This window comes from Clupea harengus, chromosome 5, assembly GCF_900700415.2.
Source record: "Clupea harengus chromosome 5, Ch_v2.0.2, whole genome shotgun sequence".
Taxonomy (NCBI): Eukaryota; Metazoa; Chordata; class Actinopteri; order Clupeiformes; family Clupeidae; genus Clupea; species Clupea harengus.
In genome coordinates, this window is record NC_045156.1 from 7363777 (window position 1) to 7507955 (window position 144179).

Sequence of the window (144179 nt, forward strand, 5' to 3'; positions counted from 1 at the left end):
GTTGCTGTCTCTCTCTCTCTCCCCTCTCACTATAGACTCTCCACTGCCTCTCTCTATAGACTCTCCACTGTGAGGTGTTGCTGTCTCTCTCTCTCCCCTCTCTCTATAGACTCCCCACTGTGAGGTGTTGCTGTCTCTCTCTCTCCCCTCTCTCTATAGACCCTCCACTGTGAGGTGTTGCTGTCTCTCTCTCTCCCCTCTCTCTATAGACTCTCCACTGTGAGGTGTTGCTGTCTCTCTCTCTCTCCCCTCTCACTATATACTCTCCACTGCCTCTCTCTATAGACTCTCCACTGTGAGGTGTTGCTGTCTCTCTCTCTCCCCTCTCTCTATAGACTCTCCACTGTGAGGTGTTGCTGTCTCTCTCTCTCTCCCCTCTCTCTATAGACCCTCCACTGTGAGGTGTTGCTGTCTCTCTCTCTCTCCCCTCTCACTATAGACTATCCACTGCCTCTCACTATAGACTCTCCACTGTGAGGTGTTGCTGCAGCCTGTGCACTGATACCCTACAAAAGTCTCCTGCTTCCTGCTGCCCATTCCCATATAACAAGTGTGTCCAAAGTACTACACATCACACACACATTTTGATTGCCAGCCTAACTACCCATTTATCTGCTAATATGATCACAATCATCCTCTTAATCTAATAATAGGAACTCTATGAGTACATTAAGATCCTCAATATGTTGCGTGACCATTCTATTCGCGTTTTGTCATTGCTCTCTTACCTTACTATCTCCCTTTCTACACCCTGCAACCTATATATATGCCTGATGTATATCTGATGTACATCATGTATGCCAATATGATGTATGCTTGAAGTTATTTGCTTGATTTTGAGTATGAATGAACTGCCTACCACTTCTTTTCTCTCCCCCCGCTCTGTAAAACGCTTTGAGACAATATCTATGGTTAATGGTGCATTATAAATTAATACAAATTAATTTAATTGAAGTGGTAGGGCAGAGCAATTATTTCAGTCCCTTCACTTTGGTCCCTTTGAGGAGTATTTGTTTTTATGTGATTTAGCCTCGTCCTGCAGTGTGACATCAAACTGAACTCATGGATGTACAAAAAAGCAGGTTCTTGTTGTAATGCAGGACCGAATCATGGCAGATTACAGAACCACCTTAGTCACCGAAGCCTCTCTGTATAATTGCATGTAGAAAATGCAGTATCCCTCTAAAGTATTGTTCAGAATCAGAATCAGAATCAGAATCAGAATAAATACTATTCTGATTCTGATTCTGATTCTGAACAATACTGAATGTTTGTGTAAGACATGTCAATGAAGATATTCATCTCAAAAGAATGCTGATCCTCAACAACTTCTGCAAAGTTTCAAGTCCTCAAAGATATGGTTCTATATCTTTTTTATCTCTGCATATGCATACACAAGATCACAAACTCTCATGCCTTGTCAATGAGAATCTCATTGATGTTGAAATTTCTTGTAGAATTGTTAGATATATTTTTATATCATCAGTGGTTACACGCACCTTCATAGGCCTGACACAACTCAGACACAGCAGCTGGGAACAGTGCATTTCAGTAAGCAAAACTGCCCTAGTGAAGGACATTAAGAGCTCTAAGTACGTTTAAAGGCCTAATTCATTTGTCTATTCCAAGCTATCAGGTCTGGTCTGGTCTGGTCTGTGTGTGTGCATTTCTGAGTTTAGAATTGTTTGTGTTTATGTGCATCCAGACATGAAAACACAGAACTGACCTTGACGGCTGGTGTGTGTATGTGTGTGTGTGTGTGTGTGTGTGTGTGTGTGTGTGTGTGTGTGTGTGTGTGTGTGTGTGTGTGTCTGTGTGTGTGTGTTCAAGCAATAAACTGACTCTATCAAATGAGACAAACCGAAGCAGCCCTCTGCCTCCCTGAATAAGCCATCACTGTGCTATCAGCGAACGCAAGCAGCTAGTGAGGCTTAGGTACAGAGCTGATGGATGACAAGCTTCTCACTGAAAATAGAAAATAGACAATATTCCACAGACGTGACCTAAGGCATGACTGTAAATTCCAATCTCACTTAATTTTGCCAGTGCTCTGGCACATGTTTAGGGACACATAAACATTGTAGTCTATTCAGAGCAATTCAGTAGCTTGCTGTTTTAGCATTTCACTGAGGCTTGGTAGTGCCTTCTCAAAGCTCCACTACAAATTTATATTTCCTCCACTTTCGTTTTCCAGAAATTGTTACAGTGATTGAAATAGTGTATTCAATCAGCCATGCAGTGATTGCGCTTCTATGATGTGTCTGGGGAACTGGTCCCTGAATGTAAAGTCCTTGCTGTTTTTCACCTTAAGTCTACTGGAGAATGAATAGTTGGTGTGAAGATCTTTTTTAGCAGGTGTCACAGCATCCCGCTATAAGGACACAATGTTGTGTGGATGGGAGCCCTATGTATTGTTCTTTGTGGGTCCCACTCCCACACACACACACACACAATCACACACAAACATTCCGGAATGAGTCTGTGCTGACATAACCGTATCCAAACACTTATAGTGGCCATGCCCTGGAGAGTGGTGGGGGCGATAGGAAAAGTCAATAACACTCAGCCACAACCTCACTTTTTCCTCTGCTTTTCTTTCTCTTTTTTTTTGCTCTCCATCCACCTAAGAATGTTGTGCCGTTATGTCATTTAAATTCCCTCTGCAACATTTCCATTGGATTCTGCAGAAAAAGGTCAGAGCTGAAAGCGCCTTTTCTATTTTTACGCCTGATAGAAACCAAATAGGGGAGAAGCCCTAATAAATCAGCTTATATAGTAAACACATGGGCATTTGTTGACCTTTTCAAACTCAGCTTCTATCATATGAAGCATACAGTTTTCTCACAGCTATCTAAATATGAATCCCATCACAATGTGCATTTTAATAAAATTGCCAGCTGATTTTGGCATGTTGTGCTACGAGCACTTTTACATAACCCTGGCAGAAATGGGGCAAAGACGCTAAGGAGAGTGAGCACGTCCCAAACTAGCCACTAGGTAGGGCTCTTAATCAGCAAATTAAGCCTTGTGCTACGCTGTCACTGACATCTGCTCAGTGAGGGCACTCGAGTTCAGGCCACGACCTTTTCAAGCCAGGCCTCCATATCCACATCCTCAGAGCGTTTCATTTAAGTGAACTGCATATTGCACAATGCAATTACACTTTAAAGACCACTTTATTTCTGTCATTGCTCCGTGAGATGGCTGGAAATGCTGACGTGCTGCTGTAGCGGTCTGTGTGGTCTCGCTGGCAGTGAGGTGTCTCAGCCTAAAATGAGAAGACAGCTGCGTTAGGTAAAGTGCTTCACCTCTGCATAACCTTGGCCAAATAGTACACTCTGGTAAAACACATGCCCCAAAAAGAAACCACAATATTGTTCTCTGAGGCAAACATTGGCGTCCTCTCTCTCTCTCTCTCTCTCTCTCTCTCTCTCTCTCTCGGCACCATAGTAATTTGTGCACAAAAAAAGCTTTCCTCTTTCCATTTTAGCTAAATGTCTGCGCGTCAAAGTCCCTGTGCCTCCTCCAGCACCATGTTTGTACGACAGCAACCCGATTCAGTTGTTATCAGGGATTCTGCAGCACAATGACTCCTGTGGGGCCGGACACAGAGCACAGAGGGGGGATGTGAATGGAGATGATGCCGGGGATGCTGTAATGGACTTTGGCAGCACCGCTGGAGTTCATTGTGTCAGAAGCGAAGTGGCTCTCGGCTCTCAAAGCCTCTCTGGGTGTCATCGGGATGTGTTTGATGGCTCGAGTTATGGGCCTGCCAGCCCACGCGCCTGCTCCAGAGTATTTAAACACCTCTGCCTGTCACCCCAACTAATTTATCCGGGCACAAGTTCATGTTTCTAAGTACATAACCGCTAAGTGTGTGCGAATGTGTGAGTGAATGGCTGCTGTATTTGCCGACACTTTCAACTAATGACTGATTAACGTAATAAATACCTTATAATTCCTTGACAGCCATGCAGAAGCCCAAACCATTTTGTTCCCACTGCACTATTGCAATGTGTTACTGTAATAGCCTCTGGACAGTTTAATATTGGAAAAATTATATTGTTTGACTATGATGGAGACTGTGCCCACAAAAGCAACATTAATTTTAACACTTTCTCAAGCAACCTGTCAAAAGTTTTCAGCGATGCTTGCTTGAAGTGGGACATCAGCAATATGTAAATGCTTAAGCTCTCTAAGACACAAGTGATTTGTGCCTGGCGTGGGCAAAGCTCCTCTCTATAGCGCTGATGCTTGGCAACAGTCTTGCTGTGGATACTGACAGCACATTCTGATAAATCTCTGGAACAGATTTCCAAGGGCCTTTCTGTGCATGCCAACATACGCTTAGCTCCCACATGCTCCCACAGTCAAAAGTTCTGCGCCGGCTAGGGAATCTGACAAGGGGAAGAGAGAGAGCAAAAGTAAATCGATCTTGTTAGCTGACATCCAAAACATCAAACACACTTACTTCAGACAAGCTGACCTTGGCTCTCACTCACTGGTGTTTTTCGCCCCCCCTCTCTTGGGCTTGTGCGTGTCCGGCTTGAACATGGCCGCCTGCAGCCGCACAAGGCCGGGTCCTGAGAGAATCATGTCTGGTAGGTCAAGGCACTGACGACTCAAACGGCCATGGGGGGTGAAAACTGCTGTGTCATGGTCTGTGATTGTATTCTGTGGCATTTTTATAACTGTCAGCCTGTCAAGTCTGTGTCAGTGCCGTACGTGTGCACTGCACTGTCCTCTCCGCTGCCAAATATGGAAAGGCAAACAAGAGTGAGGGCAGGGGCACGGGGGAGAGAGAAGGGAGGGCTCTCTGCCAAAAGCCTTCATCCACTCGCTCTCGCTTGCTTCCTACTAGTTCAGGCTTATCTCTAAATGCTGCATATGCAGCTATGACACTACTGGTTCGGTCGTTGGAGTCTAAATAGAGTCATGTTTTATTCATGGGTCTTTGAGGCAAAAGGTTTGATGTGGATATGTCCTCTAACTTGTCAAACTTGAGCGTGTGTGTGTGTTTGGAAACACCACACATACATAATGACAGGACGATGACAATGACACATTCACTCACACACACACACACACACACCCTTGCTTACACCAAGATAGTGGTGTAGAAAAATGACTGAATGTGGACCATGCTTTATAGTCAATAATATAAAGCTTAAAATGCTCAGAGTAAGTCAGAATGAACGATTGAATGCATCATAAAGCAAGTAGATGCTGCTATGTTGGGCAAAGACACTAAGAATCCACCCATGCTGTGTCTGAGAACGGTACTGCCTGGTGCCCTGAAGCATACAATGACAACAGTGAGAGCACCTGTCCCAGACTATTTGTGGTCTGTTTGGTTTCTATCTCCTATTCCACCATTTGTTACCCATCTTAACATAGACTGCGGAGTTGGTGTGTGCACACACATGCAGGCGTTCTCATATACATCATGTCAGTATCTCATCATTAATGTCACGTTTGTACCTTTTGATGGGCTGTGTGTTGACTGGTTAGCAATAGATGCTACTCCCTCAAGTGAATGATTTGGTTGAAACTATGTGTTTATCAGTTGCACTTGAAGACCTCTCCTGACCTACCCATCCTGATGGTGTGCTGCACAACAGAGCCCAGCCCAATTAGAGAGGAAGGAAAAAAATCAGGGAAGATAAGAACTCTTTGATGACGGGAAATCTGTGAGATGTCCTTGTGGAATGCAGCAAATAACGAGAATTCCATGGAAAGCTTTGGAAAATGTTTAAAATGTAGGATATCACAATAGTTCTGACTTAATCATGCGTGTCCTCAAATACTTTGTAAATACTGGGGCGTACAAACGCAACACAACTACTTTCAGATGCAAACTTGAAATCAATAGCAGTCACATCTAGGTCTAATTGATTGTCTCCGGAATCCTGAAGAAGGGTGAATGAAGATATTTCCCTCTGCAGCTGACATGCCTGTGTTTCAGTGGGAGAGATCTGATAGAGTGGAGCCCTGGCAACCCGCCTGGAATTGATCCCGTTCGTACCCCGTTGTGGCAAAGAATCAATACTCTCCAATGTAACTCTGCATGCTTGGTCTGGTAAGGATGACTGGTGCTGTGGTGGGCCGTGGAGAACAACAGAAGACACGTTGTTATGGTAGCATGCAGGGATGCATGCTCCTTTGTTTGTGTTCCGGGTATAGTTCACCCATAATTCCGTGTGTGTCATAGCTGTAGGGTGTAATGTGTTATTGTATGGTAATGTTCGAATTAAGAGTGTATTTGCGTTCCCCTCTTCTGTTAAGGTCAGCGTGTAGCTTCTGTTAGCGATTAGGAGTCTGTGTGTTATGTGTGATGAGTAGTTCCCTTATGTGTTACCATCTGTGTGTCCACCCTCATCCTGTAAACTGTACCTGTGTATAAGACCCTCAATCGTTCCCTCTTTCTGTATCAATTGTCCTCCGTTTCAATAAGCAACATTAATGCCAAAGAGAAGCCTTGACTTCGCTCTGTCATACATTGGGAGCAGAAATGGGATAGACACCTCCTGGAGGAATGCAGGGAGAGATCTTAAACCTTCGCCGAGCCGGTGAGCACATCTGCTGTTGGACCAGGCCTGGTGGGAAGATGGCACCCGCTACTGATGAACATCTCCTGGCCGGCCCTGTTGGCTCCACCGCACAGTGTCCTCGTCACACACCAGGGACCAGAGGGGCCTACGACGGACTTCTACAGCACTGCCCCACTGCTACTGCCAGATAGAGAGGCCATTGACTGCTGAGACCGGGAACGCTACCGCGAGGAAGCGCCTGCTGTCTGCCGCCGGTGGCGTCCAAAGCCATGATCATGTCTGGGTGCTAAAGCTATGGCTCCCACGCACCGACAGAGAAAGCCAGCGATGGACCACCACATAATTCCAGCCGACCAGAAGGGTCTCTGCTCCATCTGTGCTGGCCAGAGAGGGCTACTGACAGCCTGGGGGTCTCCTGTGTCGTTGCCGTTGACCAGAGGGGCCACGGCCTTGCTATGACAGCCTGGGGGTCTCCTGTGTCGTTGCCGTTGACCAGAGGGGCCACGGCCTTGCTATGACAGCCTGGGGGTCTTCTGCTTCATTGCTGACAGTGGGGGCTCTCTCTGCCGCTGCGGTCATCAGGAGGGCCACAATCCTACCACCGTCTCCTCATGTTTTTCTGCCTTCCGTCGGTTCCACTGCAGGGTGCTGGGGGCAACTGTGTCCAATTGTTGCTACATCGCTCTGGGGCTTCTGGGTTCTGGTTGCTGGGGACAGCTAATAACTAGCTAGCTATGTAGCGTGCAGGGGCACTGCAGTTCCCCTGTGTGCTGATGTGAACTAAGCTTTAAAAAACGAGAAAAAAAAACGAATTAAATGGGAGATATATTACTTAAAAAAAGCAAAATGATCTGCCAACAAAACAGGAAAATTAGACTTACCAAGATTACCAAGAAGAAATTACCCAAATATATATTAAAACTAGAGTGGCCAGACTAAAAACAAGTACATTTGTCTTGATTCTGGCAGGTTTGTACTTGTCAGTGGTGATAAAACTAGTTTCAAGCATTAACTTGCTCAAAACCAGTGATAAAATCTCAGTAACAAGTCATAATACCTTATTAAGATAATTAAGGACTGAAACGCTTGAATCAAGTGAATCAATTCTCTAACATAAAAAATGCCTGGTAAGAAGAAATATCTTGTCAGACAAAACACAACTTGTTGCCTTGATTTAAGATATTTCATATTACTAAGATATCAATTTTTGCAGTGAATGACCAGGCTGTAAATAGTTCGCCCCCCATAATGCTTTGGGCGTGGGCCGTGGGATTTTGTGGTGGTATCGTTCTGGATTAATATGATTATGCTTGCCCTTTTGTGTCCTGTATTAGCGTGAGAACCTGTTATTATTTCATCTGTATGTATGCTTTCCTTAGCCTCACTCATGTTAGTGTATCTGTCTATCATCATGGAGTGAACTATCTCTGTATGAGATTTCCCTTGTGTGTAAATGCATTCTGTGTCTGTTCAGTGGCCAATAAATGGCATTCCTGGGATCGTGCGGTGTATGAGATACAGGACCCTGCCATTTAAGCAGAGATCTTTGTGGCCGCCGCCCTTCTTCTGGGCCAGCTCCCTACATTATTAATTATTTATCGTGGCTTCATAGTGCACTGAGAGGCACTTTTTAATGCATTCAATTAAGCACTTGGAGTCCTTCAAAATTGACATGTCAGAATATTTATTGGGATCTAGACAGGCTTTCCATCATGGGCATCAAAATTAGCTTAGTGCGGCTAAACCAATCAAATAGAGTTAGGAAACAAAAGTATGTACAAATTACAATCGCCTCAATAAATATCCTGTTTTGCAATAATACAATGATAATGAGAGGGAAATAGTAAAGCCCTCATACAGAAGTAAACATATCTGAGGCAGGAGGGAAGGCTGGGTTGGTGTGTATTCGACAGAGAGAAGCTCCACTTTTCCACAGTCTCTTCCCTGCCGGGCTGGCCTTAATAATGTCACACACAACTGCAAACAGACAGTCTGTTCCCTCCATGCTGGTACTGAGAGGCATAAAGCATGAGACAGAGAGAAACAGAAAGATAGAGAGAGGGAGAAAGAGAGAGAGAGAGAGAGAGAGAGAGAGAGAGAGAGAGAGAGAGAGTGGAGCGGGGATGATGCACATGAAATATGCACAGCCACCCAGGCAGGCACCATACCCCCGTTCCACAACTGCCTGGGGAACTAGAGGAATGTGGAGGGAGGTAGAGAGGGTAGAAGTAGGCACATGTACCCTTGCTCTGTGGAGCCATTCCACTGACCTAGATTTGTTGAGGGGATATAACATGATATCAAATGCAAGAATTCTTACTCTTAATTTGTTCTCCTTTCCAGTGGTCTTTTAAATAGAGCAAATACCATTAATGAGTCATGGGGGCTTGTTTTCCATCTTTTTTTTTATGCTTAACGTTTTAAGGGTTCAGGGCAGATGGCAGAACTGCCAAAAGGGTGATGTCATAGTCTGCCGAAAATGGCTTATTCTTCACTTTGTACTTCACTAATGTCAAGGACTAATGGAACACAGGCAACCTCCGCAAAATAAATTAAACATTCAGCTGGTATGAAGTCTGCTAAAATATACACTCTCTGGGCACTGTTTTTATCTGTGTCAGAGCATGATGCTTTGATGTCTTCCTCTACCTGTGTGAACAGTTGTTGCCTGGACAACGTCATGGCTGAGATAATCTGGTTTGGGTCTAGGGAGCCCCCAAAACATTTCTGACATTCCAGAATTCTTAATGAGGTCCATGGTTGTGAAATGAATTTCATTATGTTGCACTAGTCCTTAGGCCTTTAGAGGCTGCCTGTTTTCTGTCGTTATGAATGGACATTCCCTTCCCTTTCATTTTCATTTGATTGTCACAATGCACCGAGATTGTCCACCTTATTGTGTAAAATGTCGAACTAATGTGTGCAGCAGACGATTATTACTGTATAATTGTCAATTTAACTGATTGAGAATTAATTTATGATCATTATGAAATGCTGACATGACCGCCCATTCTGAGGTTCCCTTGAAGTCCCGTAAACTACCGGAGGTAACAGTCCAAAATACTACAAAGTACCAAGAACGTACCAAGTACATACCCAGTAGCCTACAGGAAAGTTTCCGAAAGTCCCTCGGAATCTCCACTGCCCCTAAACAGAGACATAACATGTTAGATGTTAGGGACTGTTTAGAAAAGATTTCGCAACAAGACTTAAATGCCTACATTTTTCAAACGAATTCACGTTAAAATTACTCTCTTGTCTGCATTTTCCCCTCCAGTCTCCTCCCACGGGTTCCTCAGCAGCCCCGCCCGGGAGGAGTGACTTTTCTGAGGGGGGGCGTTCTGCAGCCAACAACCGCTAATGCTTCTTCTCTTCAAACCACTCCGGGGAACTGAAAGACAAGTCTACAAACCGCTACTGTATGTTTGTATGGAAACATGCCACACATTTTTAAGCGTTTTTGGGACTGAGTGTGGAACAAGAGGGTAAACGAAACACGGTGAGTATTTTAGATACAACCTTCGTTTTTTCGAGCAAAATTTCAGTTGAAACTCGGAAGAGAGGTAGGCTTAACGCAGTGTCCTCAGTCGCTGCAATGGTGAACCGTTAACGGGAGTGTGGAGTGAATAGGTAGCCTTCCACAACCCGTTATACATCCTTGTTCTTGAGTACCTTTGAAACTGCCATGCATTTCCACCTGGTCCATCAACAGTCAGTGACAGAGAACGCTGTTTTTAATTAAACGTGCTTAGAGTTACCATTTGAGAGTTGTTACTGATATATAGCAACAATGTGTCCGTCTGCGCTACAACAGTTTCAGATCGGTTGAAGTTGAGATGTGGCGACAGAGTGCACATTGGTCATGCAGTAGACCTAAACCACACCGGTATATAACGGAGTTGCTTAAAGTCTGAGATGCTTGTAAGACGCATTTCCTTGTTCTTCATCCATAATCGATATTGTTTTGTGACAGTTGTCAGGTTGTGCAGAATGCCCACACGTGTGGTTAAAGGATAACACCAAAAGTGTCTTACCAAGATTGTCCTGTAGACGGGTCTTTGACCTCACGTTTCTGAAGTGTCAGGGCTTTTGTTGATTCGCTGATCCATTTTTGTATGTAATGGATTTAACAAACCATGAACTATCATCTTTGCTGTGATATTATTTATCTTGATGGGACAATTCTTAGTAGCTGACGTTTTAACGTTTGGGGGGTTTCATAGTACATGTTTACACATAGAGGCAGCATTGTTCTGTCGTCCAAGGGTTTGGGCGACCTGATGAACTTCGCCATTGTAACTGAGAAACATGGAAGCTGAGAGAAACAAGCGCTTTTTATGCACTTCCTTACACTTCTTCGGGCTCCCTGAAAATGTCTCATTATGAAATAATGTCACGTCTCAGAGCTATAATGATAATGTTGTTCCACTTTCATCGGGTAGGCCTATTACCAAGAGAGTAGTAAAATGTAATGTTCATTATATCTCATCTACTACTGAGCTTTTCAATGTAAAAGCCTGATTTTTATTCTCGCATAAATTGTGAAGTCTGTGAAGTTCCATCATACAACATGTGAATTGTGTGGATTTCAGGAACGCAATGGACAGCATTATATTCTTGTGACTGTAATCACTTTCAGAGGAGATTAATTAGCCCACAAGTCTGATCTTAAGCTTTACCTAAATTATTTCTACCAGTTCAGATGTATCAGTTGGCAGCTATATTATAAGAAGCGATCACCCTATATAAGTAACACCTCGATCAGAAATGGCAACCTCCCCATCCCCTCATGAATTCAAATATTTGTTTTTTTCAACAATTATTGAATTATTAAGTGCATGATGGTTGATTATCTGTCATTGCCTAGCATCAGTTCAAATATGTTAATGCCATTAAAGATGCAACCATTAGAGTAATTCCCTACAGGGAGCCTTCCCTAGGCTGTCAAGGGATAGATTACTTGGGATAGATTACTTATCATCCCATGGTTAGATTGCAGCCTTGATCTATCCAGTTCATATGGTCCTGAATGCAGGTTTGTGTGGAGTAAGAGATTGTTGCTGAATTGATGCATTCTGGGTTACCGTGTTTCGCTGCACAGAAGGGTAAAGGGAAGCAAGGGAGGTAAGGGGAGGAAGAGTGTGCTGGGTCTGTGATTTGGGATGCATCCCCACCCAGTGGGGCATGTTGCCCTTTAAGTGTTTATCGTGTGCTGGGGTCTTGAGTGGCTTTCTCACTGCGCCTCACAGCATCTGCACTGGCTGTCAGCTCAGGTTAGACACAAACCATCAGACACACACACACACACACACACACACACACACATATGCGTTGCATACACTTAGACACAGATCAGTTAAGGCTACTAGCTGGCCTTGTTACACTAAAACTGTTGCTCCACTTACACACACACACACACACACACACACACACACACACACAGATGATCTATTTTGCGCTCTTTTTCACGTCACAGAGATGCTCTGCTTCCACCTACAGCCATGCACAGGCTCCTTTGAGCCTCTGCTCTTGCTACATTTTATTCAAAACATTTTCATGTTCTGGAAGAGCCTGCACTCTCCGATGGCGCCGCTGCCTCAGTAATGATGTCTTTTGTAGTTTACTTTGTACTCTAACTGCTCTTAAATAATTCCATTAGTAAAATTTCTGTTGTTGCTCATGAAAAATGTAGGCGGCTGGTGGGACAGGCAGCCAAGGTGACGTTTGTGATACATTTTTTTAATGCAAGTACTGCAAGGATGATACTACATGACTGTTCCCAATGAGGTGTCTGGAACAGTTTTCCCTGACAGTTTGAGGTCTGTTCCCTTCCAGTAACATCTGCCAGTGTCGCGCTTTATTCAACAGCTCTCACTTAGACCAAGAGCAGTGCCTCCTTTGTGGAACCCTGGTGCGTGTTGTGAATGGGGACATTTAGCATCTTCTTGACCTCCCTCTCTCCTGCTGTGGAAGGGCCTTCTTTAAGACTATGTCCAGACCTGTTTACCTCTTGCCCCTAAGTGCGGAGTAGACTTAATCAGAGTGATCTGATTAGCTTCAGCGTGCTGTGCTAGCGGCCGGTAAGGGGGTTCATCTGGAGGCTCAGAGAGGCAGGCCCAGACTCTTGGAGTAGCTGCTTCAGGCTGCAGTGGTTGGGGCGCTGGTGTCGGTGTGTGGGGTGGCTGCATTAACACGGAGCTCTAACCCCCGCCCCACTGCTGGGACCCAGCAGGAAGCCGCAGAGCTCAGCCTCCTGTTTACCCATGCGGAGAGAGTGGTGGAAGTCTATCTATCGCTGACTGCAGGAGGCGCACAGCAAGAGTTTGTGTGTGTGTGTGTTTGTGCGTGTGTGTGAGTGTGTGCGTGCGCGTGCGTGTGCCCATGCCTGTGGACTTGCTGCTGTCACCATCACATTTGCATGGGTTCCTGTCACTGTTTCAATTACCCTTTGTATGCCTGTGCATGTGTTGATATTTGTTTGTGTGCATATGCATGTCCGGTATGCATTTGACATGCATGCATGATGGTGTGTGCTTGGTCATTTGCTACGTCATCTATTTTTGTCGTCTCTCCTGCTATGTGTGTGTGTGTGTGTGTGTGTGTGTGTGCGCATATTTGTATGAGGGTGTTCGTGCATGCCTGTCATCTACATTTATGCCTTCAGATTGCAGAAACTGACATGGCAGCACTCTGGTATGAAGGTGTAGTAGGGGAGCGCAATCCCCTCGACCCTCCCAGAAACGTTCCTCTGGCACGCCTGCATCCAATCAGTGAGTGTGAAGGGCCTGGGCACAGGAAGTGAGATCATAAGAGTTGGCCTGCCTGCTCGCGAATGCCAGGAAGGGAGCAACGAGCAGGAGGCCATTGTGAAGGATTTGTTCCTTGCATTGTTGTTGCATGCAAAGACCACGGCCTGAAACTTCCAGTTCCAGAGCAAGCCTGACAGTCATGCACACGCCTGATACAGTAGAAGCCTTTTATATTCTCTAATGTTTGTGAGGTTTCTCAGTTCCTCTCTAGAAGATGTAAGCGGAACACATGTTGCTTTTATAGCACGTCTTGGTCCAAGCCCGAGCCCAACTAATTGGCACGTGTGATTGCGAAAGCATTGAATTTCATGGAAGGCTTTTGAGTGATTTACGTGACAAAGGGTGGTTGCTTGTCTAAAGACAGCCATTGCGTGTTCGGATGGTTCGGATCATTGTGTGCATCCTCATTAGCGCTTTAATTGATGTTTACATGTTTTCACGGCATGAAGACTTTGAGAGTCGGAAACCTTCAAAGCTGGCACACTTCAAAGCCATAGAGTTCTTGGTAACCTCAGAGTATTTCTGTTTGTTGGTGTGTGTGTGTGTGTGTGTGTGTGTGTGTGTCGGTGTCCTTTTTGTTAAAAGGAGCATGTTAATTTCCCCACCTGCCTTAAAAAATGTGGGCCCCTCTAATATTTTGAGCACGCTGTGCATCTGACCCTGTCTCTTTAAACGGAATGTGTTTTGCTGTGCCTGCTTGTACCAAGACTACTGCAGAGCCTGAGGTGTTTGTGTTTGTGTGTGTGTGTGTGTGTTTGTGTGCATGCTCACAGCCTGCTGTCTGTGTACCTCTCAGTGCTACACTGTCCTCATTACGCTGGGCTAATATGCACAGACTCAGCAGGCCGCCAGCATCGCTGGGGTGGATAGCGCTGCAGACTGGACAGCATCGCTGGGGTGGATGGGACTGGAGCTGCAGACTGGACTTCATTTCCCACCCCACTATGTGTGGGTCTCATGCCTTTAAAATACCCATGCCTGTCAAGATTAATTTGCAATTAGTTGTAATTGCATGTGGAAGCAGTGTTTCCCCTAGGTTTACAGCTTTGGGGGGGGGGGGGGGCTGCGGCACGGTGCACGGTGCGCGGCGCGGCGTGGCATGGCCACCGACACAAACGCTCAAAGGAATCATGGTGTTCATGTGTTTCTTTTAATGACAGCAGTCAATATAACAACTAAACATCGGAACATGTCTTTTTATGACAATTATCCACAAAGTGTGCAGCTTTTGTCGCTGCAGTGGTGTATCTTTCTGGGATTCTGGAAGAAAATTTTTTGAGATATTTGTGGCCTAAAATTCCTGATTTCGCAGGAGCTTTTCCAAAAAGTTGCGATGAAAGTTTTTATTTTTAGGTTTTTGTTGCAATGAAATTGGCAAAACAAGTTAAAGTTGCGATAAAAAGTTGTGAATTGTCCTCTTTGTAATTATAATTGAGTTATTTGTTGAAAAATAATTGATTAATAAACAAACATTAATTCATCAAGAACAAAACGATTGAGAAATGGTCCTCTTAATAACCTCACCAATATGCCAAACAAAAGATTACCAGGACTACAAAAATGTAGCAAAATAGGCTTTACTTATCCACAACGAAGTGCACATGTTGGCATTACAAAAGGACCAGTACGACTGAATAAAATGTTATGAATGTCTCAGCCTTCATATGACGGGGAAAAAAAACACAGCCTGTGTCACTATGATCTGTCTCGTCATCTGACGTCCTGCCTGTGTTTCTGCCGTTCTCATTGCTTATCAATCTGTTTTGCTATCCTTGTTGTCGTCCAATTTCAATTTTCAACACTAGCTGCTACCTTGTCTTCAAACAGAAAGTAACGTTAAATCTCCATGGCAACAGCTCTTGAGGGTTTGGCAAATAATCGGATTTATTGCTTCCTTCATTATTCACAGCAAAATAAATAATTTTCGTTACATTTCATAGATTTATTACCATACTCTATGTAAAAAGGGCCACGCACAACTCGCGGAAAATGATAAAAAATGGAAGCCACATCTATTTCTGAATTTTCGGTGCGGACATTCTGTACGTTCTGTTTCCACGTCTGTTGTAGCCATTCTCATTGGGCCTCATTGTCGACCCTACCTAGAAAAAGATCTCTGCCGGATTCATGAACGCCTGGTTATTAGTTTTTTTAAAGCTTAAAAGTGTCCGTAGCTGTGCACTGATTCTTAAGCCCAATTCTGTCCGCTGGTGGGAGCGTGCTCACTTGTGTGTGCGCGCACGTGTGTGTGTGTGTGTGTGTGTGTGTGTTTGTGTTTGTTTGTGCGCATCGCGGCGGAACTCTGCCATGCGCGATACAGAGAGCAGAGAATTGTAAACGCGCGACCATGTAGAGACAGAAATTACATGCCGTCGTGTAAATAAGATAAATAACATAAGGCTATTTATTTTGTTTAATAAAAGAACAAGCTATAGACCTGTTCTATAGGAAAGGTAACCTTAAATTACTTCCGTTGTGATCTGGCGCTTTATAGAAAATAAAATGTAACAAAATTAACTTGACCTTCCAGGGGGGGCGGGGGGTGCCGTTGGGGGGGCGGGGCGCCCCCCTAATATAACGGTAGGGGAAACACTGGGAAGTGTGTGTGTATGTGTGCATGCAAATGCGTGCATGTACATCTGCGTGGGTACATCTGTGTGTTTATGTGTGCTTCTGTGTGCGTGTGTGTGTGTGTGTGTATGTGTGTGTGTTTGTGTGCATGCATGTCTCTTTGAGTATATATTTCTCTGTTTCTGTTCTCGTTCTCTCTCTCTCTCTCTCTATCTCTCTATATCTCTCTCTAGATCTGGATGAGTGTGTGTGTGTGTGTGTGTGTGTGTGTGTGTGTGTCTGTCTGTCTGTGTTTCTCAGTGCCTCGTGGATGTATGCTGTCATCTCTACTGAGTGAGACAGTTTTTGTAGGACAGGAGGAGCAGGTAGTAACCAGTCCACTAGCTTTGGGATTTTCATTCTTTTTTTAATCATTAGAAGTGAACAATTATTAGCAACCCAGCTGCACCAGACGAGGCTCAAATGCAGCCTTTACTGCTGTTAACTGTGCTCCCACTCACATTTTAATGGGGTTAGAAACATGTTGAATTTTTCTACCACCAAATTATTCACTTGGAATGTGGAAAGTGAATCCACAAGTTGTTGAGGGACGAGTCATTTTCAGCATAGCAAAGAGATGGATGGGAGTTATCTGTGTGGGGGTGAGATTAACTTTCATAGCGTCTAAGGCAGTGTATTGGCAATAATCTAGCAATACAATACGTATCATGATACAGGGGTAACGATTCCATATATTGAGATACTGTAAGCAAGATGATTTTTTTTAATTTGATTTAGTTATTCTAATTTTAGGAAAACTGTCTGTACTGTATATGGAACACACCACCATATGCATACAATCTGAGTCCAAAACGTGGTAGAGTCAAATGGATTACAACACTGCTATCAAGCGTTTGGGGGTTTAAGCACAACACAAAATGAACCACTGTCTGACACAAATCTTTTGCAGGGAAGCTATTAATAAAAAAATCGATACAGTGTTTTTGAGAATCAGTGCAGTATCACAAACCATAATTACGATACTGAAGTGTATTGATATTTTCTTACACCCCTAATGGCGTTGAGGGACACATCACCGTTTATAGTTTGAGACCATTAGAGTAATTCCCTACAGGGAGTCTTCCCTAGGCTGTCCAGGGATAGATTACTTGGCTAAACACTGTTATGCCACACATCATTGCAGGTAAGATATTAATTAAAAATCAATACAATGTTTTTTTGAGAATCAGTGCAGTATCACAAAACTTAATACAACGATACTCAAGTGTATTGATATTTTCGTACACCCCTAATGGCGTTGAGAGACCCCTCATCACCATTTATAGTTTGAGCTCAGTGGGGAACGTGAACACACAGCAGCCAGTGTTTTCAAGGGAAATGACACATCTTTCCGGTGTACCCCTTGCCCACATGTGTGAGAAAAAAGACCTGGGGGCGAAATGAGGTCTATTGAACGTTCCCTGCTAAGCTGGCAGCAGCAGCAGTGGCAGAAGCAGCAGCAGCAGCAGCAGCAGCAGCAGTGGCAGCAGTTGGAACAATGGTCTGCAAAATTGCACAATTGCAGTGGTGTTTTAAAAATACATCTGGTGCATGGTGTTCCAAAACAAACAGAACTGCTGATGTCACAGCCTATAGCGTGCCTCAGACAAACCCCACCCTACCGTGTGTGTGTGGGTGTGTGTGTGTGTGTGTGTGTGTGTGTGTGTGTTCATGTCGGTCAGCTGGATGAAGAAACTGAGCAGATGCGCTCCAGATGACCCAAGGGGACAGGACACCTTCACCCCTGGGATGGAGACAGTGTGGGCGGGGGCTGGGAGGAGGCCAGCCAGCTGCATCTGGATGGTGGGCGTTGTCTGCTATTAGCAGAGGGTGGATTGGAGTTGTTGATGATGACCAGTACTACTATCACCCATTGCCCCAGACATGAACCTTGTCTGCTCTGACAGTCTGCTGCAGTGCACAGCGTCACTGGAAGCTGTTCTGTGTTTGGCACCGGGTGGCTACAATAGTCAACTGTGAGGGAAGATTTTAAAATGTTGTGTGTCATTGAGCATTGTTGTATAACCTTTATACCATAGATAATTATGGTATGGCTTATATAGACAGTACTAACAAACCTCTAAACTCGAAATGTATCAAACATCGTATAATCCAAGTCTTAGTTTCGTCGGGAGGGAACCACAATGTTAGGTTTTACACCGTAGCATGTACGAGCTGCATTTCTTGGTAGCCTTCTTGTAGTGGACCTCTTGGCACAGCTGTGTTGTAGTTCACAGCTACGCTCTGATGGTCCTCCAGTCTCCCCTCATTTCCCCCTTCTCGGCCCTTTGGGGCCTGCCCCCCTTGTCCACTGACCCGCTGTGGAAGGCTGGCGTGGCTGACTGAGCCTTGTCACGCGCCGTGGTATCGCTAGCTAGTCCAGGCTTTGTATAGCTGCCCCGGTTTGTTCTGACGACTGGGGACACAATGACCCAGAATCCAGTTTGGCCCTAGTGTTTTAAAAAAAGAAGAGAGAGAAAAGAGAGAGAGCAAGCGAGGGAGAGTGAGAGAAAAAAGACGGTACAAGCATTAGAGAAATAAACTCTATGCCACCCTAGCACCAAGTAGGGCAAGTAATCCTGACAGAATAAAACGTCCTCTTAAAAGGACGCATGAGGGAGAGAGAGAGAGCGAGAGAGTGGCAGAGAGGATAAAAAGAACGAGAGAGTGAGTGTGTGAGAGACAGGAAACCGAGAGAGAAAATGGAGGTCAGAAGAAAAGATAAGGGCATGAGTGAGATGAAGACCCATTCATTGGACAGGCTTGGTGCAGTCAGGAGTCAAGACCACTCTCTTTTATTCGGAGGGGAGTGGATGAGTGAGGTGGAGAGGAGCATTGAGAGCAGCATTGGCATTAGACAAAAGAACTCCTCTCCTCTCCTCTTCTTTTTCCTGTCTTCTCTACTCTTTCCAGCAATGTGAGGTGGAGAGGAGCACTGAGAGCGAGTCAAAACAAGCAAAGTACCAGGCGAGAGATACTCATAACAGAGAAAGGGAGGGTCGCTTTTATGAGCTTACAGAAGTGACCGGCAAACGTCAATAAAATGAAGCGTCATGTGTCTGATAAAGCCTGTATCGATGCTGTGCTCTCTCTCTCTCTCTCTCTTTGTATTTAACCTCTGTTCTCCCCTTTACATGAATGAGCCTCACATGCTGCATCACAGAGGCAGATCATCCAGTGCCCCTCTGGAGTCACATTTCCATCCCAAAGGCTTTTATAGCACTCCTCCCGGCCCCCTGCAGGAGCTACAGCAGCTCGCCTCCTTTCAGACGGGTGCTAAAGGAGCTGTGTTGGAGCTACTGCACGTCTCCTTTCAGACGGGTGCTAAAAGAGCTGTGTTGGAGCTACTGCACGTCTCCTTTCAGACGGGTGCTAAAAGAGCTGTGTTGGGGCTACGGGCTACAGCAGCTCGCCTCCTTTCAGACGGGTGCTAAAAGAGCTGTGTTGGAGCTACAGCAGCACCACCACGGTCAGACATGAAACCCACAAAACCAGCGGCACAAACTGTCGGTCTGAATATGCCGATAGGGAATGGGAGGAAGCTGGTACATCTCTCTTTTTCTCTCTCTCTCTCTCTCTCTCAGCACTATGCACTGTGATAAATGTGCAAATCCATTCCCTATTCTCTTTTATCTCTCTCCTCATCAAAGAATGTGCTTTTGTCTCTCTCTCTCTCTCTCTCTTTTTTTATTTTTTGGCAAAGCCAGTTTGATAGTAGGATTTTTTTTTTTTACCTTCCTGTTGCAAAAGGCCCGGCCAAAATTATGCCATGAAGATATGTGAGGAGTTCAGCAGGAGGCCACACACACACACACACACACACACACACACACACACACAAACTCACACAGACACACACACAAACTCTCTCCCAATCCAGGACAACTGCTCCTCCCTTTGAGGAGATGTCTCTGGGGTGCCACGGCAACCGATCGCTATGCAAGCTGTGATGAGTGGATGTGCAAAGGGGTCATGGGCGTGTCGGTCGGGGGGGTGGGGGGGGGGGCGTTAGTAAACCCAGTAGGGTCAAAGGTCAACCGTCTGCTTAACTCCCACACGGGCCCTCAGCTCCTCCCGCTAGCCCATGAGCGTCTTGTTTAGCTTGAGTGCAGCTCATAAATAAATGTTAAGTGCCCCCAGTAAAACAGAGCGCCAGTGTGGATGGAGAACAGCTCCACTAATATTTTTGGCTGTGGACAATGGGGGCTGTGTGTTCACATGTGGCTGGTTCTCCTGGTATGTATTGCCGGGGCTACCCTCGCACTGGACTTCAGTCTGAGCAGTGCATGCCTCTCATAGTAGGGATGCTTGTGGCGTTGGCGACGCTGTTTTATTTTGTAATTGCTGTGTCATTGTGAAACTATGCTAATATTTTGATAAACGATGTGACTGTGGCTAGACTTGCAGCCGGTATTTATTTATCGTTTCTCTCTCTCTCTCTCTCTCTCTCTCTCTCTCTCTCTCTTCTTCTCTTTCTCTCTCTGTCTGTCTGTTTATCTCTCTCTATCTATCTCTCTCTCTCTCTCACTCACACACACACACACACACACATAACACACACACACACACACACACACACATAACACACACTCTCACACACACACACACACACACGCTGACTCGGTCTATCAGTGGGTGTGTTGGCAGTGTCTGCTGCAGTATGTGTTGGGCAAACACAGCGCTGACTGGGGAGAAACATGGAGCAGTGTCTTCTCAGTTGACACCATCAGAGCCCATCCTCATGAAACACAAAGGTGAATATGACCTTGAAAAAAAAAAACAGCTGTCCAGTCCTCTCCTCCTTCACTCTGTTGAGCTTTCTATCCCTCACTCTCTCTCTATTCCCTTCACTTCCTCTCAGCAGCTTGTCTCTCCTCCTCTTCTGTCTGTCCTTCTCCCTGCTATAACCCTTTGAAGCTCTCTGTATCTGTCTCTCTGTCTCTCTGTCTCTGTCTCTCTCTCTCACCTCCTCTTCACAGTTATGCCCCTCTCTCTGTTCTTTTCCACTCATCTCTGCCTGTCTCTTCTGTTCCCTGTCTTTCTCTCCACTGTCCCACTCTCTAATCCCTTGTCTCTCTCTTCCTCGTACCTCGCGCACGCACACGCGCACACGCACACATACTCTCTCTCTCTGCCTAACAATACAATATAACATAATGAATCCCTAAGGGGCTGATTTGATTTGACGTAGACATGAAAGTGTACAGAAATAGCCGACATGGGGTGAACAAACATACAGACTCTCCAGTCACGTGATGAGACCGTCTGAAGCGGAGCTGAAGCTAAGATAACAGATGAGAAATATTCCAATTGAAATTGCAGTTGAATAATTGATGTCCGTGGGCAGGCAGGCAGGTGGTCTGCTGTCTATTAGTCTGTGTGCCAGATCTGCATTCCTCTTCCTCTGTGTCTCTACCCTGTTTCTGTCTCTTCTCATCCCCATTCCTCACTTTTGTTATTCTCTCCATCCCTCTCTCTGCATTTCTCCTATCCACTCTCTGTTTCTTTCTCTCCACCTCTCTGACCCTCATCTCTTTCTCTCTCCCCTCTGTGTGTCTCTCTCTTTCTGCCCTGTCCTGCTTACTTTTCCTTTTTTTCTCTCTCCCCCTCTCTCTCTCCCTGACCTGTCCTGCTCTCTGTCTCCTTTTCCCTGCCCCGCTCCTCCCTCCCTCTCTCTCTCTCTCTCTCTCTGTCTCTGTCTCTGTCTCTCTGTGCTCCTGTCCATGCTGTGTGGTAGGGGTGCAAGGGGGAGCAGCAGCTTGAAGCGGCTCTGCTGATGGGTGATTACATGAATTAGCAACGACCTGGAGACGCAGTCAGTGGGCCGGAACACGGGCACTGAAGCCAGGCCAGCCTGGGCCCCAACAACACACACAGTCAACACACACACACACACACACACACACACACACACACACACAGTCAACTCAGACACACTCAGACACACTCATGCGGACACACACTCATTCAGACTCATGTGGACACACACACACACACACACACACACACACACACACTCATTCAGAGTTGTGCTGGTGGTAATGCTGTTAGTAGTTTACACACACACACACACACTGGGTCCTACACCTCATAATTCATTTAATCTCCTGAGCTGTACTGCTCTCCTCTCTTGTGTGCAGACACACACACACACTCATTCATTCAGGCTCATTCAGACAGACATATAAACTGGCTACGTTCCAGTTCCATTAAGCAACATGTTATTACTTCTTCATTAACAAAACACAGAAGACCTGAAAATGGCAGGATTTTCGCAGAATTCAGTAAGGAAATCTGCGGAAGTTGACACTTCACATAAAATGATGGGAATGAAATGCCTTCGATAGCGTTATCTGCAACATTTTGAGTGACACAGTGACAGTTACCTCAAAGATGAACAGGAAACAAGAAAAGCCTTCACAGCCAAAACTCAAAAACTCAGTCAACATCAATCTCGCAACTGTGTCAGATAAGGTGATATCTGGGTGTAGTGTTTAGCATCAGGAGTTGGGGGCTCAGTAGAATGCAGGATGTTCATCTCTATGCCATGTCTGTTCAGACAAAAGCTTCACTTTGTTGCTAAAATAATGTGATTCCTCCTCTCTTTTGGCCAGTGATTACACAATGTCCCTTGATAACAAATACGTGCTTTATCTCATTGTCATGATCATCTGGAGAGAAGAGAACTCAAGGCAGGAAGAGCAGCTTTGGCAGCCCTGCTCAGTCCCTTAGCCTCCGGTCTAGTCTTCTCCAGTTGGACTTCTGTCTCTGCCTCTGTCCTCTGTCCTCTGTCTCTGTCTCTGCCTCTGCCTCTGCCTCTGCCTCTGCCTCTGCCTCTGCCTCTGCCTCTGCCTCTGCCTCTGCCTCTGTCTGTCCTCTCCCAGATGACCCTTTTCTGATTGACTGGAACTGTGTTAGTGACACTGGCTGCAAAAGGATCATTACACATCAGCAGCCAGTCCCTTCGCTTTCTGCCGATATGGCAGTGCATCGATCCCTGAGTGGATGCACAGAGGTTGGGGGGTGGGGGGGGAGCTGTGAGTTGGCCCCCCATCTGAGCTGTCTGTGCAGAAGACTGGCAGAGCCAATGTCCACTACCTGCCTGGCCCTTCTATCCCTAGAGAATTGCCTTAATCAGTCTTATTGGTTGCCCAGAGGTTGCGAAGGCGAGGGGGGCTTGGAGTACGTGATGGTAGAGGGATGAGGTGGTGTTGGTGGTGGTGGTGGTGTTAGAGGTGTGGTGGTGTGTAGGCTGCTGAGTGGGGTGTGCTGTTCCATTTCATGTATCATCTTGCTGGTCAACAGAAGTTGTCAGGTGGAGAGCACCCCCTTTTTGTTGTTGTTGTTGTTGTTGTTGACACACACACATGCATGCACGCACACACACCAACCCATGTAACTGTCCACTCACAGGGCTGACTAAACAGTGCAACAACAAAAGCGTCACCAACGCACTAGCTTGCTTGCATAACGGTTTTGTTGAGTATTTAGCATGCCAAGACTTAGCGTGATCCATGGAATTATTGATTCTGCGTAATCTTTTGATGGCGTGTGATTGTGTTTGGGCATGAGCATTACCAGGACTGGGTAATTTGTAATCTCTATTTTTGATTTTGAGTTTTTAAGACCCATGCTCAAATTTATATATATTTTTTCATCTCTTGTTTTTTTCCTGGCCCCTCTCTTTGATGTACACTGATGTAACACACACGCATACACAGACTTCTTATTGTTTTATTTTGTGCAAAATGAAAATATGGAGACTTCCTGGATGGTGATATGTATAACTGATGCACTCTGGCTATAGGTTGACAGAGGTGGAGAGACAGAGACTGGCGTATGGGTGTACGGCCGGAAGCAGCACTGACACGTTGCATGGACATGTGTGTTTCATTTTCTCCTTGGCCTAGTTAGCTAGATGTCAAATGTGTCGTGTGAGTGTGTGGGTGCGTCTGTACGTATGTGTGTGTTTGTCTCTGTGTTTGCAGTAGGTAATGTAATTTCGCTCTCTGATTTGATCAACAGGCCTCATCTGGCTGGTGGTAATGCTGTTAGTAGTTTACACACACACACACACACACAGGGTCCTACACCTCATAATTCATTTCATCTCCTGAGCTGTACTGCTCTCCTCTCTTGTGCAGAGAGGGGAAAACACAACCAGGACATCATCCTAGTCAGCTGTGCCATGTTTTAAAAGGCCCCTGCAGAATCTGATGACTAACACTCTCCACCACAACCCCCCCCCCCAACACACACACACACACACACACACACTCACACACTTACGTCCTGATGTTATAGGCCCCCGAAGGGTAACTCAATAGCATTAGCACGCATTTACACGCCTTTTCCCCCCACGGCACAGAGCGCGAGGCTGAGCGTTAGCCACTCGAGCATTAAGCCGTCCGACAACATATTTTTTCGTGGGTTTTAAATGGCCCACTGAGCCGTGTCCTCTGGGACGGCAGCTGGCCTGTCCGCGTTTGGGGGATTCAGTGCTGATTAACAGTCCATCTGAGCGCAGCCAAAGCCGCAGCAGCAGCAGCTTTGTCGTTTTTGCACTGTGGTGTCTCTTCATCCCCACAAATCACGTTGTGGTATGTCCTGAGGATGAGACTGGACAAAAGTCTGAAAGAGAAATGCAAGTTTCTTCATCTTTTTGGCCCAGAGGACTGCTCTGTCTCCAGTAAAACGAATGCCATATGCTCTATTTGTGTGGGAAGCTGGTGATTATTTTACATATGCCTGGTTCTTGTAGTTCTAGACAGTTTATCAGCGTAGCTGAATCTCTAAGGCCAAATGGAAGTAGCTCTTTCACTGTGATAAAAGCTTTTTGCGCTCTCTCTTTCTTTCTCTCTCTCTCTCTCTCTCTCTTTCTTTCTTTCTCTCTCTCTCTCTGCCATCATCCTTCTCTTAGTCCCCTGTCCCCGTCCGTCTCACACTCTCTCATCCATTTCTCCTGTCTGGCTGATTAGATTAGGCTGTTCATGACTAACCTCATGCAGCCAGTGTTACAGGAAGTTCTCTTGCCTGTGACTTCCTCTCCGCGGTCCGAGTCTCGGCCTGGCGTTTAACTCTGCCTAAAGCGCTGGTGCCCCAGAGGCTCAGGATGTGACATGACTAGTCAAAATTACATGTTTGTTTTCTTCGTGTGTTTTTTTCCAGGATGTAATTCATTTTGACTGGTTCTCCTTAGAAAACAGCACCACCCCTCTCCCCCTCCCCAGTAGTCTGTGGTAAGACGGCACAGTTCCCCCGGTAAACAAAGCAAATGTCTAATAACAGCTGCTCTTATCACTATTGACCACACATCAAACTAACTGCTGTGCAAACAGACGTTTCATGGAAATTCACAAGTGATCGATACAGCAATTGTTCACTAATTAGGTGCTAATGAAGCAGCCATGCCTAACATAGCTTCATCAAAATTGTGGTTATATTCTCTTTGTTGGTGAATATTTCATATAACCAGCTGCCTGGAAGGATTGAATTCAGTTCTTAAGAAGGGGAATGTAGGACGAAAGCTTATCAGTGGACCTGTTATGTTAGTAGCCCCTGAAACAGACTGTGAAACATCTTTCCCCCCCCCACGCATTTTCCTCTCACCTCAATTCACACGATTTCTGCATCGGCCCTGCTCTGGGTAGGCAGAGATGTGATCTATGCTGTTGATGCTCTGTTGAGTCCAGGAAGTGGTGAATCTAGTTTACGTGTGTGTGTGTTTGTGGTGGTGGTGATGGTGGGGTCTGGTCTGAACAGGATATAAGAGAGACGAATAACGGCTCTGCTGAGCAAATGGAAAATTCACACTACGCCGAGGCAGCCGAGAAGAAAGTAGTACCAAGTAGTACAAAGTCTCCCCCATCGTCGCTCGGGGCTTATGTGCAAAACCCCTCATCTTCTTCGGATCCCAGCGCCTGTCAGGCCTCCTTGCTCATCCTCTATGAAATTTAGAAAGCCCAATAGTAATCCCCAAAACCGCCTGACAGCCAGCAGCCAATGTTATTGAGTTTCTGCTAGTTCTGTTGTGTGTGCTCTACATGAGGACACATTGTGCAAATACCATGGGGGACTGCTGAAAATCCTGCCACCTTCGTGAGTAGGCCTACATACTTGGGGAAAGATTTCTGTATGTGTACATATGCCAAAGTTCTTTTTTTTTTTTCTCCAAAGATCTCCAGTTCAAAACATGTTTCCATCAAGAGAGAGCCAACAGCAGAGGTTAAGTTCTATAAGAGCTAGAGCTGCAAATATTTTATCTTTTATTTTTAATTTTTTTTGCTTCATTGAATCCTAGCCGGAGAAGTCTCCCCTAGCTACACACATCTTTCATCTGTCAGTCAGACTCATATCATAGCTGTCCAGCTGACCGCCCTCTCCATCTCTCAACAGATGGTGCGCTGCTGAGCTGGGTTAAAAGATGGGAGGAGATCTGGCCCTAAGGAACGGCCCCTGCTAGGAATCCTTCCTTCCTCCCTCCTCCATCTCTTCCTCTTCCTCCTCCTCCTCCTCTGCTGCCCGGCATCTGCCTGCTGGACCCAGCCATGGCCAACCACATGGAGCTGCTGAATGAGCTGCAGCAGCTGGACAAGGTGCCCAGCCTAGAGCGCCTGCGGGCGGCCCAGAAGCGCCGGGCGCAGCAACTCAAGCGCTGGGCCTCCTACGAGAAGGAGATGCAGAGCAAGAAGCGCAAGGCCGACAAGCAGCGCCGCGGGGGCGGCCTCAGTGCCCTGCACGCCGAAAACCGCAAGCGTGTGTCCTTCTCCGCCAGCGTGGCCCTGCTGGAGGCTTCTGCCAGGAATGACCCAGACGAAGGTAAGATCTCGACTCGGACGGGTCCAGACTCCACGTGCTTACAGTGGTGCTGATGATGCAGAATCACCATGGTTATAGTGGTGCTGATGATGCTGACTTAGCATGTGTATAGCTGTCCTTATGATACCAACTCCCTTTGTTTATAACTGTTCAGATGATGCCGATCACAATGGTTATAGCTATGTAAGGTATAGCCATCCTATTAGCCTTAAAGGCACCAGAACCAGACAGCTCAACTAATAGCTGCACATTTGTTGAGGCTAATGGAGGTGTGAGAAACGATGTGTGTCCTCTAAGATTTGCCTTTGTGTTGCTTTGAAAAGGGCAATCGGCCTCATTATCTGTAAATGTAAATGTGTCTAATAACCACCTCTATAGTGTCCCAGGGTGCTGTATGTATTTGGTCCAAATGCTGTAACAAATAGCTTTTTTATTAGTTTATGTGTTGTTCTCCATTCAATTGGTTTCATTTCAAATTCATGGTAGTGGAAGAAAATGGTGTGGCCTGTATAGTTGTTGATTTTTTGCCCACACCGACCTCTTTAAATCTGTGTTTATTGGTTGTGTCTGTTTAAGCTGTTGCACTGGGCTCTCTGTGGCACACTTGAAAGAAGCCGGAAATTTAATGAGGCACTAAAGCGCTGCATTTGCACCATTTATTTCCTCTTTTTTTTTCTGTGCCACACAAATTGAGCTCTGGCTCTGACACTTGTGACTGCAGAGATGCTTAAATTAACTCACTCAGCCGCACCCCACCACCACCCCATCCCACCCTCCTACAAAAACAAACCCTCAAATCCACAAGTGGCCGACAGACAGTGCTTAATGGCTTGAGAGCGGTGGAGAATGCCAGAATGCCCACTGGAAGCTCCACCCAGTGGGCTGGAGGCTGCCATTAAAACCACTGGATGTGCGATCACTGGCTGCGAAAACAGCAGCTGACGTGGTTTTCAGTGCCCCCCCCCCCCATCCCCCATGCCTGCTGTGCATGTTGCTCTGTATGAATGGAAAATGATAGTTTGGCCAGGCGTGTGTTCGAAGCATATGGTAATTTCATCCATTTATTCACACAGGCGTGTTTTCCCTTGAAGCCAAGCTGAGCATTGGTAGTAGAGAACAGAACTTTTGACACGTGGGGATTTGAATGTCTGAATGCACATTGTGTGCACTTTGCATGTGTGAGTCTTAACTTCTTTGTCTGTTTTCTCACTTGACAGAACGTGGGAAGTGTTGAGAACTAAGATGGCCATAAAAATAGCATGACATAGCATGAAATAGCTGCATTTGAGCAGCCATATTGTGAAAAGGGGAGAGGAGCGTCCAGTCATATTATTTTAAAGCAACATTGTGTAACAATTTGACCCGAAAACAGCTTCAAAATAATTTTGGTGCTACACTGATTTGTTATACGGAGAATGGCGTCTGTGTCACTGCCACAGCATGCCTGGTACGCCTGGTATTGCACTGTAACTGTAAATGTTACTTAGGTACACAGGGAGGGCATGACACCTCTCGCGAGAACGATGCTTTATGGCACCACCTCACACAACAACAACTAGGCTCTTCTGCTAGCTATAAGAAGAAGCTAGCACAGTATTCTTTGTATTGACATCATATGGACAAAGAAACCAAGGAAGATGTTGTCAGAGGAAGCGAGCAAGACAAAAACAGAATGCAACCAGAGACACCAAGAGTCAGTCTCGGACTAGCTTTTACTCGTAGGCAAGAGCTAAAAGAGATGCCCAGCTGGCATTCTTTCTGTCGTACTAGTCAGTAATAACTTATTAGACTTGCTATGTCTTCTGTTGCGCTTGTTTGATGTTTGGCTGTGTTATGAAAGTTGTTGACCCGCTAGTTTATCATCATAAACATCCCTGCCAGCCAACAACATTTTATTAGATTACACATAATCTGCATTCAAATGCTTAGAAAACAATATATATAGGCTGAAAATACAAGCAGTATTTCAGCAAAACTGAAGATTTGTCATTCCTTTTTTGTTATTCTTTTGGTTATGTTTAGCGTTCATCTCCAATGTGACAATAAATAAAACTATGCAGAGTCATATTTGTGTAAAATCTTGTAATGCTACTCCACCTTGTCAGTCAACAGCTTCTTTGGCTTCTGGTGTTGTCTTTGCTGGTTCCATATCCTTCAGCTTGTCAACAAACACACCTGTACCACTGTCCATTAGGGGGTCTCAAAGTGCAATTGGTATTGACGATAGTGGTGTAAAATAAACTACACTCCGCAACTTTAGGAGGAGCTGAGTAGCAAAAAATGGAGGCATAATGGGGTTTTAAAATAAATATCAAGCAAGTCATACATTTCTACTGCATTCCTGTAAATGTGTATGTCTTGCCTCAGTGCATTACTGAGTTTGCATTTATGTGCTGCTACTGGAGACTCCCAGAGCAGACGGGAACATTGTTGTTTTTTCTTTGTTGTTTTCTGCCTGCCCTTAGCCTTCATGAACCTCACAGAAAGCCTTGTATTGTGCTTCTTGGTAACTCCCCTCCCTCCCCCATCTCCATTGCATTCACCATTCCTTTTTATGAAGTAGTCCTACATAATGTCTCTGAGCTAAAGCTAGAGAAGTGTGTGTGTGTGTGTGTGTTTGTGTGTTTCTCATTGACCCGGAGGAGCCTCCCTCACCCTTTGTTGCGGGCTGGTACTCTCGCTGATGACTGCCACGCGTCTGACGGGACAGATCGATATATCAGCTCGGGTTTTCCCTCTGGTGCCATCCTCCTGCTTGTCGTCAGCCCCTCTGGCCCAGCTTAGCATACAGTGCTGCATAAGCACCGTTATTTATGACTGTGAGGAACCTCGAGTCATCGTTGTAACACACATCAAAAATCAAGTTTGCGCGAGGCCCTGATTAAATTGTTTTAAGATTGATGACAATGCCACTTTCACAAAATGGTTTTACATCCTCTTTGGTCGCCTACAATGGACATGATGCCATTAATCCCTGGCACTGAAGATGGTCTCGCGGCAAATTTACAAACAACGTGCTCGTTAAAATATTACATTTCAGATGGATCCCTGATGACCCTGATTTAGTGTCATTTGAGGCTGTATTCTTGGCTGTACTGGACAGTGTTTTTGAACCGTGGCGCCACAGGGTCATGCGTGTGGGCTAGCAGACAATGTCAGTTAGCCTGTCGCACACAGGCAGCCAATAGTGGCGTGATGGTCCATTTTGGTCGCCATGGCAGCTGACATGCCCGGGATTCCAGTAATCTCCCCTCAGCCCTTTTGTTCTTGATGGCCACTCAAGGGAGTCCTAGTGCTGGAGAGAAGCCTCGCTGATGGAAGATTTTTTTTTTTCTAGTAAAAAAAAAGAAGAAAGAATGTGTAATGTGTAATCAGCAATCAGTTTCTTGTGAAGAATATTCTAAGGAGTGTGGCATACAGTTGCCCTTGTTCTCTGAGACCAGAAAATAAATTATGGCATCTGAAACTATTTGCATAGTGCCTGATTTGCTCAGCAAGGATTTGCCTTTAGATCCAGCAATTTTGCCTTGATGTAAAGACACACACACACACGAGTTACGTTTGTAGATATGCAGTTTGAGAATATGAATGCATAAGTCAGCAGCATTTCCAGGTTTGCTGCTGTAGAGAAATATGTTTGCAAGTTTCCTCTGAATGGGGAATTTGATTTGTTTCGTTGAAGGAAGTTATTTCCGTGATTATTTGGCATAGTGAAGCATGAGGTTTTGCTCCAGTGCCAAGAGGTAAAAAGCATCCAGGGTTCCACTCCTGCATGAACAGAAAAGCCCATATGAACCTTTGCCTTTAATTCACTGCTTCTCTGAAATACCTGAAATGCTATTCAGTGTATTGTCATGTTTCTGAATCCTCACCCTGAATCTCCGTGATGTTTAGTGAAGTCCTCGTCATCACAAGCTTTTCGCATTCAGGAAGATGCTGGATTATTGAGTCGCTTCCATTGCAGCCATAGGAATAGTCTCGAAACCTCACCATCCGTGGTGTCATTGTAGGTAATGACTCTGAAATTGCCTCTCTCTCGGGGCCCCCACAACCCCATTGTGCCCCCGATAATAGAGGCCGATTGATTTGCTGGGTTCTTCAGCCTCTCCCTGTTCAATGCAGCGGAGATGGACTTAAAAAGAAGCTCAAGGTGAGGTTGAATGTGAATATTGTCGAAGGCGGAACGCCATGCTGCTAGGTTGACTTGCAGTCCTTTGCATTTTAGAACTGGAACTAATAATTTTTTTAAATCACTTAATCAAGGCAGTTGAGGAACACGGTTGGGTGATGCATTGATGGAAGTCTTCTATCTTGCCAAATATTCATGTTGTTCTAGGCAAATCTGAAAATGAAACTGACAGAAGGTGCTTGGCTGTTGTTATTCAGTCTTTCAGTGCTTTCAGCGTTTGAGGCTACATTCACATCTTGACTCGTACGTATGGGACCCTCGGACACACACACATACACATACACACACACACACACACACACACACACACACACACACACACACACACACACACACACACACACACACACACACACACACACACACACATACACACACACTGTTAGCTACCGTTTCACACAACAGGAAGTGACCGTGTTCTGCATCCTGTCATTTCCATTGCAGACGCAGCTGTTCACTGTTGAGAAACGGTGTCTCAGGAGAGACGGCCTAACGGTAATCGTCCCATGACACCTTGGCTGCCAGCCCCACAGTCAGCATCTCAACACCACCAAAGAGGGTTAGAAGGGAAGGGAATCCGGTCTGTTTAAATCCCCCTCTGAACTGCTGACATTTCATGGTTCACCATTGACACTTACTGCCTGAAGAGCACTTGCGTTCACACGACAACTCCACCATAGCTGTAATTGTTGTTCTGTGTCCCCTTACTGGAAACTATTTTCTGCCTGCGGTGGCATTTTGAAGAAGTGGGCTGGTGGCTTCAAATCAGCGGCTTTGTGTCCGACCCACCTCATTGGAGGAGGAGAGGGTGGAGGAGGAGAGGGTGGAGGAGGAGATGATGGAGGAGGAGAGGGTGGAGGAGGAGAGGATGGAGGAGGAGAGGGTGGAGGAGGAGAGGGTGGAGGAGGAGAGGATAGAGGAGGAGGGTGGAGGAGGAGAGGGTGCAGGAGGAGGAGAGGGTGGAGGAGGAGAGGGTGGAGGAGGAGAGGATGGAGGAGGAGAGGGTGGAGGAGGAGAGGATACAGGAGGAGAGGACAGAGGAGGAGGGTGGAGGAGGAGAGGGTGCAGGAGGAGGAGAGGGTGGAGGAGGAGAGGATGGAGGGGGAGATGGTGGAGGAGGAGAGGATGGAGACGCAGAGGATGGAGACGCAAGCGAGAGAAGTGGGAGCTCTTGTCTAATGGAATATTCATATCTAGTAATTGGGTCCATTTGTTAGGCAGTGGGAGCGGACTTGACTGTGTCTGCTTTTGTGGTCGGTGCACGGTGAATGGGCTCATCTAAAAACCCTCTCCTCGGGGATCCTGTCATCTCCCCCTGGCGCGGCAGGGCCGGGCCCGTTTTCTTTGCAGAGGCTTTAGCGCGCTTATCTATTCTCAGGCGCACGTCTGTAATGGAGTGGCACTAAAAAGAGAGCAATGGCCTTGGGAGGAAACGCTGTCGGAACTTCTCCAAACGGAAAAGAGAATTATTTTGAGCGGTTGAAGCCAGACATCAGACATGGGCTGGGTTTTATGCGAAAAACAAAACAAATATATGAAAACATCTAAAAGACATTTTGTGCTCGGTATGGACCGATTTCAGATTTCTGATTTACTGCAGCTGTGCAGTACTCAATATTCTCTTTTAAGCATTGAAGTCAGGTAGCACTGAAAATATTCAACCACAAGTATTATCACAAAAACACACAGCAACACCAGTGATTCTTTTTAATGATATGGGTTTTTGCAAATAGACATATATTCAGTCTTCTCTTAAACATGAAGACACTGAAGGAATTCAATCCAACACTTTAGCATCCTTTTTTTTTCCAGTTGTGGGGTGATTGATTGTATGAGATCTTTGTGAAGGAATCCTGTCACTGCGACTGTCAGCTGGCCATCAAGCTAAGCGCAGCTCTGTTGCTCATCCACAAGCCTGTCCAGTTCATTGAGTTTCACCCCTCAAGACGTCTTTAGCTTTGGACCCGGACAAATCCCCACTGTGAGCTGCCTCATCCTACCAAGCCGTCATAGACTGGCTTTTCTTACGCCAGAGACAGTTCTTTCAATTCAAAGAGATTTTCATGCTAATGTTACTCAATTCATTCTCATTCATCAGAATCAGAAAAATCAGAATCAGAATTGTTTTTATTGCCAAGTAAGTTTACGCCTACCAGAAATTTGTTTTGGCATATTGGTGCGGACAATAAACATAAAAAACATAATAAGTACTACAGAACATAAGAAAAACAATATATAAAATAAAATATATAAAAATATGTAAAAAAAATGTCCTCCCGTCCTCCCATTCTTTCTCGTTTGTTACTCCTCCTCTCGTTTGTTCCCCTGGCTTCACACTCCCTCTCCCATTCTCGCTCACTTTTTACATTTTTTTTTTCTCCCTTTCGTTCTTTCCCCCGTTTCCACCCTTGTCATCTCTCTAATTTTACGGCCGTGTGGCTCCTTACGAGTTTTCTAAGAGCCTTAGAACTTTAATTACCACGTCAGGACCTGTTCCCCTCGTTCTCTCTTCCCTTTTCCCTTCCGTGTCGGCCTTCTGACGAACGGCTTCTTTCCACCCCATTGAGATCAGAGAGGGGAGTCATCTCTGGTAAATTAACTAATTGGAAAAAAGGGGGTGTAGAAGGGGGCCCCGGCGCTGACAAATGGTCCCTTTTCGAAAATGGCAGATGCCTATTAACCCTTCAGTTTGTCATCCTTTCTTCTCCTGCATCTGTTACCGTACTAGGAACTAATTTGAGTGTTGGGCACGTTGTTGTAGTGCTCATAATATTATGCTTCCTTGAGGACTTTCTTTTGGACTTGGGTTAGTAGGTTGAAGGATAGGATCACATGACCATATTTTCAGGGCGACAAATAGGACCAGTTTTCCAGACCAAAACCAAATGAATATTCCTGAAAGCAAGGCCTGGCTTGTGAATTACCAGAAACACTACACAAACACACAAACACACAAACACACAAACACAAACACACACACTCTCATAGACTGGCACCCAGAACACCACCACAGCTCCCACCAGTTGAGTCACCACCAACATACGGCAATTAACGGAGTAGAATAACAGAGGGGCCAAACAAACAAACAAACAAACAAACAAACTGGATGAAAGAGACAAATCAGAGACAGTGAGCCGCTCAGAGAGGGGGAGAGGGAGAGACAAAGAGAGAGATGGACAGAGCAAGGGAAAGATGGAGAGATCAAGGGAGAGACAAAGAGAGAGATGTAGAGATTTAGGAGAATCGCATCTACTGGCTCTGGCGTATTCATTCCAAAGCCTTAGCCATTCTTCGTGCCATCCATCTTGCTGAACTGAACATTTTGGCATCTGAGCCCCAGGGGATCATTTCTGATAGACAACGCCGTAAATCCCCCCTTTAAGCTTTCCATCTCTTATTTCCTGTGACCCTTTTATCTTTATCTTTCACTTTGACAACCTTTGCTCTGTCTTGAATATGATTGTAGTGGTGTTAATTTCCCCCCGTTGAGTGGCAGCAGCGTTTAAAATCCACCTTACCTGGGGATTGGGGAAGGGGTTGGCAGAGACGAATGATTTGGAAAATGGGTTCATAAGGAGCTGTCAGCCCCCCTCAGCCAAACTCTCCTGATGAGATTTACGGCCACTGCGTAGCCTCTCCCCTACAGGTAGGGTCTGTGTGCTCTCCGAATACCTGATGAATTGATCAGCAGTAGTATGCTGGCGTTTTAGCATAATCACGGGCGTTTACTCCCCGAAAAGCCTGCCCGGGAGGTGTGTGGAAAATTGTACGGCGAGATGAGCTTTTTCAGTTCCATTTGATTCACCACAAAGGCCAAATCTAAATGCCTTCTTCACCCATCTCCCACAGTGGCTGAGGAAAAGTGATGGCTGTCCAAAGGCTGATGTTCTCAAGGAATGAGTCATTGTCTGGACTAGATTGTTTATGTATGTGTCTCTCTGTGTGTGTGTGTGTGTGTGCGTGCGTGCGTGCGTGCGTGCGTGCGTGCGTGCGTGCGTGCGTGCGTGCGTGTGCACTGCCTAGATATATCAGTGCATGTTTGCAAAAGCACAATGTAACGCAGTGTGTGTCTGTGTCCACCTTCTGTATGCATATGTGGCATTTCTGGAGTGGGGTATAGTTTGCTGTGGGGGGAAGGCATGAGTAATCTCCAGGGACTAAATTGGATGATGTGGGAATTACAATCCCTTCCTCCCTATTCAGCATATCTGCGACCCCATCCCCCCACCACCATCCCTCCTCCCCCTCCCCCCCTGCCCTCAGTTGATGCCCAGTGGGGGATTGGGTGGACGGTAAATGGCATTGGGATTACCAAACAGCCATGGATTAAGTTAACCTGGGAGAGTCATCGGTCTCATTAGCTGCGTTTCCACTATCGGGCCAAACACAGGTGAGCCAGTGCATGCCAAGGCCAGCTGCGTTTCCATTGTCACTTTCGGGGCTTGATCATCCCTCCTCTGGGCCAACGGCCAGGGTTTTCTGGGCCAAACAGGGCTAGCTGCTGCTTGAAGCTGTGTTAGTAAAAAGGTTTAAGGTAGGAGTCAGGCAAGAGAGGTTCAACAGCAAAACAAGACAACTAGTCACTATCAAATAACTTGCATACTACCAAATAACCGATAACAGATAATAAAAAATGGAGAATCGTTGGAGCTGGTCAGCATGCGAAATCAGGGCTCTGCATAATACATTATTTCAGCTAATAAGAATGTGCAATGGTAGCTTGATCAAGTAGGGGCGAACAACCAACACGACTGTAATACCCGACTTGTTGATGTGCATAAACGATAAGAAATGTTGAGTTGTACAACCACCAGGGTGTGCATCAATTACAAACAAAGTCTGTTACAGGCGCATGGAGATCAAAGCTCAACTTATTTCAGTACAAAACTCAAATGAACACAATATGTATGGATGTTTAATTGCCATCAAATTCAGATTGGATGATCATTTAAAACGAATTTATTGCGAGGAACGATTAGCATGTTATGCTAGCCCATGGTGTGCTTTAGAGATACTAAAGGCTACTTATTTAAATAGCAAACTAGGCCTATACTGTTAGCCGTCTTATGTTAAAGCTGCGTCTTCAGGCTATTGTGATTTGCTAAATTAGCCTCTATTCCATGACCATTTTAAGCAATAAAAGTCCGATGAGTCTTTACGCCATGAAGGATGTGCTTTATATGAGGGTTTACTGTACGTCCCACCAAGCCAAGATCATCAACAGCAAACAAACAGCCACTTTCGGTTTCCATGGTATTCCTTTCCTGAACTGTAGGTCGCATCCAGACATCGCATGATGCCTAAATCTGAACTTCCCACTCGCTTGTGAAATGGGTAGGATGGATGCCGTTTACACTGAGGCAGCATGTTATGGGCGGGTTTTAGGGCAATACTGCGGGGCTATCTCCTGCCTTGAGGCCACATAGTGGAAACGTGGCTATTAAGGCCTTATTGACTGTCAGATGTTGATGATGATGATGATTGAAGTGGTGATGGTGAGAAGGCCAGAGGGTCAATTGTCCTGCAATCAGCTCTGCTGCAGTGTGTTCCAATCACCATTTCAAGATTGATTTGAAAATCCCGTTTGTCCTTTTCAATGTATTATAGATGTACTTTGTCATGGATTTGTGTTGGTTCGTGTGGTCTGTTTGCGCATGTAAATTATCCATTGTTTGAGGAATATTTATCTTTATTTCAGACTTGCACAGTGACAGCTACACACACAGGGAGATTTTTAGCTGCCTCTGGTATTGTTGTTCTTTAGACTTCGCTCACACAAGCAGTCATGTTTAACGAGCTTTGAGCTTCCTTGCATTCCCCCATCTGTAAGCTGTAGCGCTTTAGGCGAACAGAGAATTAGCTTGTGTCTCTTTCGGTCGACTGTGACGTTTGCCTGTGAACGCATCTGTCTCCATGCACGGAAATGCCTCCATGCCTCTTTCGCTTGTAATGGGAGGGTGGTGGAGGGCTGGGGGGTGGCTGGTTGGTTGGTTATCTTAATTCCTTTGATATCTGCTTGTTACTCTGCATACCGTATCTAATTGGACAGAGTCGGAGGGCGGGAGATAGGGAAGGGAGTCTCATGTTTCCTGCAAAACTGAGAGTTCAAAAATGATTCCATTCTGCTCACAGAACCCAGAAAGTAAGGACAAATGAATGTTTCTGTGCACGAGGCAGAAGCTCACTCTCACTGCAATGTCCCTTGTGAATTAAAGATTAAAGCTGAGATTATAACTAGTGCCTTTGCTCTGTAATAGAAATATAACATTTTACCTGTTTATTCAATATGATAAAAAGAGTCCAAAACATCATTTTTTTAAGCACAGAATTGTTCCCAGTAGATAGTCACAGTGGGGAGTGGCTGTGTGAAGTGGACGCTCTTGCCTCAGCGATGTCAAAACAGATCAGCGATGGTTTCCCAGAAACAGATGTCTGTAAAGTCCCAATTTTTTCTTCCTGTATTTGCTCCCTCCCCAGTGCCCTCTTCTTCTTCTCTCCGCGCTTTTCCTTTCAGAGGAGGGCATGAAAGGAGCGAGAGTCACTGGGGAACTTGGGAAGAGGCGCGTCAGCTGAGCATCTGTGTGCTGAGGCCTCATTTGACAGCTTTCAGCTCACTCTCTTTCTTTCCTTTACTTTCTCTCTCTCTCTGACTTTTCATTAATGTCTCCCTACCTCACTCACTCATATCCAATTCAGGCATACAAACACATGAAAGAATATTCCCTCATACCGACTTCCACTCACAAACTCAATCTTATGAAGGAAAAAAAAAAAAAAAACACACACACACACCTACAAAGCACACAGACAGAGTAGAGGCAGGATGCAGGTCTGCTGACACACACACACACACACACACACAAACACACACAAACAAGCATACTCACCCACACACCTCAGAGTACCTCAACTGAACAAGCTAATCCTCCGGCCCCAGAAAGTAGGCCACCAGGCTGTGGTGCGGGAGCCGTAAATAAGCCGAACCCCAGCACCTCTCTGTCATCAGGGGAGCTGTAGGTGGAGACCACCCCCTGTGCCCACTCCCTGCTGCAGCATCCGCACAACAAAGTGCACTTAAGCTGGGGAGGGAGCAGGCGCTGCTCCTGCTCCTCTGCTCCTCTGCAGTACTTTGGGATCTGCCTGCCTGCCTGCCTGCCTGCCTGCATGCATGAGTCCACTGCTGTAGCTTTAAATGGATTTTTAATTGCCAAAGAGTTACGCTGTGATTCAGCGTCCATTAGAAATGACATCGGTGCCTGAACGCCTCATTGGCACGCTGTCGCTGCTGAGAGAATTCGCCCTGATTTCCGAGACGAAGCGTTTCTGTGCGAAGTCGAAGTAATTTCGGCTGTGGATAGCTAGTGCAGTGTTTTGTAAGTGTCTGTGATTAGGCCTGTTGTTCAGTAGCGTCTTAGCCACTAGCTGTTTCTCCATTGGTAAAGGCCCTGTCACACCATGACGTTCTGGTCAACGTTCTCTGAACTTTCTAATCGTTCAATTTCGAGCGTTCTAGGGCGATGTGGACACATCTGGCGTGTGACTTAACGAAAGAATAGCGTAGGACTGACGCATGACTACTAACGTGGGACTCACGCATGAGGAGCATGTAACCGCGACTTGTGACGTGTCACTTGTGCGCGACAAACGTGTGCTGACGTGTCTGCTACTAGCGCTGCTGCAAGTAAGAAGATGATAAATCCTGCTGAAAGTAAGAAGAATACAAAGCCTCTTTCACTAGCAATGTCTTCGGACGAAGATTTACTGTTATTATGACTGTGATTTACGAAATAACGGGCGTTATTCCTGGGGTTTTATGTTATTAAAATAAATTATTTAAATTTGACACTAAATTTGTGTTTCTCAATGTTTATTATTAGAAAACATCAACACATCCACACACATTGTCCATGTCACAAGAGTCTTCATATCATATCCATCTGCCATGGAACAGCACCAGCTATAACAGTGCTCAGCTATGTTCAAGTTCAGTACATCTACTTCATGCTGGGCTCAAGCAAGCATATATACCCTCCACTCCGCTTTTCGCTAGATTATGCAATGACCTTGCATGACATGATAGCATGGAATATGTAGATTTATAGTGCACAGAATAACGTTTGCAATGATGTAAGTTGCGTTTGTTGATCACGTATGGTTAATAACATATTAATTGTAGAAGGGACATGATAAAATCAAGATCTTCAATTGGTGAAAAAACTTTCGCCGATATCTTCCTACGAGAGATGGGTTAGGTGCTCAAATTTCCCTGGATCAAAGAGGACGTTAGTAGACATGTCCAAACTAAAAATCACGTCTCAGGATTGCTGCGCACATAAGTTATTTCGGGTGCATCAACTGTACTCAGTCTACCTTACCCAACGACTGACTATGATAGCCAAACGCGTGCAAAGTTAATAAAACTTTCCACGAAAGTTCTCCAGCGTTTAAATGAAACGTTGAAGAACGCTGATCTCCATGAGAACTTTTGTGCATGTTCAAAACTTTTTTTTTGGACCAGCGTTCTCCTCCGATCACCGACGATTACAGCGTTCACCAGCTTTCACACAAAGCTCTTCTGGCGCAATTCCAGCGACCATGGATGATTACCAACGTTTCCTCTAACATCATAGAACGTTGACCAGAACGTCATGGTGTGACGGGGCCTTAAGACAGGAGAGCCCTATTAGTGTCAGTGCCTCCACACACGGGGACGACATTAAAACAAGGTCTTTAATAGTTCTTTAATGATTCATTCATTATATCACACACATGGCTAATTATAAAAATGGATCTCCATTTTTCTTTCCCCAACGTCCTGTTAAAGCCAATGTCAAGTTCTGCAGGAGGGATTTACAGCTGCCATATCCTGCTTCTCATCCAGGAGGAGGGAAGGGTGTGCATTTATGGAATTAAGTCGATGTGATGTTAATGTGATGTCGGTGCTGCTTGAGTAGGCAGCTTATTTGAGAATTTCCCATCCCCTGACAGAATGTGTGTGTGTGAGGTGAGTGAGTGAGTGAGGTGGGTGAGTGAGTGTGTGTGTGTGTGTGTGTGTGTGTGTGTGTGTGTATGCTTCCTAAGTGCTTTTTTTGGCCTAAAGCTGGGCAATTTTGGTGGTGTCCTCTGCGATATTATGAAAGCCCAACAGATGTCGGTGGATAGGCTGCGATCAACACTATTCACCCTCCCGCTGTGAGCCACCCTCCACTCTCTCTCTCACACACTCTCTCTCTCTCTTTTTCTCTCTCTGTCTTTCTCTTTCTCTCTCTCTCTCTCTTTTTCAAATCAAATCGAATCAAATTATGCTTCATTGGCATGAATGAATGAACTCATTGTTGCACAAGTTTGAAACTATGTAGAGTGTACATAGTTATTGACTTTACATGAATATTTTGTAAGGTGTACTGTGAATGAAAAAGATAAAAAGAAAAGAAGAAAAAGAAGAAGAATTAAAGAAAAGTAATTATCATGTAACAGAGTATACCATTTACACATCCATGTACACAGTGTAGATTTACCCACCAACATATATACATAAGTCTGTTGAATTTGAATTAGTTGCAATTTATTAATCATATGATTTCATATCCGTATGAGTTATGGTAACATTCTTCCATTAAAGCAGCATAACGGAACAATTGCTAATCGCTAACGAGATGCTAGCGGCGAAAACTAGCGAAACCGCTTGAAATGTGCTTACTTTGACACTATGACAAACTAGTTAGTCAACAACTGTCCTAACACAGTCAAACATCAAGCAAGTGCAACACAAGACAAAGCAAGACGGCAAATAAGCTACTTACTAGTTCGACAGACAGTAGAAACCGGGCGGCTTCAGCCAAACCTACATAACCCAGTAATATGCCTATGGACCCTAGTATGGCAACGGCACGGAAGCGATTCTCCATATTAAAAGTCATTGTAGCGCCCCAATTTTTTTTAAGCTGTGATTTTAAGGTAAAACTGCTTATCCTAACCCTAACCCTGAAGTACAATTACTGCATTATGCCACTTTAAGAGTTAAAGAGTTGCCCTTTTGTTATGGCAGGTGATCTCATATTCTGTCGCTAAGCTTGTGCATCCAATAATATGGGTAATTCAGGAGATACATTTTCAAACTCATTGCCATGTTTTTTTTTTTTCAAAAAATGCTTCCCGTATTGAGGCAAGAATGTGAAGAAAATGTTCCTAATGTTCTATATCTTGTACACAGTACCCACATGTTTGCTTATTGCTAGGCATCCATGTTCTTTTATGCCTGCTGACCTCTGTTTGTAGGTGATGATTACTTACTCTGTATTCTGTTTGAATTATTTTGTCCCTATCTTTAATGTTAATTAGATATGGTGTTTTACAGGACTTTCTGTTTAGGGTTTTGTAGATTTCCACTTTGTTGTTTGATTTCATTTCTTCCTCCTAGAATGTTATGTAATGCATATTAGTTATGTTGTTGATGTTATTTTTGTTTGCTATTTGATATCTTGTTGGCCAGGTTTTTCAATGCTAGATTAAACCTTCCTTTTTCAAGTTGATTCTTTTTTCAGATGCTCTAGATTTTTTTTTTAAAGATAATTTTTGTCTGATGTGAAGGTGAATAGCAGCATATCATCTGCAAAGAGAAGGCATTTAATATATGTGCTGTCGAGTACAAGTCCAAGACATATTGATTGATTGATTGATTGATTGATTGATTGATTGATTGATTGATTGCTACAGCTAGCTCACTGATGAATATGTTGAAGAGCATTGGTCTTTTGACTGGCTGCAACCCTTCCTAACTCCTCTACCCTGTTTTAATTAAAACTCGGTACTGTTTTTCATTTGAGCACAGCATTCATTTTCCCAGTATATGCCTTTTAGTATAGTGTAGACCTTTGCTTCACACAAATCTGTATATTAGAGTATACTGTATGTGGTTCAGTTAAGATCGACTGAGAAAAATCTGTGGCCTATTGGTTAAACAATATGTTTGGGCAGATCACATCACTTGGCCGTGGTGAAGTTAGCATGATGGCAGACAAAAGGTCCTTTTAAAGGGCATGCGTACTGAAGGGTAATTTGTGTGCTACAAGTAGAATATCGATCCGGTATGGTCAACACATTTTTTGAATTTATATTTTGTGTTCAGTTTTCTTTAAACAGTAGTAAAGGATTACTCTTAATTGCTCTTTTGGATAATAACAATACCTTTTGGAAACACATTATGGGACCTTTCTATTCAAAGGTTCGACTTAATGTATGGTCATGAAAATGTACCTCAAACGCATGGAAACGTAATGGAAAATGATTGCCAAAAATGTGTATGAACCGTGTAGTATATTACAGAATGCATTGCTTAGGATGCTGGTCACACAGATCCCACAGTAGTTATTTGGGCTCATTGTATCAAAACATTTTATGTAATGGGGTTATCAATCCATGATTCCACACCACAGGAAAATACCCTGATCTCATAATAAGGTTGAACAGTTTGAGAATGACTTGTCTTGCTAGTGGTATACTCACTCTCTCTTTCTCTCTCTCTCTCCCTCTCTCTTTCTCTGGTGTGCACACGCGCACACACACAAGCTTCATGCACATACACACATACTTGCACACACACACTTTCTCACACACTGAGTGAATGTCCATACACACCCACCCACCCACCAGCTTGCATACACACACACACACACACACACACACACACACACACACACACACACACACACACACACACACACACACACACACACACACACACCCCACTGAGTATCCTTCAGCCTCTTCTGACCCGGCTTTTCTCCGGTGAGACTGAAGTGCCCTGATATCTTCCCGATTGTGGAAGCTCCAGCGGTCTGAGTTAGCTCGCCAGCGTCCTCCTATCTAACCATCTGTTTCGAGCCGTAATGGCCGCTGGCCGCAGTATCTTCCTCCGGCTGCTGCCGGTCCGGTTGTCCGATAAAGGCAGGCTGTGGGCGGGGTCCGGCGCCCCTCTGCTCTTGTTTATTGACGTTTCTGTTATCTTTTGGGAAGCATCTTTGACCCCCTCCCTGGCTCGGTATGTGCCACACCCGCCCAGGAAGTCGTTTGAGAGAGATTCATTCGCACTCTCGTTTATTCTCTCTTTTTTTTTTTTTGAGGACAAAATTAAACATCGGGGGGAAAAAGAGATAAGACAATAACCATGGTGACCTGGTTTTTATGAGCAGTAAGAGGAACAGCTATCTGGACTGGATCAGGAGTCAGTCTCTTGCTTGGGAGATGGTAGACACACGGAATAAATAATAAGTAGATACGAATCAACCTAACAGAATTCGTCATCGCTCAGTCCTCCTTTAATCTCTGTCTCTCTCTCTCTCTCTCTCTCTCTCTCTCTCTCTCTCTCTCTGTCTCTGTCTCTGTCTCTGTCTCTCTCTGTCTCTTCTGCCCCTCTCAGATCACTCGTCGTCTTCTGTCAAATACAGGTTTCCATTTATAGCCAGCTGTGGTCTCTTGGTAGAGGATGTTGAAACCCATCGAGAAAGAGAAACAGAGGGAGGGAGGGATGGAGACAGACAGAGAGAGGCCGAGACCGAGAGAGGGTTGTCAGAGGGTTTCTCTGAAGTGCACTCTAGTGTGTGTAAAGCCTGACTGGGGGCCTCTTGCTCTGTTGTGCCGTGCGGTGCTGTGCCGTGCGTTGCTGTGTGTCCAGGAGCCCGATGCGCAGCCCTGGGCTTAGCATATGGAACTGATGCATCTGTTTCAGGCGAGCAGGATAATCTATAATTAGCCCCAATGAAGTTGTTTGTCTCAATCAATGGGATTAGGTCCAGAGGGGGATTGGGAGGAGACTTTAAAATAGTCCTCTCCTGGGCCATCTAATGCTGGGGTCGAGTATGTGTGTATGTGTGTATGTATAGTTTGCATTTTGTGTGTGTGTGTGTGTGTGTTCGTGTGTTCAAGTAGTATTTATGAGGGTGTATGAATGTTTGTGTGTGCATACATCTATGGCTGTATTTGTGTGCGCATGTAAAGCCATTTATGTGTGTGCTTGTGTGAGTGTACATGCTCGAGGGGTGTTTGTGCACATGTGTGTGTGTGTTCGTGTGTGTGTGTGTGTGTGTGTGTGTGTGTGTGTGTGTGTGTGTGTGTGTGTGTGTGTGTGTGTGTTTTGGTGCTCCATAACTGATTAAAGGCTCGCAGTGAAGAGGCAGAATCTTCGGGTGAGGATCTGGACTGTGAAGAGCCCTCTCATTAAAAACAGCAGAGCTCTCCGTCTCTCCCTCTCCCTCTCCCTCTCCCTCTCCCTCTCTCTCTCTCTCTCTCTCTCTCTCTCTCTCTCTCTCTCTCTCTCTCTCTCTCTCTCTCTGGTCTAGTTGACACCCATGCACATCCTCACAGTACTGTTGTGTGGGCTTGCAGTTATGCTCTGGCAGATGTGTGTTTGCAAGTATCAGCCAGCCAGCATCTCATTGGTGCCAGTGCCAGAAACCCCTACTTGTTTTTTTTTCTCTTTCTCAGTTCTTTCCTTCTCCTTCTCCTTCTCCTTCTCCTTCTCGTCCTCCTTCTCCTTCTCCCTCTCTCTCTCTCTCTCTCTCTCTCTCTCTCTCTCCCTCTCCTTCTCCTCCTCTAATCCACTCCTACCCACAGCCTCCCTCAGAGCCACCTCCATCCCAGCATGCACTGGGCGGGTATGATTTGTATGCCTGACTGCTCGTATCAGCGTGCAGAGGCCCTGATGTTTCGACGGTGGCGTCGGCGGCACTGGCACTGGCACTGGCTGGTTGTCAGGGGAGGGCAGAACAGGAAGCTGTGAGGCCTGATGTTCCAGCCATGAGTTATTAGCCAGGTGTCTGTGCCTCCATGCCAAGAGCAGTCAAATAACCGAATCTGGACAATTGTACTTGTTCAGGAGAGGAACAGGCGTGCTGAATTGGAAATTAGATGAGGGGGGTGTTTGTGTGTGTGTGTGTCTGTGTGTGTGTGTAGCAGGGGAAGGAAGTGTGTGCACACCTGTGTGAATTTGTGTGTGTGTGTGTGTGTGTGTGTGTGTGCGCGGGCGCACGCATGTGTAGGGGAAAGAGAGTATACGTGCATATGTGTGTGTATGCACCTGCATGAATTTGTCAGTCTCTGCATAAACTGTGTGTGTGCGTGTGTTTGCCGTCACAGGCCATGGTGCTGACAAAGAACATCTGTGCCCACTGATCCAGCTCGGGCAGAGTGAGTGTGGCACTAATGGTGATGAATCACAGGGTGGCACAGGCAAACAGGCGACGGAAGCAGCCAGTGGCAGCAGCCTTGGCATTAGACAAAATACCCCCTCTCCTTTCTTCTCCTCTCCTCTCTTCATTTCTCCTCTTTCCTGTCTTCTCTCCTCTCCCCTCCTCTTCTCATTTCTCCTCTTTCCTGTCTTCTCTCATCTCCTCTCCTCTCCTCTCTTCATTTCTCCTCGTTCCTGTCTTCTCTCCTCTCGGACCCCAAGGAAGTGCCCATATCCCCAGCCTGTCTCTCTCCTTCCTGTCATCCTCTCTACATTGCGAGACATATTGGCCAGAGCAGCCACAGCCCCAGAGTCTCTCTGTGTGAGAAGGAGGAAGGCAGGTAGTTCCCATCCTCCACTGGAGGGAACAGGAACTATCCCTGGTGTGGGCCTGGCCAACTTCACTTTTCCCCACACACACTTGTTGTCTTTGTTTTCCATTGCACTCGCTCTGATGAGGCATTAGAGAGAGAGAGAGAGAGAGAGAGAGAGAGAGAGAGAGAGAGAGAGAGAGAGAGAGAGAGAGAGAGAGAGAGAGAGAGAGAGAGAGAGAGAGAGAAAAAAAGGGGGAGAGCTGTTACAGAGGGGCTTTTCTGGTTGCCCCTGGGCACAGCAGTGGGGATGAGCGCCGTGGTGCCCCTCAGCCGCCGTGTGGGTGTGTGGAAGAAGGTGTTGAGAAGTTTACCCGCTGGTTTTATATGCTTGCTGTGTGTGTGTGCGTGTGTGGAGAGTGGGCTCTGGTCTTAGGGGACATCTGTGTAGATGTGAAGATTACTTCCCTGCCGTTGATTGCCAGCCCAAATCTTTGGTGTCCTGTGCTGCACTGACCGAGTCACCCGAGAGATTACGGCCGTGTTAGGAGTCGGCAGCAGACCAAATCCACCCACAGACACTAATACACACACACTCACACACACACACACACACACACACACACACACACACACACAGAGACACACACAAAGACACACACACACCCAGACACACATGCCGACACACACACACAGACACCACCTCTGAAGACAAACACTGACAAACCCATGCATGCGTGATTCTCTTCTAGACACTATGCAACTGGCATCACCATGTAGTGGTTGTAGTGGTACAACCACATACAACTACGATGGAAATGCAACAATGGCAATGGGACACACACACACACACACACACACACACACACACACACACACTCTAACTAACTACTGTGGGCACTCTCCCAGTTCTCCCTGAGTCCTCACTTTTGCTAATAATTTCAGCCCAGGGGCAAGCTGCCAGACTGGGGGATAATGATGCTGGATGAAAAAAAACCACCACCACCACCACAAAGCAACCAGTGGCAGATCAGCCTGGCATCAGCCAGCATGTCTGCTCATCTCCACTCACATGTCTGCAGTGCATCACAAACACGGAGCTTAACGAACACACACACACTCACCACATGTACACACACACACACACACACACACACACACACACACACACATACACTCTCACACACAAAACCAAACACACAACGGCATGCGCACACACCACAAAATACAAGCATGAGTACATACACCCACACATACATATAAAAGCAAACACATTTGCACGCACACATTCATTACACGCACACATGCAGGCACACACTCACAGTCACACACACACAAACAAAAAAAACACACACTCACACATACAGACACAGTTCAAATTTTCTCACATCAGCCGTGCTTATTCCCCAAGGTTAGTTTGATAACATGTTGGAGGTGATTTGGGGTAAAACGCTCATATTGTGGACAGAGAAAGGGAGTTTTGGAGCAGCTTAATTAAGGTGTTATGAAACGGCCGGTCGCCCAATGTGGCGTGGGTGGGCTGAAAGAGCAGCGTATCAGCTGCGGAGTAAAGCTGCGTTCAGGACACCCTGGGGACATGTGGGCAATGCGTTGGTGTTTGGAGCCACACGTCACAATCCCAAGAATAACAACAGCCAGTTTTTTGTTGTTGTTCTTCGTTTTTTATTTTGTTTTTGTATCCCCCCCCCCCCCCCCAAACAAACCTGTGCCTCAGACCACTACAGTACCTGACCTGTATCTCACTATGCATTATTTCATTCACCATCGTGCCGGTTACATAACTGTTCCCCTACATTTGGGGCCGTGAACCTGCAGATGTGATTTGTCAGTGTGCATCAACCTCATAGGTCTGTGTGCCAAATAACATATGTTCTATTGTCTGTGGCTTAACCAAGCATCTCTGCCCCCCTCTCTTACAGTGCGATACCTACTGAAGAATAACGTCAGCCCTGACCTCTGCAACGAAGACGGCCTCACCGCTTTGCACCAGGTACAGCTCTCTCAATCACAGCGGTACCCATTGGGCTCCACTTACACGTACAGATTCACACACATTCACACCTGCCGGTTGGTATTGCATTAGTTCAGTTTCATCCACTCTGTCCATGTTGACATGTTTTAAGGATTCTGGAATGTTCCTGCTTCCCTTCTCTAAGTAGTTCCGTTAAGTTCATTACCTGAGGTGACCCACTTCCCTGAACACAATGATCCAAATCATTAGGCAAATGACCAGGGGAAGGAGAAGAGTGGCTGGACACCCTCACTAAGTGTTTAGTTACAGCTAAGGGGATTATTGCCCTCAGGGTTTGCCATGGAAATGGTAACAATAGGGCTTTAGTTGCAGTGCATTTTGGACCAAACATCCTTTTGATGCATGAAATGATCGACTGAGTACAGCATGGTAGGCCACTCTTCATGTATCGTCGCAAGTGAAGGGCATAGCGCTGCATGGCTGTGAGGTAGTGATGGGCGCCGGACCAGGCTGAAGCGCGGGTCGACCACCAGCCAGGAAAAAAAACAGATTGACCTTCAGCCCTCAGCCTCGCACCGCCAGATGGGCTAATCCACTGGCTTTCCCTTGGCAGTGAGTGGCAGGCTTATACACAGATTTAGACCTTTTGGTGGCTCAATGAACGGCAGATAACTGCTTGCTACTTCCCTGTCTGCGCAAAGCCCACATCTCAATCTACTATACTACTAATACATCCCTATATCTCGGCGTCTGCTTCTGCATAGCTGCAGTCATGGCTACATCTGCGATTGATTGTTGAGAGATGAGATGAGCTGTCGTGTGGGTAGTCATGGACAACCCTCTTTTTTGTTTTGTTTTTGTTTTGTTTTGTTTTATTGAGGAGATAGGAGGTTTTGTTATTGTGGTGTTATGTAAACTGAGATTGTCATTTGTTTGTAATCGCTGGCTGATCGAGGTCCTAAGTCCATGGATTTTGATGGCATCCGTGTTGGGAGGGCCTGAATTTATGGTGGGAGCTGGAGGATAAATGTCTCTGTCCGCTCCACTGTAGCCAGACAGATGCTAAAGCAACTAGAAAGAGAGATGACATATAAGTCACACCAGGATGTAATATTGTCATCCTCCTGGCAAAATTCTGTTTTTTTTTTCTCTCTCACACACCGTCACCTTTCTCTCTCTCTCTCTCTCTCTCTCTCTCTCTCTCTCTCTCTCTCTCTCCACCCTCATTTTGGCTCACCCCCTCCAGGCTGTGAACTGCCGGGGCTCGCCGTGAAATGAAAAAATAATATTGAATCACACCTGGAATTAAGGACGCCTTTGGGAATCGTTCACACTTAAATGCATTTCCCAATCTGTGTTATGGCTGTGAGGCGGCCCAGGGAGGTGGAGGTGGCAGGCTGGGCTCCGAGGGGAATGTGTGGCTTGGCCTGGGCTGATGCTTAAGGCCCGTTCACTGAGGCTTGGCGGAGGGGCCGTTCAGACTGCCACACTCCTTCGAGGGGGGATATTAATCATTGTCCCACCTGGCATCGATAGTCTGTGTGTTTATCGCTCTGTCTCACACAGTCTTTCTCTTTCTTTCTTTCTTTCTTTCTTTCTTTCTTTCTTTTATCTCCCTCACATTTTTTTCCTCTTCTATTCTCTCTATACTCTTTCAATTTCTTTTCTCCTTCCCTCTCCATTCATTTCGATCACTGTCTGTCTTTGTGTGGTGGAAGGTTAATGTGTCATGAAAGGGCTGGGATTGCTGGGGGACTGACATGTGACGACTGCTTAATTCTACCCCGCCATTCCATCTCTTCTACCGCTCCCTCCCTGACCCCAAGACGACTGAAGGTTGTCAGGGGCTAAATTGAGGTGGCGTCTGGTTCTCACGTGTCCATTTACTGGCTCTCACCTGTTCCAGTCAGAAAAACATGCAGGGACACCTGTCTGTCTGTCTGTCTGTCTGTCTGTCTGTCTGTCTGTCTGTCTGTCTGTGTCTGCCTGCCTGTCTGCCTGTTTGTGGGTTGGACAGTTTTCCATTGTGTCATTCTAAGCGGAGAGTATTGATAGTGGTTGTCAAAAATGAATCTATCTATTTGTCTATGGTATTTGTATACAGCAGCTGTACAAGGTAATGGATTAAGTAATGCCAGTCACTCTGATTTTAAGTATTTGTTTACATGGATGTTTCACTGCAAACTGAAGCTGAAGCTCCAAAACTAAACTGCTACGAGACAAAGCAACACTGTCAACAAAGCAACAAGTGCTTTAAGCATGTACGAATGATCGTTTGTGGAATGATGGTTTGAGTAATAACAGCATGGTTAGAATGATTTTAAATCCACCATATTGTAGCCCCCCCATTCTATGAATATATGGCCTATATGTGGTCTTTTGAGTGTCCTTAAGTACCATGTTCTTAATTAATCATAATAATCATAACACACTCCCATTAGTCTCTCATAATTATCTGTCGTACTAGTCTCACATATTTGTACGTTTGTACATACGTTGTACAAGATGTCCTTGGGGTTAAGGTTGAGGTTAAGGGTTATCATGTATATTGAGGAACAGTATGCACCTACAATGAAAGGTCCCTGGATTAGCAGAAGGATTATTCATAATTTACTTTAATCCACTGTAATAAAGACACTTAATATGAGTTAATACTTCATATGAAACTCAATAAATACTTATGCTGGATATGTACACACATTTGTGTGTGTTATTTGTGAAGGCATGTATTCTCTTTTCGTATGTGACATTAGTATGGTAGCCCATATTTCCTCTGGTCCGACACAGTAAAGTGCTCCTCAGACCTCATTACCACTTCCTGCGCTCGTTAGCATTCAGGAGGAATTCTTCCCCTTAGGCTGGAGGGACAATTAGCTTCTGACACAGCGAGTTTATCTGCAGCATTATTAATGTGTCCATGATGGATTCTCACAGCTTAGGAAGTTCGCCACTGTTACCAAGGCGTGGCTCACACACACACACACAGGCAGAACTAAAGCGACCGCGGGCAGATGTCGGCTCTGAACATTCATTTTGTGTTCCACAGTTCTTCTTATTGCAACAAAATTAGGCCATAGTCATTGTGCCGTGTGTGTGTGTGTGTGTGTGTGTGTGTGTGTGTATACACACGGGTGTTTTCTAAATATGTGCAGATGTAAACACATACACAGTTCGGTGCACTCAGTCATGTGTGAGTGCATGTCCTCCTGCAGGAGCCTCAGAGAACAGTGGGCCAACAAAAGCCCAAGCGATGTTCATTTCATAGCCACCGCCACAGTCCACTGCATGCCCCGGAGACCATAGAGCCGTGGCTCCAGAGAGCTCACACCCCCACACCCACCGCTACCAGCTCCAGCACCCCACCAACACATCACACAGAGCCACTCTGGCAGAACCAGAGGCCCCGCCTGGGATTGTTCACTCTCCACTGAATCAGAACACCCCCCCCCCCACACACACACACACACACATATGCACACACTCTAGGAAACCACACATTTCACAAGTGTCCAGACAACTTCCCTAAAGTGAAAATAAAAGCAGAAGTAATGCTTTGTAATGCTTTGTTTTCAATTGTGAAAAACAATAATTTCTCGCTTGCTTTTTTACGAGTTCTCCCATCAGCCTATTTGTCTACTCGTTCATCATCCCTCTCTCTCTCTCTTTCCATTCTTCCCTCTTCCACCTCCAGTTTTCCCCTCCCCTCCCCTCGGGCCCACTATCAGGCATCAGAAACACTGCTCATGTTGTTATCTGCCCTCCATGGGACGTGGTCGGCCTCTCTGCAAAGAGCCGTGTGTCTCAGCGGCTCAGCAGGGGGACTTATGAAAGACGAGCAGTATGTCCTCCTTTATGTCATTGTCTTTCTGTCGGGGATCGGTGGGTGGAGGAGGGAGGGAGGGAGGGAGGGAAGGAGGGATCACAGTGAAGGCATACGGAGGAACCGAGAGGATGAGGATGTTTGAGTTCTCGTGTGTGTGAGGCGGGGGGGGGGGGGTCTTGATTTAGAGCCTGTAGTGAAGGCACATGGAACCTGGGTGAGCACGTTTTAAATGTGTCATAAATCGAAGCCTGTCACGGGCCAGCCTGCCAAACAACAAAGCCTTTCCATTATGTATCACTAATTGCCTCTCAGATTAGTTTTACCAACGCTTTTTAAAAGGCACGTTTGAAACCCGGGACACGGCAATAATAGTTTGCATTCAGTGGTCGTTAACCTTCGTTGTAAAATACTCTCGGCTTTTAAAGCGTGTGTGTGCTGTTCTCCTCGAACTCTACGCAGTTGAGTTCTGACGTCCGTTGAAGCATTTACATATCCTGTTCCCCTCCGAGTGCGTCTGATCTCAAGCTGCTGTTTTCTTACACATCCTGCTTTTTCACACATATCTCTAATCCACAAGTTTCAAAAACGTCACTTCAGACTTACTCATCTACTGAATGTTCACCCCAACAAGTGTGTGTGTGTGTGTGTGTGTGTGTGTGTGTGTGTGTGTGAGTGATTGTGTTTATGTTTATCTGAGTGAATTTGTGCATGTGTGTTGGGGTGGCGTGGGGGGTTGTGTGAGTGTGAGAGTGATTGTGTGTGTGTGTGTGTGTTTGTGTGTGAGTGATTGTGTGTATACGTGTGTGTTTGTGTGTGTTCATGCTTTTTTCTATTCTAGCCCTTGCTTGACAGACAGAGAGGAAGGATGAAGTGCTGAATAGAAATAAACAGTAGTGCTGCAGAGAGGATGCTGTGCTTCGACCACTCTAGGAGGAAGTAATTAAGCCGGGCCTGTTTCACTTGTTCCCCTTACCCCATCACTCGACGACAAATAAGCTCACCACCATCACACTTATCCCCTTATCCCACACACATGCACACGTCCTGTGCAGCACGTCAGTGAGAGAAGCTGGGAGGGCAGCGGCTTTTGCTTGTTTGTTTTTTTTTTTTGACCATACCCCTTTCCTGATCTCATCCCAACTGTCATTTGCGTTCATGCCTGCCTTGACCCCATGGGTCCCACGTCATTATGTGGCTCCAAAAAGTCCCGATCAGCTCGCAGATTAGAAAGGGTGGGGGTGGGGGGATTGGCATGCTGCATGTTACATGGGAAAATGCCTCCACCCACTGTTCACGCCCTGCTGCCTGGAAAATAGATTTTGTTTTTCCATTTTTTACTGTTTGTTTGGTTTGCATGAGGGCGTGTGTGTGTGTGTGTGTGTGTGTGTGTGTGTGTGTGTGTGTGTGTGTGTGTGTGTACATGCACATGCCTGGGTGGGTGGGTTGGTCATATATGCACATGTATTGACATATATGGGTATTTTCTGTGTGTGTGTATAAGCCCACTCCCTTTCATTTCCTTGCTCTGGCTGTATAAAGCTCTGTGTCATTGGGTCTGCGTGAAAGCGGAGCAGCTCCTGCCTGCTTATACATGGCTGCTGCCTCGGAGGGAGCTGTTGGCATAGGGGTGTGAGCCGATGGGCTCTGGGGCTCTGCTACTGTCTGTGCTGCAGACCCTGCTTGCTGTGAGGTGTTTATGGCCACAGAAGTGTTTATGGCCACAGAAGTGCTCCACGGCCTGTGTCCCATCTGGGCCAATGCCAAACGCGTTTAAGCATAGGTGCTCTGGGATGAGGATATTGAAAGGTGTTTTTTTAAATGGTAGGAATCTTTATTTCTTCAATTCATGTAAATCATTGGTGTTTGCATTGTCTGTCTGTCTGTCTGTCTGTCTCAGTGCTGCATAGATAACTATGAGGAGATGGTGAAGATCTTGCTGGACCGCGGTGCTAACGTAAACGCCCAGGACAATGAGCTGTGGACACCATTACATGCCGCCGCCACCTGTGGCCATGCCGGGCTCGTCAAGGTCCTCATCCACAAGTAAGCATTCGTGTGTGTGTGTGTGTGTGTGTGTGTGTGTGCACGTGTGTGTATGTCTGTCAATGTGTGTTTGTTTGCCCATCAGTTTGTGTATTTGTGTATGTGTGTACACACATCTGTGTGCAAGCTTGCATGTGTTTATAATTAAGCTGAGTAGTCATCCTGACCGGTCTCATTAAGGCTTCGCCCCCTCCCTCTCCCTGCAGTAAAGCAGACCTGCTGGCGGTCAACTCCGACGGTAATATGCCCTATGACCTCTGCGAGGACGATCCCACCCTAGACATCATCGAGACTGCCATGGCTAACCGAGGTGAGACAACCCCCCCCCCCCCCCTGTTTCACACCTCAAGATCTCCATAGCAACAGCCTCCCCCCCACACTCCACCCCACCCCACCACAACACCTCTGCACCTTTGATTGATGCGTTGCGGAGAGCCTTTCAATAAGTCTGAGCTCTATTGCTGCTGCCGTGAGCTGGCACTTGCGGGATAATTCCACACAGGAGAGCAGAGGAGAGGAGAGAAGATCTGGGGAGACTATCTGGGCTTAACATCCACAGAAAGAAGCCAGGGATGAAGGGAGGTGGGGATGATGAGGCAGGGGGGGGGGGGGGGTGAATAAGCAGGTGTGTGGAGAGGTGAGATTAAGATGATTACCACATCTCACACATCCGGAGCTGCTTGATGCCCCTCGTCGAAATGTCTTCAGGATCTAAAATCGCTCGTGGGGGAATATGGGAGTGGATGTTCATGCTCAGGCATGCTTATCAATTAATACACCTGCATACACACACACACACACACACACACACACACACACACACACACACACACACACACACACACACACACACACACACACACACACACACACACACACACACACACACAGATCAGCAGGTGTAGATATGCACGCGCACACACACTAGCCCACATGCATAGGCACGTACACTCATATACATACCACACATCCACACACACACACACACACACACAATCATTCGGGCAGAGCGATGCGAGGGAAATGAGAGCAGGGCCCAGACACAGGCAGGACATCCAGGTCTGGGTTCCAGGAATGAGTGAGCTGGATTGGTCGACAGCCCAGCGGACTTAACTAATTGTCCCCAAATTTGGCTGCGAGGCACATGAGGATAAAGACCATAGGGGATTGCTGCGCCTAAGGCAGGAGTTGTCACTGTCTGGAATCCTGTCTGGACACAGCGTGAAAGTGATCACCCAGTCATGCTTTGAATTTCCCTGTACCTCGTGCGTCTGTTTACCGATTCATGGTCGTTCCATTTGGAATAAAACACACACCATTCTGTTCTGTCGTGGTTCTTTTTAATTTCCTTCTCTCTAATATTTTGGCACAGGGCATATACATTTAAGTTACACTGTTGATTTTTCCTATTTCTCTGTTTGTCCTTTTATTTTTCTGTCAGACTGCTTTGCTTAGTATTCATTGCCTCCGCAGACAAGTCCTCTGGCTTCATAAGCTGTACATTATTGGAAAGGAGAGCAGGTGGGCCTGTGATTTTGATTGACAGCTGTCATGTCTAATCTCTGTCTGTTTGACAGGCATCACCCAGGAGATGATCAACGGGACACGGGCGTCAGTGGAGAGGAGGATGCTGGGAGACATCCAGAGTCTTCTGCGAGACGGCGAGGATGTGAACCAGCATGACTCCCAGGGTGCAACGCTGGTAGGCAGAAAAGGCACACACAGACACACAGACACACAGACACACAGACACACAGACACACAGACACACAGACACACAGACACACAGACACACAGACACACAGACACACAGACACACAGACAGACAGACAGACACAGAGACACAGACACACACAGACACACACAGACCATCATATTTATTAATAATAAGATACATACACACAACCATATTTATTAATATCAGCTGACATGACCCAAGAACCAGTATCTGACACACCAGCTCCTCCAACTTTATTAAATACATTTTGCTGGCACAATTTCTTGCTTTATGGGATTTACGCTGTATTAAAATTCTCCTCCAGCGAGGATTTGCAGCAGTGGAAAACACAAAAATTGAATACACAATTGGATTACATGCAGGAAACACGCATTGTAATGCTCTGCACTCAAAATAACCGCGTTAAGCTTTGAACTGGAGCCTGAACAGAGAAGAAGTCATTAGAAATGTTCACTTTATGCTCCCCTCTCAGGCTGCTTGTAATGGGCAAATCTGTGCTCTACCCACAGCTTGTTGACCTTTGGTGATGACCTATATTTCATCGAAACACCTGGCCTATAGGCTTGTAGAACAGATCTTGATGCAAAGCTCCAAGGCGTATTTAGTTTTGACATTATATAATAAATGTAATGTTCCTTTGAAAAAATAGAACATGCATATGGAATTATTTTTATGGTTGTCAGATTTCTTCAGATGAATATTATATTCCTTAAGAAACACTATGCACTATACAATAAAATTGTATTAGTTCCATACCATTCTCCAGATGTAATGCACACATAGGTTAATATAATTCTGTACATTTAATAGATATTTAAAGCAGAAGTAAGGAGTTTTAGTTGAAAACTAGCGAGCTACCTACCTAAAAAGGCATGCAAAAACCTAGCAAACACCAACAACAGCATACTTGGCCCTGATAGAAGCTTTCTAGCATGCTTACTGGTGCCTTTTGGCAATATAATCAACGATGTCATGCTATGAAAGCTTTTCTTACATTTTTGCGGGGTAGTCCATCACAGACCACAGAACTAGTGCAATCTGGGTGGCTAGTGGAGTCGACATTTACCTATGTAAACATACCTATATCAACATACCGCAACAAGTGTAAAATGTTACACTTGTTGCGGTAAGTTGATATAGGTATGTTTACATAGGTAAATGTTGCCTCTGGCGGTCAGTAGAAATGAAATAGAACTCTAGGTTACGTATGTAACCGTGGTTCTATGAATTTCGGATGACCGGCAGAGCTTGGCAGTCACTCAGAATATTCGCGAGAAGATTGCCAAGGGTCAAGTCCTGGGTGAACGTGCCTTTAGTACCGGGGCAAGGGGCATACGTCACCCAGGTCACAGGTGACTTTGTTGATACAAACACTCGAACTACACGTAAACGTGATGGACATCCAGTGCTGAAAGCACCGCCTCTGGCGGTCATCCGAAATTCATAGAACCACGGTTACATACGTAACCTAGCGTTTTGTGTGTGGGAAAGAAATCAACATGTCTTGTTTGTATAACAAGCTAATTTGATGAAGAATATAAAGTGAAGTTTGAATCATTAAGTTGGGCAAAAGGTGAAGCAAATAGTCCCCGGATAACTCGACAGAAAATCTATCTGCTGTCACTGCTACGAATGCAGGGACACAAGTAGGCCCAGTGTTTATGGTTGTATTTTTATGTTTACTTCATGGTTTGAATTCTATCAAATTTGGGACACAATTTAATGACCATGGGAAATTGTGGGTCCCAAGGCCAGACCAGTAGAATACCGCTGAATTAAAGGGTTCATCCAGGCCTCTGTTTTTAACTATGCATGCTAGCTCCTCTCTAGAGGTTCAATGGGGACTGACTGAGCGCCTTTAGGACTATAGGCAAGTCCCAAGAGGGCACTGGGCTTCGCTGAAGCGGAGTATCACCGGTACAGGACACCGTGTCGGGTCCTGCTTCTGTGCTTGGCACCACTCACGAAGTGCATCCTGGCCCAAGGGGCTTATAGATTCCCCCTGAGAAAACCAGAGGGGACAGTGCGTCGTCGACTGTGAGGCGAAAGATCCACCCCTGCCTTGCCATATCTCTGCCAGGTCGCTTCCACCACTTGTGGATGCAGCCTCCATTCCCCAGGAGGTGGGTGCTGCCGGGATAGCAAATCCTCGGCCGTGTTTTGAGTGCCTGGCAAATGCATTGCCCTCAGGCTCAGAAAGTGAGGATACGCCCACAACCGCAGCTGTTGGGTCAGCCTCGAGGATTGTCTGGACCTCCCCTAGTGGTTTACCTGGTAGACCAGTGTTGGCTGTTCTTACCAGGACATGCTTTCAGCACTGGAAGAAAATGTTTGAGCGCCAGCAGAACATTCTGCAGGTCCAATACATTTGTGTTGTTCCTGCTGCCAAGGACTCCAGAGACATCTGACAGTCCTGCATTGTCATACAGCTCCCCACCCTTCCAGAGAAGCATCGGTGGCCACCACTTCTCTGCGAGAAGGTATGGACCCCCAAGGGGACCCCCTGGGTGAGATATGTCTCTCCCCTCCACGGGCGTAGCTTTGCAAGGCAACTGGAAGTGACTCTGACCAGCTTGTGCCTGTGATAAGTGGAAGAGTTGAAGAGGCCACAATGACAGAAGGCCCAAAGGGACCACCGATGAGGCCGCTGTGAGCATACCCAGCAGTCTCAGATATGATTTGAGGGCCAGAGCCCTGCCTCTCCTGAAATGACTGATGAGCTTGAGGGTGTTGTTGACCCGTTGTTGTTGACTGGGAACGGCTCAGCCAGTCGTCCCTGGCCTGCAGTGGGGGACAGTGCCGCTGCCACACCTCTGGTGAAGACCCTTGGTGCCAGCGAGATCCTGAATAGGAGCACACAGAACTGGTAAGCCCTGCCCTCGAAAGCAAAACGAAGGAACGGTTTGCCGAGGTGTGATAGTATGCATCCTTTAGGTCGATGGTTGTAAACCAATCTCCTTACTTGATGCCTTGCAGCACATCTGCTGTACGCAGCATGTGGAATATTAACATCTTGAGATGCGCGTTTAACCGTCTCAAGTCTAGTATAGGCCGAAGGCCGCCGCCCTTCTTTGGGATGATAAAATAAGTGGAGTAGAATCCATCCATTGTGCCAGCCTGTCTAATGGCTCGATGGCGCCTTTCCTATGGAACCTCGGTGGTCGACGTTGGAACCATAGAGGGCCTCTGTCTGCCGGGAGCCTCACGGCTCAGACTGGCAACTGTTGTCTGACCTGTGTAACCAGTAGGCTGCACTCCAGAGCTTGCTGTGCGGCAGGACCAAACATCTGTCCTGAAATGACAGGAGGAGACAAAAGGGCTTTCCTGCACAGCTCCAAAAGTGGAGACTGGGCCAACCATATCTGGTGTCGGGCCTGGGTTAACGAGGAGACAGCCTACCCAACTCCCTGGTCATGTAGGCAAACGCCTGCAGGGAGTTGTCACTCAGACTCTGTGCCGAGGGGTCAGCCTCAGAAGTCTGTAACGTCTGGGACAGAGCTAGTACCAGGTGTGACATTGAATACCCAAGACGTGCAATACGCGCTGCTGCGTCGTAGAATTTTACCATGTAGTCGTTGCAGATTTAGACGCAGAGTCTTTATTTCTGCGAACTCCGAAGTCGAAGTGTCTACCGTCTGGGCAAGCGGATCAATTTTCCTGCATTTGCCCTTACCCGAGGCTTCCCGGGAATCAGCCTCCGGCGTTTGCATTGCTTAGGAGACATGGCGCCGCGTCTCTGTGCCGGGGCGGTTCTGGCTAGGCCAGCCTCTCCAAACGCACAGCTAGACTCATGCAGCTGCAGTTCATGCATGCCAGCTCAGTAAGTCCTTGCCTCAACACCTAGGCATGAGGGACACTTATCGTGGCCGCCTCTGGCTCCAGAGGGGCCCGGCAACAGTGCATGTAATGAACATGTTGCAATATCTATACATAGATTTATTTATTTTTATTTTTCATAGGAGTGATAATTTACCAGCAGCCTTAGCGAAATAACACTAGGCTCTGTTATATAAGATAGGTTACTGTTTAAGAGCGAACACCCTCCTCTACAGTCACCTGAAATCAAATAATAAATGCTGAACTGAAATTTGCGGGGTGGAGCCAATCACCCACTCAAACTAGGCAGTTTATTATGGACCAAGCCTCAATATTAACCAAGCGAATTAAACCTGATCACGGCAATGATTCCTCTTACGTTATGTAAGGTAGGCTTCCGTTTAGAAAGAGCGGACACACTCGTTAACGGTTACCAAAATGAGATGCTTTATAACTGAAATTGCGGGCGTAGCCCGTCAGTCACCAATCAGCAGGTAAACGTAGCTTGCTTATAGCGTTTAACACCAAGCCGACAGGAGTAAAATCCTGTCCTGTTTAAGAGTGGACACACTCATTAACAGTTACCAACTAGAAAATGCATTTCCTGAAGGAAATACCAGTGCATGAAATGCAAAAGTTAAGAAAGGAAGAAGAAAAGAAAGAAGAGTGAAAGAAGGAAATAAGAAAGGAAAGAAGAGTGAAAGAAGGAAATAAGAAAGGAAAGAAGAGTAAAGAAAGGAAAGAAGAAAGGAAAGAAGAGTCAAAGAAGGAAAGAAGAAGGGAAGAAGGAAAGAAGAAAAGAAAGAAGAGTGAAGAAAGGAAAGAAGAAGGAAAGAGGAAAAAAAAGAAAAGTATAAGAAGGAAAGAAGAAAGGAAAGAAGAGTGGAAGAAGTAAAGAAGAAGGAAAGAAGAAAAGAAAGAAGAGTGAAGAAAGAAAAGAAGAGTGGAAGAAGAAAAGAAGAAAAAAAAGAAAAGTGAAAGAAGGAAAGAAGGAAAGAAGAGTGAAAGAAGGAAAGAAGAGTGGAAGAAGGAAAGAAAGAAGAGTGAAAGAAGGAAAGAAGAGTGGAAGAAGGAAAGAAGAAAAGAAAGAAGAGAGAAAGAAGGAAAGAAGAGTGGAAGAAGGAAAGAAGAAAGGAAAGAAGAGTGGAAGAAGGAAAGAAGAGTGGAAGAAGAGTGAAGAAAGAAAAGAAGAGTAGAAGAAGGAAAGAAGAGTGGAAGAAGGAAAGAAGAGTGAAGAAAGAAAAGAAGAGTAGAAGAAGGAAAGAAGAGTGGAAGAAGGAAAGAAGAAAGGAAAGAAGAGTGAAGAAAGGAAAGAAGAATAGAAAGATGAAGGAAAGAAGAGTGAAGAAAGAAAAGAAGAGTAGAAGAAGGAAAGAAGAGTGGAAGAAGGAAAGAAGAGTGAAGAAAGAAAAGAAGAGTAGAAGAAGGAAAGAAGAGTAGAAGAAGGAAAGAAGAAAGGAAAGGAGAGTGGAAGAAGGAAAGAAGAGTAGAAGAAGGAAAGAATAATATTCCTAGTTATACAGTTGAATGGAGAGGGACAGAGAGAAGAGGAGCCTTGGAACCTTGGCGCAGGTGTCAGTGAAGCACAGGTGCAAGCCAGTTTAAAGACCCTATTATGATGTCATAATGGCCCTATGTAAGTCAATGGGAGAAATTGTATTAGTTTTTATTTAATATTTTAAAAAGTATAAAGTTTAGAAAAATGAAAAATACATAGCATAAGTGTCCTTTACAAGACCTACGCAGCAAAGTTTGAACAAAGTTTCTAAGTTAAGCGGTTCGAGCTGAATTAAGCGCAGAAGTTCGGTAAAGAGAATAACTAGAAAATGCATTTCCTGAAGGAAATACCAGTGCATGAAATGCAAAAGTTAAGAAAGGAAGAAGAAAAGAAAGAAGAGTGAAAGAAGAAAGGAAAGAAGAGTAAAAGAAGGAAAGAAGAAAGGAAGAAAGAGTGAAGAAAGGAAAGGAGAGTGGAAGAAGGAAAGAAGAGTGGAAGAAGGAAAGAATGAAGGAAAGAAGAGTGAAGAAAGGAAAGAAGAAAAGAAAGAAGAGTGAAAGAAGGAAAGAAGAAAGGAAAGAAGAGTGAAGAAAGGAAAGAAGAGTGGAAGAAGAAAAGAAAGAAGAAAGGAAAGAAGAGTGGAAGAAGGAAAGAAGAGTGAAGAAAGAAAAGAAGAGTAGAAGAAGGAAAGAAGAAAGGAAAGGAGAGTGGAAGAAGGAAAGAAGAGTGGAAGAAGGAAATAATAATATTCCTAGTTATACAGTTGAATGGAGAGGGACAGAGAGAAGAGGAGCCTTGGAACCTTGGCGCAGGTGTCAGTGAAGCACAGGTGCAAGCCAGTTTAATGACCCTATTATGATGTCATAATGGCCCAATGTAAGTCAATGGGAAAATTTGTATTCGTTTTTATTTAATATCTTAAAAAGTATAACGTTTAGACAAATGAAAAATACATAGCATAAGTGTCGTTTAGAAGACCTATGCAGCAAAGTTTGAACGAAGTTTCTACGTTAAGCGGTTCAAGCTGAATTAAGCGCAGAAGTCGGTAAAGAGAATAATAAGAAGAAGAAGAATAAGAAGCCTAGGAATAACAATACAGGGCATTTCATGCACTGTAATAAGAAAAGTTTGGATAACAATACAGGGCATTTCATGCACTGTAATTAACAGTTACCCAAACATAGCTGTTTTTTAGAACTGAAATTGCGGGGCGTAGAACGTAGCCTGCTTATAGCATTAACACAAAGCCGACAGGAGTTAATCCTGTCCTGTTTAAGAGTGGACACACTCGTTAACAGTTACCAATTAACAGTTATCCAAACAGTAGGTAAACGTAGCCTGCTTCTAGTGTTAACACAAAGTTGACAGGAGTAAAATCCTGTTCGTTTACTTAATTGAATGCTTATGGCGAGAACTCCGCTTGCATCTTCATAATAACAACGATACAAAACCGAACTATGCGAGGGACTTTCACTCGCTTAACAAGTGGGTTTCATTTATCAGTTGTAAGGCGAGGCGCCTGCACTGACCGCCCAATGCTTCTTAAACCATTACAGCCGCATCCGAGCGTGAACACTACAAACGGCACAAAATAGTAGAGGAAAACTCATCATGGTTTTAACTATCGGTTGTAAGGCGAGAAACACCTGTACTGAAGCTCACCAGTCACCAATCAGTGTTAACCGCAATCGACATGCTTTATGGCGAGAACACCGCTTGCATCTCACAACGGTACAAAACAAATTATGCGAGGAATTTCAAACTCGCTTAACAAGTGGTTTTAACTATCAGTTTAAGGCGAGAAACACCTGTACTGAAGCCCACCAGTCACCAGTGTTAACCGCAATCTACATGCTTTATGGCGAGAACGCCGCTTGCATCTCACAACGGTACAAAACAAATTATGCGAGGAACTTTCAACTTGCTTAACAAGTGATTTTAACTATCAGTTTAAGGCAAGAAACACCTGTACTGAAGCCCACCAGTCACCAATCAGTGTTAACCGCAATCGACATGCTTTATGGCGAGAACGCCGCTTGCATCTCACAACGGTACAAAACAAATTATGCGATGAACTTTCAAATCGCTTAACAAGTGATTTTAACTATCAGTTTAAGGCAGGGGTTTTCAACTGGTTTTGTCCCAGGGACCACCATTCTGACCAGAAAGTAATCCGCGGCCCACTGATTTTTATAGTCCCGTACCCTTCTTTTTCATGTTTGTAACCGCCGCCACGCCCCCTCCCCCCCGCACACATATTCTGCCTATAATAATTTCTTCGCTGAATATGGGTCTACATCAGTATTTTGGGCAATGCGACTTGGCTATTCAGACATAAATATGTCGACAGGCCCAGGTATATTTATAAAAATAAAAAAAGTCAATGGTGAACTGATCAACATAGGCTCATGTCGCGGACCCCCTGCAATGCCGCCGCGGACCACCAGGGGGCCACGGACCCCTGGTTGAAAACCCCTGGTTTAAGGCAAGAAACACCTGTACTGATAGCCCCAATGCCTCTTAAACCATTACCCGAGCGTGAATACTACACGGCAAAAAATTAGAAGAGGCAAAACTCACTTTTTTTCTCCGGCGTTGATTTAGAATGCTAATCGCAGTCTTTTAGAGGGCGAAAATGCGCAGCTCCAACCTACGGTTTCAAGACTCCCAACGATTAGCATGTACACTCACCTGTGGAAAAACTACTCACCTGACGCGAGAAGAAAAAAGGGTCAAGGCCTCTGGCGGTCAGTAGAAATGAAATAGAACTGCATATAACACAGCTAATCTGAGTCACACAGCTAACCGCTAATTACAAGAAAATACATTACACAGCAATATAACTACAGTAATTAGTTAAAAGTTTTACTTTTCTAAAATAATTAGGAAGTGGCATCCCTGTGGACAGCTTTGAAGTGAAAGTTCTTTCTGCTCAAATTACAGTACTACTCCAACCGAACTCTGCACTCTCCTACAGTAGGCTATGACTCCCCTGCAGTAGGCTATGACTCCTCTACAGCAGGCCATGATTAGTACAGTAGGTTATGACTCCCCTGCAGTAGGTTATGACTCCCCTGCAGTAGGTTATGACTCCTCTACATCAGGCTATGACTAGTACAGTAGGCTGAGAGAGATCTACAAAAGTAATTGAAGTTCTGAAAGAATATACAAACTCTGCAATCCATTCAGAATAATTTTGGGACCCACTTTTGGGTCGTGACCTACTAGTTGAGAAACACTGCTTTAATTACCAGTTGACTGTACACCGAGATGGTTGTACCAGAATCCATTAGTGGTGTGAAGTACATGATTAAATGTGCACAAGCCCTTGTGAAAGTTTGATCCTAATCTTAAGAACACTATGTGACTTGCCCCAGGACACGAAGGGCTTTAGGGGGCGACCTCTCTGACCCTGGCCAGGTAATGGGGAGGGAAGGCTGGGTGGATGATCCTGGCGTGACAGAGTAGTATAGGTCCCTGGCATGACCGATGTTTATCCATGACAGTACAGTCTTACAGCCCACGCCACATTGTGAACGACATCGCCATAGATACATATTTGCAACAGGTGACTCAAATAGCTAGTTTTAGGTCCACATCTTTGTGAGAAAATGACCAATCACTACTATTGTCATGAACTTAATTTAATTTAATTTAATTTAATTTGATAATCCTTGTCACTGACTTTGTCTGACATTATGCTGGTCCTGTTGGTGGGGGTTCAGTTGAAATAGCCAGGTGATTAAACATGAGTGTGTTTCCAGGCAACAAAAGTACAGGTCTCTCTGTGCTGCTCTCTCCCATCCGCTCACCAGTCTTCCAATGAATTGAGTGGGAAAGGGTATTTGGTCCCCGAGCTCCAGCGACCTTCTCCCATCTCCAGAATATTGAATAGCCGTCTTCACCTGTACCTTCTGCTCCTTCCCCAGCTCCACATTGCGGCGGCCAATGGCTATGTCCAGGCAGCAGAGCAGCTTCTGGAGGGAGGGGCCCGGACAGACCAGAAGGACTCTGATGGCTGGCAGCCGCTTCACGCCGCTGCCTGCTGGGGCCAGGTAAGAATGGCAGACATACAGGTAGACTAAGAATAGTGGGAGTTTTTGTGCTCGAATTCTTTATACCAAACACCCAAGCACATCAGCTATCTCCGCTCTTTCGCTCTCCCTCTGTCTACATCTCTCTCACTCACTCACACACACAGAGCTAATACAGTTATGGTCAGATAAAAACACACACAGAGCTAATTTAGTTATGGTCAGGCACACACACACACACACACACACACCTATTGCACACATTGTCATCAAGCTTAGTAGGTACATCGATCAGCCTTGGCCCGTGTTCAGTGTTGGTCATGTGATCAGCCTTGGCCCGTGTGCAGTGTTGGTCATGTGATCAGCCTTGGTCCGTGTGCAGTGTTGGTCATGTGTAGACTTCAGATGCCCTTCAGCATGCCCTCTCCTTTTCATCTGTAGATGCAGGTGGCAGAGGTGCTAGTGTCTCATGGTGCCAGCCTTAATGCCAGGACCTTCCTGGATGAAACGCCCATAGGTAAATTACTTCCTTCCTATGACTCACTGTATGTCAGTGGACATGGTTATTATTGTGAACATAGGGGGGGAGTAAAGTGCTTTCATTGTTTTCTCCTGGTTTCTCTCTCTCTCTCTCACCTTAGACTTGTGTGAGGATGACGAGTTTAGGGCCGTTCTGCTGGATCTGAAGCACAAGCACGACATCATCATGAAGTCCCAGTTGAAGCACAAAACCTCCCTGTGCAGGCGAACATCCAGTGCAGGCAGCCGTGGGTAAGGACTGCCACCTGCTGGTCAGGTCTTACAATGCCATACCAGCAAATACTACCCCTGGTGGCAAAACTGTGTAACTACAGTGTAATGGTTAAGGAAATTCTTCAGCTCTTCTAGAACCACTCCATCACTTCAGAACATCCTGTTTCAACTTAAGCTGTGAATGTGGTTAATTTTTTTTTACTAACATGAAAATTCAGGATTGAAGGTCTTGACAGGATAGGACTATATTATTTAGCCCTTTATGACCTTTGATCACTTGATTCTAATACGTTCTTTACACAGCCACTTGAGACCTCAAGAAGTCTAGAAATTCATACTTGCTTTTGCAGGTCTTACATTTGCTGCAAGAAGAAATTTTTTATGCATTGACTGCAGTCTAACTGCCAAGTCATGTTGTTCCTTAGTGAATAACCACTGCACTCTTGTGGCTAAAAACTGTAACTGCACCTGTAGGTCAGGTCTGTAAGAAAATGGGCAAAGGTGATACACCATTTCCAGAGTTGCAGTAACATAGTCACTTACTCCAAAATAGCACTGGTACAGGGGACAGCCACTCTGTCCCATTTTCATCATGTGTGTGTGTGTGTGTGTGTGTGTGTGTGTGTTGTGTGCAGGAAGGTAGTGAGGAGGGCCAGTCTGTCTGACCGGCACAACCTGTGCCGCAAGGAGTACGAGACGGAGGCCATCGTGTGGAGGGGTGGAAGGGAGGAGCAGGTGGAGAGAGAGAAGGAGTCCGACCAGGAAAACAGCCAATCAGTGAGTAGGGCTGCAAAGACTATTGTCATTGGACAGCACCATTGTCATTGGACAGCACCATTGTCATTGGACAGCACCATTGTATGTCTGTAGAATGAAACTTCAGATACTTGACACCCTTCTGTTCACTATATAATAGAAACGTTGAGAGATTCTGTATTTTGACACCTAAGTTCATCCACCATGCATTCCGTGAGTCTTACTGGGTCTATTTCTTCTCTCCAGACCAAGGCCAGACCACAGAGGCTCTTGAAGGACGGGGGCAAGCAGAACGGCTGCATCTCCACCACCACCTCCACGCCGGCCCCTCCTCCTTCCAACGGCGAGCCCGCGGCCGGGCCGGACCCGCGGCCTCCGGTGGTGCCGCCTTCGCCCGCCGAGGAGCCCTGGCCCCGGGAGCGCGCCCAGACGCTGTCCGAGCTCAAGAAGCAGCGGTCCGCCGCCAAACTGCTCAGCCACCCACTGCTCAACGGGCACCTGGGCAACGGCTCACCTGGCAACGGCTCACCTGGCAACAGCCCCGAGGACTCCCACATGCCCCTGGTATCGTCCAACGGCAGCGCAGTCTACTTCACGCCGGCCAGCGGCGACCCGCCACTCCTCAGGTTCAAGCAACCCTTAGAGGAAGAGGAGTTAAAGGGGAACAGCTGCTGCTGCATCTCGTAGGTGTGTGTGAGTGTGAGAGGGTGTGTGTGTGTGTGTGTGGATGTCACACTACAATCGGATAGGAGCAGCAACAGCACTGTGCAGGAGCCACTCGACCAGAACAGGATCCCAGAGAGGAGGAAAGCCATCCGGCAGCTGGAGACGGAAGCGAGTGCTTTATTTTCCCCTGTCCTATAGTTCTACCTTCCTGTGAGTTCACGCTGTTGGAGGCCTCCCCAGTAGGAGCATGGGGAAACCCTGAAGTATATGGAGAAGAGAGAGAGAGAGAGAGAGAGAGAGAGAGAGAAGGAAGGAAGGAAGGAAGGAAGGAAAGAAAGAAAAGAAGGAAAGAGAAGAGGAGATCCTGAACTGAAGTGGGACACTTTGGCGCTCAAGGTCCTCACTGACAGAGACGGCCTCAGCAGGATGGGAACCTCACCCAACTCTTCCCTGAACTCTGAACTCTGAACCCTGAGTCATGCCACTTGAAGGAAACTTTTGCACAATCTCCAAAAGGGAAGTTCTTCTCCTTGGTGTAAGGTCCTTGTGCATATCGTTTTTGTTTTTGCCAATTTCGAAAACCATATTGCATATGGTTGTGTATCCAGTAGCATCTTCTACATATCTCAAGTCAGTGAGGTTATTCCACAAAGCAAGATTTTTGAGGGAGCTGGACAGTGGTCAACCCTGCTGAATTAATTCTTAAACACTGGTATGAACAAAGTGACAGTTTTGGGGTTTTACTCATTTGTTACCTGGCTACGGCATCTGCTACGTGTATTCTGCTTTGTGGAACAACTTCAGTTGATAGCAGTCAAGGAACGGTCAGAAAGAAGGAGACCCTGACTTCAGATATTGCCCTCATTGAAAGTGCTGTGTTGTTTCCAGGAACAAAAGGGATGTAACCACACAACCACTGTTTTAGCCACGTGTGCTCTTGTCAAAGACAAAAAAAACAAAACATACTTAACAAACTAGCCAGTGTTCTCTTGTTTTCTCATGTGTCATTTCAAAGCCAGTTTAGTGGTTAAAAACAAACTGACTGCATGTTGAACCATGCATTGATATACAGAGCAACAAACCCATTTGATATTATTGCTAGCAATTTTGCTATTGCCACATTTTAATTTAAAAAAGCATTTTTTTGTACAGTCAGATGATGTTATTTATATTTAAATGTTGTGTATAGAGGCTACTGTATAGAACACAATCCCATTTGGTATATTTATTGTCTTCTTCTGTCTGTGGAGAGTTAAATTTTTTGTAAGTGTATGAATGCAATAGTTGGAGAATGAACTTGTCCAGTGTTCCGCATATTTGAAGGCTTCCCTAAAATAACTGTTAGCATTTTTGGCGATCGTGATGGGGGGGTGGGGGAGGTTGATTTCTTTGCACACAGACCAGGTCCAGACAGAGAGAAAGACAGAGAGCTGTATTGAGGTTGTTTACAGGATTGTCACGACCACGCACTTTATATACACTTGCTCTCTGATCTGTGACTTGCAGGAATCGTGTGTGTGTGTGTTCATGCATATCTGATTTGAGCTTATCTGCTGTGCCACAGTGAGTAAGGCGAGCGGAACAACTGATGTGTAGTTTCCACCACTTTCAAAATGTGACCTTAGTGAGACCCATTTTTTTCACTGAAAATGAAAGGCCATTGGGTTGTCATTTTATGGAGTACTGCTGATGTGCAGTCCAATATGTTGATTATGTAAGTAAAAAAAAAAAAACAGACTACAATTGTCTGTATACGAAGATCAAAGGTTAGATTTGGGCGTATTTTTTAGTGTTTCGCTGCCAGAAGTTGCAGCTGATAAAGTTGAACTATAAAGACTTTTCACTTTAATTCAGTATCAAGCCATTGTCCACTGTGCTGAATCTGAATGTTTGAACATTCAACCAAAATGACTCCCACACTGTCATGTTTTCAATGGTCTCATAAGGTATTTCTGAAAGAAAGAAAGAATCATCTGACCTCTATTTTATCACCCCAAAATGATTTGTATGGGTATGTGTAGTGAGACGCTGAAAATGTAACCCTTTACCATGTACAGAGGTAGCCGAATAGCAAACAGCAATACTGTGTCAGTGTTTTTCTGTTCACACTGTGTGGAGGAGGAGGAGGGTGTCATAGTTTTAGCAATGACTAACAACCCACAGTTTCACTCCCTTACTCTCCTCTTTGGGTGCCAAAGAGTCTTCCTGAGGAATATGGATGGATGGATGGATGAATGGATGGATGAAGAGATGGATGGAGAGATGGATGGATGGATGGATGGATGGATGGGTGGGCGGGCGGACGATGTAGCAGGGTGAGCATGCTATCCATTCTCAGAGACTGCTTTTAGTCCCTCTGCCCTCACCATGTTCTCATCCACCCCCACCTCTGCCGAAGCCCTGTGTATAGTGTCAAACCGTCAAGTCGTGTAAATAGATTTATATCTCTGTTTCCCTTTGTATTTCCAGTCTGATTCATGGGTGACTGAAAATGACATGCAATAGTTGTGTACGTTCCTGTTTGGTCTATGGGACAAACCTGCTATCTGACTTGTGACTCTGTGTCTTCAAGTATGGAAGGTTACTGAGGAAGATGTATTTCTGCACCGGGCAGAAGAAGAATGAGGTTACTACATGTGTCCATATGTAGGGAAAACAAGAACGAATACAGGCTTTAAAATGGTAGTAATGTTGGTCCCCAATGACTCCGGAGCCTTGAAGTTAAAGTCCAACCTTATCTCTACCGTCCGTACTGTAGCAGAGGTGTATTTATTGTAGTCTAATTATATTCAGACCAGTGAATTCCACAAGACACATAAGGAAACAAAACAAAGAACTTGCAAAAGGAGGAAAGAGGTTTCTTCCACTTTTAAGCCACTAAGACAACTTTTCACTGTCTTAAAGAGAACTGTCGTGTGTGTGTGTGTGTGTGTGTGTGTGTGTGTGTGAATACTGAAACAGAAGAAAAAACAGAAACTAATGTTTGTCTCCGATCATGGATCAGAGGTTACTGTTAAGGGAAAATACAATTAAAACTACTGATTTTGTAATTACTGGAAAATACTGATCGTTGTATTAACATATTTTGAATAAATTGTATATTTTGCTCAATCATCTGCCTGTTTTGTTCCCCTGATATTCTACATAACACACATAGTTCAGTAACTATGTAATTTGAAGCCACCACACCGGCATTCTTAGCTATTTTCACTTTCATCCTTGTTTATGTTCTACAGAATGCTCAGCAAACAGTTGATAATTCTCAGTGTATTTCTATTAAAGAAGAGGAACAGCCTGCATCTTGCTGTTAACAAGGTCACAGACCGGAAGCCTCAACTATGGTTAGAGTTTGACTGTGCATGTACTTTTGCTATAAAACAATCAAACTCTACAGTGTATTACCATGGAGAGGCAGACTGCACTTCTCAAAGAGAAATTCCGGTTTGGTAGCCTGCTGTGTCAAAGTGACTCAGCAAAAAGCAGGTGACCGAGGTGGTAGGAGATTGCAGGTAGCAGGGCCACTCATCCTGATGACCCAGTTTGTTGTTAGTTTCCTCTCGTTTGACCTTGCGCTTATTCATGTTGACATTTCCTGAAATCATAGTGGTAATGTGGCACACAAAACTATAGTATTTAATGAGAGAGCAGTCAATTGCCTTATGTTAATGCACAAAATAAATGTACACACTTTCCCCACTGTGTTCTCAAGCTGTTTCAGTTTGATCTTTCACAAGACATTACAGATGTCGTGACATTGGGAGAGTGGGTTCATCTAGGGTCTTAACAAGACCTCATTCATAACCTGGCTGGGATCTATGCTGTGTTGAGCATCTCTGTTGACAGACTAATTGGGATCGGTTTGAAAGCACACAGGTCAGCGGTCCTGTTCCATTGTTGTGCAATAAGTCACTAATGAAGAGCCTTCATGCTGCTTGCTCCCAGCCCAAGTCGCGTATTCGAAATCAGCTTGTTTGCTCCATTCCTGGGCGCTTCCATGGCAGCCGTGTCTCTGTGGAGATGAAGGGCCCTTCGTTGAGCAGCTGTCACAGAGACAGCTCTTGGTGGACTCACTGCCCTCTTTTGGACTAGACACACACATACACTCAAGTGAAGGGCCTTGGGGTCAGTAGGGTCATCTACTTAACAGTCTACACACTTTCTGTGTCAATCTCGTGCATAACCGCTGGACCGAAGAGATTTTAGATCGTGTGACTTGTGGTGGTTAGTGGTAATGCTATGTGGTTTTACATGGAGAAGTGATCTTTGCAAACTGGTTCTATTACGTGTTGTTTTTATTTTTTTATTATCTGTGCACATGATGTGGTGGGGAACCTTACACAATAGCTGGACAAGAGCATCTCAATCACATGACGGAGCAAATATGTCTCTTATAAATGGAGGCCTTACAAAACTTTGAATGCAAGCTGGCAGTGGAGCCGTAAACACTGGCTTGCATACAGACACACGGACAATGGCCGCTGAATCACATGATGATTGAACAGCATTAACCCCCCATCTTTATAGCGCTGCCCCACTCATTGTGCCTTTGCTAGCCTCTATCCTAAGGCTCTGGCTCAGTGTATTCAGCCTGGGCCAGCTGGCAGAGACCCCAGTGTTGGTGCTCTTCACTTGGGAAAGATGTGGCTCCACGCCAAGATACCCCCTTACCGAACTCCCCCGCCAGAGCCCCTGAATGAGTGCTCAGGCAGCGGGTCAGTGCCCCCATTCGGTTCCCAGAGATGAGCCCAGATTGGGGGGTCTTAGCTTCACCACACTTCTCTTCACGCACCCCAGGTTAGTGGGCAAAACAGGATATGCTTAACCAGCTTTCCTCCTCTTATATTTCCTTGTGACACAGTGTACAATGTCCAGCAGTTCCCCACACCATACTTCTCCCTGCCCCAGTCCTCAGGCTGATTAGATTTGACGAGGTTTTTTTTTTCTCCTCTTTGGTTGTTTGCTAATTGGTTTAGTGTGGCAACAAAGGTTACTGTTTTTTATGAGCTACACCATCAGTCCAGTTCTGGTTGGAATTCATTTCTGTAATCCTTAATGACTGGACAAAGGATTTAGCCACTTCCCAAATCGTGTTTGCCCTTTGTTTCCAAACATAAAGAAACAGTAGCATGCCTGCTGCTAACAGCACTCATCGTAGCTAAAGGGATTGACAAGATAAGCATGCAATGTGTTTGTTACTCCACTCTAGCTAGAATGACTGAAAGGTAATAACCAGATTCACACATGCTCGGTGTGTGTGTGTGTGGGAGTGAGAGTGAGTGTGTGTCTAAGTCTGTCATTAGCAATAATCCTGAAAATGATAAAAACTGATGCTATGAGGACAACCACAGCGGCATGGCACAAATCCCGCAACAGTGTGATAGTGAGGGCAATGAGCTGTAAGGATCTCCACTCCTCAGTCCGCCACGCTTGCTGGGGGCTTTGCACTGACCTGCCGTGCGTGGGGGAACGAGACGCCCATGACAGCCAGGGAAAATCTGTCAGATAGCAGAGAAAACTGCCAAATCCTCTTATCATCACCATGCAGCAGCACAACACCTGTCATGCTAATGACTATTCTTCTGACACTGTATGGATGATTTAAAAGCTGCTTAGACATAAACAAACCAAGTTTGCATGCTGTGTGACCCTATCAGTATTGGGAGATAATAACGTCTGTGTGATTTACAGAATACTGATATTGGTTGTGTGTGACTGAAACTCACAGGATTGGTCGGCTCAGCTGTCATGAAAGTTGAGCTCAAATGGACACATTCAGTGTTCCTTGTCTATGGCTTTTGCAATGTCCTCAGTAAGAGGATTTGGTCACATGCCAGATAGCCTCTTGTTCAGTGGTCCCTGAGGACTTTGTTGTCATTTTTGCAGTTTGTGTGTTGAACACAGTGCAGCTTTTTTTTTCTTGAAAGATGCTGAAAGACCTGTCCACGCCAGCATAAAAAAACAGGGCATATTCAGTTTGATGCCATATTCTTTGTGGCCTTTTATGTCTTGAAAAGGAAAAACTGACATTTCACTAAAATAGTGTTTAGCTTGTCGATGCCTTCAATCGAAACACACCCCATAAGACCAAATGACAAATGCTTCCCTGGTGTCCTTTCCCACTTCAGCTATATTACTAGCTGAGGTCTTAACTTACAGTTGAGGGCGACCGTTGTAAAGAGCATAGGTCTCAATCGGCAATACCATGCTTAGCAGCAGGTTGTTTTGCATGGCTGACAGCCAGCTTCTACCGCTAACTACGTGTGAATTCCAGAGGCACTCACTACTGCAAGGCTGTTGCTTGGAGAAGTGTTAATCAGCACTGAACTATTTTGTGAGTGCATGAAAGGGTTTTCTTTTCTCATGTACTGATTAGATCATGCATGATTTTGATACACGATTTGCATTAGTACAAAACACGCATAAATGGTACACCACAGCTTCCTGTTGTTTCTTCCTAAACAGACACCTGCTGGGTTCGTGCAAGTGATCTTGCAAACTTCACTGCATGCTCTTCTAGACTAGACCTGAGCAATTGTGAATAGATTGTGACAACGAGACCTTGACATTTTCAGTCAACTGCTACTGGGAAACAACTGGGAACATCTATATCATGTGGGAAACCTCACAAGCAGAAACCCTCTTGAGAGGCCCTTATAACTTAAGAGGGCATGATGAAGAGCTCATTTGCAAGGCTATGGCATGACCACGTATGTATTTCAAAATATTTCACACGAGACAGCCTACTACTAAACAGTAATGCTTAGATGAACGCTCCTTAACGACATGATTATACAGTGTTCATAATGTGGACAGCCTGTAACGCTGTAGGCGAGGTCACCCAGATCGGGCGTGGAGCCAGCTGAGTTAAAGTTGAAAAGACGCCATGCATGGCAGCGGAAATGGACAAACCACGTACAAACGTACACGTCAGATGACATAAAGAGTCAAATGTTTAAGCTTCCGTCCAGATCCGGACCGGCAGGTTATCCATTACAGTAAGCTCATTGTTTACACTCTCCACATTGTTACCTTTAGGGTTTTTGTTTTGAATGTACTTGCGCGTTATTGGTGGAGGCGTGTCCTATTCCATTGGCTGTCTGAGCCATAGTCGATCACCACAGCAGCGGTCAGCGAACGTACGCGAGGAAACTGGATCACTATGAAGTTAGCCGATTATCATTAGCTGTCGTTAGCATCAACAACTTGAAATTTGTGCACAGTGAATAGGATCGCCAGGCAGTAGTGGTCACGTATAAATAATGCTACTTTGTCGGGTAATTAAACCGTCGGCAGTGACTTCAGCTCAGTGTTTGAACTCTGTCCAAGTTAGAGCAAACAGAGTAAGGTTACTGGACGTTAACCTTACCTGTTCGTTGCGTAACAACACAACAATATGTTCTTCCAGAGTTTGCAGTGGATATGCCTACAATAAACCCTGTATTTTTAGTCAACAAGCGGTCGGAGGACGGGAGGAAAACCCAAATATCTTCAGGGACTCTTCCACGGTGGAAATAGGAGAACTGAGTCATCCTGATCGGGCTTATATTTCAGCTGTCGCACAAGCCACCTTTAATGATGCCAAGTGCAGTTCGCGTTTGTCGTATCCTTTCTGGGTAACTGGTAATAGAAACACATTTAGACTGACCGAATTTGGATCTTTTTTGTTGTCATCACGCGCCAAAGTCCGTGCGGTTTGGCTTTCCACGTCGACTTTGCAAATGAGGACTGCTTCGTCTACGGCTGCTCAACCGAAGCGTGACACCAGTGTCGAGGAGCATACAGCGGCAAGTCCGAAAGAGGTGAAATGATATGATTGACTTACTTGCTACCTTCATTGTAAAACATGAAGAGTGATTGCCAGAGCATGTCAAGTTAGCTAGCTAGCTACTTAGCCACCTTGTGATGAAGTGCTTCGGCGGTACCACTTCTATCTGTCTCTATCGATTCAACTGGTGTGTTGATTACATCACATTATGCATACCGTTGGGCCATAAGTGTACATTACTAACGAACAACGAAACATTACAAATTGATGTGCTGCTTATGTAATCGCGCTCTTAGCTTGCCTGTGGTGAACATCTCAAAGAAGACTAGACTCCCAGTCTAGTTTCCCAGAGAGGAGTACACCCGGGTCTCGTGTCAGCAGTGGTGCTGGTCTTTTGACCCACGAAGGCCAGACTTGTGAAGTATTTTTGGTATAGTTTTGAGCCTCTCTGGTCCCCCTTGGTGACTGATTACTAACGTAGCTGGGCTACACAACGCTGTGTTTTGGCACTCACTCGTTGCCATGCTGATGGATATGTATCGTGCAAACAACAGTCTGAGGTGCACCCCATAATCTCCAGTTCTCACGAATAATTGTGATGGTTGAGATGATTCCCGGTTAACGTAGTTGCCCCTCTGCTTGTTTTCTTGTATAAATGTACGATTCACTTTACAAAATCTTTTAGGGCTCGGTAAGTTTTTCATTGTGTAACGATAGTTACATAAAATGTTTAAATGGAGATCTGGCAGCTAATGGCAGATTACCTAACGTTAACTCATAAGGTAAACATGAATCAGCATTACTCAATCGTTCTGCATGTATTAGTTTATGGCCAATTTATCTCCCCCAACTGTATTCAAGATGCTGGAACTTATTTAACCCTTGTTTTGGACAGCTCATTTTTAGCAGCGACAGATTGAAGTTTTTGTGCTAATTTATCAACCTGAGAACAGTAGCTATTTGTTCAGTCTGCATTGCCTGTCGTTTTATAGAGTTTCCATTAAGCACATGATCAATATTTACACAGATAAAGAAGTCTAACAAAACTAGTGAGGCATGACAAATACTGCTAAGAGGGTTAGCAAACACAATTAAACACCACAAAGAAAACTCCCTTTCACTCTAACTCAAACAGAATGGGGTGGTATGATGATAAAGGGACCACACTCTGGCAGAGGGACACTTTCAGTGGGCCATGCTAACAAGCATGGATCTTAGCAGGCTCAGGTATTACTGTTACGGAGCCGTGTGAAAGAGAGATTCAGAAATGTTAATGGGAAAGACATTAGTTTGTTTTTGTTTTCAAGGAAGCCTCTGTCTAAATATGTGAACAGTTTTGATAGTTCTGAATAAGTGGTAGACTACCACTTTTGGGGTGGACTTGGAAACTTTGCATGTGGTTAGGTATTTACTGGATTGTTTCGATCTGTTTCATTTTATTCTGATAAGAACTGAACTGAAACTTCAAGACTAATTGTGGTTGAGGTATAACACTGTATTGAATTCTCATTTGTACAGGTCTTTGTACAGTGCAATGTTATCTTTATCTGACACATGCAATTTTGATTTCTCTACAGTCACTTGTATGAAGTGAACGACATTGTTAATGTGTTTCTTACTGCTGTTTGGCACTCCATTTCCAATCAGGCTACATTATGTTTTCGTCTTTTATCCTAACCTCTAGTGGCCCCACCCAGCCTCAATAACAGTAGCCTAGATGCTTTAGAGTTAACAGACAGAAGACACAAGAGACCTCCCTCTTGTTCTTCCTGCCCTCCTTCTCCCTTCCTCACCAGCCTCCACCCCCCATCCCAGCCCAGCCCGCAGATGTTGTGGTATGGTGGTGGTGTCGTGTTTTTCTCTGCGAGGGGCCCAGCTCATGACACACACTCAGAGCAGCTTCACTGTACCCCCCTGCACACTCTCCGGCACGTTCCACCCACCCCTGAGCACACACACGCACAAACAAACAAACACAAACTCAAACACACCCCCACAGCACCCCTATGACCTCCCCCACCCCATGGCTGTTCCCCGTCTGGGACACTGGAGGCCAAGCCTTACCCCCCCACAGGGCTCTTTGTCCATTGTTCGTCAGAGAGGAACCTACGTCACCAAAGCGACCTCTCTCTCTTTCTCTCTCTCTCTCTCTCCCTCTCTTTCTCTTTCTCTCTCTCTCCCTCTCTCCCTCTCCTCTGTTGTGTCAGAAGCCCAAAGGAAGCGAGACCTTAGTCTGTTTTTATAGCTGCAGATGAGGCATCCACATTTAAGCAGAAGGAGAATCGCACGCTTGCAACCTCCCCCTCCCGATCGGCCCCTTTTCAGCAAGAGAGATTCCTCACGCCCCATTTAGAGAGGGAGACTGGCATCTTGAGATGGCTCTATAATTAGAACGGCTGTTCCCTTCCTTGTTATTCCCTGCACTGTTACTAATGCATCACAGCATTCCATGGATCCTGATTGGTTTTTGGGGAAAGACACCGTTCCCGCCCCTCCCAGGCTAGGGCCCTGCTGGATGAAAGCAGGAAGCTTATTTTTTTTTTTATGTGGTCTTCAGAAGTCAAGCCTGCAGGGCTGTATGCGTTTGCATGTTGTTTGTTTATGCATTTGACTAGCCGTTTGGCAGGGCTGGTAGTCTCGCGTGATGACGGCTGTGGCCTGGTGTGTCTTCTCTTTTTTTTTTTTTTCATCAGTAGGGTGGGGAGGGGAGAGAGGGTGGCGGGAGTCTGTTGTGCTCAGACAAGACAAATGGCACCAGATGATAAGTGTGCTGACTAACAGTCAATGCAGAAACGCCAAACATACTAGACAGTTCTTCCCCCGTCGCCTTTAACAAATGCCTCAACAAGAATTAATTAGACACTGTGACAACTTATTGTGTTTCACGCTCTTAAAAAAAAGTCGATTTATGCTGAAGAAGGGCCTGCCTTCAAATGGAATTGGAACATCATTAAAGAAAATAGTACACGTTATTCTGCCTCAAATTCTGTCTTCTTCAGTCGCTATGATTTTCATAAGCAAATTAATTTGCAAGTTTTGCGGTTCTGCTACAGGTACAATTGTAGCAGGTCTAGCACTGGTGAAAGATTGTTGTATTTTTATGGATGGAAATGCCAACGCTGGATGCTGTGATGGAGTAGGCAGGGAACTCGTCGTGAAAGCCAACCGGAGAGAGAATCTGTGTATTTCAAATGACAACTCTGACAAAGTGTCAGTAGGTTACACAGAACCTCGTACACAACACCTTAAATAAAATGCAGAGGTTTCTGGCACTAGTGCACTTAATGTAAATGCCTCATTCTTGTGGTGGAAGGACTGTTGACAAAGGATATTTGATCTTTAGGGGGTTTTGTCACTAGACCATTAGGTTACATAATGAGTCACATAAGTTGCAACTATTAAAGTAATATACAAAAACCCGCCAGTGTTCTTCTCTGGTGTGGCCCACGCACGCACACACACACACTCACACGCTGTAATCCAGGCCCACTGCACGCCATCAGCTCCCACATTGGGTGTAATTCTGACAGCTTTTGGGCATCAGGCGGGGGGGGCCTCATCCATCTTGATGATTCAGCAGCACACACACACACACACACACCTACCCACACAGCATTCTCAGGATAACTCTGTGTGTGGGGTGTAGGCCTCAACAAGCCTCTGGGAGTGTGCTTTGAGGTCAGCTTTCTGTTGCTGAGACAAAGGAGCAATCAGAGGCCCCCAGCACCCACCCCACCCCACCCCACCCCGGTCCCCCACGGCCAACATGCTGTCAGCAGGACAGTCTTCCACCCACAGGACAGGATTACATGAATAACACATTGCTCCTTTTCATCAGTTGCCACATTCTTATACACACACACACACAAACAAGAAAACACAATGACCTTGTTGTACTGGGTCATGTACTACCCTCATCTCTGAATCAACATGTAGCTGTCGAGTCATTTTAGGGAAGTTTTGCTGTGCTGGTTCGTTTTTTTCGTCAGTCTTAAGGAAAAAGCGTTCTAACCTCTGTCCCCATGTTATGATTCAGTCAAGCCTGGTGAGTGTACACTAGCAGATTTCCCTCGTGTGTCTGCAGAAAATCACTGCAATCAGCAAAAACCTCCCCCCCCCAAAAAAAAAAAACAGAAGCGAACTACACAAACAAAATAAGATTTTTCCCTCGCACAAGTTTGTGTTGAGCAAGCAAGCAAGGAAGCAGACGGAGCATTAAGGAGCCCACCGCTCCGCTCTGAAAGAAAAAAAAAAGTTCCTCTCAACCTGCAAGTAACCACTTTATTGTTTACTAAGCAATGACTGAAGTGTTGGCTGTGATGACTTCAGCATCTTCATGTGCTGCTTTTTGGTTTTGATTCCTCCAGGACCCGGAGTCTTCCACAGCGCCTAGCCGGGGCTCCCAGGGACCCGAGCGTGAGCCACAGCCACAGCCACAGCCTGAGGATGACAAACCCAGCAAGACCCAGCAGCTGAAGAAAGTTTTCAAGGAGTACGGCGCGGTCGGAGTCGCTTTCCACGTCGGCATCTCGCTCATGTCTCTGGGCATATTCTACGGGGCGGTGTCCAGGTGATGTTGTGAGATGTGCACTAGGACCTCTCCATAGACATAGACCATAGCCAGCCTCTTATCAGAATGTCTCATGACTTCCCAAGCTAAATCTACGATCTTCTTCTATCACTATGTTACCATGATGTTATCATTGGCTCAGGAGTCTCATTTCAGTTCTCATATCTTCACATATCAGTCCCTCCTGTACATGGTTGGACATGAAATGGTTTCGAGGGAGTTATCAAACATTCCAGGACTAGCTGAGCTAAGCTGCTCTCAGTGTGGCTAGGGTAATTATTGTAGGCTCATCATGGTTTGGAATAGCGTCATGCGTCTCTCTTAAGCGCCTAGATAACATGGGATTAGAAATGCTCCATAGGAATGCCGTTTTAAATGCCACAACGTGGTTGGTCCTCAGAGCCGAAGTTCGGTGTTGCGTGTTATTTATGTTCATTTTATTCATATGTAAATGTGGCCATTTTTAAATTTCAAAGAATGTTCTTAGTTTGCATGAATTGTTTTGGACAAGAAATTTTGGCTATAAAAACATAAGCAAAGCTAAATTCCTTGAATTTATGCACAGAAACAAAAAGACACCCCCTGGTGTCTGAATATTGAAATGCATCTGCTCTGTAGAGCAATGCAACACAATCATGTCATTAATATGCCTTGGCAGAAAGCATGTTTTGACCATAGAGACAAATTATACAATGACAGATGTCAACAGTCTGTCACATGCTGATGAGCTTAAACATATATATCCATACACATTTTCATTTCTGAGTGTGTGTTTGTGTTTGTTCTTTAACTGTAACCAGCACCTGTGTGCATGAGTGCACATTTACTCGATTCCTTTCTGCACATGCTAAATATATGCTATTATAGCATTAAACATTATGGACCCGTAACACAACACTGTTTATTCACTAGCATAACTATGACCAGCTGCACGACAACATAACTATGACTGCCAGTCGCACAAGGAAGAGTTCCTGTGAACCATGAGCACTGTGCAGAATCGCATGGTTGCCGCCGCACTCTGCAGTAACACCACACCACTGATGCACTGATGACTGTGTCGTTGTGTTTCCCACAGTGGATTCGACATGGCTGCGGTGCTGTACAAGATGGGCTTCAGTGAGTCGGTGGTCCAGTCCAAACTGGCGGCGGGCACCAGCACCTTTGTGCTGGCCTACGCAGTCCACAAGCTCTTCGCCCCGGTCCGCATCAGCATCACGCTGGTGTGCGTACCACTCATCGTCAGATACTTCCGAAAGACTGGTCTCTTCAAGCCCCCCGCATCCTCCCCCTGAGAGGAGGGGTTGACACACACACACACACACACACACACACACACACACACAAGCTTTTTAGTTAACCAGTACATGAAGGATGGACTCTAGTTCTGGACTTAGTTTCGATTTGAGCCTGGGTTTGTACCCTGGCCAAGTCTATGATCACTCTCAGTCACTTAGTAATATTGATGTTTTTTGCATATTTTATTTTCCTTTCTTTGCTGTGACACCCCTATTGGCCTCTATTATGCCGGAGCCTACATGCATTCACAACCTGGATGTTATACACTCTCATTTTGGCATATCCATGTGAAACAGAGCAATGAGTCAGTTGTAGTGCTTAGAGTTCAACATGAGCTAGTATCAGTCGCATGGCATGTTGCCATTGGTTACAGTCCGTTTCATTTTTCCTTTTTTTTTTTTTTTAAGTGCCAAAAGATGTGCGACCAAGAACTAATATCAGGAATTTTGACATGTGTAAACCCCCACCATGTGTGAAAAAGGCAGATTGGGTGTCGATTGAGAATGATGCAGTGTGGATAAACACAAAATCCCTTAATTACATGCTGTGAGTGAAAAAAAACAAATGTTGCTTATTTGTTTTTGACCATTATTATTATTATTATTATTATTATTATTATTATTATTATTATTATTTTATTCCTTTGAAGAGATCAATCAGTGAAATGTATTGTTGTGAAAGTCAGTTTCTAAGCTATTGATGGATGAATTGTGTGATTGTTCTTATTTTATGAATAGAATTATTAAAAGGGAGATGAATCTGTTTCTGGACCTCTTTTTGCCATGTCTTCCTCATCAAGGGCGTTTTTACATCCTGCCTATGAAATATTGAAACGTTCAGACACAAATACAACTGTCTCAGACACTGCCTGTCTCTCTGACACTGCCTGTCTGTCTGACACCTTGATCTCCATCTGTGCTCACTGGACTGAAGTCTGTGTTCACATGTCAGTAAAATTCCAGAACCCTCTGTAGATGCAATACATTGTCTGATATATTTTAGTTAGAAAATTTTTGTTTGTGTGACGTCAGTTTCTATCAAATGGTACAGATCTCACACCTCTAAAACCAATCCCTCAGGAAGGAACCTATATAGATGTATTTCACTGAAATATGAAAAAAGCAGTTACTTGTTTTGTTTTGTTGACGCACAGATCATCGACTGCGAATTATTCAGTTTTTAGTATGTGACTAAACTAACTCCACGTGGATCTAGAGTAGAACGAAGCACTCATTTAGAAGAGAGACTTTTATTGTTTATCGTATTGTTATTTCAAAATTGTATTGTTTTCACTATGGATTTATGTGAGATGCTCTCTAAAAAGAGCAAAAACGAATGCATTGCTGTTAAAGGTACATTTGGGTTGAAACAGAGTTCCGTAACTAAATTACAAAAGAAATGTAATTGTAATCTGTTACAGTTTCTGAGAAAAAGTATGTCAAATATAATATATATTCATTCTGTTGCTTCTTTTTGCAGTTTAGACAGGCTCCAGTCATTTGGCAGTATGTGCTCAAATTTTAAACATTGTTTTTGATTGGTTCTCTTGTTTGAATTTGGACCGCCTTTCGTCTGCCAATCAAAAAGTGCTAATCGAAAGTAATCAAGTTACATGTCTTTGATGAAGCAATTAAAATAGTTACATTACTTATTACAATTTAACAGGGTTACTAGTAATCTGTAAGATATTGCATTTCAAAAGTAACCTTCCCAGCCCTGGTAGTGTGTTTGTTTCATCTGGAGAGTGAAAAAATTTCCATCCAGTTTTGACAGTTGGAGCATTGCCTGACTGGAGCGTTGCTTCAGTATTTGAGCTTGCTGCGGACAGATGAGTATAGTAGATATTGGCAATGTGCTAATAGCCCGTACCTTAATCTGAACCGTCACAATTGCTTTCACATTTAAATTAACCAATCAATTTTTCACAGTTAATCAATCTATTTAAGTTTTGAAAATTTTAAATGTTATAATGCTCATTGAAAATAGCAGCGCGTTCATGAAGTGCCTGATTAGCAACTTTCCTGAATAATGATCACTGAAGCTAGTAAGCCTTACATTATTTGTTTAATAACCCAAGTATTCTAATATGGTTGTGCTTTCAAACATAGACAGTTAACTTTGTTAGTCAAAATATGCTTTTAATGTGAATCATCTCAGTTCTCTAATCAGGGACTACAGACTACTAAATGGAACAACGCACAGTACAAAACCCACTTTTGCCACATGGTGGCACTGTTGTTCAGAGAATACCTGCTATTTGAGCTGCTCCAACCAACCTAAAAAGAAAATGCATAAATAAAATCATGCTGGATGAACTACTCTAGAAATCATATTATTATTGAAATGCATGACAAATTACTGTGGAAATGTCTTCTGAAGCAAAATTGTGCATGACATTCACTGAACTGCTGGATGCATTACACTGAAAGATGAACGTGTGTGTGAGTCACGTCTATCTAAATGTATCAATGCAATACCATTTAATTAAATAGAATTAGAAGACTGTTTTCAAAGAAATAGAGAGTGTGACCTGAAAAATGGAATGTACGTAAGTTTCTGAATTTTGAGAACGGACAGTTCTGAGTCTGTGGAAGTACAACGCACAATAATTTGAATCCAAACTCAGTTCAGGCTGTTTCGATCCATACCATTCAAATAAAACCGTTATCAACAAAACATGTATGCTAAAATAAATATGTCAACTGAGCTGCGAATCTGCCTGTGCAAAACTGCCCTGCTCTCCAACCCTACTGCCCATCTTTCATCACCACTCATCTCATCACCTCCAGCCAGCGTCTCTTTGGGACCGGGCTATGAGTGTCTCTCTGGGCCCCGGCCATGAGGCAGGGAACATCGAAGCCCCTCGGCTCTTTATGCCCACCTCTCCAGGGCCGAGTGCCAGGGACCAACAACGCCACCGTGGCAGCCACGCTCGCATTCAGCTCATTTCCGCTTCCCAGCAGAGCGTGCTCATGCCGGAGAATGGGATGAATAATTCCGACCTGGAGAGGGGGAGAGAGAGAGAGAGAGGAGAGAGAGAGACAGAGAGAGAGAGAGAGAGAGAGAGCAGGGGCCAGCATCTGAAGCAGAGTGGAAATGCCAGGTGTGAGTGGCCCGCGGTGGTGGAAGTGGTGGTGGGCATTGAGCGGCAGAGACAAGCTGGCACCCAGCAGAGGCTCATTAGCCGGGAAGAGGAGGCCCCAGTGCTACCATCACCTCTCAATCCCCTGGATGTCCCCCATGGCTACAAACAAATTGGTGACAGAATCCCAGGGCCAGAGAGCCTGCCAGCACTGGCCCTGACCACGGCGTGTTCTTGTGCTGTGTGTGTGTGCGTGTGTGTGCCTGTGTGTGTGTGTGTGTGTGCATACGTACATGTGTTTTAAGAAATGTTAACAAAAGATATCAAGTTAGTGCACAGCTGGAATGAAATGCCTCATGCTCAACTCAAGTTCGAGTCCACAGATCATGGTTGGTAATCGAGAGATTGTGTGGCATGGATGCTGGTTGCTAAGCACTGCGTTAGGTTTTCCCATCTGGTTGTGTGGCACCCTTCAGATCCTCCCGAGAGACTGGCCCCCGGTGCGTCAGAGAAGGAGGGGGCGAGTCTGTCAAGCCAGCCTTCTCTGGCATCTAAATTGGCAGCAGTGTTTACTAATGTTTGCAGTGTTCTTGGGTCTCCTGTCCCGGGCACCTTGGCTCACCTGGAGACACTTTCTGGTCACTTTCCAAGTTGGAAATATGGACTTTTTTGGGGGACGCATGTGTACTGCTATGTGTACTGCTATGCCTCTCTTAAGCCAAGGGTAATATAGTTAGTGAAGAATAGTCCATGTGCTTCTGCAGTTTGTCTCAAAATGAACCAGAGACCTTTTGTCCCTGTTTTTTTAGTTTGGACTGTCCCCTTCCTGTCTATCTATCTGTCTCTCCCTTCCCTTCTGTCAGTCGCTCTTATTGTTTCTTCTCTTTCATTCTCTCGCTTGCTCACTTTCCCCCTCTCATTCTCTCTCTCTTTCTCTCTCTCTCTCTCTCTCCTGTTTGAGTTAAGTTTAGCAGAGGCACCTGATGGTGGAGTCAGCCTTGCACTGCTGTCAGCTGTCTTCCTTCATCAGAGACCGAGCTGGCAGAGAGGCTACAGGGCTGTGAGGGTGGGGAGGGGGTTGCTGGAGGAGACAGCCAGCACTACCAACAGCTGCATCTTATTATTTTAAATAGGAGTGTGCCAGTCTCACACGAGCATTTATTTATTTTTCATTCTGCCTCGCCATCCTCTTTCTCCTCCTGTCTGTCTGTCTGTCTGTCTGTCTGTCTGTCTGTCTGTCTGTCTGTCTGTCTGTCTGTCTCTCTCTGCCTCTGTTCTGTCTCGCCCCCTCTCCTCGCAGGATTTACTCTAAATGTTGAATGTGGCAATTATACGGAGCGTGTGCTGGAGGAGAAGGAGGGAGGCCTCAGTGTGTGAGGAGCCGACAGAGGGAGGAGACTAGGAAGGAGAGAGAGTGATCTGTCAGTGTTTTTGACACCTTTGAGTGAGAATATTTGGGCTTTTTCACACTTCAAATTGGTCATCAGGAGGAAGATGACTGTTCAGCGTTTGTTGTTTACATGGGCATGAAGTCAACACATCTAGTAAATGTAAGCAAAGCAGTAACTTTGAAAAAACAGTTAATAGACACCTTTTCAGTCGGCCTTTCATTAATGGAAAGTTTGCACACCGAAAGTTCTCTGTTTCAGGACGCCCACGCCAGCCAGCCCCACTCAAACATTCTGTCAGGAAACAGTTTTGAGCAAACAAACTTCAAACCCCCCAGAAGTATCTTCTCCTGCTTTCTACTTTGTCAAACTTGTCAAACAACAGTGTCCTCCGCATTGAATCACAGTGGTCAGAGCCTGACGTCCGGCTGGTGACAGCTGGAGGCCTTGGTACTGGGAGGGCAGTTAAACTGTCACTAGGTCTCTGACACTGTCGTGTCATCATGGAGCAGGCGGATGGTCAAAAGGATGGATTACTTAGGTTCCGTTGGACTTGGCTAGGCTATGGTTCTGGCAGGCCTTGGCAGTGAGATGAGTTTGGCAGGGGGGATGCAGGCAAGCGGCATCAGCATTCTCGGGGGCAAGGAGGAGGAAAAGTAACGTGGCACTGCCAAACGGCCCAGGAATTTTTTTAAATGTATTTCTGGAGGTGGTGGCGAAAAACATGCACCACCAACAACAACCAAGAAGAGAAGCCAATTTCAGAGAAAACAGCTCTGCAAAAACCATGCCCAGAAACCAAAAACGTCCTTCCTGTTAGCTGACTTCCTTAACACCATTCGCATGCTATCACGTTTGCTTGCTACGTCGGGGACACACACACTCGTGGATTTCGACATCAGTTAGGAGTAGCACGCCACGACGAGGTCTCAGCTCGCCACCCCGCCACCTCCTCAAACACCCCCGCCCCAAAAGAAAACAGACAGACAATTTCTTTCAATTAGCCAGTGCGGGGCAGCTCAATAAATTTTAGTTTGTATCTTCAGACGTGGAGGCCCTGTTGCACGTCCAGGGTGAAAATGAAGACTAATGGCTGTGGCGAGCGCTGCTGAGCTGGTCTTCCACTTAACTGCCTCCGCAGCCCTTTCCCCGCCGCTAACCAGAGCCCGGGTGCTGACCGCGCAGCGCCACACAATGCTAATGCGTTTATTCGCGACGCCGATTCATTTTCTCCACGTTAGGCATTAATCCTGCACAGCTAAAGGGGGGCTATTCATCACCGTTCACTTCGAGCACGGGCAAACAGGTCTGTGTTGTCGGACAACATCGAGCCCCCCCCCCCCCCCCCAATCCAAAAGGAGGCACTTTGGCCAGGAGAGGCCAGATGGACATGTGACCAGAGAAAGCGGTGGAAGGTTTCCCATGCGCATTCTGAGAAAAAGGATCCCTTTAAAGTTCTATTTAGAACCTTTTTGTAGAAAGCTATTTGGACTTCATCGTTTGCAACCTTTTAAGGCTGTCAAATCTGTACCATAGAATAGTCGCAAAAAAATTAATGAAAAAGTGTTTTCTAGGACTGGATAGGGCTTTGCTTTGAAAATGGACTCTTCATTACTGAAAATGATTTTAAGGGTCTGCAAAGTTTCAAAAGAAGCCAAAATAATCTTTTTTTTTTTTCTGAACTCGTCATAATTCTTTGACATGAGGATGCTTCCAATGCATATGTAGAGGCGTTTTCTTCAGCATTCTGTTGTCAGTAACATTAAATGGAATTAATAATGTGGTGTGTAGCTGGTGGTGTGATGGCAAGGCTGCCCTGGGGTTTGAAACCTATTTGCAGGCCACTATTGCCTGGCTGAGGAAGATACTGTGCTACTCTACCCTGCTGAGATACATCATTTACAATGTGTGAAGGTAGGGGGAAAATGTCTATTAAATATGGAGCTCAATCATTGAGAATAATAAATGGTTAGACAGCTTTGATTCACCATGACTGCTCATTAAAGAGCAGCACTCTAGTTTAATTTCCTGCTCCGCCCTCCACTGGGACTATGTTCAGGCCGGATGAAGGTGGAGAACAGGCCAGGCTGCAGACAGGTCGGAGGTCAGGACAGGAGGTGCTTAACAGAAGCCCGTGGTGTTCCCTCACTGAACTCCAGCAGCCAGGTAAACAATAGCTGGAGACTTTTACTTTTTTCACCGTTATGAATGACGTTCGAAATATAACTTACAATATGCTATTGAAAACAGAACTTGTATAGAACAAAAATAACTTAAAAAACATACAACCTTCTAGAAACATTGTGATAAAGTGTGTGTGTGTGTGTGTGTGTGTGTGTGTGTGTGTGTGTGTGTGTGTTGTCTTATACTTCCATTCATATACAGTGTATGTTCATGAAATATGAATGGAGATGAAACACATGACATAATCACAAACAGTGTATGTATACATGCCGCAGTTGTACATCAAATCATTGCGTTTCCTCAAGCCAGAACCAATATATTTTTAATTTCCAATCAGATTGGGTGGGAGCCCCTTAGGCTATTCCATTATGCCAGCCACAAAAGGCAGAGAGGAGCTGACAAACACACCATCACTCACAGGGAGAGAGGGGAAAATGTGCTCATTCACACTGGCAAAACACCATCCCTTAATGACCAAGCAAGATGAAAAAGAGAGGGAAAGGAGAAAGCATAGGGGATGGAGGGAGGGAGAGAGAGAGAAAGAGAGAGACAGACAGAGCATGCAGAACAAATAATCTTTAATAACGACTTTTCTAAATGTCTTCACCACACCTTGTGATAATTCCATTATGGATTTTGCAATAAAAGAGAGAAATTAATTATCGTGGTGGATAGTAAAAGGCAACAATGATATCCTTTAATATTCAGATATTATTCATGCTATAATTTTATGGATGTCTTATTGTGTTGGGGTCTGCACAGGCCTAACCTAACGCCACGTTTGTGCATTTTTCTCTATCCGCGAGACATAAGCATTATGACTAACGCAAGACAAGGGCACAATGATTCTGTCACTTTAACCATTTTCTTAAAATGTATTATTATTAATCAAAGCCCTGACATTATCCCCCACCATTTCATCTCAACACCCCCCCCCCCCCCCCCCCCCCTCCCCCCACACACACACACACACCCCGGGCAGGTAACGCTGTGAAAACATCATTGGAAAAGTCTGTTGATCAGGCTAAGTGAAGTCCAAAAACCTACAAGAGCAACACGTGGTCAGAATGAGAAGTCATGATCATCTATTAGGAATGCAACAATAACAAACTGGCATAAACAAACACCACAGAGAGAGAGAGAAAGTGTGAACAGACAGACAGACAGCTCTAAAGGTCACTGCTAGCAGGAAACACACTTTTCTGTAATGATAAAGCCAAGAAACTTTGGTCCTACCAGTACACACACACACACACACACACACACACACACACACACACACACACACACACACACACACACACACACACACACACACACACACACACATCTGTCTAGGAAAGGAATATATACAGGCCAAACATGTCTGCTTTTCCCTCTCCGCTCTTGCTTCCAAATTTCATGAAACTGTCAGTACTGATTTAAAATAAGCACCTGGAGAGGTATGGAGCTTCCTACACAGTGGCTGATGTGTGGGGCTGATACTTCTGCTGCACTGAGAAAGGGTCTGACTCAGTTAGAGACTGAGACAGCGAGAGAGAGAGAGAGAGAGAGATGAATATCCCACCAGCACATTCCCATCAACATAGGTGAAAAGCTGTAGCCTAACAGCTGTCATCCAACCCGTGTGAAGAGCCAATTACTCACTACAGGAGTTTACAAGGACTTCAGTTCTCATAATATTTGACTTGAGGAAGAGGCCCGTATTTAAAGCAACAAAAACAAAGAAAGACAGAAAGAAACAAGAAGGCGAGGACATGGGATAGATAAGTAAATAAATAAGGACCTGTTGTTTCCCCTGAGTTGGTGTCCTCAACTTGTTTTAATGGCAAAGTGTCACACCCTAATGGCAGCGGTGAGTATCTATAGTTGTGGAACTCACCAGAAAAATTCACAATAATTGGCTGCTAAATTATGACTAACATCCAACAGAACACACAGGTTTCAGTTTCCACAGACTTCCACACAAACCACTAACACAATGCCAATGTTTGCACTCTCTGCCAAGATGAATAAAATAGTTTTCTGGCTGTGGCTATCATTTCTTGTATCAGCGACTGCTACACAAAGTGTTTCAGGGAGAGCTACCCAGGCAATGGAAAGCTGGCAGGCCATACATTATTAGCAGTGATGCATGCTGAGGGCACGGATAGAGGTCACGGTGTTGTTTTAATTTCTGGTTATCATTGAATCAAGCAGCTGGACTCACACACGTACGGTAAACCCAAGCCCCCGAGGACACACATCTTCACTGCCAAGCTAATACCGGTCTGCTCGAAAATTTATGAAGGCACAGTGTGTAGGGCTAGGTAATGCGTCTCTGAGCACAGCACGTGTCATGACCCCATCTGTTACCACGGGGATTCGGCGGCACTGGGAAGAGGCGCAGCAGAGTCCCATTCTTACAGAAAAAATCTCATTAAAGCCACTCATGCTGACAACTCAAGCACAATGTGAAAACACTCTAAATTTGGATAATAATATCATATCATGGCTCTTGACTCTGCGTACGAATGACAGGGCAGAGCCCAGGGAGAACGGTTGTAGAGGATGAAAGGGGGAAGATATTGTTTATTTCATTTTTTTTTCATTCTGTGGTTCTCGTTTTACAGTTCTCTGCATTCAACACACTTCTGTGACGCACCGTACGTCTCCAGCTCTCTCTTTGAAAAAAGGGAAAAAAGAGGAAAAAAGAAACAATTATAAACAATCCGCCACCGTCATGACAGTGTCATGATGCAATGCAACGTCCATCTTTGAACTCATCGTTGACAGGAGATAATCAGTGAGGTCGGGGCCATTAAGCCGACCTAAGACAAACCAGGGCCCAGGACAGAGAGCCAAGTAGGCACAGGGGAGCTGAGCCCAAGGTCAAATGAACAGTGACCAGGATCGTCAAAGGAGTGCAGCTCGGTATAGATTGTTTTCGTCCAGCACTGCGTTTTGGTAGGAATCGCGGGAGGTTAATGTGTGCAATCACAGCACCACTTGACAATCAATTCCTGTGATTATGCTCAGGACAATAGGTCAATGCCTGAGGGAGGGCTGGACTTTTTGCAGAAACATCCCAGCAGAAGCCAGAGGGATACATCTGAAACAAAAGTGGTAAGAGCAAACCAATAAATACAGTTTTCTCTTTTCAAATATGTCCAATATGACAGAGCAAAACAAGGCTCCATATTCAGAGATTTACATTTTTCTTTTCCTACTGATGTTAATCAGGCTCACACGTCTAGTCACCGCATCCATATGTCAGCCAAAAATGTTTTAACTCTTGGTAACTTCAGTTGCTACCGTGTACTGTTGACTATTTACGTAAGGCCTCATTGGCTTTGCAATCTGTTGGCACCAAGAAGTACCAGATGTGATTACGGGGATTAGACAAAGCTCCCTCCCATACCCACTGACCTCCTTCCAGACCCATGCGAGCCTGGCAGGTCCCAACCAGAGGGCTCGCCATCACCCCCACAGAGGAGCGCAGCTCTACCACAGGGAGCTTCCTGGTCACCCCATCCGTCAGTCGTCAGGCATTTGTCAGCAGCAGATAGGCTTCACTATCGTTTTAGTTTTGAAAGTCCTTGTGGTATTTATATTCTTTGGCGTCGTCATCATCTTGGGGACATAATCATGTTTGGAACTATGTACCAGCATGGAAAGAAGCACCCTGGGGTAAGTTGTTCTTTTTATGCTTTGATGTCAAAAAGATTTGGTGGTTTTTGGCAGTCCCTTATAATTCATTACACTACTAGTAAAAGTCAAAGACTGATATGAAATATTTCTCAAAGGTGGAATAATTAGAGACATACTGAAATACTACTATTTTGTTGACTGACAGGAATGATCTGAAGAATGATTAGGAATAGCACGCACTTCTAAAACATCCAGGGTACAATGTCTCGTCTTAGCATGTGGCTAAGTGGCATGCATATGCTCAGATGGATTATGAGTCATCTTTACTCAGATTAGAGCACATATGTATGAACTCTGTTCATTTCCTAAGGCAGTGCTTGCAGAGAGTTGCTACAGTAGTCTGTTAATTCTGTGTCCAAATGAGACAAATTTTCTTTTCTAAAATGTGTTTTTGCCTGCGTTAGAATAATGAAGGGAGGCATTGAAAATGCCTGCATGTCCTCATGTTTTACTGAAAACAATTGCCACAGTGCCTCTGAAAATCAATCTGCAGATGACCCAGATTCCTGTGGCCAACTTGGTCTTGGCTGGGCACCAAAAACAAATGAGTGCAACAGTATTAGGCTTGAGATGGGAGAGTTCTGTTGCCCTCGAAGCCCATAACACATAGGTCAGACTGTGACCTTTTTTGGCTGCTACGACCACTAAGAACTTGTGGAACACTGATATTTGGACAGCTCCCCACATCATTTCTTATTTTGAGTTGAGAATGAGACCTTTACACAGACACAAAAATGATTTCAAGTGAAACTCACACAATGAATGATATAGGACTGGAAACAGCTGAATTAAATAAATGTATTTTCAGAGTAGCGGGCGTAACAGTGTAACATGCATTGGTCATCATCAGCATGGCCCTTTGACAGGTCACAGGCAGACCAAATCTCTCTTGGGTCAGTGTCCTATAACTCGGCCATTAAATTGAAGCCAAGAAACTTACACAGAGGCAGATGTTCACTGGTGTTAGATGAGTAGGTGCAAGAACATACCGGGGGATAGCCTAAAGAAAGCTTTCACGGATCTAAGCTGAGGTGTTAAATGCTTATTAGATAAAGGAGCCCATGTTTGCACACACTAGCTTTCTTAATGTTAAAGTTGTTCATGTTTAAATGTTAAGTTAAAAGCTTTTTGTTGATTTTCTTGCTTTGCACAGTGTTCATTTAGCTGTTACTGGCAACAAAATGAGTAAGTAATTAACTGGTAATGCAAAGCAGAACAGAGTGGTATATTTTATTTATACTATAAAAAAAATACTGAATGTGAATGGGCCTTCACAAGCCTAAGACTTTTGCAATGATTATCATCACTTTTCCCACAAACAAGGATTGCTATACTTACACCAACATAAAACTGCCATGCGTTGGAAAATGTATGATGATGTTAACGAAGGCTTCTGAAGCCTCAGTGCATGCTGCCACTGGCCTGAATGACTGCTGCCACCGTCTGGCAGGTGCACTGACATACAGTATGCCACCCTGATTCAACGTTTCACTCTTTACACAACCAGGAAAATCCCCAGGGATTTCAAATCTCTTTTTCATGGGACACAAATACGGCACCCTCGTGGTTTGAATTTTTTTTTTTTCATCAAAGTGGAACCGTTTATTTAATCAGATTCTGCTCATTTAAAATCTGTGAAGCCAAATAAAAAATATTTGAAAAACAGGACAGACGAGACAGCGTAGGTCTGCTATGTCCCTCTGCTGTGTCATTTTTATTTATTTATTTTTCCTTTTTCACAGCCGTGAAAAAGAAATCCAGGCTTTTCTATTTGTTTGAATTGACACATCACATTTTCTCTCTTAATGTGCATTTCTATTCTAATCCCTGTCATGCCTGCTTTCCACCACTACCTTCCCCGGAAGTGAGCCTCTGATCCTGTCACACAGCATGACAGGCTGGGGGGAGAGAGGTGGGGGGCAAGGGGAAGTGTGTCTGTGTGCTGTGTGTGTGTGTCTGTGTGTCTGTGTGTGTGTGTGTGTGGGGACACACACACACACACACACACACACACACACACACACACACACACACACACACACACACACACACACACACACACACACACACACACACACACACACACACACACACACACACAGCCTGAGATCTCTCTCTTTCACAGTGTCCTTGCCCGCTCAACCCTGCCTGACAGTGAACTGCCTTACACAGCCTGTGCCTCATACATATTCAACAGTAGGGAGAGGGAAAAGAATAACAACCTTCGTCTGTGTGTGTTTGTTTATGCATATGCACAGACACACACACACACACATTAATATATATTATATACAGCCTTTATATGAGCCAACCTTGGCTTACCTGAGTATCCGGTAGAATTCCAGTCAAACGGAAGCCTGGCGATGTTCCTGCGCAGTGGCTGTGCATCGCCGCATGGCACATAGTGCAACTTGCATATGTTCTCTGTCTCCAGCTCATCGCATGGCACATCGTGCCCAGACTGTTCTAATGCACATGTTCTCTGTCTGCAGCTCATCGCCGCATGGCACATCGTGCCCAGACTGTTTTTAATGCACACGTTCTCTGTCTCCAGCTCATTCCCCAGTTCTGCTTCCTCATCCTGGGCATGAGTGGAGCCGGCCTCTATCTTCTCCGCCTGGCCAAGGGACCGCACGTCACGTAAGCTCCTGCTGAACCACGTCTCTTCTGTCCCCATTCATAATAAAGGAGGAAATGAATAAAGTAGGAAATAAACATCAAAGCAGGAGAACCAGCCTGAGAGTTTATTTGGGCAATGAAGGCATAATCATTTGCATGCCAAGACCTTTCGGGATGAAAAACTCATATAAATGGGATGAAAAACTCCTAGAAAAGCTCATATATGGTGGAATTGTAGGTTCAAAATAGGCTAGGCTAGACTGGGTTTGGAGTTATAAGAGGCATTAGGTCTCTCTGTCGCCTGGTTTTGCTTACATGTGTTGCTATGGTGCTGCTCAATCAGACCACGTGACGTAGGTCTCAATACCTTCATGGGAACCCATGCGATGTAATGCCCTACAGGGTGCCAGCTAGAAGAGGTGTCCTCCACTGCTTCTGGTAACCACTCCTCCTTCATCCCTCATTCTTTCTCTTCGCATCCTCACATACTCATACGCTTTCTTTTTTTTGAACAGCTGGAACAAGACTAACAACCCCGAGCCCTGGAACAAGCTCAGCCCGACCTATCAGTACAAGGTGAGATGCGTGTCAAACCTGTGCTCACTTCAGCTCCAGACTGACACAAGGCTGACAGGTCTGCAGTCTTGCTTCTCCTTCTCCCCACTCACACACCCCAAACGCACGTGCGCACACAAACATACACGCACGCACGCACCCACACCCACACCCACACCCACACCCACACCCACACCCACACCCACACCCACACCCACACCCACACACACACACACACACACACACACACACACACACACACACACACACTCCTCTGCCATTACGCTTGATTTCAGTGAGTTAATAAAGATGCACCTGAGTGTGTGGATCTATCCATTTGTGAGAGTGTGTGTGTGCGTCTGTGTGAGTGTTTATGTGTGTGTGTGTGTGTGGTCTCTCAATTTGCTTCTGTTGGTAAGTATATCCAAGCATGTCCGTTTGACAGAATAATTCATCACACGGCAGACGAACATCGTGTTCTGGCTGTTCGCCGTTTCAGGGAGACGAGGGGCTTCGATGAAGAGCAACACACACATTCCGACAGCTGATGAAAATATTTACAAACGGAGACAAACAGAATGAGGAAGGAGAGAGAGGGAAAGAGAGATAGAGAGAGAGAGGGAGAGAGGAAGAGAAAGTGAATAGAGAGAGAGAGAGAGAGAGAGAGAGAAAGAGAGAGAGAGGGGTGCCGCTGGGCATAGCTGAGAGTTGAGCCTCGGCAAAGCCTTGCCACACCATGCCATACTGCTTTGCCGTACCGTGCTGCACCGCCCTGCCCGGCTCCGCTCCGCTCCTGGGGAGAGTTGGGCCGGCTGCCAGGCGGAGGCCCGTGCCTGCGTAATGAAAGTCACGGCCCACGAAAGGTTACAACACAGCATGTTTAATTCTCAACAGTAGGCAAAGGTCACGCATCGGAATTCCACAGCAGTCTCAACAATAATAATAATGAAGATGTGGGAGGGAGGTAGTGGTTGTGGTGAGTGTGTGTGTGTGTGTGTGTGTGTGCTGGAGAAGAGTTGACAGCCGAACCAATCAAGGGCAGATATGCAGGAGGAAAATAATCAGCGCAGACGGAGGAACGTGTCTTCTGTCACGGCAGGGGGAACGCCAGTGCCGTCTGTGACATATGCAAAGCACACCGCTGATCAGACTCCCAAACTGGCCAGCTCTGCACCTAGCCAAGCCACTGTGTGTGCGTGTGTGTGTGTGTGTGTGGCTTCATGTGTGTGCATGAGTGTGTGTGTATATATGTCTGCTAGCCATTGGTTTTGGGATAGCGAAACAGTGGGGTGTGTGCATTTTTTTTTGCTTTCCTGGACAGATACACACACACACACACACACACACACACACACACACACACACACACACACACACACACACACACACACACACACACACACACACACACACACACACACACACACACACACACACACACAGACACAGACACACAGACACCCTGATGAACTTAATTTAGGCAAAGCATATTTAAATGTATTCTCTCCGTCCCCTCGCAGTTGGTGGCTGTCAACACTGACTACAAGAGTCTGAAGAAGGAAGGGCCTGACTTTTAAAGGTCCTCGCCCGGGCTCCCGCGGCACGGACTCTGGCAGTGTCCCCTGTCACCATGACGACAGCAAGCAGCAGCCTCACGCCGCTCCCTGATGATGCTGTCACCCAACGCTTTGAGGGCCACCACCACCAAAAAAAAACAAAAAAAATAAAATAAAAAAACAACAAAAATAAAAAATAATAAAAAATAAATAAAAAATAAACCATTTATAGGCTACCATATGAACACAAAGCCATTAAAGATTACTGCTGAAAAGTGTTTTGTGTGTGTTCATAGGAAAACCACTCCACTTACCAATAAATGTACTACTGCTGGGGAGAAATATCCACTACTGGTGTATGAGCATGGTTCAGCAGCAACATGCTCCACAGCAATGAAAAGGAAAAGAAGAGGGGGGAGGTGGGATACCTCCGACTATTCATGAACACATACTGGCCAGCAATTAAAATGAACCCTGTGAAAAAAACTTCCACAATAGAATACTTAGCCAGGTTGAATTCCGGTGTGTGTGTGTGTTTTTTTTTTTTTAAATGAGTGTGTGATTGCTTTCCGAGCCGAAATCAAAAACACTCCACTGGTAAATTTTCTGCCATGGTCTGATGTTTTTGTGGTGCATTATGAATGACAAATATTGAAGACACAGCTGGCTTTGGAGTACAGCAGCGTTCTGGAGAGCCCAAATGCAGTCTGGGAAAAAAACATCCCTCTGCTTTTATCTGACAGTGTCAAATTTTTCCTGCATTATGGATAGACAATTGGAAGTGAGTGGCGGGGCCGAGAAAGCAATGAATGCTATCCACATGCAATCTGTACGCTCTCCTCCTTGCAGATGTCATATTACTCTCCCTGAGAAGAAGAAAAAAGAAAGTGGAAAAAAAAAAGAAGAGACGACCCTCTGCCTTTAACCTGTCTCTGTTCACATCGCCTCAGTCAAAAAGGCACAACCAACCGAGACCACAGCAGGAAGCCCAGTCAGCAGGGGAGTGAGGCGACGGGGAAAAACACACACACACACACATATATCATAGGTCTTCACCACTGGTGCTCAAACTCAGTGTGTGTATGTATTAGAGTGTGTGTGTGTGTGTGTGTGTGTGTGTGTGTGTGTGTGTGTGTGTGTGTGAGTTGCAGTACAGCACAGCAAGCCTGTCAGGGTCCCAGCACATGCTGACAGGTAATCAGGCAGGCCGAGGCTTCTCACCAGGCATAATCACTGGCCCACAGACACACACAGGGACAGTCATTACCCAACCGGAAGGCTTCGCGGACCATCATGATTGCATTCCCTCCATTTGTTATTCTTTGTATTGCTATTCATCCGCGGGCCGCAGGCAATCTGCACAGCCTCGCACACCCCAGCGCTCAAGCAATTCCCAAACTCTGAGCCAGGAGAGGGGCTCAGGGGGGTGAGTCTGTGTGTGTGTGTGTGTGTGTGGGAGGGGGGATGAGTCGGCTGCGCAGGAGAGGTCCCTGTGTTTATTCCTCATCGTTCCGGTGCTTCTCTCGACTTGTTTGCACGGCTCCTGTCGCAAGCAGTTCCGCAACGCCGGCGAGGACGCCTGAGGATCATTCGTCTGTTTTTCCCTGCTCTTCCTGCCCCCCCCCCCCCTCTTCTCTGACTGCCCGCCCCCCGCCCCCCTCCCCTATTCTCTGACTGCCCAGCCTAACACATTCACAAGCAGCCTGGCCGTTACGAGCCAGGGGAGCCCAGGGATGATGCTGGCGCAAATGTCTCTCTCACCGCCATATATTAAAAAAAAAACACTGACCTTGGATTATTGTGCCGTGACTCACGAGTACTGCTCAGCAAACAGCAAATCTACATACTCCCAGAACTTTTCGCAGACTGGGGGGTGGGGGGTATTTTCTCTTTCTCTCAACTGAGACAGAAAGTGAACTTGCTAGTTTGGTCACTTCACTGTGCAGGAGATGTTTCCGTTGTTGTATTTTCTGCTCGTTTCCCCCCCCTCACTCTCCCTCTCATCTTGCAGGATGGCGATCCAGGATGGAGGCCTTCTGCCTGAGGTGGGGAGGGGGATATTTTTAGATAAGGATTAATTTTAATGGGAGAGATAAGGAGAGCATGGGAGGCTGCCAGAAATACAGATAACTAAGTAAATGAGAGCACGGGCTGGGAGCTGGGAGAGGTGGCTGTGGCGGCGGTAGGCTGGTTGATGTCGGCACGGGCATGCTGCTGACTGGCCCACGGCACACGCGGCGCACAGATCCCACAGAGATAAAGAGGCTTGCCGCTTTCATCTCCTCAGCACAATGCGGAGCCACTGCACTCGCGCTGCGTGCCACAACACATCATCACACCAACACAGAGATGAAAACACAGGGAGCCGCTCTGCAGCCCCGTGGCAGGTCACCGGCACCCGACGGATGCAGAACTAAACAACCAGAACTCGATGACAAACTAAATCAAATGTGTAAAAATGAGGATGCACAACAGATCTCGGACTCCGTGGTGTTTTCCTGGTCCCACACCCCAATAGCCATGGTGAGGACATTTACAGCTGGCTGTTGGAGTGGTGCCCGACGTGGGCTTCACAGACCATTGGAAAACTTTCTCGGGGAAGCCTGGACCTTTGAAGAGGGACGGCAATCATCCCTCAAGGGAAGGTGCTGTTCTCGTAACCTCTAAACCTGACACTTCACTTGACCAAGGCAGGTTTCTGACACACCAGAGTTAAGTCTAGGAGGCAGAAACACCGTCCTACACAGATTTCTGCCATCCTGCCACTGCACACACAAAGCCACATAGAGAGGGTGTCCGTGCCCAAAACGTTTTAACAATCAATTCCAAATGTCCTTCACATACAATCGTTAACATCAAAAACTCTGGTTATTGTACTTATAACTGATAAGCAAATTGAAGTACTCAGACCGCCAGACTGAAACATGGTTAAAATCCGAAAAATATCTAGCTTTGAATGAATCAACCCCTTCAAGCCATTCTAACAGTCATACGCCACACCATACAGGTCATGGAGGTGCCTGCCTGGCTTAGGTCGTATCTCTCTGACCGTCGACAGTTTGTACATGGCAATAATGAACCAACTAGTCATGCAAAGGTCAATTATGGAGTCTCCCAAGGCTCTGTACTTGGACCCCTGCTCTTCTCTTTGAACATACTTTAGGTTCTGTAATAAGGAATCAATTTTTAGTCCTATGATGATAATTCCCAGATACATGAAGCCAGATGAAATAACTAATCTAGCTAGCTAAACTTGAAGCCTGCCTTTAATATGTTAAGGTCTGGATCACTGATTACTTCTTAAGTCTGAACCTAATAAAGGTTATGATCATAGGCCCTAAATATTTGAGAGGCACATTATCTGGCCACCAACTTGATAGACATCCATCCTGACATCCAACCCAAGTGTTTAAAGATCTTGGTGTAATCATCGATTAGAACCTCTCTCAACACGCACATACAACACATCTCGAAAACATGCTTCTTATAGTCTGGACAGTCCTATCCTTCCATGATGCAAAAGAGCGAATCCATGCATGTATCACTACGTGACTCGACTACTGCAGTGCTTTACTATGCGGATGCAGCAATGACTTACTAAAGAGCCTCTACTACAGCTGATGAAAAATGCAGCTGCATGCACACTTACTAAGAAATATACTAAGAAATATGAACACATTCCTCCTTTACTTGCTTCTCTTCACTAGCTCCCTGTCAAATACTCCTAACATACAAAGCCCTGAACGGCCTTACTACAAACTATGATAGGAATTTACTAGTCCCATACTGCCCATCAAGAACGCTTCAATATCAAAATGCAGGCCTTCCCGTAATTCCAAGAATGTAAAAGAAATACGGTAGAAGGCAGAGCCTTTTGCTATCAAAACCACCTCCTTTGGAATACTCTTCCTTCCCCTATCCGAGAAGCAAACACCCTCTTTACTTTTTAAGCCTAGATTTTCTCTTTATTACTCCCCATAGTTAGGAATGCTATGCAAAGGCCCAGCACTCATTGCAATGAGTATATGTATACATAGGACAGTCTATTAAAATACCTAATTCCATTCTGTTATTAGACTTCTCTTCCCCTCTCATTTTAGACTCCACTGCAAGGTGTTGCTGTCCCCTGCTTCCTGCTGCTCAGGCACACTACTACACATGACCTACAATGAATCACACACACATTCAGATTGCCAGCCTAACTACCTGCTAGTATCTCTCTGCTACTATGATCGCGATCATTCACTCATTCTATTACTAGGAATCCTACGAGTACATTATATATTGTATAACCATTATATTTGTATACTTACCTTACTATATCCCTTTTTATACTCTGCAACATGTATGCCTGTAAGTGCCCCATGTAAATCAGTATAAGTGTGTGGATTATTTTGGATTCTATATGAATTACAGCATCCGTTTTGGTTTTTCAGTTCATGCGCAATTGTACCCTTGTGGCGCAGTGGAGAGTACATGGACGTCTGCACAGAACCTCATGTACACCGACTGATGAAATGAACATCACTCGAACACTAGCGTACTCGCGGATGCGTAAAGTATAAAACTAGCGTAGTAAAATTGAGCAGTGCAGCAGCACGCACTCTACTCGGCGAATACGTTCTTTCTCCCCCCCCCCCCCCCCCCTCCAGCAGCCTTTTGAATCATGTTCACTTCAGCACTTCTTAGGCGGTGGCCTGTCAGGCCGCTAATTGATGAAGGGAACATTCCCTTTCTCTCCCGAGCGAGCAATCCATCCATCCAATCCTCACGGCGAACAGACTGGCAGCGACCGTTATTACCCCGCAAGAGACGCTCGCACTTTATTATGAGATAATTACTGTACATTAGCGAGTGTTTGCTGTTTAAATATGACTCTGAAGTAGCACTTATTACGCCGTCGCTCACGCCTCTGTAATGCCCCATCATGTTCCGCCGAGTTCTAATTATGACGGGCGTTCAGACTACAATGTGGCAGTCTAAATAAATGAATCCAATTAATTGCAGACGCTGTCATTTATCCCTCCCTTGTTGAACATGAGAGATTTATTGTCAAATTAGCGCATTGTGCTGTTGGGGCAGAATGACAGGGTTGAATTGACTTACAGGTGCAATTTGGGCTTCTTAGCGTCTGTAGTAAATAAATAAAAAGTCAGTCCAGTTTCAATGGTAGTAATATGACCATAATCTGAATGTTTCGGTACAACAGCACCAGCAACAATTACTTAACCTGTACATAATGTCAACACATTTAACTGTGAATAGTTGAAACAGTTTAGTTTATTGAACAGTGTTGAAAATGTGGAGGAAAAAAACAACAAACCAAAAAAACAAAGGACAATTAATGCCTTCTTGACATATTTATTAGGATTATAGATTTCTTTACAAAATTTCTTTACAAAGGACAATTCTCATTTAAAACTTTACAGACAAAATTGTGTTAGGTCTGGCAGCATCGCTATGAAACAGTGGCACAGTGGGAGCTTTAGTGTTTGAGGTGCAAAGGTCATCACTACATCACCAGGGCAGGTTCATAACACTTGTCACTAAAATCCACAACAAGTGTTAACGTTGAAATGGTTCGAGATGTGTGCCTCTACTAAACTGTAGAGGACTTTGTTGTCAATGGGTTCCATAACACTGAGATCAAATGGAAATGTTTTAGAAGATTATGAGGAGAAAGTCTGAAGTTTCAGAAAATGTGGCATGAATTACACTTCCCGGCCCCATCACTACTACCCCTTAACTGCACATGAACACGGTTTGGCATATGGTTAGAGTATTAGCAAGCATTCTGCACTTCAATTTTCTTTTGTCCACGTGAAAATAATATTTCACAGAATTGAGGCATAGCCATTAGCAGATTAAAATGGGAATAAACAAAGTGTACCTGTCCAAAAGCTCAGCAGAGGATGCGGTGCGGTTACCTCCTGTAAACACACTGACCTCTAGCTCAGTGACGTTATCTATTAGTCATTGTTCAATTGTATTGGTCAATGTGCTCAAGTGCCAGTCTCATAACAAATAACGAAGCATTTGAGCATTAGTCCTATCTATATAGAGGTAATTACACTTCTATTACTTTGAATCTCTTCAACTTTCTTGGGTCCTTTTTTTTCTTTAAACAGCCAGATGGTGAAAAGCCTGGATTGTAAGTCTTTTATATGCAAGATGCCATATAGCTAAAGGCTGAGTCACTATCCTTGCAGTGGGCAGTGAATGTGGCATTGCTGATGCAGGGAGAATCTTCCTTGAGATCCCCTTCCACTTGCCCTTGCCCTTTTGAATCTACCACCCAGTAGTCAAATCACTCATCCACAGTTGGACCCCCTGGTGTAAGAAATAAAGTTTATCACAGAAAACATCATCACTATATATTATAAAATGTGCCAGCAGTGTATGCACTCTATCTTGCTCTATGCTCAGACATGATATTTTAAGAAACATAAGTGTATCGCTCCTACTCTCCTCCACTGGCCTCCCTCACTCACTCCATCTAAGGTTTAAGACTATGTTTGTCCTGCTGGCGGTGGCCGACTCCCTGGCTGGTGACGGATAGCGAGTCGCCAGAGGGTTGGCCGTGGTCTCGCATGTGTGATCATCGGCGCAGATTACGTCCCATTTCAAGCTCCGCAGGACAGCGTGACAACAGCCATTTGTGTAAACAAAAAAAAGTAGAGAGAGAAAAAGAAGCTCAAGGAAAAGAAATGAGCAAAAACAAAAAAGGATAAAAAAAATTAAAAATACAAAATAGAGACTCTACTGCCCATCATCCATTCCTGAGAGGTCACTGCCTAAAACATTATTTGAAATGAAAAAAAAAGGATGATGTCTTTTAGACTGGTGTGTAAGGGACAAGGTGTTGGTTTTACTGTGCGTCCACTCATTCATCTCTTTCGCCCCCTCTCTAATCATCCGACCTCTACCCCATCTCCCCTCTCTCTTCCTCTCCCTCGCTCATCACCCCTTCTTGCAGCCCTCTAGTGGTCATGGAAGCCCGGCATGGGGAAGGGTCGGGCAAAAGCCTCCACACGGTGCCGCAGCTCAGCCAGGCGCGCCACCGTCTCTGGGTCCTCCAGGAGGAAGTTTTTAAACTCCTGCAGCTTGCCTGTGGAGGATAACAGAAGAGACAGAACAGAGAGGAGAGGAGAGGAGAGGAGAGGAGAGTATGAGATACCAGAAAAAAGAGGAGATGAAGAGGAGAGGGGGGAGGGAGGGGAGAGAAAACAGGGCGGAAAGGCAGGGAGGAAAACAGGAAACGGTATGGAGGATAAATCTATTTTAGTCTCCAACAGATTGTGTAGTTCATTGGCATATCTGCTTGCCACCCACCCAAGACATCACTTCTTTAGATACTTTCAGCACAAGTTTCGTTCCTAAGCCAAAAAAAAATTAAAATAAAATGCATGGGGGAATTCTCAAATATGCAGGAAATCATCCCCAAGGGTTGTTAGTATGACTAATATGGTCATAATTACCCATGTGGGAGTGCATTCAATTGCTTTATAGTACTCTGAATATCCCCATGTAGAAACCCTGGATGAACTCTGGAGACCAGGAGGCCTATAACTCAGCCAGGGCCAACCTGGAGGCGGCTAAGCACACATACACAGGATCGTCCCCCTGGCGCATGTGGCAAGGCATACAGGCCATCACAGCCTTTAAACCTCCCAGTACTGTGCCCCCATCCAGCTCTGCCTCCCTCCCTGACGAGCTCAACTACTTCCACGCTTGTTTTGACTGGACAAACAAGGAGGTCACCCTCAAAGTGCATCTCCCACCTGGTGAACTGCCTCTCTCACTTTCCACCGCTGATGTTTGCGCGACCCTATGCAAGGTGAATTTAGGAAGGCAGCTGGCCCAGATAGAATACCTGGCCGTGTGCTCAGAGCCTGTGAAGAACAGCTAGCCGGGGTCTTCACAAACATTTTCAATCGATCCCTGACTCAGGCAGTTGTCCCCACAAGCTTTAAAAAGACAGCCACCAGCGTGCCAGTGCTGAAGCACTCCACAGCTACGGCCCTGAATTACTTCTGCCCAGTTGCACACACCCCCCTGTGCTTTGAGAGACTGGTTCTAGCACATCTGAAATCCTGCCTGCTCACTACCCTGGACCCTGGATCAGTTTGCCCCAACAGGTGAACAGATATTATCTCCACTGCACTCCACTCTGCCCTGACTCAAGCTGTTCTCTAAAGCTTAGCCAACTCAGCATTAGCACATCCCTCTGCAACTGGACTTTTGGACTTTGACTAACAGATGCCAATCTGTGAAGTTGGCCAACATCTCCTCCTCCACTTTCACCCTGAACACTGGCGTGTCACAAGTGAGCCCTCTTCCCCTACGACTGCGTTCCTGTACGTGGTTCTAACACCATAATCAAGTTTGCACCACAGCGATAGGTCTGATTGGAAGGGGACGACGAGATGACCTACAAGGACGAGGTCCTGCACCTGAATGCATGGTGCGCTGACAACAACCTGGCCCTGACCATAGAGATCATTGTGGACTTCAAGTAAGCTAGGAGCCACACACATGCTGTTCTCTCCCTTGTACGTCGCTTTGGACAAAAGCGTCTGCTAAATGACTAAATGTAAATGTAAATATGACCCCATCTGCATTAGTGGAGCGTTTATCAAGCTTCAAATTCCTTGGTGTCCACATCTCTGATGATCTCACCGGGTCCCTGAACCTAACCTTAAAGGTGCGACAGCAACTTTACTTCCTGCAGAGTCTGAAGAAAGCTCACCTGTGTCCCACGATACTGGTGGACTTTTACAGCTGCATTAAGCATTACCCAGGATGCATCCCACCCTAAACATGGACATTTTAACTTTCCTCCTATCCAGCAGGCATCACAGGAGCCTCCACTCAGGCATATTATACATATGAGCTATGCATGAGACTAGGGCTGGGCGGTATGACGGTATATACCGTGCAACGGTAGAAATGTGTCTACCGGGAGAGATTTGGCCATACCGTTTCAACCGCGGTATACTCTAATTTTAAAATCCAATCGATTTATTTTTAGATAATGACATCCGAACTATACATCATCCCTCTTATTATACAGTAACTCGCTAAAACGATAGAAATTCCTCCAAAAATACCTCTTTAACGATTTTGTTGCCGTTTTGTGATTTCTGCTGATAAAAAATAGTTCTTCAGGCAAATAGAACTCTAAAGTTTCAGGTGTTGCGTAGCAACCCATTACTTCCCGTTACGTTAAATGACCGGACTACTTGCAGAATGATATGAAAGATGGTCAGCGGTCATTACATTTTCGCAGCAGTGAAAATAAAGAAATTACAGACCTGCGAACGTTGGGGTGGCCCATTCAAATCAACAGAACTTTTTTGAACATTCTGAAGAGCCGATACCCAGTACAATTTTTAAGCACATAACCTGCAAGGACTGTCATGCCTACTTGTTGAGTAATCTTCGACTGTTGGGAAAGATTCAATATACTGAAAAATATGGACTGAAAAGTGTCTAGTGTAGGCATTTATTTGCAGATTCTGTTCCATTTTTCTCAATGATGGTCCGAGTAGTTAAAGATGCACTATTTCGATAGTTTAGATTTCTTTTCAGTATTTCAATGTGAATGAGCTGTGAGAGCACAAGAACAGTGAGCGTCTAGCAGCGATTATCATAGACATATACATGTATGTATGTCAACGGCGATTACGGCCAAACCAACGAGATTCTAAGTAACATGGAGACAAAACTTTTTTGGGTACTCCACGTAGATCATAAACCCTTGAATATAAAAACTACTCAGTGAAATCGGTTGAGAAATCTAAACGCAGAAAAACCACAGCTCCATCATGTACTTGCGTCTGTTTACAGGCCAGTCATCACCTCGTCATCACGTTAGCACGTCGCAGCAACGGGCTGAGGCGGTCAATAGAGCCTCTATATATATATGTCTATGTGTAATGGCCAACTTCTTAATATTCTTATTTTATTATGTGGCCATATAAAGAAAATATCTCATCATTATTGCGTTAACATATGGACACACATTGAAAATAAAGTTTTAACACTTGAGGTATCTTCTGAAAGTACATTAAAGAACCACTGAAACATAAGCACTGGACTAAATGCCACAGAAATATTTTTCCTTTTTTTTTTACATACACTTTAATTTTACTATTAATCTTTAATTTTAGAGATTCGATGGATACTGGCCACTATTGCTTAGACCAATAGCCTATTGAGGCAGTATTGTTTCTGCACCTTAGTGTTCTTAAGGGTCAATAAATAAATTTCGCATTTCGCCACCGCTGAAGTGTCCTCTTTTTCAAAAACCCAAATCTGGCCACCCTACGTATAATAAACCGTAATATATAATTACAAATACCGTGATAGAAGATTTTGGTCATATCGCCCACCTCTACATGAGACTGTGGCGACAGAACTCTCCCAATTTCTTATGCAGAATGCAAGTTCATTTATTTTTCTATTTCTGGCAGATGCTCCTGTGGGACTGAGCCAAATATGTGGTGTTAAATGTATCACTTGGTGTATTGCTGTTGGCGTTTGCACCATCAGTACCAACACAAGCTCAGTCTAGGGTTGCTGTGAACTTAAGGGTTCTTACAAAATGAGACAACTGCACACTGGGTTATGCATGGGGTTTACAGAGCTGAATCACAGTGAGAGAGATCAAATGGATACAACCAAGAAAAAGAGAATCACCAACGCTGTAACTTACACTGCGCTTCCTAGAATACTGCTCTGCACTGAAACACTCACCAGTCTTCTTCTTCACATCCAGAGCGATCTTGAAGCCCTCGTCCATCAATTCCACCACCGTTTCAAAGTCTGCCTCCTTGAATTGCCTAGAGGTGAGGGCTGGCGCACCTGCAAGAGAGTAGCACCCAAAACGACTCAAAACAAAAAATGATTACACGCCTTTTTCTCTTTGACTACAAAAAGGGCAGGCAGGAGGAGGTGTGTTTCCCCATTCCCTGTGGGGAGAGCAAGGGCAGCTGGGAGGGACTGGGACTGACCTAGCCGCAGGCCGCCGGGGGTCAGGGCGCTCTTGTCCCCGGGGCAGGTGTTCTTGTTGGCCGTGATGGACACCAGTTCCAGCACGCGCTCGGCCCGGGCCCCGTCCATGCCCTGTGGACGCAGGTCCACCAGCACCAGGTGGTTGTCTGTGCCTCCTGAGAGCGTTGCGGGGGAGGGTGTGGGGGAGTGGGGGGGACAAGGAGGGAATTGTAGTTAATGTAAAGAGCAGTGAGGTGTGTTTTCAGTGAGCCCTCATAAAAACAGGGGACCAGGTGGCTCCTTGACAAGCACATTTGTAAGATGGATCAACCAGTTCATCCGGTAATTTTTAAAAGCCCTCTCAAAACCTGCAGTAAAAAAAAGGCTAAAACTTTAAGTTTAGCCTTAAAAGGAAAGGAATGAACCTCAGTCTGGACTACAAAAGTTTGAGCCAACAGCTATTTTTCTGCCCCCACCCCCCGACAACTTGCTAATTTAAGGTGAGGTATTCAGATGCTCTTGTAAGAGGGTACCTGAGACCAGGGTGTAGCCTTTCTTCAGCAGTGCATCAGACATGGACTTCGCGTTACGAATCACCTGGGCAATGTAGTCTCTAAACATGGGTGTGTTGGCCTGAGGGGAAAGGTTAAAGGTTGCATGGGTTAGCAAATGTCAAGAGACAAACCCTCCCAAACCTGAGCTTCGATGTCTGTATGTCATGCTGAAACATTCAGCGGACGTTAATAACCAAAGGAAGGCCATATTTGCATAAATTCCCCAAAGTAAAATATATAAATTCACCAAAAAACACTGTTGGTTTTCAAAAGTAGGGTGACTAGAGACTAGGAGGACAGGTGACTCATCCAAACTCACACATTTCCTCCCTCACTCTACCAAGCTGTCATCTGAGGCACTCTGGAGTCATGAAGGGTTTTAAAATGAGCTGATGTGAAAAGGAGAAGGAGATTGTGTGTGGGGGTGGTGTGTGTGTGTGTGTGTGTGTTGAGCTTACCTGGCGGAGAGCGACCGCCACCCCTGCGATGGCATGGTTGTGCGGGCCACCCTGCAGTGAAGGGAAGACGGAGAAGTTGACCTTATCCTCCAGGTCATACATGATTTCACGGCCTTTCTTGTCAACTGAGCGCACACCCTTACGGAAGAAAATCATACCAGCTCTGGAATAGAGGAGAGAGAGAGAGAAAGAAAGAAAGAAAGAAACAGAGAGAGAGAGAGAGAAAGAAAGAGAGACTCAATATACCATCCACATCCATATTCTGGTGCCCTCACTGAGAGATGACATGTTGCTAGGCCTTGTGCTCACAGTAGTGAACTTCCAGTTGGGTTTCTGCTCCACACAACATCAACTTGAAAGCCATTCATCATCGTCCAGAGAGAGCAGTGAATCACTCGCCAAGAGAGAAATTTAATTCAGTGAACACTTTCATCTCTCCCTCTCGTTCTCCTCATTCACTATATATCATAGTAAGACACACAAACACATACACACACACATGCACACAAAGGCACACACATGCACACACTCACCTCTCGATATTGTTCTCTCTCCATCTCAGAAACACATACTTGCAGCTCTCTTTCTCACTCACTCCGTCATGAAGGAACCAGCTTCCTAATTTCTTTTTCCCCCCTGCTCATCTCTCTCTATTCTTCATTCTCTCTCACACACAGGCACACACACACACACACACATCAATACCTTGCTCCTCTGAGGGACTTGTGTGTGGTTGTGGTGACCATGTCGGCATACTCAAACGGGGAGGGGATGGCCCGGGCAGCTACCAGCCCACTGATGTGAGCCATGTCAGCCAGCAAGAAGGCCTTCACTTCAGTACAGAGCTAGAGAGAGACAGAGAGAGACAGAGAGAGAGAGAGAGAGAGACAGAGAGAGACAGAGAGAGAGAGTGAGAGAATGTGTGTGTGATATATAATATATATATTACACACACACACACACACACACACACACACACACACACACACACACTCTCCGAGACCTCCATGGCTGTACAGAAATGAAACATTCCTCTCACATGCAGCCTAATGCGTGAGTGTATTTATAGAGTGTACCAATATATGTTGTCATCTGTTTGTACTCTCTTCTTTTTCTTCTCCTTTTGTTCTACTGTTCCTGTCAATGCTTTGCCAATACAATGTATAATTTATAATACAAATTAAGTCTCATGAGTTAAAGCCTTACAAGCCCCCCCCCCCCCAACCCAGTTCCTCCCCCTACCTGTTTGCTGTCTCGTCTGGTTTTATGTATTCATTTTATTACATATTATTTTGTATATTTTATTAGAGTTGAATTTGTAGATCTGTATGTTAATTCCATCTGTATGAATTATCACATGACCAGCTTTAATGTAAAATTGTCAGTTATTATTGTGTCATTGTATACATTTATGTGAAATCCAATAAAAAGAATTGAATATAATACAAATGAAGCACAATTAAATTGAATAAAACACAGAGAGACAGAGAGGGGAGAGAGAGAGAGAGAGAGAGAGAGAGAGAGAGAGAGAGAGAGAGAGAGAGAGGGAGGTAGTTACTTGTGGAGATAAAAGATGAAGAGTTTGAGAAGAAAGGAGGGGAAGATTAAAACATGCCCCTTGAAGATATTACCTCCGCTAATTCTATGCTACTTCCATCCGTTTCCATTTCTGACCTGCACCTATCCTGGGGTATCCTCTTTATATCGCACTCATTTACAATGGCACTACAGCAATACAGCTGCCAGCCTGACACACTGCTTTCATGTGAACCCAGCTGAAGTTCACTGAAATCCCATCAGAAACACAGAGTATCAGAGCAGGTGACAGGAAGGAAGATTGACAAGAGTAATGCAGTGACTACTTGGGGAAACTCAAAGCACACCTCCAATGGAACCTCTCACAAACTTTGAGGTGAGTTTCTATGGTTGCTTTTTCATGTTTACCAACCAAAAAAAACATAATAGACTATACTTAAAAGCATATATTCAATGGTTGTCCAGTGGTCCAGTGCCCGCAGACAGCGTCCACACGGGATGCCAGAGAACACAGAGGGGAGGCACACAGCCTCCTTCAGGGGCCAGTGTGAGTGTGAGTGTGAGTGTGTTCGTGTGTGTGTGTGTGTGTGTGTGTGTGTGTGTGTGTGTGTGTGTGTGTGTGTGTGTGTGTGTGTGTGTGTGTGTGTGTGTGTGTGTGTGTGTGTGTGTGTGTGTGAAGATCCTGGCACGTGAGAGGGAGAGCGGAAGAGTGGGCTTGCAACGTTTGTTGTGGCAAACAAACAAACGCACGCGTGTGAAAGACTAAAATAATCCCTGGGAAAAGGTCACCTCTGATTCACAGGCGTGAGAGTGAAGTGTGAGTGTATGTGTATGTGAGAGTGGCGGGGGAAGGAGGAGGGAGAGAGACAGAACAAAAGGAAGGTGAGATGGATGGAGGAGGTACCTTCTTGATGCGGGCGTAGTCGATGAGGCGAGCATAGGCGCTTGTGCCGGCGATGATCATCCGGGGCCGGAAGAGACGTGCGGTCAGCTCCAACTGATCGTAGTCTATGAGACCAGTCTTAGGCTGTGTGTGTGTGTGTGTGTGTGTGTGTGTGTGTGTGTGTGTGAGAGTGAGAGAGAGAGAGAGAAAACTCAAATTAGTTTATTACTGTGAACACACCTCACACACCTTTGCACACACTTTCTTTCTGGCCATTCCAATTCCCCCGGTCTAGCGCAGGTCCTCCAGTCCTCCGTCTGTCTCTCCCTCTCTCTCTCTCCGCCCTCACACTCTCTCCAGCTCATTCTCTGCTCCTCTCACCATCTCCCCCTCCATCTCGCTCACACATTCGCTGGGCTTCGCACCAGCCCTTTCCTGCCTTTCATCTTCTCACCAGTTCATAACCTCTCCTCTCCTATCTCCTATCTCCTCTCTCCTTCTCTCCTTCTCTCCTCTCTCCTCTCTCTTTTTCTTTCCCCTCTCAGCGGTGAGTGGCTGTGTCACCTGCTTTATTTAGACAAGCGGATTAGGCCTCATCTCCAGGGCAGGCCTTGCTCTCCTCTCCTCTCACTCATTCCATCACAGCACCCCCCCACCCCTCCCCACCTGCGCTCGGGAGGACAGAGTGGACCCCGCCGGCCTGTCGATTTCCTATTATCTCTCCCCGCAGTGGGGGTCTGCCCCCTCATCCATCACGACACCAGCGCATTCCCCGATCCCCGGCAAAGACCGACCACCCCCCCACCCCTACCACGAGCACAGACACACGGCCCAGGACACATTGATCACCTCACGCGCAACGACCAAATTGATCACCGCGGGCAACACAAAGAGGCCACGGTCACATGGGGAGCCAGAGAGAGAGACGGAGACGAGAGAGAGGATTCATAGACAATGTGTGAGAGCAGGTCAGAGAAACAGTGATTTAATGAAGTGAGTGTATGAGAAGGAGGGTGAGGGGACGAACACCAAGAGAATGGCCTTCACTGATATACTGATGAACAGATCTCGACACAAAGCAGCACGCCTCGGGCACCAGTTTAGGATCAAACACACCAAACCACCAGTGCAGCAGGCCCAACCCACCGCCAGCTGGGACAGGGGTAGGGACCTGTGCACAAAGGCTGACGATAAACACGCCAACATTATCATTAAAGGCCAATATTGAAATAAAGAACGCTTTGACGGTTAATTATATACCTTCAGCAATAACAACTAACTGCAAACTGTATAAACAGCGCTTACATAAAGCTTTTTAGTAGTGCTGGACAGCAGTGTTACCTAGTGAGTTACCAGTCCAAGAGTGAGTGCTAACTCGAGTAAATGAATGAATGAGTGAGCAGAGGCAATCTGAGGAAGGAGGTGGGGTTCAGGAACGACTGGTATCTGCACGGGACTTCACCCCTGACACCGACTCAAATAACTCCTGCTACGAGCCTGGCAAATGCTAAATCTGGCCTGCTTATCAGTCACTAGAGTGACTAGAGACAGCACTGAACAGCACTGAACAGGACTGAACAGGACTGAACAGGACTGAACAGGACTGAACAGCACTGAACTGAACTGAACAGGACTGAACAGGACTGAACTGAACTGAACTGAACTGAACTGAACTGAACAGGACTGAACAGGACTGAACAGGACTGAACAGGACTGAACAGCACTGAACTGAACTGAACAGGATTGAACAGCACTGAACTGAACTGAACTGAACTGAACAGGACTGAACAGCACTGAACAGGACTGAACAGGACTGAACAGGACTGGCTCTTTTCCCCACAACCGGACAGCACACTCTACTTACGTTCAGCTTGTAGGGCATGGACTCAAAGTAGATGGAGGTGGCGGAGATGCGCTTCACTTCAGACATGTAGCCGTGGGTCAGACTATGGAGTGGAGGGTTAGAACACGAGGGTTGACATGATGACTACGGAGTAGATGACTATTAAGGTTTAGAGACAAATTAGTATCAATATATAGATGCTTAATTGCCAGAACATCTCCTTCACTGCAATTACCAACAACCTGCTCTAGGACACTGAGACAGATGAGACACAGAAACCAGAAATTACAAATGGAATAGGGACCAAAGTTTGGATTTCACTGTTCTAGAAAGTTCTGCCTTTGCGTTATATAAGCTGCATTATATAGGTAGTGTGGGCACTTACTGTCCTCCGTCGGGCAGGTCCAGGCCCATGATGCGGTCGTGGGGTTTGAGCACAGCTGTGTAGGCAGCAAAGTTGGCTGGGGAGCCGGAGTAGGGTTGCACGTTGACCCCCCACAGCGCAGGGTCCAGGTCAAAGGCCTCTAGAGCCCGCTTCTGGCACAGCAGCTCGATTTGGTCCACCACCTCAGCGCCACCGTAGTACCTGAGAGAGAGAGAGAGAGAGAGAGAGAGAGAGAGAGAGAGAGAGAGACAGCGAGCGAGCGAGAGAGAGAGAGACAGCGAGCGAGCGAGAGAGAGAGAGAGAGAGAGAGAGAGAGAGAGAGAGAGAGAGAGAAAAAAACACACACAAGAACATTCACCAGGAGAATGAGTCTGACTGTTTTGAACCATAATAGCATTACTAATGCGGCCCCATTCATGAAACCTGCTCTAAAGCCCATCTACTATGGATGAGCCTTGCTAGCACTTCCAACCCCAAGGCTCTTTTTTGACTATGTTAGGTAGTCTGCCATGCCTGATATTTTTGTATATTTCACCTAACTAAAAACCATGAGGCAAAAGTGGCATTTATGATTATATTCTAGAACACCTCAGCAATAATAAAATGAGAGTAAAAGGAATGTAGTAAAAAACGATTTTTATTAAAATGAAATCTAAAGACACTAAAATTAAATCTAGTTTTAGAGGTGCTCAGACTTTGTACAAAAACACATTGTTAATATTTTGGAAGTTTTCTATTTTACTCTGAGCCCTGTAAACATAGGTGTTTGCTCCACATAGGTGAGTTTATCATTCAGAAAGTGTGTGTGGTTTCAATACTAATTTTAAGTAATTTAGAATATGACACTCTTCTTCACTTAGACCACTATGCATATTGATGAGAAAGGTGTGAACATTCTGGGACACCTCGGTCAAGAACAATGGCCATGACGTAATGGGCCTGGAATGTCTTTGTTCCTACAGGTTTACTTGACACATCACGACCCAATAGTGATCACTGAATTACCATCTCCTTATCATATGAATAGTTGTCATTTGCTAATGGGAGGGTCGAAACCTCACTCAGAGGCTGAAATTTGCAAGGGATTCGTAATATTGTCCTTACAAAGTGATTATTTATATTTTAGTTTCAAACTTTACATATTTTAAAAGAAAAGGGTTCAAGGTTGCTGTGGGTGTTAGTTTTATGTTTCTAGGACAAAAACTCGCAGAGATTTTTAATCAAAATACCAAAAAGTTCCCCACGGGGCACCTTGGGGCTTGAAGAGCTAGGCTTTTAGGTACACTGGCCTATTGTTACATGAAGAAATGTCTTCTCATGGTTCTGCCTTTCCTGCCCGAGCTGGAAGAACTGACAAGGACAAGTAGTTTTGAAACACTGAATATCTTCCATTTCCTTGAATTTTAAAAGCTAAAAGCTCAAAACAAAATAACACATCCGCCTGAAATAACAGAAGCGTCAGTATTGAGGTTGCTGCTTGACCTAGACAGCATCTACCTTCACAGAATCCACAGAAGGCACGATAAGAAGTTTGAAAATCTTAAGGAGCTAACTAAGACAGCAATCGACACTTGAACTGATCTGTCCCAGTTCTGTAACGGCTCGGCCAGATGTGGGCCAGAAGCCGCCCAGATGAAACTGCCATCTGGGAAATGTAGGACACCTTTCATGTGAAAAGGCACAGTAGAGAGCATGAAACACTGCCTCGGATCTAATCCCCTTATCATCAATCTCCAACAAAAGTAAAAGAGAAGAGCCTCAAACCAAGTGTGTGTGTTTGTTTGTGAGAGATAGAGAGACCACTTCAGTTCTTTTTGTGGTAAAAAAAAAAAAAATGCAAACTCATCATGATGGAGAAATGGCATCAGTGGACAGACACAGATCAACATCATAAAACACACACGCTAGGATACATAGACAAACACACATACAGAAATTCAGACACATGCAAGACCACACACACACGCTGAAACATATACATACACAAACATACACAGATAGTCAGACACACACACACACACACACCTCTTGCCAGGGTAGCCCTCCGAGTACTTGTTGTTGAGGCAGGAGCCCTGGGCCTCCAGCGCTGCGCGGCTGCAGAAGTTCTGGTGAAGAAAAAAAAAAACGCCAAAGTGAGTGGATCAATGCAGTGGACAGAGGGACACAAGAAGAGAATTAAGCACTGTTAAGCCATTAGGGCCGAATGCCCCTCCAGTCAGCGCTGATCATTACTTTATTGAGCTGCAGTCTTTATAGACTGCTACCTGGCTCACTTCAAGTGGAGTTAAGAGACAGCAGGAAAGACACCTCCACAAGTGGGTTGGGGGGTTAGGGGGGGTGTACAGAACATTTTATTTATGTTCACTTTCTAGGGGGTGAGAGCCAAGGAAGGAGAAGGGAATAGAGTAATCAGGGCCAAATGTGAGTAGAGAAAGAGTGTGAGGTAGTGAATGTGTCCGAGAGAGAGAGAGAGAAAGGCAGAAAGAGAGGATGAGAAAGAAGAGAGAAAGTGAGAGATAGAGAGGGTTAGTGAGAGACAGGTTAGACACACGGCACCTTGACACTCCCCTCCCCTCTTCCTCTTCTTGGAGTATCACAGCGGCTCACCCTCCCAGGCTCTCGGTGACACTGCTGTCATCATACACAACCCCGCCAAGCGGTTTGTACTCACCCTCTCTCACACACACACACTCGCACACACACTCGCACACACACACACCCTCACACACGCTGATCCCCACGGGGGCTATGCTAATACGATGTCTCAGATCAGGGGCGATAAAGGCTCAGGTAACAGCTTTCTAGCGCGACGCTCTGTCATGCTGAGATCCTCGAAGCATTAGAATTGGAAATGCAATCGCCGCTTTTTCTCGTTCTTTTTACACCCCCCCACATACCTATCCTATCCTTACCTCCCCCATCCCTCTAAAACAAAAGGCTTACAACAAGCACTTGAAGAGAGGCCCTGCAGTTGGGCAGTGCACTGAGCCTGGGTGGGGAGAAGGAGAGGGGGAAAAAAAGAGAAAGAGAGATGGGTGGGGAGAGAGAGCGGGAAGAGGGAGGGGTGGGTGGGTATATGAAGATATCAGCTTTATCTCACACTAGAGTGGCCAGGCTTAGTGCTGCGAGCTGCCTGATATACCTCACTGAGCAGCGGGCGAGAGAGGAGAGGAGAGGAGAGGAGAGGAGAGGAGAGGAGAGATGGAGAGGTAGAGAGATGCTCGGTGGGGAGAGAGGAAAGAGGAGAGAGGGAGGGAGGGAAAGAAGGAGAGGAAAAGAGAGAAAGGCTAAAACAACAGTGGATACGGGGTGCTGCCTCTGAATATTAAAGGCTAAGAGCAGCAGCACTGCCACTAGAGCAGCCTCAGGCAGAGGGAGGCGCACAGCATGCACTGGCCAAAAACAGTAGCCAGCACAGTCACCAGTCACTGCTGTTAAAACACATGGCAGCAGATGAATATGATCACTCCACACCATACACCTGTGTGATCATCATACACACGTTTGCCAATGCTGTGGCTGACTTTAAGGCCTGACGTGTTCAGTACTACCTATCTTTATTATTGGAGTAAGTTTAAAATAGGAAGTGGGATGAAATCCAGTTTGATCATACAGATGAGGATATCTGATTGTCAGGTCTGTGAATGAAGGTAGAACCAATTAGCTATCCATCTGTGCTCCTAAAATTACTTATATTCTTAAGTGAGTGAACTGTCTGGGAAAGGTACTATAGAAATTTAACAGAGCATGCGCGTATGGAGACTATGGGGTGTGTTTGTGTATTATACATCTCGCTATCTCTTACACACACACACACACGTTTGCGTCCCATACCTCGGAGGCGATGAGCTCCAGACCTCGGCACTGCCGGTCCTTCTCCTTGGTCAGCAGCTGCCACATCTCGGGGTCGTCCTGTGCCAGGCTGTCCTGGCCCGTCCAGGGCTGCTCATGCTGCTCGAGGTTGCGGGACGCCGACTGGGAGTGCTGCCCCCTCCACGTTCTGCCCGCCGCTGCTGCTGCTGCTGGAGAGCGCTGGCACACCGGCTGGCATGGGAGAGACAAGAGGTTTAAACGGGTGACCCCAAACAAATACAACGCAGTGAACGCTTGGCCTTTTTGCGTCTTTTGCTCATCAGTAAATTAACTAGTTTCATCAATTAGAGCAGCTTTCCTACTGGCAGGCACCGATCGTGCCCCTGGTGTAGCTGACGGAACACATCCCATCTGTAGAGTGCAATTAACAGCGTTGCTAGAGGAGTGTCTGCACACTGAAACACATGCGTAGAATCTCTTCACTCCTGGATTCTTGCATAAGAAAGAAAATAACTAAATAAATACATAAATAAACTTTGCACCATTACTGTAAAACCCAATCAATAACTCAGAACAGAACAGAAGTCCTGTGTTAATGATTAATGCCACCCAGGTGGAGATAGGAGTAGAATTACCTTCTTCCTGATAGCCAGAGAGTGAGAAAATGGCCAGACTGGAGCCTTCTAATGATTCAAATAACTACATGGAGTATAAACATGTATGTGTGTGCGTATGTGTGTAAATATGTGTGTGTGTGTGTGTGTGTGTAAGAGGGCAGAGGAGTAGATTACAAAAACAATAAACAAAACAAAAACCACACCAACCAGAAGAAAAAAATGAGCAGTGGGCAAAGCAGTTGAAAGAAATTGCACTAATTTGTGTAATGTGTCCACTTAATTATGAGAGGCGGGCGTGGGGCCGGTGAGATAGCAAAGAGCACCTGGTCAGAAAAACAAACAAACCCAAATGCTATGGGGCGATGCGGCTGGGGGGAGACGTTCTGATTTATCGCACACGGCGGAAGTTAATTAGCTCAATCCAAACTATGAAATGTTATTAATGTTGACCCCCTTCAGGGACGAGGCCTTGGAGCGGCAGGATAACAATGCAGCCGTGCCCGCAGCCGTGCCCACACCTGGCTTGGCAGAGAGCGCCGGCGCTGGAACGCGCATTAGCCAAACCTCACAAGCAGGGCGGCTAAAGCCAACATTTCAGACTGAAGCAGACATCATTGAACAAAAATAAAACATAGAATTATATATTAAATTCTAGCTTTAGCCGCCCTGCTTGTGAAGCGGTGTGAATGCGCGCTTCAGCATATATTTTAGCCTATAGGAATCAAACCTGGGACACTGGTTTTTCCTAGTCTTGTATAAAAACTGTGTCATGTGGAACGCCAGGTTGTACAACAAACTGAGGGAGAAACCATAACTGAGGTTTGGCTAATCGGACGATTCAAAGGCAGAATCTTAAGGTGAGCACTACAGGCAGTGGACCCTGGTAAGAGATGTACATTCCTACAGCTTGTGACTACAAGAATGTGTCTGATTACATGCGAGTGCTGTGTGTGTGTGTGTGTGTGTGTGTGTGTGTGTGTGTGTGTGTGTGTGTGTGTGTGTGAGAGAGATCGGGGGAAATGTAAATGATCAGGGTTGTACCAGAGATCTTTTTCTTAGCAAACAGGTCAAATCAGAAAAAAAGCAGGCAAGGGCTGGCATTGGCTTCAGCAGTGTCTGTATAATCACTGGACTGTGGAGGCCTGTGCTATGACTCCTGACTTGCAGCACTGTAGCCTTTGGGGCACGTGACTAGCTCAATCTCGCCGTTTCCAAAAATGAGGTGACCCCAATTTTTTTAAGGTCAGGTTTCAGCACCACGCGGAAAGATGTTTTCACAAGGTGGTCAACACTGCTGCTGCGGTTTTGTAAACCGCCACGGAGGGTGATATCAGCTTCTTAGAGACACTACACCCATACTTGCCTCGGTGAAACTTCAAGAGGTCACACAAAAGACAAATAAAAGAATGTACTGCACTTGGGCATGGAGGCATTAGCCTTCATGTCGCTCATGTGTGCAAATATAAATGCATAACATGTACGACTGCTTTTTCAATAAAAACACTTGGAATTTTCAATGGCTGCAAGTGACATTTCCCAGACTCCCACACAGATCCATGATGGGACGTCTTGTGCCGTTTCGCCTGTCTCTCCCCCACTCTCTAGCATGTAATATAATTAGCGGCAGCTGCATGTTTGCACGATATCAATAATCAGCGTGCTTGTTCAATTATGCCTCTATCAGCAGTTCTGTGGGGAGCTTCTTAAGCTGCGCTGTGCCAACACAGAGCCCCTATTCAGCACTTCCTCTTATCTAATCTCTGCCTTTCTCACTGCACTGAACTGCTTGCTCCTTCCTTCCCTCCCTCCCTCCCTCCCTCCCTCCCTCTCTCTCTCTCTCATTCCCTTGTTCATTTCTCTGGCTGTTTGGGGAAGGGGGGGTTGGAGGGCAGAGCCAGCTCTCCTCTCCTCTCCTCTGCTTCTACCTCAATTTTTTTGTCCTATTCTTTACAATCTTTGTTCAGTTGCTTTGCCATGGACTCCTTTATTCAGTTTTGTTTTCCGAGCCCTCCTTTGCTCTCTTCTGGCTGTGGTACATGGCAGAATATATGGCAGAATCTTCAAAGAGCCTTTTGAAACAACAGTTTGCTAGGACACCACAGCTGTCCAGAGGTGCCTTCTAAATCTGCCACTTCTGGCCGAAACCCGAAAAAGACGGCTGCGCTTCCATCGGCGCCCGCTGCCACAAACACCATCAGTCACCTCCGAGCCCGAAGGCACTCACGCTAAAAGCGCTGCGGGTGTGCACGAGTGCGAAGCCGCCGTGCTTCATTTTAATGGCGTTATTAAAATCCAATTAGGCCAATGATGGGGAACAATTAAAGCTTCTGTGAACGGGAGACTGCGCCCCCCTCCTGCGCGCGAGAGACACGCCCCGGCTTCGCTCACTCCATCACATGGAAAACCATGCGTCTCTTAAGTGGAAGGGTGGGGAGTTGCTAACGATATAATGTGCAAATATTAATAAGGAAATCATAGAAGTAAATAATACAGATGAGTGCGTTAGTGTTTGAATTATGCATGAACGCATTAGTGTAATTTTCGAAAGTAAACAGATACTGAGCGCTTCTATCTGTGACTAAAGAGGAATAACGCCACAGAATAACAAAAATAAAAAATAAACAACTCCTAACAAGCCTGTACATCTCAGCATCACCTGCAACTTGCATGGACAAAGCCTTAAGCCACTTCTTCACATACGACAAGATGATGGTTAAGCTAACAAAAAGTACGTGACCTGGCACCATCAACGTGATCGCAGCAGAGGAAGGTGCCGTCTCAATTAAAGCCCAAAATTATTTAAAATAACGATTAAAAGCAGCAGCTGGGCTTCTTTAATTCCCACAAGGAATGATAGGACACGAGAGGGTGGGGTCGGAGGTCAGAGGAGAGACACTGGGGGGACACAAGCTGGCACATTAATGGGTGCCGAAGTGGCCCCAGTCCCCTGGTCTCCTGTCAGTCTTGGGGCCCAGGGCCATTCGCCTGTTGAGACGGGCCACTCACAGCCTCGCAGGAGACACGTCTGCAGTGCCGGAAAATCACACGGGTCATCGAGCGCTGACGGGACCCGTCCTTTGCTGTCGGCGCTGCCTGCTGGGGACGCAGGGGCTGGTCACGCGGAGCCACTGCCGACAGCTCAGGCTGGGTGTGGGTGTGGGTGTGGGGGTGTGTGTGGGTGTGTGTGTGTGTGTGTGTGTGTGTGTGTGTGCTGAAGGCACCTCTCGAAGTCACAGCGAGCGCTCGGCTGGAACTATCCCGACAGGGTGTGACGGCAGCGAGTGTTTAGCAGCGCTCAGTCAAGCTTTCCGCTGACAGGAGACAGACGGCTAATCCTGAACGCAGAGGCGGAAGCGGCTGGACCTCCCAGGAAACCACAGCAGCACAAAACAAATCCTCCTTGAACAGCCATGAGAATGATGATTATCAGAAGAGAGATAAGGTTTTTTTAAGAGGGGGCAGATTCGTCACAGATCTATTCTTGAAGCACAGGACCTCACTGATGACTGAGCCTCCCGTAACATGAACATACACAAAAAACGTTTGAACTACAGCATGACACTGTAAAAAAAGAAAAAATAATTTGGGCGGATAGGCTAGCATTTTGGACGACAGCTGGCCAGCTGATACTGATGTCCAGGACTGTCATTATTTAGGGGGAACCTTTTGAGCATCGCAGCTTGACACATAGAGTGAGGGAGAGGATGGAGGAGAGAGAGGGGAGAAAAAAATCATTTCATTTGACTCCTTATTATTTCTGCCATCTCCTCCCGCTTCTGAAGAAAGAGTCAATTTTACAGATGACTGCTGTCCATCAGCTGTGCGCGAAACAACAATCAGCCTTGTAACAACAGGCGACAGAAGACGAGGGGAAAAAAAAAAGAGAGTGAGACGAAGAGACAGAGAGAGGGTGAGGAGGATGGAGGGGACTTTCAGAGAAAGTGTCAACAGGCCAGAAATATCACTCAGTCTGACAGCGTGCTCCATCCAGCTCGGTCACTGACTAATGGGAGGGCTGCCGTTACAAATTGCCTCCTGATGCAGGAGGCCGGGTCACAGCCAACCGGAGGGATGGGTGTGGGTGAAGGGGTGAAGTGTGACCGCGGCCTCAGCTTCCCCAAGACTTGAGTCCATTTAGAGCCCAGGAAGAGGGAGTCATGGAACAATCAAGCCAGGGGGGAAAGGCAATTTCCTGAGAGATGGGTGACATTACAACAGCAATACATCCACCGGGTGTGGCCGGGAGGGAGGAGCACTTTGTGACGGCAAATGCCCCCCGGTCACCCTGTATTTACTGGACAACAGAGATGAAAAACTCACGCACTGGTAGCACTGGTACCCGTTCTCATAGCATTAAAGGGGTTAAGCACTTCAATGCAGAGCTAAACTCATGAAAAATCATAAACAGCTTTTATGGGGCTGAAAGTTGTGCGAGACTTAAAGCTTCAGAAGGGGAAAAAAATTAATATGGATCTAGATTATGCTTGCATATTTTAACAGCTGCAAAATCAATTTATTTGGCAAGTCCTTTTGACAGAGTCTTCACGCCCATGTGATCTAATGCCCCCTCCCCTTCTCCCCATCTATTTTCAAAATCGGGACACCAAGCCCCAGATTAGAAATGATTCCAGTATAAATATATCATCTGATAAATTATTAAATATTTTGTTTAATTCAAATTGAGCTCTGAAAAACGCCATTGAATGCTTGATTGACGCTTTGATTTAAACACTCCCTTGAACAGCTTTGAAGCCTAAAAGCAGTGTTGTTGTTGAAGATTGAAGCTGCCAGAGAAGGTGGACCCAGAGGATATAGAAATAGGCATACAGCATGCACTTCTCCTAAGCATCAGCGCTCAAAGGCAGCGGAGGAGGCAGTCCTGCTTTAGGTTGGAAAGGGGTCACAAAATGGGGTCACGGATCTGAGCTTAAATTAAACTTTATACAAGAATTTGAAAAGGGATACGCAAATGTGTAGATTGATGTTATTTTTACTGCACATACTTTGTCGAGGATGCAAAATAAAGCTCATCTGGTCTCATCTTATCAATAGCACCACAACAGCTTGCTCAACACTTGTGCCATGTTCCAATTATTGATTGATTCTGAGACAATTAGGATTTGTGTAGTTAGCATATTTGTCCATTGAGGTTGGAAATGGATATTTAGGTTTCAAAAGTAAAAGAAGGACAAACTGAACAACAATATTTTGACCACCCCTCAAAAAAACTAAAACAAGATAAAAGAAGACTGTGGACTAGACACTAGATAAATGTTGAACATGTTGTTTCTTCCACACTATCTTCCTTGATAACCACCTAAGGGATGTTTTTTTCCACACTGCACATTTATAGCATGCAGCCAGATAACTAATGGTTTCATAACTATTAGTCTTGACAGAACAGTCCTGGTCTAGTAATAGATGTCTTAGGATTCAACATTTTCAGGGCAATAAGAGTGAAACTGCCTGTTGACTTTCGGAGTGGGTTTGGACTTGAGCTCGTAAAAACAAAAAGGAGGGGCTCAGGCATCTGAGGCCAGGCAGGAGGTGGAGGCATGGGTGTGAGTGGAGTGAGTCTTGCTGATTGGCTGGGGCACTTCTAGTGAGCTTTGACTTCAAAGTTGCGTGGTGCAAATAAAAGAGTTATTTAATTGTTGAGTCATGTTGTTATGGAAACAGTGTGATAAGGGCCGTGGGGGAGTGAAAGGGGGCTGAGCTGGTCCTAGACCTGTCTGAACCAGCTGCATTTGGGCAGAGAGACGGAGGGAGGCTGGGCAGATCCAGTCCCTTCGGTCTGGGTCAAAGTCTTTCTATAGTCAGCTGAAGGGCTGGGTATTGATACAAATGCCCTGATTCCCACTCAAAGCCAACGGTTCGAGGAGGAATGAGATATGAAATACTACATAGCAGCTTTCCAGCTCTATAGAGAACACACATTTTCAAATGCTAAAAGAAAAGGTTGCAAACGGAAAACAAATGGTCAAAACCACTGAAGAAATAATTTCTATTTTAGGCTCACATTGGTATAATTGTTATTTAAAAAGCACAAAAACAACAGTAGCCAAGCATTTGGCTGAAAAGGACTGCTAGAAAAATGTATGTGCAAGCTGTAGCAAAAACATATTAACCTGAATTTAGATTTCTGCCAATAACAGAGCTCTTTTTTCTTGATTATTATTATTATTATTATAATATTGGTGGTGGTGGTGGTATTGTTTGTAAGGTTACATGACGCTGTAGGAAATCACACAGGACTTCTTATCAAAATATACAAAAATGCATGCAATTTATTTGACGCAAGTTATTTTGACTCAAAAGTCGTTCACCATTCTTGGCCTTTCACCAATATTCTACCCTCACAAATAACTCTTCAATATGCACTGAAGGAAGGGACTCTTATTTTGATGTCCATGCAAGACGAATGGCGGGAAAGTTGAATTCTAAAATATGCTAAAATTTTATGTCACTGTTTACAATTTCACAGCTGTACACAATGCAGATGTGCAATCCAGCTATGTTGTCAAGTAAATGTCTTATAGCAAGCTAACTTAACTGCGCACGTCAATCCATCTCATCACGCCCCTGACACCAGACGCATGGGACATGAGGCAGTGGTAGTGAGTATGACAGACTGTGCATAACTGTGCACTAAGAAATTGAGCCACTGAGCCACAAGAGGTACCAAGTGTAAAAAAAATTGTCCAAAATCACAGACATGTCTGTTGTTAGCCAGCTAGCAGACTCTGTTTTCATCTTATCGATTCCCCCAGTTTTCAGTGCTCCCATAGCAGGAAAATCATGTTCAGACATTGACATTGTTTTAGGTTTGTAAAAATTAGTTTGTAGATGAAGATTAACATCATAACGTAATTACAATTTTATTACAAGTAACCGTATCGGACGTGGATCGGTGAAATCCAACCAATACCTGATCCTCAGTATCGGCATAGATACCAATCCATGGATCGTATTGGTGTATCACTAATGCATATTATCCTAAAAGTTTGATGCATACATTTTACAAATTGATGAATTGACAAATGTTTAAAAACTTTTCTTTTTTTCCTTGTTTTTTTTTTTTAGTTCTCTCCATTTACACAAAGCTGCTCTGAGAGTGCTGTTGTTTTAGTGTTCCCACCCCCAACCCCTGAACTTGTGGGTACAGTAGAGTGCGACAAGCCAGGACAAAAGATGCCAGAGCCTCCCTGTGTCTGGCTTTCAGAGAACTCCACCGTGTGATAAATCCTGGGAGCGAGAGAGCAGAAAGCCGTACAAAGGGAGGCCTACCACTAAAGTGGTTACTTCACGTCGCAATATGGAGCACGCCGAACAGATTTGCACAATGGGACAAGCATGCAGACATGTGAACCTGTAACATCTTAATAAGGAAACCTCAAATGATCTACAAGGGAACCTTTTCAAGTTGAATTATTTGGGCACAACGGGCTCTTTGTCTCCAGTATAATGGCTGAAACCTTGTAGAGAGAGGGCCTTTGCAATGTCATACTTAAAGATTTACAGAGAACTACGTGTGTAAAATATGGATAAAAGTTCTTAATACAGATCGTATAAGACATGAAAACATCCTAAATTTCACACAAAAATACAGTTTGTTTGTTCAAATGGTCACAGCACTACAACCTCACAAAAATTAGTCCATTCTCATAAAAAGTAGTATTCAGACATACTGCAAGTTGTGAAAGAACTCCACATACAAAGATAGTTCAAGTTTCAAATCTCACAAGACCGCCACTTTTTATCATCATTAGCCACAGACTATTAGGCTACTGGAGATACTGCGTCCTTGAGGTAGATATTTGCTGTGCTTGCTTGCTTTTGTACTGTACTTTGCACTGCAAGCTACTTTGCATATCTGCAGAACTTAGGCCTAACTGTCTTTGAAACTCCTAACTGTAGGTGCGGTGAAACTAAAAGGTGTTCAGGGTGTATACAGACAATATATTTTAAATATTAAGATATATTAAGATGAAAGTGCAAATAAGCACACATTTAACCGAGGTAATTGTATGGCCAAAGACCATAAAGCTATTTTAACGCCTGAAAGCCATTAGAGAAACTTGGTGCACTGCTAATCAGTTTAAAGTGTCACGTTAGTCAAAACATCGGGGAGAAAATTGTGACCTTTACCTTCCCTAAAAATAACACGCCTGGTCTTTCAAGAACCAACCTGACTAGCATGATGAAACAGACCCGGGGCAGTTGCTTCATCCAGACTCTCACTCTCTACTCAGATACGCATATTTCAGAAGCTTGAAGCTACTTTCACCCAAAATTAGGTCACAGTGGACATATTAGTGACCAAGCATTAGTAACTAAGGTTAACCCACACCTTAGGACTAAGACACTGGTACTTTCATTCAGACGTCATGCCAAGATATCTAGTTACTTTAACGGTAGCTGTTAGAACCAGAGCCATATTAAATGTTACCTGTCAAATTGATCCTACATGACCAGGTTTTGAAAGTTTCTTGTCAAAGAAGGCGATTTAACCTTTTCCACAAACAAGAGAACAGCATTTAAAATGTGTTCTGTACAATGACATAGTACCTCCGGAAAGATTCATTGTTTCGTTCAACCAGGCGCCAAAGTTATCACTAAAGTTAATGTTACCGTAACTTGCTTGCCACGTCTGACAGACGCTATCTAGCATCACTGCCAACATGTAGCTGTGGCGATCCTTACCGTTAACTCCTGTCACTTGGCTACAATATTGCAATTCTCATGATAGAAAACACGTCAGCTTAGCTAAAACGATATCTGTCCCTACAAGATAAATCTGTAGACAAATTATTATATCAGGGATACTGTAACACCTGCTAGTAAGCTATCTATCTAAGATAGCTTATTCAAACGTTAGCTTCCCTGAACAGTTCAGATGCCATTCCATAGAAGAGTCCACAACACTGTGTATTAATCGGTTATTGGATACTTACTCTAGCCAATTGTCGTATTGTGAATAAGAGCATGATTGAAGTTCTTGACAGCAGGGCAGCTCACTGATGAGGCTTGGCCACGCTTGTTCTCCTGCGTTTAAATGGGATATGTAACACGGAGATGACCCTTGCATGAGGTTCAAGCACCTAGCCGCAGTGAAGTCTGGGAGTTGTAGTTTAATCGTGTAGTGATGTAACATCTACATTGATTTACATGTGGTAGGTATGAACAACTGATGAAAATATTTTTTCAAGGTGTGGTTGGCTATTTTTGTTGTTACAATTATTATGTTTTTTAAACGTACAGTAATTATGTTTTTCTGTTTCAGGCATTTATTAGATCATTGATAGATGTATAGAATATTTGAATATTGTCTTTTCACTATTACCTCTGGGTAGAAATATAATTGCAGCTCTAAAAGCATTTATAGTTTTTGGCAACTATACCTTAATAAACTTTCAATATATTGTGCCCATTCAGAGATAAAATCAGTGAAATTTACCGGCCAACTACAACCCCAAATCAGAAGAAGTTGGGACGGTATGTTAAATTAAAATTAAAACTAAAAACAGTGATTTGTAAATTCTCTTTGACCTGTATTACATTGAAAACAATACAACAGCACATTATTTGATGTTTACCTCATGAATTTGATTGTTTTTTCAAAATAAACACTTAATTCAATTTCGATTCTTGCAACATATTTCAAAAGAAGTTGTGACAGTAAAGCATTTATCACTTTGTAATGTTGCCATTCCTTTTCACAACACTTAAAAGACGTTTAGGGACTGAAGACAACAAGTGAGGAAGCTTTTCAGGTGTAACTTTGTCCCATTCTTCCTGCAAACAAGTCTTAAGGTGTGTAACAGTCAGAGGTGTAAAGTAACGAATTACTTTTACTCACGTTACTGTAATTGAGTAGTTTTTTTGTGTACTTTGTAATTTTTAAGTAGTTTTTTAAATCGGTAATTTTACTTTTACTTAAGTAGATTTTGACTGAAGTATTGTACTTCACTACATTGGAAATTACATCCGTTACTGAGTAAAAAAAAAAAAACATAGTTCAAGGCAGGAATCGCGCACCACAATGCTCACTGCAGTGGTGGATGCTGCATAGAGTGGATGACGGAGTCGATGCAAGGCGCCAGTACGGTGCCGAGTCACGAGAGATAGATATGAAGGAAGATGATAGTGCGGACTACCAACAAGCTGCGGACCACCAACAAGCTGAAGCACCGAACTTTCCGCCAGTTGAAATTAAAGAAGATGAAGAAAACCCGTGGCCACATCTCAGCAAGCAGTTTGCCTTCCAACGTAAAAGAGGCAACAGCTATATGCTGTGTAAACTGTGCCTAATCCGTCAGTCAGAACTTTCTGCTTATACAAATTCATCTTCAAATCTGCGCAAGCATGTGTTGGTAAGTACATTATTTGTCCCTTTCCATTAGTAGTTCAGACAGCGTTTTTGTCATTTAGTTAGCTTTGCTCAATTAAGCAAAATATGCGTTTCATGGCACTAGTAGGTAGTAGCCTAATTTTGGCTAGCACTTGCAACCGACCTGAGTATGCTAACGTCGACAGCTTTCATCCAATAGACTAATAATACCATTCCTGTTCCATTCGTTTCAGGTCATATAATTATTATGTTCAGTCTCTCATATTATGTTAAAAACTGCAGATCAGTCATCAGCAATGAAATACACCACATAAACTGATATTAGGCTAATCATTTGGCTGCCTCCCATGCCTTGAAACAGAACAATGTGAATGCGCACACCATCGTTTTCAGACAGTTGGACAAGTCAATGTGTATGTCGTTATCTGCAATTTATCACGATGTTTAGTCAGATATTGATAATGATAAGTGGTGGCTTTGCAACGTGCACGTCTTTCATGTTCATGCTAAGGGGTCCCGGTTAGCAAGAATTGAGGATTATGAATTGTGATGCATGTAGAAATAGAAAATAATGCTATAATTCTGTATACTGTAGGTCTGTCATGTCAAGTAGCTTTTTATAGCTAGTTCTGTGTTATGATGCACTCTTGAATCTTGATGGCAGCTCAATACTTAATTGTCAGAAATGTTGTTTGTCATTCTACAGGTCTAGTCTATGTCAGACAACACCTTGACCGGATGTTGGAGGCTGGAGCAAGTTGGACAACATTCATCAGATGAAGATGATTTATTTTCCTCAATGAAGTCCAGAAGGTCAGAAGGTACAGGGGAGTTAGAAGGGTACCTAGCCTGTGTCTCAGTCAATATGGATCTGCTGAACGCCTTTCAGAATATCAAAAAACTGTCCCTGAAACTCAATACTGGCCTACCTGCCTCGGCCGCCTGCAAGCGACTCTTCAGCTGTGCTGGATTGCTGTTCAATGCAAAGCTAGCCCGGATGAACTCTACTCATCTTGAAAATCAGCTGCTGCTCAAACTCAACAAGAAGTTTGTAGACTAATGCTCTAAAGATGGACACAAGTAAAGTAACCAAAGTTTAAGTGGGGCAGCGGTATTTTAACTTTTTATTTTAGCTGTCATGTCTTGACATGTCCTCCCAAAAGTTCTTAAATGTTGTGTTGACATGTTTAATGTTTGACATGTTTAATGTCATTGCACTTATATTTCTAAAGATTCTCCTTTAATAAAAAATAACTAGTTTTTGTATTGGATTTATGACCCCTTGTCCTTTTTTTGCACTATATAGGAGCGGCCCCCATCAAGTTGTTGAAAGTAACTAAGTAACTTTTACTTAAAGTACATTTTAAATGAACTACTTTTTACTTTTACTTGAGTAGATTTTTAGATTGGTAATTTTACTTGTACTTAAGTAAAATTTCATCAAAGTAATTGTACTTTTACTTGAGTACAACATTTCAGTACTTTTTACACCTCTGGTAACAGTATAGGGTCTTCGTTGTTGATTTTGCATTTCAAAATGCGACACACATTCTCTATTTGGGACAAGTCAGGACTGCAGGCAGGCCAGTCTAGCACCCGCACACCCTTCTTCCTCAGCCATGCCTTTGAAATGTGTGCAGAATGTGGTTTTGCATTGTCTTGTTGAAATATGCATGGGCTACCCTGGAAAGGATGTCGTCTTGAAGGCAGCATATGTTGCTCCAAAATCTCTATGTACTTTTCGGCATTTATGGTGCCATCACAGAAGTGTAAGCTACCTTTGCCAAGGGAACTAACACAACCCCATACCATGACAGACCCTGGCTTTTGGACTTGTTGCTGGTAACAATCTGGATGAACCTTTTCTTCTTTGGTCTGGAGCACACAGCGTCCATTTCTTTCAAAAAAGACCTGAAATACTGATTCATCTGACCACAATACACGTTTCCACTGTGTGATGGACCATCCCAGATGCCTACGAGCCCAGAGAAGTCGACGGTGCTTCTGGACATGGTTAACATAAGGCTTGCTTTTGGCACAGTAAAGTTTTAACTGTCATTTGTGGATGTAACTACGCATTGTAGTGCTTGACAAAGGTTTGCCAAAGTAATCCTGAGCCCATGTGGTTATATCGCTTATAGATGACATTTACATTTACATTTAGTCATTTAGCAGACGCTTTTGTCCAAAGCGACGTACAATGGAGAGAACAGTCAAGCTAAGAGCAATAAAGAACAAGGTGTAACAATAAATACTACTTTACATAAGAATTAGAAAAACGACCTAGAAAGGAAAAAGAAGTGCAGGAATGTAACTGCTGAAGTGCAAGTTAAGCGCTAGTCAAGGTGCCAGTTAGGAAGGGAGGTGCTCTCTGAAGAGTTGGGTCTTCAAAAGCTTCTTGAAGGTAGAGAGGGACGCCCCTGCCCTAGTAGTTCTAGGATTAATTATGGTTCTTGATGCAGTGCTGTCTGAGGGATCGGAGATCACGGTTATTCAGCTTAGGCTTGCGCCCTTGCCCTTTACGCACTGAAATTCCTCCAGATTCTTTGAATGTTTTAATTATGTTATGCACCGTGGAGGGTGAAATATCCAAATCCCTTCCTATCTTTCTTTGAGAAACATTGTTTTTAAACATTTCAATAATTTGCTCACACATTTGTTGGCAAACTGGCGATCCTCGGCCCATCTTTGCTCCTAAATGACTAGGCCTTTCCTGGATGCTGCTTTTGTACCAAATCATGATTACAATGACCTGTTGACATCACTAGTTTCAAATCACATCATTATTTAATTATTCTACCTCATTACTACCCCTTAATTGCCCCCGTCCCAACTTTTTTTGGAATGTGTTGCAGGCCTGGATGTATATTTACAAATCAAATGTCGACCAGACAAAACATGAAATACCTTGTGTTCATACTGTCTGCAATGAAATACAAGTCAAGGTAAATTTAGAAATCAATGCTTTCTTTTTTTATTTGCATTTTCCATACCGTCTCAACTTTTTCTGATTTGGGGTTGTACTTAAAAGCTGTTACTCAGTACTCAGTGTTCATGGAATACATGCTCACAGACACACATATACATGTTTACACACACAAACACATACATTAAGTGTACAAATTTAGCCATATGGGATAATCATGTGGGACACAATGCGAAGGGAAAGAACTGGAAAGTCTGTGTCTGTGTGTAGTACAAAGAACTGTGAAATCTGTTTTTAATACTGTCCCAGTTCATACTTGAGGTAAACTACTAGGGGGCAGTGATCCCCTTGCCTTAATCTTAGCCTCAGTTGTGCCCTTACGCCTGTTACATTCTCTCTGGATGTCCATGATGGCGGTGACAGGGGTGTTCATACCTACCTGGATGAACAGGTTTTATTCAGAGCATCAGAAAATGTGCCACTTCACTCAGAGTTCCTTGGCATGTTGCACATCAACACTGCAATTGGCGTACTGGACCAAAACATATTTACCGAATTTGAGAAATTTGATTTGGGAATGATCCACACACCGGGTCAACTGTCTGTAATTGGTTGATTCTATGTTGATCAGCAGGTTAATTCTGTTCAAAGTAGGCACTCATTGGTAGGCCAAGCTGAGGTACAAGAGAGGCCAGAGTGTATGTAAATAGTCCGAAGTCTGGCTTGTGAGACTAACTTTACACTTGCATTTCCATATTTGGGCTACTAGTTGTTTGAGTCTGGAATAATGTCTGGCAGTCTATGGTATGTTGTGCAATGACAGTATCTTAAAGTTCATTATTACTGAAAAAAGATTTTGAAAATTAATTGAAAAATAATTCAGGATGGTTTTAGAGATTTATTTGTTGTTGAGTATTTACATACGTAATTTTATGTTGTTTACATGTCATGTCAAGCAACACTGCAGAAAAATCATCTTCTGGTGATATCCTCAAGATTTCTCAGAAGTCTCACACAGTCCATATCACCAAGCGAACCATATTTCCATATTTTTTTTACATATGCACCAAAAACATAATTAATGAAATAACAAATGTTGATGTGTGTTTTAGGTAGCACTTTATATACTATAAAAATACCCTTTTACAGACTGGTATATTTTCTGCCTCTGTAACCCTAAAATAACCCATGTGAAATATCAGGTCCACCTGGTTTGGTGTGATAAACATTTGACAACAGTATAGATTTGTTTTGGTAATGCACTGTCCTAGTGGAAAGACTTAATAGCTCTTCACTCACACTTTTTTGGCCCTCTTATACCAAAAAAGGAGCAATTAGATTTAATACAGTGCAATGTTCTTTAAGGTCTGAGAAATGTAACATCTGAAAATGGCCTTGCCCATTATTACATTTTCACCAACAGCGATTACAAAGAATAGAATGAAACCAAACAGATTTGAATGTGGGTTGCCATATATTTTGTGCATATTCTATCTTAGACATTTCACATACATTCTGATAAAAGTAATATATAGTCTTCTGATCTTGGGAGCCATAGTCTTTTAATGGTGAGACTCTGCTCTGTTTTCCAAGTTTCAAAGCAAGGGGCTTAAATAAACGTAGAACATACAATCAAATGCCACAATGACTTGTTGACATGTTGATTTTTTTTGGTGTTTAGTCACACTGAAGAAACAGTAACAAAGGTCACTCTCTCTCTCCCTTTCAATTTTTTACAAAATAAAACCTGACCATAAATAGACAGGAGCAAGTAGAGGAGAGGGAGAAAAAAACTATCCTTGGATCAGAGCTAAAATTTTGAATACTGTATTTACAAAGAACCTTCAAAACAAATGAACATCAAAAATGCATTAGGTATTTGAAAACTCCTCAATATGTCAAACCTTGGAGTAGACCCATTTCCTTCAAATCCACATTCTTTAACACAAAAAAAAACCCTTCCTGAATAACAGACATAACAGCCAAGCCCAATGCATCCCGTCTTATCCAAAATAGGGATGGTCACTCTGGAAGTTGTAGTCCGGACAAACCTTCTGCACAAGCTTGTAATCATTGCTGAAGAAGGAGATGAAAATACAGATGACTTTGAAGGGCTTGGCACACTGCCAGGAGGAGTAAAATTGGGTGTGCTCCGTATAGCAGGTCTGCGATGGGTCATAAAGACACTGCTTGGGCTTCTTGGACCTGTCGTACCTCTCATACTCATTTCGGCAGTTGAAGGTCTTAACCTCCCTGGGGTCTATGGTGGACTGGTGGGGCTGGTGGGGCTGGTAGACCTGGAACTCGGTGTGGAGGGGTGGATGTTGTTGGAGCACCTCAAATTCTACCACTTTCGATGGGGGGACGATGCTGACAGACACATTGGCTAAGCTGGACGAGTTGTGGCGGAAGTAGACGGTGAACGTCCCATTGACATGGTCAACTATCTTTCCGGTAAGCAGCACGCTGAATTTCATGGTCTTGATGTTGATGTAGAAATCCCCCCAGCCGAATATCTTCTTGGCTTTTAAAGCTGTCTTAAGGGAGGGCTTGCGTTTGGGGCGGTACCCTGTCTGGTCCATGAGCAAGGACTGGTTCTTGGCCCATTCGTACGGGTTGTGGGGGCTGTAGCTTGGTGGTTTGGGCTTTACCGGCATGTGGTCCATGCTGGAGAAGGTTCTGGTGGGATGGTAAGGTGGCTTGACGCCTCCAGGGGGTCCTACTCCTGCTCCACCCACCCCATATGGAAGCGGCTTCATCACAGAACTGGCCGGTACCAGATCCATGTAATCCAGCGATTTGGCCACTTGTTTCTCCAGTCCATGTACCTGAGGAAACAGACACGGACAAGGTCAATCAACAGGATAGCATTTTAATAGAAAATAATTATCTGAAGCTTTCTTTTAATTATACAAGGGCCGTTATTATGTGTTGCCATTTATGAGCTTTAGTGAAACATTGACCTAATGCCTCTCGAGCACCTCTGAGAGGTACTAACTGATTACCATATGCCTACTAAAAGCCCTCTATCTGTCAACAGATTTATAATTTACAAAATCAAAAGTTAAATCATGGCAATAGAGTTAACATTTATCAGGGGCTAAGCTATCAGCAACTCTAAAAAGTACACTCTATAGTTTCTACTGTATTGCTACAGTCACTGTTGATGAATGGCAGGATTATTTGTAATGTCCACATTGATTTATTTATCAGAGTCATCATCACAGAGTCACAATAAGAACGCTGACAATTAATGAAGTAAATACCAATCAGAGTGCAATGAGCTGAGGAGGCATTAAGACACACAACATGGTAGCTCCACTGAGACGAGTCTTGACATCAGCTGCAATGGCAGCAGCTGGTGACAATAGCGTTCGCATTCTGCATGCAGGTTGTCTGAAGGCACACACTTTGATCTCAGGCACTTTGTAACAATTCTATTTTTATAATGCATTTAATTCAGCCGTCACTGTTGTTTTTACACAGCAAAGTGAATTGGGATGTGAGGTAATAGATGTCTGTACACTGTACACGCCACTGTGGTTTGTTCTCATGTCATTTTCCCCTCTCTTCAGTCCTTTAATCCACAGTCTGGGTACTTATTCACAGAGCTGACTGACTGGAAATGTTCCCTGCTTTCTTTCATCCCACTTCACAGGCACCAAACACACGTACACACACACACACACACACACACACACACACACACACACACACACACACACACACACACACACACACACACACACACACACACACACACACACAAACACACTGACATATTTTATGTTGCTCTGTCTAACATTCAGTCACATACAGTAGCATGCTCTCTCTCTCTCTCTCTCTCTCTCTCTCTCTCTATCACACACACACAGACACACACATATTGACACTTCAGACTTCAAGCTTGTCTCTCCTCCACATATACAATTGTGAAGCTGTCATGAAAAGGTGATGCTGCCAACTGCAGCTTTTCGTCAGGGTTACAGAAGCCGCAGAAACATTCCCTTGGGTACAGCGCAAAATAGAGGGCATTTAAAAAAATGCATTTTAGTAAAAAACAAGGGATAAAATTATCTCAACAATTATCTCCTCCAGCTGCAGGAGTGTGTATAGTTATGCATGATCTGCATCTTCCTTGTCTAATTTAGAAACAGCTGTATGGTTGGTTGCTCACATGTCTGTGTGTGTGTGTATGTATGTGGGTGTGTGTGTGTGTGTGTGTGTGTGTGTGTGTGTGTGTGTGTGTGTGTGTGTGTGTGTGTGTGTGTGTGTGTGTGTGTGTGTGTGTTTGTGACAGAGAGTGCCGCCCATATGTGCACCATCAATCACTGTAACCAATAACAAATTCATGTTGCCATTTGTAAGAACATTAATCAATGCTGGTCTTAATGTATTCAGTCATTCAATTAATGTACCTATTTCACTGGTCATTCCGTTACATGGCTCGGAGGCTGATTTTAAGGTGAATTGATTGGGGTGAAATTGCTGGAAGTGTATTGATCGCTGGCTGTATGGATTAAAAAACGAGCTTGTGATGAATGGCTGTTGACCGGCTAATGACTTGATGAGGATTTTAAACAGGTGCAAGAACCTGACGAGGCTCTGTGCAGTGGACTCTCTGAATAAAAAATGAAGCACAGGGTCGGGAGAGAGACAACGACCGCGTGGACCCAGACCTGTTACTGCCGACAACCATTACAATTAGGAGACGTGCAAAGAACGCGGCCACATCTCATCATCATCTCATCTGCCTTCGCATTGATGCTCTGCCAAGTCAGCACAGCACTGCCCTGAAGCGTCTACTGATGCAGCCATCTGTCACGGGCACCCAGCAAGGATCGGATCAGCACCAGCGGGTCACCTCGCCAGTGCTGGCCTCTCTGACCCACAGACCCGCACCCCCCACCGGCACGACACACTCCATTAAGGCTCGTCTACAACTCAAAAGGCGCCCGCAAGTGCCTTTTTGTTTCTGAAGTGCTTTTTGAAGCACAGTGCCAGAGAGGGGCAGAGATACGCACTGATCAATCCAAAATGCCAGCAAATGTTTTCGATCAATTTCTCATAGCACCGCGGCACATATTGATTTCCTCTGCGCTACAAAATTGCAATTCATAACCTCCTGAGATTACGTATGGGATCTTGAAAGAGACACATTTCATTGCGTCAGGCAGACAGACTGTGTGTTGAACACTCCCGAAATGACGAGACGTAACAATTTCATATCTCTGGTGGATTCTCTGGGCACGCACAGCAGAGTGTGTCACCGCTGACTCTCCAGCCCTTCTCCTTGGGTTGATGTAGGGCACCAGCTGAAGGTTATGGCCGCCGTAAATAAGCAGTGCTGACACTCCGTCACATTTTTATTTATCTATTTCCCCCCCCCTCTCCTCATTACCTCCCATGAGAAGAGCAACATTCTCATTATGGGCCCGATGCAGTCTTGGTCCTTCAGATCCACTGCCTAGTCAGCACAGATGAGCCTCCCCACACCAGCTCCACAACATCAGCTCTCCCATTCACCCCTACCCAACAGGACAATCTGGCGCCTGAGTGGAGCGGGACTTGATGTAAAGGTGCCCGGTCATAGCAGGTGGCGTGGGTTAAGGCCACACCTGTCAGTCTATTTTAACCCCTGTGTGTTGGAATGAGCAGAGACACAAGAGCGGTAACAACAGGATAGGGTGGAGAGCGCAACACTAGCTAAGAAGCATGACAGGCAAGCTTGGGTTTATACTAATGTCAGGTTACTGAAGTAAGTGCTGGAGAAATGCAGAAAAAAAAAAAATATATATATATAATGTATATATTAAGTTGTCACATTTCTTTCTGGTTGATTGTGCATCAAACAATGATTAAATGAAAATGAAAAATACATTTATTTCATATATTATTTGGAAAATGTTTGATGTGAGTAAAAGACTGATCCATGTGCAAGCTGCAGGCTGTTTTTAGTTATACAAGCTATAGAGTATGTCCCCTTCATTTCCAGTCAGATGTGGATTTAGTTATCTTCAAACAAGACTGAAAAATAAGAACATGGGCCAGTATAGTCTGCATAGCAGTATCTGGCTCGTATTTCACTCTGTGAGATACGGGAGGAGCAAATGGCAGAAATCACCCAAGCGGATTTCCCTGGCAGTATTGCCTTTTTGTCTGAGGGTGCACATTCCCGATGCCAGTTTGTCAGTAATATTCCAGCTCCAAGTGCACATCTCAATAACATCAACCCGCGCCCATGCCAGCTTTAGTTAACAGGCACATGAATATAAAGTTTGCTTTATTTGGAGAAGAAGGTGTTAGACTATATGTGTGTTATTCAAAGAAATGCCTTTATTGTATGTAAAGAAATGAAAGAAATTGCTTTTCTTAATAAACGTTTCAATGAACTTGAAATTGCTATGATTCATGGACAATTTACTTAATTTACACTTCCCAAATGGCTCTCATTTGAGAGGTGCAGCTTCTTTTAGGCTCTCATTCCTAATTAAGTTTTGCCACGGTGTAACTCCTCTAATTGTGGCATACTGATCTGAGATCATTTGTGGGCTACTGTCTTTGTGTGTGTAGACACAGTCATTACCTAAAAAAAGGAACAATAGAATCTGAAATAACCTGAAGCCTATGTCAGGTCTGGCCGTGGCCTGCCAGTTTTTTTAGGAAGCACCAGGCAAACAGACCTTCTATGCCACCACATAAGCACATTTCTGCTAGAGGTTCTGCCAAAGGTGACACACACACACACACACACACACACACACACACACACACACACACACACACACACACACACACACACACACACACACACAGAGAGAGAGAGAGAGAGAGAGAGAGAGAGAGAGAGAGAGACCATATGATACTGTTACACGTTTTTAAATCTAAAACACATCAATGTGTAGCTGAATATGTTTTACATAGTAAACAAGACATATTAAACACATACCATTTGCTGTGGTAGTTAGGCAACCCCTCTTCCTTAAACAGGGGCCCCACAGGGCAGAAGCGATGAGAAAAACAAAGATATTTCATGTCTACCTCCATGTGTATATATGCTGTCATATTTTAAGATGCACAATGCTGTTTGCCAACAACAAGCATAATTTGAGACAGTGACCCATAAATGGCTGATCAATGATGAATATTCAGATTAGCCTGTCTAAAGAGCCCCACGTGGACAACAAACACCACCTGGGCTAGCCGCATATCAAGGACTATTCTCTCAGTATTAGCAACACATACTTCCGTCAAAGGACTGCAAAAATCTTTTATCATCCTCTATATGGAGATAAATAAATAAACACAGAATATATGCTATGTGTTTATATCAGTGGTTTATGCCAACAAGATTATTGTTTTATAGGCAAACAAGATTATTGCTTAACATACCAACAAGTGTAATGCTCTATATAGTAGAGAAAAAAACTTAGAAACCTAAAAAATTAGAACCTATGACAAGCACAGTTCTCTTAGCATAATAAACTCTACCACACAATAAATCATTTGACAGAATATGCGTACAATTCTTAGGTGAAATGAATGATGCATCTCTTTTTTCTTCTTCTCATAAATGGTGCCATTTGTAAATGCACAGCATTTTTGCCACAAAACATCATCGCTAACAGCCAAAGCCATATTACTGGTAAAAATGCAGCCCTGCACAAACATGCACTGAATAAAATATGTCTTTCTCTGAATTTCATACCACTCTAGCAATTTCGACTCCAAAGCTGTCATTTTTCTTTCTCAGTCAAGGGAGAATATTAACTGCTGGAGCTGAAACCGGAGATAGAATGATCTTCCTGGTCAGATCATGTATACATATGTAATTTTTTTTCTCACTCTGGGAATTTAATCTAAAGAATATTTGATTACAGCCCACTGGAAATGGAGAAGCTAAGGAAAATGACATTACTGAGGAGAGGAGATGAAAGGAGAATAGAGCAACAACGTCAGCCCTATGCTAAGGATGTGAAACATTAATAATCTTTAAAGTCATTTGGCTGGCTGTGAGCAAAAAAAAAGCATCATAAGGTGCCTCTTATGTGAGAGTGAGTGGAGCTGGGTGTTGAGTGCTCTCAAGTCAGACACTCGGGAGCTAGCGGTGCACGCTGCGTGGTGTTAGGTGGGCGGAGGTCCTTGACAATCCACTATCAATCCACAGGTCAGACACTGGCCAACAGCGACGTCAGATTCGCCGAAAGATAAGTCACAATTAAGATGTATTTTCATCATTATGAAGCCTGGGATCGATTGGCTTCTCCACGACTTGATCCTCTCCATCTACAGTCGCGGTAGTTCTTCCTGCTGTCATATTTAGTCGCTTTACTTATCTCACTCGAGCGCATCCAGACCGCCCGGCCTTCCCGTCGGCCCACGCCTGACACTGATGCCCTTACCCCGAGGAGTAATGAGATGATGAGAGCCTGCCGTCTGTGCGTGCAAGTCGGGCTGTTTCTCTGGCTAATTGGAGTTTTATTTGTGACGATCAATTTATTTTCTGTCTCTGTGTCAGTGCCATTGATCCTCTATCACCGGGAGCTCTCGGACGCCCAGTCCGCCGCCCACTGAGCAGATACTGAAGCACAGTGTGTGGCATTTTATTTTTTACTTTACAACTTTCAACTTTCAATTTCAACTTCGGGCTTTTGGACATGTGTTCTGTGCCTTTCTAGCTTCCTAATTTTGAGACTAATCTCCAGTGTATAAGTCTCGAGGGAGGCAGAAAAAAAGAAGGCCCTGCTTCTGTCATCGAGCTCTCCTGAATCAAAGGCCATTAAACGTCTTGGTGAAACTAATCCTGACTCTTTGAAATAGGAAAGATAAATGTTCCAACAACAAATTGCAAAGGTTTACATAGCAATCGCATGCATAGGCAGTATGAAGATGCTGCCTTAGTCTTTACACCTGAGAGGCGATTTATGCATGAAAAAGACCCAATATACTAATATTCATGTCACACATGAATTAGCCTGGATAGTGTTATTACATTTGGTTACAGTGGAAGATTCATTTGTTTCCGAGGTCATCCAGACATATTCAACAGCATAAGAAAACACTGGGTGACAAATCTGTTCCTTCTTCTGACAATGATCACATAATACAGTTTTTTTTTTTATTCTAAAAACGGCATGGATGAAAATGACATTTAATTACACAGAGCAAAATAAAGCCCAAAGGAAAAGAGATAAACCAGTTGGAGGAAGAGGGAGGAAAAAATGAAGAAAGGAAGTCAGTGAGCGAGAGAGAGAGTAAAAGAAAAAAAAGAGACAGTAAAAGTGATTTCGCAGTCCACTGGTGTCGCTGGATTATCATGAAAATGAAAGCTACTGAGACAGGGAGTATCAGGGAGCAGAGAAATGGAGCTGAGACTGATAACACAGTGAAGGGGGATGCAGAGAATGAGAGAGAAAGACATGCAGAGGAAAGGAAAGAAGGGGGCTAAAACAGTGTGAGTGAAAAGACTGAGAGGAAGACTGGGCTTTGTTATGGAGGAAGGAAACCGCACAAGACAGTGCACTGCCTGTGCTGGGGAAATAAGCTTTAGTGACTGGGTAGAAAACAACGGAAAAAATAACTTTTAGTTGGGTAGCGCCTCGTGGTGTTTGTGATGAAATACCACACACTAAAGAGAGATGAAAGAGTGCCACTGGTAAATGAAGATATATGATGAATGAGAAATGCGAGGCACGTATCTCATTATATCCTGCTGAAAAACGAAAAACGCCTCATTATTTGAGTTTGTTGCGGCAGCCCCTTGTCATAACACATGAACTGTGGAGACAAACATCGACAAAACACATAACGATTCTCGAGGGCCCCCATTCAGCACCATGGGCGTATTTGAGAGAACTGTTGGAAGTGTAACCTGTCTCTTATAGCCTCTCTCTAATTGAGTGGTTGTTGCATGCAAAGCCTTGTAGCTTTCAGGGGCAATGAGACAAAGGTGGGGAAAAGACACTACTGTGATTTGTGTTGAGACCAGTCAAAACAAGGGGTTGTTGTTCATTAAAAGCGATACTATTCTGTACAAAGAATTGTCTGTTCCACTCAACTCCCATGCACAACATAATTAACACATAGATCATCTCCGAAAGGTTCGATTTGGAGCCCTTTAGGCCGCAAGGAAGGTAGATCTACAAACAGCTGACTTGAACACACACATACATATGCACGTGCAGACACACACACACACACACACACACACACACACACACACACACACACACACACACACACACACACACACACACACACATACGAGCACAAGGGCCATAAGTCCATTATCTCCACAGGCTGGTTTTGGCAGCTTGTCAGCATTCAGAGATGCAGTAGGTAAGATCCTGCAGTCTGGAGCCAATTTCCTGGTGTTTCACCCGCCTGCTCCAGCTCCTACCTGTCCGGCACCATGGACGGGTCACTCAATCACCTGCCGCCCAGCATGCTCCAGACTAACAGGGACCCGAAACCCTTTATTCACCATCCCCGCCCCCCGCCCCATCTCCCACACCCTGGTAGGGTCAGAGTGGACACACCTGAGCATGCCGTGGCGGTGTGGTGAAAACAGAACAGCATGCCGTGACTTTCACCCAACGGGCCAAGGTCCTCTATTTAAAGAGTCAGCAGTGGAGCTGTGAACGAGACTGGACTCAGTCTCCGCTAGGAGTTCAAACTGAAGGGTATAGCCTGGCTCAGTACTTTATATTTACGGGGGTGAAACATACATTTATATGGGGCAGGTAGATACTTATCTCTATGTGGCAGATATATATTGGTGGTGTTTGAAATATCGTTGTGAACTGATGCAAAACCAATATTATTTTCTTAGAAGAACAGAGAAATGAGTTTCATGCAAAATTTTTGTATGAGTAATGAAGGATGACTAATAACTGATGAAGTAATGAAGGCTGGGGAATGATGAATATGAAAAGTTGGTACAAAAGACATCAAGAAGCTCTAGTCGGATGAAGCACCTAATGAAGGGGAGGAGAGTCAACTGGCCCCTGAAAATACTGTCAGTGTGGATTTCTCTAGCACCTCCAGAGTGAGCAGATGGGATACAAAACACAAGAAAAAGAGACAGCAGAATACACCACCAATACCCTGTTAATACTAAAAAGTAGTAAACAAAATAAATAAACAGTTGCAAGAAAATAAATAATAATAAATATAATGTATTAAAATAATAAATACCAAAAATAAATAACATGGGGAAAAAACAAGAAACAGGGTTTCAGAAATGGCCTGAAATACAAATGAAATAAAGGATCAGCATTAAGGTCAACACAATTGGCAGTTAAACCACAACATAAACAAATGGTTCCTGAATTGATTCTTGAAGCACACCACTCTTGAGCAAAGAGAAGGTGGAAACCAAATCACTAAATTACCAGGAACTTTCTATTGGATGGAGAGAATTGATCCACTGATCCAGCCCATTCCAACCTCAATGTCTAATCTATTGATTAGGATCATACGATCAATTGAGTAAAATGCTTGTCAAATGTCCAAAGGCTGATGACTTAGACACCCCACATCACCTAGTGCAACGTTGCAAACTCTGCAACGAAAACAGCCATTAACTGTACTGTACAGTCTGCACAAGTGTGAAAGACCAATCCATACCTGGACACTGGGTAAAGTAAGTTCACTGTAAGAGATTATAGTCTTTTTGGACCTCTTTCTCCTAAGGTCAAAGCCAGGTTTCACCAGGATAGCATGCAGCCAACTCAGGAACATTGCCTACAAAAGTAGCTTGATGACCTTCTGAGTGCCCACTAAGCCAGATAGCATGTCAAATGTTGTGCACACTGCACAAAGACATCAGATAACTGGGTTTCAGTAGGGCTGAGTATCACAACCTGCCTCATGATACAATACATGTCACGATACGATATCTAATGATACGATATCACAAAATGATCACAATATCACAAAAGTATCACAATAATATTGCAGAAAATCATTGAATGTGTAATTTAAAATGTATTTTAATTAAGCTTTTAAAAGATCCCATTAAAAACATCACTAATATGACAAAAGACACGAGACTGTAATTTTGTTGCTACTGCAATTTACAACAGCTGAGTAGGTGCTGCTTTGATATTATCAGTTTACAGAAACCCCCTACGAATACACAAATAGGGAAACAATTAAATCACGATACAAGAGTATCAATACAGTATCGCAAAATAAATAGTAACTAAAAAAGTAAAAGCAAAACTAAAATAGTATCGCAATCCAACAATAAATTGTTGTGTTTGGATAGCTCTAGGTTTCACCACCTCTTAATTAGCACAGGGGTAATTCAGCCACAAAGGCATAGGCTATGGAAGACATGGGGGATTACATTTTAAGACAAAGTGAGGGCCTTGTGAGAAACTATATGTGTGGGGTTTCAAGAACTCTTGGAACTAGTTCAACAGCTTTTGTCTAGAGGTGAGTATTCCTCCAGAGGAGAGGAGAAGTAATCAATGAAACCAATGCTAATCATTAAATAAGTATAAACACCTCACAATCATCTCCTGAAGTAGCCAAGAGGAGTGGTTGTATAAGCACTGGCTGCAATGAATACAAATATACATAATAAATAATAAATTAAATAAAAATATATAGATTTATACTGAATAAAAATAAAAATACTGAGCACTGAGCATACTTTTCCACTAGCACTCAGTTTTCCTGGACAGCCTTGCTTGTACAGAATATCTAACATGTAACTGTGAGGGTTTGACTTGATTTCATAACCGAGCATAACTGGCAAACACAGATTTTATGAAATTATGAGTCAACGTATAGGTGCTGTACAGGTGGGCAAGCTTTCGGATCAGTGTGTGAGGAAGAATTTGGATATGGTAAGCCCATTGACTATGGTAAAACACTAGAAGAATGATGTATCAAATTATCACCGAGGTACTCACATTTCATCTAGGGAAGGTTTCCTGATATCAATGTTACTTAGCTGAAGACTTGAAAGGTCTACCTTAACTAAAGTGGTTTACTGTTCTATGTACGCTTCACAAACCATCTCTTAAGAGTTCTCCTAATAGAAAGCTTCCTACTTATACCTTAAGAGGCTGAATCCATGTTTTGAGCATGCATGAGATGAGTATGATGGGCATGACTCAGATTTTAGCGTAGGTGATCATTCTTAGAAAGGACATCAACAAGAAATACTAGGCAAGTCAAAATAAAATAAAGAAATTCCAAATAAGGATGGCTGTAAACTAGACATTACTCATAGATTTGTATGGGATTGTAGGGATTAAAAATGAACGGCTAATTCATTTAAACAAATGTTTTTTCTTGCTATTTAATGAAGCACAACATGTAATGCAACACAATGCATGGTCTTATATCACAGTCAGTGTGTACGTCCAGACACTAACACAACATTTGTAGGCTCTACTTAAGACTGGTCCAGACCAACCTTACGAAAATGTATCTTACAGAAGGTATACTTTCTTGGGCATTCTGGGAAAATCCTCGAAACATTAAGGTACAGCTTAAGGTATAAGTTAAGAATGACGTAGTGTTCAGAGGGCTTTGAGAAACCCTCCCCTGATTCATTTAGATCGGACATACTCCGATGGACTCAGAGTACACTACAACTGCTCCAGTCAAATGTGAAATGAACCGTGTAAGGAGATGTAATGCAATTCAAGGCCATTCTGGATCCTCCACACTGTTCGCTGAAACTTCCTGTTTCATGGCTAATGTCTCTACGGGGATAGGTCTTAATGTAACACAATATGGTAAAAGACTTCAGTGGAATGGTCTGCAGTGGGATGGTTCCTAGTGAAAACGACTGCTCTCAGGACTACATCAACGCTTCTGTGCCTTACCTGGTTATTAGCTTTCTGAAGTCAAATGAAATGGGCTGACGCTCGGGCCGAAACGACTGTCATCGCGGTAATAAATGAACTCAGGGTTTTCATTTAGTCACAGTCGTTCTCAACATCCACGGTGGACGCAGGTAGCTCAGAGCGCTGCCTCATTGATCGGCGTGCAGCCTACTTATGAGATCAGCCACCAAATGTGGCCCATTTTCTGGGCGATTCGCAGGCCTCCGCGATTCTGTATTTGTGACACGTCCTTGCAGGAAACAGAGGGGTATAATGAGAATTCACTTCGGGGGCTGAAAAAGGCGTTTGAACTTCACTTTTTTAGGGAACTTGGGGGTCCATACATCACGCATGCTCCACCCGGTCTGGTGTCTCTCAGACGGGCGCGCTCTACCAGGTGGACTGCATTTTCCTCCCTGATGCCAGTCTGCCCTGATCAATCACTCAGGGAAGTGTGTGTGCGGGGGTAGGCTGTGTGTAGGCTGTATCGAAGTGAGTGTGCGTGTGTGTGTGTGTGTGTGTGTGTGTGTTTGTGTCACTATGAGTATGTGTATCGTGAGGGGGGAGGGGAGAGGGAAGGCATCTCTTTTGCATGCAGGACAGCAGGCAATGCATCAAAAGATGACAGCTT

The 144179-nt window shown here is 44.8% G+C and overlaps 5 protein-coding genes and 1 long non-coding RNA gene across 8 annotated transcripts in view; 3 read left to right on the forward strand and 3 right to left on the reverse strand.

The window, feature by feature from the left end:
- Nucleotides 1-9884: 9884 nt before the first annotated feature.
- ppp1r16b (protein phosphatase 1, regulatory subunit 16B) lies at nucleotides 9885-67595 on the forward strand. 2 transcript variants are annotated; one of them, XM_031567535.2, is made up of 11 exons: nucleotides 9885-10050; nucleotides 26366-26788; nucleotides 47453-47523; nucleotides 53226-53371; nucleotides 53578-53681; nucleotides 54949-55073; nucleotides 64353-64478; nucleotides 64899-64974; nucleotides 65099-65228; nucleotides 65846-65987; nucleotides 66213-67595. In XM_031567535.2, the coding sequence occupies exons 2-11, from the start codon at nucleotides 26518-26520 to the stop codon at nucleotides 66651-66653; spliced, it is 1632 nt and encodes a 543-aa protein (XP_031423395.1). In that variant the 5' UTR covers nucleotides 9885-10050; nucleotides 26366-26517; the 3' UTR covers nucleotides 66654-67595. The 2 variants fall into 2 exon arrangements, with proteins under 2 accessions (XP_031423395.1, XP_031423396.1); XM_031567536.2 differs by lacking the exon at nucleotides 9885-10050 and adding an exon at nucleotides 24558-26194.
- LOC116220499 lies at nucleotides 61968-62963 on the reverse strand. Its single transcript, XR_004163688.2, has 2 exons — nucleotides 62920-62963; nucleotides 61968-62231 (listed from the first exon to the last, which is right to left on the reverse strand). It is a non-coding gene; the product is annotated as an uncharacterized LOC116220499 (long non-coding RNA).
- A 5528-nt stretch (nucleotides 67596-73123) lies between the features above and the next one.
- On the forward strand, nucleotides 73124-81028 carry fam210b (family with sequence similarity 210 member B). 2 transcript variants are annotated; one of them, XM_031567538.2, is made up of 3 exons: nucleotides 73124-73339; nucleotides 78765-78967; nucleotides 80046-81028. In XM_031567538.2, exons 1-3 carry the CDS (start codon nucleotides 73301-73303, stop codon nucleotides 80260-80262), a joined length of 459 nt encoding a protein of 152 aa, XP_031423398.1. In that variant the 5' UTR covers nucleotides 73124-73300; the 3' UTR covers nucleotides 80263-81028. The 2 variants fall into 2 exon arrangements, with proteins under 2 accessions (XP_031423398.1, XP_031423397.1); XM_031567537.2 differs by lacking the exon at nucleotides 73124-73339 and adding an exon at nucleotides 73669-74431.
- A 9288-nt stretch (nucleotides 81029-90316) lies between these two features.
- On the forward strand, nucleotides 90317-95857 carry LOC105912217 (NDUFA4 mitochondrial complex associated like 2). The gene is made up of 4 exons (XM_012841142.3): nucleotides 90317-90589; nucleotides 93165-93250; nucleotides 93745-93805; nucleotides 95305-95857. The coding sequence occupies exons 1-4, from the start codon at nucleotides 90548-90550 to the stop codon at nucleotides 95359-95361; spliced, it is 246 nt and encodes an 81-aa protein (XP_012696596.1). The 5' UTR covers nucleotides 90317-90547; the 3' UTR covers nucleotides 95362-95857.
- A 4828-nt stretch (nucleotides 95858-100685) lies between these two features.
- shmt2 (serine hydroxymethyltransferase 2 (mitochondrial)) lies at nucleotides 100686-125525 on the reverse strand. Its single transcript, XM_012841219.3, has 12 exons — nucleotides 125379-125525; nucleotides 115829-116038; nucleotides 114020-114099; nucleotides 111995-112195; nucleotides 111631-111712; nucleotides 109788-109910; nucleotides 108053-108192; nucleotides 107348-107510; nucleotides 106869-106968; nucleotides 106356-106511; nucleotides 106099-106206; nucleotides 100686-102448 (listed from the first exon to the last, which is right to left on the reverse strand). Exons 1-12 carry the CDS (start codon nucleotides 125409-125411, stop codon nucleotides 102321-102323), a joined length of 1524 nt encoding a protein of 507 aa, XP_012696673.2. The 5' UTR covers nucleotides 125412-125525; the 3' UTR covers nucleotides 100686-102320.
- A 5061-nt stretch (nucleotides 125526-130586) lies between these two features.
- The window catches only part of LOC105912169 (neurexophilin-2), a 33753-nt gene continuing 20160 nt past the window's right edge, over nucleotides 130587-144179 (reverse strand). Inside the window, exon 2 of the mRNA XM_031567540.1 lies at nucleotides 130587-132529. Coding sequence (XP_031423400.1) covers nucleotides 131705-132529 — 825 coding nt within the window. The 3' untranslated portion in view covers nucleotides 130587-131704. The remainder of the gene's footprint in view (nucleotides 132530-144179) is intronic.

What these genes read in the sequence shown, in the direction of transcription:
- ppp1r16b (XM_031567535.2), top strand. Translation starts at nt 26,518, where the DNA reads ATGGCCAACCACATGGAGCTGCTGAATGAGCTGCAGCAGCTGGACAAG. An exon ending in ACTCCCAGGGTGCAACGCTG is followed by an intron (nt 55,074 to 64,352) that starts GTAGGCAGAAAA and finishes CTCCTTCCCCAG; the next exon opens with CTCCACATTGCGGCGGCCAA. An exon ending in CCGCTGCCTGCTGGGGCCAG is followed by an intron (nt 64,479 to 64,898) that starts GTAAGAATGGCA and finishes TTTCATCTGTAG; the next exon opens with ATGCAGGTGGCAGAGGTGCT.
- fam210b (XM_031567537.2), top strand. Translation starts at nt 73,892, where the DNA reads ATGCTACTTTGTCGGGTAATTAAACCGTCGGCAGTGACTTCAGCTCAG. An exon ending in CAGCGGCAAGTCCGAAAGAG is followed by an intron (nt 74,432 to 78,764) that starts GTGAAATGATAT and finishes TGATTCCTCCAG; the next exon opens with GACCCGGAGTCTTCCACAGC. An exon ending in TTCTACGGGGCGGTGTCCAG is followed by an intron (nt 78,968 to 80,045) that starts GTGATGTTGTGA and finishes TGTTTCCCACAG; the next exon opens with TGGATTCGACATGGCTGCGG.
- LOC105912217 (XM_012841142.3), top strand. Translation starts at nt 90,548, where the DNA reads ATGTTTGGAACTATGTACCAGCATGGAAAGAAGCACCCTGGG. An exon ending in GCCAAGGGACCGCACGTCAC is followed by an intron (nt 93,251 to 93,744) that starts GTAAGCTCCTGC and finishes TTTTTTGAACAG; the next exon opens with CTGGAACAAGACTAACAACC. An exon ending in GCCCGACCTATCAGTACAAG is followed by an intron (nt 93,806 to 95,304) that starts GTGAGATGCGTG and finishes GTCCCCTCGCAG; the next exon opens with TTGGTGGCTGTCAACACTGA.
- shmt2 (XM_012841219.3), bottom strand. Translation starts at nt 125,411, where the DNA reads ATGCTCTTATTCACAATACGACAATTGGCTAGA. An exon ending in CAATACGACAATTGGCTAGA is followed by an intron (nt 116,039 to 125,378) that starts GTAAGTATCCAA and finishes CTCCCATGCCAG; the next exon opens with CCGGTGTGCCAGCGCTCTCC. An exon ending in TGGAGCTCATCGCCTCCGAG is followed by an intron (nt 114,100 to 115,828) that starts GTATGGGACGCA and finishes TTTCTTCACCAG; the next exon opens with AACTTCTGCAGCCGCGCAGC.